Genomic DNA, 144,179 nt, shown 5'->3' with positions numbered 1-144,179 from the left:
TACTTTCTGCCGACTGTGTGCTGCTTTGTGTACTAGGCTTTAAGGAGACTATGATGAAGTGCATAAAAATGACTCCTGTCCTTTTATTCATCTTACCATTGATGAAACTGCTTCTCTTCTACTTTTCTTGTTATTTACACCCTGACCAGAAGACTTACAAGTTTCCTTTTATAAGCCATGTTGACTTTTTTTAATTAAAAAAAATATTTTTAATTAATTAATTAATTAATTAATTTTTAGAGAAAGAGAGAGAAACATTGATTTGTTGTTCCACTTATTCATTGGTTGATTCTTGTATGTGCTCTAACCAGGGATCGAACCCACAATCTTGGCATATCGGGACAATGCTCCAACCAACTGAGCTACCTGGCCAGGTTGCCGTGTTGATATTTCTTAAGTCTCTGAGTTCAGCCCTAGCCGGTTTAGCTCAGTGGATGGAGCGTCGGCCTGTGGACTGAAGGGTCCCAGGTTTGATTCCGGTGAAGGGCATGTACCTTGGTTGCGAGCACATCCCCAGTGGGGGGTGTGCAGGAGGCAGCTGATAGATGTTCCTCTCTCATAGATGTTTCTAGCTCTTTATCCCTCTCCCTTCCTCTCTGTAAAAAAAATCAATGAAATATATTTTTTTAAAAAGTCTCTGAGTTCAAAAAAAGCCTTTTTAATATTGGGCCTGAATATTTCTATCTATAAAGAAAGAGATTTTTCCTTATTTTACTCTCTCTGGAGTGAAACTTGACACAAGAAGATTCCAAAGCCTCAAAATAGCATAGCAAGAAATTGAACACATGCCTAGTGACCCAAAGTCCCCTTACAGTCTCCTGAAGTAGGGGTGAGAGGGAAAGGGCACTGGGCAAGCAAGCGCGACCCTCTGCCCCACTTCCAACAGAGGTCACACCATTACTATTCCTTGCCTTAGCACCACAGTCAGAAGTCCTGTCCAAAGTTTAGCCTAGGCACATGGCATCAAGGAGAGGTGCCTGGCCTACTGGATAGCTTGACGTGACCTTGAATGCCATGTTACAAATTCAATTGTCCAGCCTCACCTTTAACACACAAAAGAGAAAATTCCTTACTTAAACATCCCCTTTCCCAAGTCTTCTTGGTGAAATGTGAGCATGTTTTGAGCTGATATGTTAATGTGACAATGATCCCAATTTGGTTGAGTGACACCACATACAATTAAAAGAAAATAGAAATTGGCTGCCTTCATTAGAAAGGCTATTGCACTTTCCATAAAGTGACTCATCCTTTTGCCTAACTGAATACCTCCCCCTCTGCAAAGTCCAGACTGTCACCTACTTGTCACCTTTGTATGCTTATCAATCTACCAGCTCTGGAAACTTTTTAGCAAGGTGACCATTTCCAGCTTCTTTAAGAAAAAAGTTTTTTAAAAATTGATTTCAGAGAGGAAGAGAGAGGAAGAGATAGAAATATCAATGGTGAGAGAGAATCATTGATCGCCTGCTTCCTGCACACCCTACACTGGGAATTGAGCCCACAGCCCAGGCATGTGCCCTGACTGGGAATTGAGCTGTGACCTCCTGGTTCATCGATTGATGCTCAACCGTTGAGCCATGCTGACTGGGCTATTTCCAGCTTCTTAATGCTCCTCATTGTGACTGAAATATATTTGCTTCTTTTCTCTACCCTCCTTCCTGCAAAATTTTTACTCCTCAGGAATTTAAATACCTGTTTTCCTTCCCTAGGAGCTGTTTTCCAGACAATGGGATTCTTGGGAGGCAATGATACAGCACAGGAAAAGTGTTTGTTTTTTCTGTTCCTGGTGTTGGGTAAGGCGATTGGTGCTTCAGGACTTTCTGAAGCTCTTTGAAAACAGGGCTAGTCAGATTCCAGAGATTTACCTTCTGGAGTGTGAGCATGTCTGGGCAGCGGCTGCATAATTTGGATGGAGTCATTGCCGATGAGGCAGAGTTGGCTCAGCCAGGGAGCACTCGTTGCTCTTTTCAACTCCAGGGCACCGGGGATGAAGTCACCTTTCTTCTTTTGAAACCGACAGATTCATCCTGTGAGTCCCTGTCACTTCTGTGAGGACTCGTTTTTTCTGCTGCCGGCCACCAGGACCTTCTCTCAGGTAAGCAAGCTCTGATTTCGTGGGTTTTCACCCAAGAAAGCTTTATTTTTAGGGCATCTCTGGGTAAAGGTGGAGTCGGGTCCAGGGACTCTGGATTGGGTGAGGAGGCCAGTGGGCTCCCAGGCATCTGGTATCACCTGGGGGGCCGGCAGGCCCTGGGCTGGATGAGGAGCACCCCACGCGGCTGGGCGGCTGGGCGCGAAAGTGGCGGGTGCTCACCGTGGGCAGGGAACTCTAATCCGAGCTTGGTTTCGGTGCCTGTGCTGCGAGTTGTGTAACAGGCACGTTGGTGAAGCGCCTACAGGTGGTTTCCTTTGGGTTGGGACTCTCATCCCCTTTGCCTTCCTAAGCACTGGCTTTGTGTTTCGGTAGAACTCTTGTAGGATCTCATGACAAAAGCTGATGCGCAGGAAGGCAGCGGCTCTCCCAAGAGCCTTTATTTGCTCATTCATTGACGTGAATGCTTCATCTTCCTCAGAGTGGAGGAGACAAAGGGGCCCCGCTTCCTGCCCTGACATGCAGGCACCTGTGTAAACAATGGCTGTCCTGCTGTGAGGGGCAGAAGTGTGCAAACACGTCTTTGCGCCTGTCTTAGCTTCTAAGAAAACGAGCATAAGTTTTGGTGTGTGTGTGTGTGTGTGTGTGTGTGTTTATGTGCACGCAGACCTGTGGCCTGAGGAACCACTAAAATCTCCCCGCAACACTTTCAATGGCTTACATGAGTTACTGTCCCTGATTGAATCAGACATCTCTTATTAGCTTTGGAGGCTCAATAAAGACATCTTGGTTATGGTGGAGGCGCCTACAGGGTGATAAATGGCTTTTGGAGAGAGTTGAACCACTGTGAAGTGAAAACATTGAGAATTGCAAAAGCCTTTTATTGCCTGACATACAACTCTACTACACATAGTATTTGGTATGTTCCTTTTTAAATATAAGTATACACACACACACACACACACACACACATTGATTTTAGAGAGGAAGGGAGAGGGAGAGTTAGAAACATCAATTATGAGAGAGAATCATCAATCAGTTGCTTCCCGCATGCCCCCCACTGGGGACTGAGCCTGCAACCTGGGCATGTGGCCTGACCAGGAATCAAACCATGACCTCCTGGTTATAGGTTGATGCTCGCCCATTGAGCCACACTGGCCGGGTGGTATGTTCATTTTTAACCTCTGAAGGGAGCAAGAATCTCATTAGATAGATATGGATGTTTTGTTATAAATGCAATTGCATACTGACTGCCAGCGCCTGCCGACACGTTCACCTCTCTCTTGGTGCATCCAGAGTTTATCCTTACTTGAAATCTGCTCCCCCTTTTGTGTCCCTAGCTCAGTGAAAAGCATCTGGTTGTCCATAACAGATTTCTGGACTTCACCCTTGACCTCTCCTTTGTCCTCACATTCCCACATCCAGTTTGACAACACATCCAACAGATTCTGCCTCCATATTATCTCTCAAATTCATGCATTCTTTCAGTTCCATGGCTATTTTCTTAGTTTAACAAGCCGTTATCATCTTCCAGGATTATGGAAACCTCGCACACAGGCTTCCTCTCTTTAGCCTTACCATCCTGGTGCAGCCAGATGATTCTACAGTGAGTGATCAGCACCTGCACAAACCAATCATTCAGTAGTCTGGAGATTCTGTCTTCTTAATATCCCTCAAAAATTTTCACATCGCTCCACTCCACTCCACCACCTTGGTCCAACCTACTAATGCTCTTTGCCTTAGTTATTGCAATAACCTTTTAGCTGACCTCCCTGCTACCAGGTTCACTTCCTTCCTGACATATTTTAAACTTCTTATCTTCCCAAGCTTTTAAAGGGCATTTTTTTTAAACAAGAGAAGAACTTGAAACACTTGTTCCCCTCTTGGGATTTAGAAACATCAGCATTTTTATGACTCTTGTAGATTCTTCAAGGAGGGAGGCAGAGAGAATGGGGGTAGGTGAGGGTGGGTGCATAAAACTCAGGCCTTGGAGCCATGCGGGTCTGCATTTGAATCCCAACTCCTCCACTTCTACGTAGCCTTGACCAGACTGCTGAACCTTCTTGAGACATGTTTACCTGACCTGTGAAGTGTAAATAATAATGCCTACTTCACTGGGCAAACATAAGGGTTAAATTAGAACATTTAGGGAAGGCTCTGAAACATAGCAATTAAGAATTTTTACTTCCTTTCCTTCTTTCCTTCCCTTTTAAGGCTTATAATCTCTAACCATCATATATCTTGTAAGCATTCGTGTGTACGTACATGTATAATTACCTGTTTTCAGCACGGTAGGAAGGAGAAGTGGCAACGAAACACAGGAGAACTCTCTTAAGGAATTTGCCATTTACTTAGGGAAGTAAAGCAAATATAAATAGTATAAAAACATCTATAAAACAAGCATTCTGCAATTGTCATGTGTACAGCACCAGTCGAGTAGATAAGCGGGGAGGGCTTGAATACACAGATCTGTGAATACCTGCAGGCAGAGGGGAAGTAGATCTATATCAAGGAAATTTTAGATTTAGGGTTTTTGAGGACTTAAAATTCATTGACCTCTCTGATGTTGAAATAAAACTTCCCAGAAAGCTTTATACTTAAAAGTCATTTAAGGACATATGGATTAGTGTTTAAGTGACTTTACTCATTCATTCATTCATTCATTCATTCACCAAGTATTTATTGAGTGCCTACTCTGTACCAGGTCCTATGTTATACCATTTCTTTGCTACTCTTCCATGGGACAAGGATGATAGCTCTCCTCCTCTTGAAATAGGGCTAGCTTTAGGGACTTGTTTGACCAATGGAATAAGAAGAAAGTGACATTTGGGGACGCCCATGGCTAGGTTCTAAGAAGCTTTGCTGCTTCCTCTTGGGTTTCTTGGCTCACTCATTCTGGGCTGGGAGCCAACCACCATATAAATTCATGTGCTGGCAACCTGGCTCTCTGGGGGTGGGAGGCGGGGAGAGAAGAGAAAAACCCTGATTTGCAGGGTTTGTTCATTTTCATGGTAAAAATACTCCCTTTCACTATGGCCGATTTTCAGCTACCAAAGCGACAGCACTGAATGCAGGGTTGGAAAGAAATACACAGAATCAGCGCTAACATGTTGGTACAAGCCGGCCCCAGTGCACGACCACTAATTACCTTGAGACCACCATGCTGTGAGGAACCCCACGCTAGCTGGGTGGGGAGGCTCCATGCAGAGAAGCCCAGGCTGCCCCTGGCTTTCCAGCCATTCAGATTTAGGCTCCAGGGAGGAAGCCTTCCAATGACTCCAGATGCAGCCACTGACCTCAACGGTGTGAGCCCCTGAGTGAAACCTGCTCGGCTCAGCCCAGGCAGCCCACAGACTGGGAGATAACAGTGTGCAATGTGTGCTATCGTTTGGAGGTAGTTCATTTCACAACAATAGATAACTGGAAGGAAGTGGTAGTCTTGCTTACTCTGAGGCAAGCCTCGATCAAGCCCCCAGGGGGTGCGGAGGAGTAGAGGAATCTGTCCAGAGTCCTTTGTCCTTGAATATTCTCAGGCCTTAGACCACTAAGGAAGGAAATATTTTCGTTTTAAAAACCTGAGGCTTGATTACTTTACTAACTAGCTTTACCCTTATAACTAAATCAGTGGAGGGGGAAAAAATACACACACACACACACACACACACACACACACACACACACACACTTTTCTCTCATCATCTGCCTCCATCACTTATCCTAACTATTCACAAGGGAAGATCTCCCTTACCTGCGCTTCCATCGCTGCTCTGTCCTCCACATGGAATTTGTTGGGGAAAGCAGGCAGAGCAGAACAAATATGAAGTCAAATGTCCAGAGCTTTGAGGTCTGGTGGAAAGCTAGTGAGACCCCTGTAAAAGAGCAGCAAATAGGAGGATTTAAAACAAGCTTTAGGGAAGACGCATGGAATAATGGTTAGAGCCTGAATTTAGAAATCAGATGACCTGGGTTGCAATCTGGATTCTGACATTTTCTAGTTGGCTGACCTTGGAAAGTACCTCTCTTCTCAATTTCTTCAACTTCAAAACCTAAATAATAATGCCATCTCACAAAGTTCTCGTGAAGATGAAATGAGATGATATTTGTGAGTGCTTAGCATAGTGTCTATCACACCGTGCTGAATGAATAGCAGTCACCAGTAGTAGTAGTGATAGTGTTGGTGTCACACTGATGGTACTGTTGCCACAAATTCCAAAGCCACAGGCTCCCTGGCAAGCCTAGAGCTCCAATCAGTCACACTATAGGTGCCCAAGATGTGTTCAATTAATATTCAAATCAAACCAAATATCTATATGTGAATACTTATTCTACTGCCATTTTTTCTCTTGTTGTCTTCCAAACATATATTCAAGTGCTTAAAAAGCATAATTATGCATTATTTTCCCTATATCTTTTTGTAGCTTAATTAATTAATTTTAATTATCTTTATTGTTGAAAGTATTACAGATGTCTCCCTTTTTCCCCATTGACCCCCTCCACCCTGCACCTGCCCCCTGAGGCCTTCACTGCACTATTGTCTGTGTTCATGGGTTATGCATAAATGCATATAAATATAAATTCTTTGGTTAATCTCTCCCCGTACCACCATTCCTCCCCCCCCGCACCCCCCACCTCGCCTTCCCTTTGAGATTTATCAGTCTGTTCCATGCTTCTGTGCCTCTGGATCTATTTTGTTTATCATTTTATTTTGTTCATTAGATTCCACATATGAGTGAGATCATATGATACTTGTCTTTCTCTGACTGGCTTATTTTGCTTAGCATAATACTCTCCAGGTCCCTCCATGCTGTAAATCCCCTATATCTTAAACAATATGAACTAAGACCATATTTTCCAATTTCTTATAAGTCTTCTTCTTACCTTCTACTGTGTAGCAGGTAGTTGAGTAATTTAGTGCTCAAAACATATTAACTATTATTATTATTATTTAACATTCTATTTAAGGAGAAATTAAAGTTGGGTGACTTTACCCAGGGAGGTCCAGAAATGTCAGGTTCCCCTGTTTACACATGCCATCCCTTTGGTCGGGTAGTCAAGGGGAAGGGTAACAGAATTCTTGAGAGAAAAATGTGTTAAGTTCTCCTACTTTATTTATATTTTGCGAATAAGAGTTACTGAAACTTCAATCTATGAACTGACATTCGGTACACTTGTCTCATTAAATTTGTGGTTGGTCTAGCCATATGGGTATTTTAAACAAAGAATAATGCAAACTTTCTGACGATTAAAGAAAAACTGATTCGTCTACTCATTTGTGTCTATGTGTATAATTGAACGCAATTTTTATCATATTAACTTCATTAAACTATCCCCACAATTAAGATACTAAATGATATGAATACTACAAGGCTCTCTTTACTATCCCTTTGTATCCACTCCCTTCCTTAATCTTTTGAAGTCATTAATCTGTTGTCCATCTATATAATTTTATTTCATGAATGTTTACAAATGGAGTCATACAGTATTTACATGCATGAGATCTACTTTTTTCACAGCCTAATTTTTTGAGATCCATCCAAGTATGTATCAATAGTTGGTTCTTTTTTATTGCTGAGTAGTATTCCACAGGTATGGATGTACCATAGTTTGTTTAGTTATTCACCCATTTACCCTGGAGAAGGTGGGCTATCACAAATAAAGCTGCTTGAGCATCTATCTGTATGCAAATTTCTTCAGGAACATAAATTGTCATTTCTCTGGGATAAATGCCCAAGAGTTTTAAAAGGAAGTGCCAAACTGTTTTCCAGAGTGGCCATTACCTTTTGCAATACATGAGTGACAGAGTTTCTCTGCATCCTTGTCACAGTTTGATGTCATCACTATTTTTTTTTTATTTTTACTTAGCCATTCTGATAGCTGGGTGGTGGTATCTTGTGATTTTTAATTTGCATGTCCCTAATGGTTTCTGGTATTGGTCATCTTTTCATATATTTATTCACCCTCTATATATCTTCTTTAGTGAAATGTTTGTTAATGTATTTTGCCCATTTTCTAATTAGATAGTCTGTTTTTTATGGTTGAGTTTTGTTAGTTCTTTATATATTGTAGATACACATCCTTTTTCAGATGTGTCGTTTACAAATATTTTCTCCCACTCTGTAAATTTTTACTTCATCCTCTAATAGGATCTTTCACAGAGCAAAAGTTTTAAATTTTGATAAAGTCCAATTTATCAGTTTTCCCTTTTATGGATTGTTCTTTTATTTTTTCTAAGAACTCTATGGTTTTACATTTAAATCTGTAATCCATTTTGAGATCATTTTTATATGAGGTGTCAGGTTTAGGTTGAAGTTCATTTTCTTGCCTTTGTATGTCCAGTTGCTCTAGCACTATTTGATAAAAAGGCTAACTCTTCTTCATTAAATTGGTTTTGAAGCTCTGTCAAAAATAAATTGAGTATATTTATATGGCTCTACCTCTGGGTTTTCCGTTCTATTCCATTAACCCATGTGCCTATCCTTCTGACAATACCACACCATCTAGATTACTCTGTATTCTATATAGAAGCCACATAATAAACCATCTGGCAGGCAGAGTGATTCCTCCCATGTTGGTGTTTTTCCTCAAAATTGCTTTGGCTACCCTCAGGCCTTTCACTGTCCATATAAATGTTATAAAATGCTTGTCTTTGCTTACAAAAACCTTGCTGGGATTTTGATAGGAATCCTGTTAAATATTAGTTTAATTTGAAGAGATGACATCTTTGCTATGTAGTGTCTTCTAATCCTCAAATATGAGAAATTCCTGCCATTATTCAGGTTTTCTTTCATCAGCATTTTGTGATGTTCAACATAAAGGTCCTGCACATATTTTGTTCAGCATAAAGGTCCTGCACATAAAGGTCCTGCACATATCAGCTCACATAGTTACTATGTGTATGTGTATTTGTGTGCTGAGAACATTTGAGAGAGCTTACTGAAGATCTTACTCTTTTAGCAAATTTCAGGTATATAATACATTATTATTAACTGTAGTCACAGGCTACAGAATTTAGGTCTCTAGAATTTATTTATCTTGTAGCTGAAAGTTTGTACCCTTTGACCAATATCTCCCCAAAATAGAATTAATGATTTGTTTATTGATATTAAATCCTGTAATTGTGCTGAATTCACCTATTAGTTCTAGTTTTCTTGTAGATTCATTGGGATTTTCTATATAGACCATCCTGTCATTTGAAAATAGAGATAATTTTAATTTTCACTTTCTACTCTGTTTGTCTTTAATTTCCTTATCTTGCCTTATTGTGCTGGCTAGAATTTTCAAAACTAAGTTGAGGTAGAGTGGTGAGAACACACACCCTTGCCTTGTTCCTAGTCTTAGAGGAAAAGCATTCAGTCTTTTATCATTAAACTAGAAGCCTGATGCATGAAATTCGTGCAAGAGTAGGCCTTCCTTCCCCAGGCTGCTGGCACCAGCTTCCTTCCGGCACTCAGGACCCGGGCTTCCCTTGCAGCCCCAGCTTCATCTTGAAGGTTGTCCAGTCTAATCAACATATTAAGCTTTTATTTTTATAGATAAGGTGTTAACTGTAGATTTTTTATAGAGGTTCTCAATCAAGTTGAGTAAGTTTCTATACTTAGTTTGTTGAAAATTTTTGTCATGAATGAGTATGAATTTTGTTCAATGTTTTTTTCCTACAAGAATTGATATGATCATATTATTTTTCATCTCTAGAATTGAATAATTTTAAAATATTGAACAAGCTTTGCATATCTAGAATAAATTCCTCTTGGTCATGGTATATTATTGATGTTTTATAAAGAACCACTGGATTCAATTTATTGATTTTTTTATTGGGAATGTTTGTATCTCATTTCATGAGAGTTATTGATTTGTAGTTTTCCCTTTTTGTATTGTCTTTGATTTTTTATATCAAGGAAATACTGGCCTCATAAAATAAGATACAAAGTGATTCCTTCTCATCTATATTTTGGAAGAGGTTGTGTAAAATTGGTGTTAATTCTTCTTTAAATACTTGGTAAAATTCTCCAGTGAAATCATTTCGATCAAGAGATTTCCTTTTCAGGAACTTTTAAATTATAAATTCAAATTCTTTAATAATTGTAGACTATTCAAATTATCAATTTTAGTTTGGTTGAGTTTTCATTCTTTATGGTTTCAAGGCATTAAGCTATTTTTTTTTTTTTGAGATTGTTGAATTTAAGATGATGAAGTTGTCCATAGATTTTGCTATTATCCTTTTAATGGCTACAGGATCTGTAGCAATACCTGCAGTTTCATTTCTGATGTTGGTAATTTATGTCTTCTTTCATTTTATCCTTATCAGTCTAACTAGAGTTTTATTGATCTTACTTATTTCTTTTTCTGTAACAAACAGCTGTTTGTTTCACTGATTTTCTCTATTGTGTTCCTGTTTTCAGTTTTCATTTATTTCTACTGTTGTTTTTTATTCCCTTTCTATCTAGTGAGGTATTTTTTAAAATTTATTTTTGCTATTGTCTAAATTTACATTTTTCATTTGTTCCTTTTTCATAACTTCTTTTTTTTTTACTGAGATATTATATTTTTACGTTAGTTTCAAGAGAATCCATAGTTGTTTGCTAAAGCCCATTTATAATGGCTGCTTTAAAATCCCTGTCAAGTAATTCCAGCCTCTGGTTTATCTCAGTATGGCATTGGTTGTCTTCTCTCATTCAAGTTGTATTTTTCCTGGTTCTTGGTATGCTGAGTGATTTCCAAATGTACTTTGGGCAATTTTGATTTTATGATAGGAGATTCTTGATCCTATTTAAATATTTTATTTTTGTAGGTAGTCACCCTATTTAGACTTAGAGTATAGGTCCTTGTCTACTTTTGTAAGCTCTAGTTCCAATGACAATTTGTTGTCAGAGCTCTTACAATAGTAACATGGGTTACCTTGTTCTTCTGATTCTACTTGGGCTCCTGCATTATTACTGCAAGTGCCTCTGGGCTGCTTGGTGGGTGTGGGGCAGGTGATGGATCCCACTCAGGCTCTCTGATGCTGTCTCAGGTGTGGGACAGAGACCCCACTGATGCTGATGAAGATGTGGACCACTGCTGTTCTTGGCATATGGTGGAGATCCTGCTGTAGGGTGGGGAATGAGTTAGCTCTACTCAATTGCAGCTGTAAGAGATCAGTCTCTTGGTCCTGTCACTGCCTACCTGGAGGTCAGGGGATGTATCTTCCCACTAGGTCTCTGCTGGGTGCATCCTTTCCCTGTCCTTTGATCACAGAGAGAAGGCTTTTCCTGCCTTTTTTTTTTTTTTAAATTTTTATGCCTGTTGTTTTGGATTGTAGGCCTCCCTGGTGCCCAGCATGGGATATATGGTAGATAAGAAGAAAACCTGGGAAAATCTCCAATGGTTTCTCAAGTTCTGAGGTCCCTAGCCAGTCTGCCTTCTGTTTTCCATCTTCTAGGTTCCTTTTATGATAGTCTGTTGAGTTATTTCCAGGGTATTTAGTTAAATTTAGAGGAGACAAGTGAAGAGAAAAGAGTCTATAATATCTTGTTCCTTATCAAACTTTTAAAATTAAAAAATGAGACTAGCCAGAAAAAAATTGGGGGGAGGGAGAAAAGAAATGTAGGAAAGGAAGCTTAGCCATACTAGATATTTGAGCTGTTCCAATATACAATAATTAAAATATTGTTGCAATATTAGAGACATCAGTGGAGGAGCATAAAGAATCCAGAAACAGAACCAACAAGCATGGCAATGTAGCATTTAAACCTAGTGGTATTGCCACTTGGAAAGGAAAATTAAGCTGGATCCCTATCTCTAATAAATTCTACATTGATAAAAAATATTAATATCTCTATATATAAAATGCTAAGTGACCGACCATACATCAGTCCGATAGTCCAACTGACAGACTGACGACCGGCTGGTACATATGACGCACACTGGCAATTTAAAAATAAATGTTGACTTGCGCATGCACACATGCATGATACATATAAAGCTCTCACTGGCACTAATCGCATGCGATGCCATATGTCTGAAGACCAACTATTGCACAATGTATCTCTGAAGCCGAAAGAAAGTGATGTCATCAACAGAATATTGTTTATTAATCAATTTATATATTATTTTCATATATATTTTACTAATTTTCTTTCATCTCTCACACTTCTATTATAGAGAAAGGGTGAATAGCAATATTAGAATATTTTGTATTTTAATTTTATAATACTATATTATATATACTATTTTGACATGTGATTTTTTGCAGTAATGTAATTACCACACAAATCTTTCTTCTAATTAATTTCCTTTCAATGTGCATGAATCTGTGCACCAGGCCACTAGTTAGACAATAAAAATAATTTTAAATGGATAAATTATTTAATAGTCTTAAAATAGAAAAGACCTTCTTAAACATGACACTAAACTCAGAAACTATACAGAAAAAGATTGATACATACAATTACTTGAAATATTGATGAAAACAGTATAAACGAAATCAAAATACAAATGACATATGGAAAAAATAATTTACATAGTGTATATAACAGAGCAAAATACATTTTCTTAAACTTTAAGTAGTACATTCAACAAGAAAAATAAATTGAGTAGAAATGGGCCAAGCACATGAATAGCCTGTTCAGAAGAAAAGGAATACAAATGGCCAATAAACATAACAAAAGAAAATGAACTTCCAAATATAGAAGCACAAATTAAAAGTGAGAAAACTTTCTTCTTTTTATTTAAAAAATTACAATAATAAATATGCATTGTAAAAAAGTAAAAGAAACACATAAAGGATATGATATTAAATATTTCCTTCAAAGCCTTATCATACTCCCAAGCTTGAAATTGCTCCTCTTTCCCTAGCTGTATTAAAAGTTTGCTATTCCTTCCAGCCCTTTCTCTCTGTGATTAGAAGTGTGTGTGTGTATAGTATGTAATTTTTCTGCTAGAAACCCAAGCCTATAATAAGGGCATATTCTGTATATCAGTTGTATATCACTTTTGCAATTTCTATTGTGGTTGCACACTAGGATTGCTTGGGGAGTTTTTAAGAAATGCAGATGGCCAGGGCCCTGCCCTAGAGACTCTGATTTCAGTGTCTGGGAGTGGGCCTGGGCACCGGCATGTCTTGAAAGTGCCCAGGTGGCTCTAATGTGCAGTCACGCTGAGAACCACTGCTGTAGATGATGTGAGGCTTCAAAGAGTCCCCAGAAGGCCACTGTGATGAGGTCTTTTCAGAATAATTACTTAGGAATGCAACCCAAAGTGATCCATCACTTCTCCGCCCCGGCTCACTGTTGGCATGGGACTGAATGTAAACAGAGTCTGGAGGGGAAAGGTGGAAAAGACCTTTTCTCACAAGTGTGTGAAAGCTTCCATCTCTGTGGTAGGCCTTTCTGTTGAGAGGCAAGGCTCCCTCAAAACATAAGGGATTCTTGACCATAAGAGATACAGGGATCTCATGGAAAACCAGAAACAGCAAAACAGCTGTTTCTCCGGAGCCCACATTGTGGTTGGTCCTGAAAGGTTCCAACCGAGCTCTGGGAACTAGGGCTATTTCGAGAGCTTCCCACAAGAGGCTTTCAAAAGTCTTTCATCTGGAGGCTAGCTTTGTTCAAATAAAGTGGCTTTTGGAAGCCTGATCTGGAAAACAGACTGAAGAGGAACCTGAAGAAGGCTGAGGATTGACTGGAACCCAGTATTATTACTGCCCGTTCTGCTTCTTGTGTGTCTTCTTTCCATACTTCTCCCCATCAGCGGACGGATTCTGCCTCTGTACTCCTGACAGTGGACCTGGCTGGCCCAGCTGGTCCACAGGGTCTGTCCCTGGTTGGGTGGGAGTTTCCACACCGGGTGACTACGTCAGTGTATGGAATGGTTCAGAGAGTCATGTTCCCACTCTTGGTCAGTTGGGCCAGAGAGGTCTCAGGGAGGAGTGGGTGCATAAAGCTGCCTTAGGACTGCTGAAGGAAGGCGTGGGTAAGGCAGTTTTCCTTAGAATGAGTGGATAGTACATCCACCACGATTAACCTGTCCAGTGGACCACCAAGTCAACCCTCTGTGAATGTTGAATTGGCTTGGCCTGTAGGGAGGAGGAGATGGCAGGAGGTTGGCCGGCCGGCCGGCCTGCCCCGATCGGGGCTCAATCAGGGCTGGGCCAGCTGAGGGAAGGGGCCGCAGGCGATTGGCTGGCAGGCCCTGCCCCCGATTAGAGTTGGGGGGCCGATTGGGGGTGGGGTCGGCCATGGGGAGGGGCTGTGGGCAGGCTGGCCCCACCCCTAAATGGGGTGGGGGGGCCAATCTGGGGTAGGGCTGGGTGGGGGGAGGGAGGGGACGTTTGGCCGGTGGCCCGCTCTTGATCGGTTGGGAGAGTCTGATCAGGGGCAGGCCGGCACAGGGGAGGGGCCTCGAAGTTGGCCGGCTGACCCCACCCCCTGATTGGGCTGGTTCGCTGGCCACAGTGGGCATCATAGCGACTGGTCATCACGGTTGTTATGGCCATTACAGTTGCTGGCTTTTTAGATATAGATATAGATATAGATATAGATATAGATATAGATATAGATATAGATATAGATATAGATATAGATATAGATCTATATACTATATAATAAAGAGGCAATATGCAAATTAACCCTCACACCCTCACAAGATGGCTGCCTACAACCAGGCCAGCAGGGGTGTTAGTGAGGAATGACCAAACGACTAAACAAGCAGGCTGCGTGGGGTGACCAGGCTGTCAGGGGGGGTTAGTGAGGGACAACCAAATGACTGAACAAGCAGGCTGCGTGGGGAAACCAGGTCGGCAGGGGGGTTAGTGAGGGACGACCAAATGACTGAACAAGCAGGCTGCGTGACGCGACCAGGCTGGCAGGGGATGGGGGTTGTGAGAGGCAACCAGGCCGGCAGGGGGGGCAGTAAGAGGTGACCAGGCTGGCAGGGGGGGTTAGTTAGGGGCAACCAGGCCTGCAGGGGGGGGGGGGGTTCAGTTGGGAGCGACCAGGGGCAGTTGGGGGTGAATTAGGCTGGCAGGGGGAGCAGTTAGGGGCGACCAGGCCAGCAGAGGGGGGCAGTTGGGGGCGACCAGGCTGGCAACAGGGGGCAGTTAGGGGCAATCAGGCAGGCAGGCAGGTGAGTGATTAGGAGCTAGCAGTCCAGGATTGTGAGAGGGATGTCCAACTGCCGATTTAGGCCCGATCCCCAGGATCGGGCCTAAACAGGCAGTCAGACAATCCCCTAGGGGTCCCGGATTGGAGAGGGTGCAGGCTGGGTTGAGGGGACCCCCCCATGCACGAATTTTGTGCACCAGACCTCTAGTATATCTATATCTAAATCTATATCTATATCTATATCTATATTTATATCTATATATCTATATCTATATCTATATCTATATATAAAATTAAATATATATATAAAATTAAAACTGGGTTCTCACCTGACTTGGGATCATTTCTTAATTTATGACCTTGGACAAATCACTTCATCTCCCTGCAGCTCAGTTTTTCTAGTGGGTGAAATAGGGCTCGTAATATCCTTTATCCCATCCTTTTTTTAAAAATATATTTTATTAATTTTTTACAGAGAGGAAGGGAGAGGGATAGAGAGCTAGAAACATCAATCAGCTGCCTCTTGCACACCTCCCACTGGGGATGTGCCCGCAAGCAAGGTACATGCCCTTGACCGGAATCGAACCTGGGACCCTTGAGTCCGGAGGCTGACGCTCTATCCACTGAGCCAAACCAGTTAGGGCCTTTATCCCATCCTTAACAGAGTTTTGTGAGTATTAAATGAAACTGGAGAATCATCAAAACAGTGCACAATGCATAGCACTGTTATCATTTAGCAAATTTGCTTATAGATATCACCTGCTATGCAGCACTGAATTACAACTTGGAGTTGCTCAACTTGGGAGGTGACATAGCATGTGGGAGGCAGTATAAATGTGGTGGGTGACAGCAAGGACTTTGGGAACAGATCTAGATTTAAATCCCAGGTCCACCATTTCTTAGCAGTGATCCGTGAGCAAGGCATATAATGTTGAGCCTATCTATAATAGGGGATCATAATATACCCTTTTGTGGGGTTGTTGTAAGGATTAAATGCAAAGATCTGTAATATACCTAGTATAGATTCTGGCCAGTGATACAACTCAATAAATGGCAATAGCCATTGTTTTTATGATCCTCATTATTAACTCTTAAAGTAGATATACTTCTAGAAGTGAGAGTCCCATCTGCAAATGTCACTCCATGTGACAGTATGAACTGTGACCAGGCATTAGGAAGCAGCCATTTGTCCCCAAAGGAAAGCTGCTGGCTAGAGCACACTGCCCCAGAAAAGGGCCTGTGAAAAGTGGGTAAGAGTACAAACACCAAAAATGTGCAACATGCCAGTGCTAGAAAGGAAGGAGGGAAACTAGGCAGACAGAGTAACAGAGGCGAAGAGGCAGAGGAAAGTTCTGTAAGGACTTGCTGGGGCAGAGCCGAGAACAAAGCTGCCTGCGTGTGGAATGTTGGGAAACCACAGGAGAGGATTAAGTGGTTCTATCTGAGACAAGGAGCTGGGCTGCAGCCTATGAGGCAAAGAGACAAAGAGCCAGAATGAGATAAACGGCCACAGCTCTGATTATGAACCAAGAATAGGATATTGACGTGGGTCCCACAGCAAAGGGCTGTTGTTCACACTCAGATCTTACAGCCACACCTGAGCAGGGGGAATATCAGTCACCATCTAACCCAGCTTCCCACTAGAAAGATAATATGAGCAACAGGAATCATTTTAAAATAGCCACATTTAAAAAAAGTAATACAGGTGAAAGTAATTTTAATAATATATTTTATTTAATCCACTATATCCAAAATAATATTTTGATATGTAATCAATATAAAAATGAGTAATGAGAATGTTAGATTTTTTTCCTCACACCAATGCTTTAAAATCCGGTGTGTATTTTCACTCACAGCACATGGCATTTTGTAGTAGCCACATCTCAAGTGCTCATTAGCCACTTAGCACAGATCAAATTCCAAGAGAAAATGAATTCCATTCTCCTGACCTCCTAGGGCCTAAGCTGCTGACACCTTTTGAAAGTCCAAATTCATAGAGCCAAAAAAGATCTCTGGAGATGTTCAGAGTGCAAGGGCCATCTATGCATTCCTGACAGGTTTTTCCTTAGGATCTTTCCTTGAATTTAGGGGCCGGGCCAGCCAGACCCCACCTGTGCACAAATTCATGCACTGGACCTCTACTATATATATATATATATATATATATATATATATATATATATATATATATTTTTTTTTTTTTTTTTCTTTGCTCTTCCATTCTTCCATGTATACTTGTGCTGCTTGGATGGCAGAATATGGCCACACATATTTTATTATGATTGCTGATTTAACCCTGAGTTATGTGAAGAGTTTGCAGGTACAAACTCATTTCAGTTTCTCAGCTGTAGGTATGTCAGTCTCATTCATTCAGTAAGCATTGCCTGACCCCAGGTCTCGCCAGGCATTGTGTGGGAAGGGAAGGGTGGATAAGATAAGACTTTGTCCTGAGGACAAAGACACCTTCCAATGGATATGATAATCACTTTGTAAAGAGAATATTCCTCTCCAGTGGAAAAGGGGTGTCTTAATGGAATACAAAAACTTCTGAGAAGCACAAAGGAAGAAGGAAATAACTGGGTCTGGGAAAGTTTCATGGTGGAGGCGACTTTTGAGCTTGGTCTCAATGGACTAACTTGGAAATGAAAAGCCTGCGTCACTGAGAATTCTGCAAAGAACCTCATAATTTTATAACTTCATTAGGTTTCCTAAAAATAGACTTGTTGCCATGGCTTCTTAGGGAGTAGTAGCATAAATTATTTACTGGAATACTTAAAATATTAACATCAATAAATCCTATGGTAGCTTCACAAAATACTCTGACCAGTTAGATAAGCCAATCCTATATAATAAAAGCCTAATATGCTAAGTGTCCAGTCATCTGGTTGTCCATTCTACCAATCAAACCGTAATATGTTAATGATATGCTAAGGCTGCTCCACCGCTCGCTATGATGTGCACTGACCACCAGGGGGCAGACACCAGTAGGTTAGCTTGCTGCTGGGGTCCGGCCAATCGGGACTGAGTGAGATGGGCCAGACACATCCTGGAGCCTCCCTCGGCCCTCCCCAGCCCCGATCGTGCACCAGTGGGGTCCCTTGGCCTAGCCTGTGCCCTCTCACAATCCGGGACCCCAAGGGGTTGTCGGAGAGCTAGTTTAGGCCGGATCCCGCAGGCCAGGCTGAGGGATTCCACTGGTGCACCAAGCCTCTAGTTTGAAGTAATAGTTTTCAAGTTACTCAAAGGTTCCAATTCTACAAAGTGCTAAGAATTCTTTAAAACAAATCAGAGGCCAGAATAATCATGTCAACTTTCTAAACATCAGCTATTTCAGACAGAGTAAGACTCTTTGCCTCCAGCATCTCCTGTCCTTTTATTGACGTAAAGAGGTCTTTTCTTTCACAGTTGATTCTTAGGGTGTTCTACTCTTCTCTACCAACCAAGCTTAAGTGTTTCCTATTGTAAGTGTCACTGAATTGTACCACTTGAGTATTAAGAGCCCAGATGTGTATTGTGAAATGTTTGGACTATTTGGAGCTGGAAGGGAAAGAACCTTCCAAGTTTAGAAATTGAAACTCCTAAGAGCCAAACCCTTGAGGCAGCCCAAGAAGAGACTGCTCTCTATCCTGCTGTGGTCCACCGGTGATTGGGTTTTTCTGCTAGCTGAAACCAGGCTTGACCAAGCACAATGTATTGACTGTGTCTCTTTCAAAATCTGTAAGTTGAACTCCTAACTCCTAACGTGGTGGTAGTAGGAGGTGTGTCCTTTGGCAGGTAATTAGGTCATGAATGGGATCAGAGCCCCTTTTAAAGGGGACCTCAAAGAGCTCTCTGGCTCTCCTTTTTTTGATGTGAGGATGCAAGGAGAAGCCAGTAGTCTGCAACAAAAGAGAGTTCTGGCTAGAACCTGACCATGCTGGCACCCTAATCTTGGACTTTCCAGTCTCAAGCATTGTGAGAAATAAGTTTCTGTTGTTTACAAGCCACCAGCCTATGTGTGTGTTAAGCATACCAAGTGGATTAGGCTACCTAGAGCCTAGATAATGTAGATCTTAGCTAGAAATGCCCTTCTCTCTTGTGTTTCAATTTAGGTGTTTGGTTTGTTTTCTGGGTGTGACAAGATATATTTACACCCTCTACTCATAACCAAGATGGAACGTTCCTTCTGATTCTTGACTGATTGAAGAAGAAGGCCAGATCTGGAGGCTTGCAGGGTGTCAGAACCGGGGTAAGATCCTGATATTCCTGGTGGAGTATCCCACCTTCAAGCAGCCTTTGAAGAACAGAACAAGGGGCAGGAGGTCCTAGAACAGCTCGGCAAAACTGAGGATTGCCTATGAGTATCCATATGTTGTTGAGAATTTAAAAGTGAATTGCTTGGCGGAAGTGTTCACAAGTATAATAGGCTGCCTGGGGGTATTTAAGAATAGGCTGAGTGGGCATTTGGGGAGTCATGTGTAATTTAAGGGTTGTACTGAAGACCCTAAGATCCCTTCCAACTTCCAGATTCAGTTATTTGCATATCTTTGGTTTAACTTGTGCATGCCTCATGCTTGCACTTACCACATTGTTCTGTAACTATATGTCCAGATATGTGTCTCCCCCACAAGGTTAAAAACTCCTTAGAGAAAGGGAGATATTTATCCTTTTATATCCCAAGCATTTAGCACAGTGACAAATATATAGGAGATGCTAAGTAAATATTTATCAAGTGAATGAATGAATTCATTTTGTATATCTCTGTCTCTCTATTTATGTTAATGTATACCTTGATTTACAGTATAAATTATCAGCAAATGGACTTGCTTGCCATAAGGGTGTTCATATTCCCTAGAACCTGTGGTTGCTTGAATACTTGAATGATGGCAGATGCTTTTTGGTTCCCCGAACGTGGCACTTCTGGTTAATTGATTCCTTCTCTACAGATGGAGCTCTATCATGACAGTTAAGGCAGAGTCAAAGTAGGGCCAGGACTTTTCTGCATTTGTATTCCTAAATGAAGCCCCCTCGGTGAGAAATGAACCTGGAGCTGTTGGTTAGAGGTTGAGGGGGGCTCAACTGCATTAGGTGGGCAGGTGTCTCCTGTGTAGTTTCATCCCAAACTTGGGGAGGGAGGCAGGTGAATGAGGGGGTTCTGCTGGCATGCGGGGCAGAGGAGCAGGTATGCCAACTGAAGTAGGAGTTTAAGTGGGAGAATCTCAGCAAGTTAGACTGGCTGAGGTGAGAATGAGGTCAAGAATCAGGGGCAGATAGGGTGTGGTTTTTAGGTGGAGAAATTTCCAAAGAAGCAGAGGCAGAGGGTGAGGTAGCAAAGAGAATACTTTCCAAATGGATATGCTAAACTGAGATATGCTTGTGTCAAATATCATCATTCACTTATATTTTCATTTATTTAACAAACATATATTGAATGATTACCTTGTGATAACCACTGTATAAATGCTAGGAGTACATAAGTAAGGATGTCTGCTCTCCACTACATAGAGTGTGGACTAAACTCTAGAGACATATTAACAGTCAGTTGCAGGATATAGTGTGATACATGCTGTGATGGGGAAAGCACAGGGAAGTGTGAGGGGAACACGTGACCATAGCTAAGATGAGATGTGAATGGTAAGTTGTAGTTAACACTGTGAGGCAGGAAGAACGATCTTGCCAGAGCCCCAGGAATTGCTAAATATACAAAAGACCAAACAGGGAAGCTTATTCAGGGATTACAAATACTTCGCTACCATTGGACCTTGGATGCCATGTTAAGTGGTCCAAACTGGCTCATGGGAATGATGAATCATAGAAGTATTTTAATCAAGAAGTGACGTGATCATCTAGCCAGTGTTGCTCAGTGGTTGAGCACTGACCCATGCACAAAGAGGCACCACATCGATTCTCAGTCAGGGCACTTGGCCAGGTTCCAGGCTCGATTCCCAATACGGGGCACAAAGGAGTCAGCCAATCAATGTTGATGTTTCTCTCTCATTAATGTTTCTGTCTCTCCCTCTTCTTCCTCACTCTCTAAAATCAATAAAAACATATTTAAAAACAACAACAACAACAACACACACACACACACACACAAAACCACTTTTGCTTGAAAAAAATAAGTTATGTGATCAGCTTTGTGCTTTAAAATATTACTGCAGCAAAGTGTGGAGAATGGTTGGAAGAAAGGGAGACCAAAGACCCAATGAAGTCTTTTCAGGATCTTGGTGAGAGATGATAGTGGCTGAACTAAGGCCAAGGCAATGAAAACAGAGAGAAGCAGATGCATTCTTGAAACATTTGAAAGTTAGAATGTACTAAGCATGGTGATTGATTGGATGTGAGATGTAATCAATCAATCAAGGATGGCCAGTTTCTGACTCAGGTAGCTGGGGCGATGGCTCATTTCACAGACGGCTCTGAAAAGGGAGGAAAATGTGTTGGTCTAACTCTAAGGTGAGTTCTGGTTGTCGGGAGAGCTATAGAGTGAAGCCTCAATGATCCAACCGGTTCACACCACTCTCTCAGCGTAGACAAGTCTCTATTGGGAATTTAATGGTATTTAACATCTGACTAAGGGCTGGTTATTATCATTTATTCATCCATTCAGTCAACCAATATTTATTAAATATCAATTATGTATTAATAACATTCCAATATTCCATAGATCTCAGTGTCCAACTATCCAGGTGGCTTAGTTCTTCTCTCTCCCTCTCCTTCCCCCTCCCCCTTTTTGCTAATTATTTTAGTTTCAGCTTTGTTGAGGTATATTTGACAAATAATATTTTAAGATATTTAAAGTGTACATTGTGATGATTTGGTATAAGTATACATTGTGAGGTGATTCCTCCCATCAAATCCTTCACCTCTCTTACCTGTTTTTGTAAACATATTTAAGTCCTACTCTTTCAACCAATTTCAGTTACACAACACAGAGTTATCAACTATAGTCACCATGTTATACATTAGCTCCTCAGAACTTATTTATTTTATAACCAAAAGTTCGTACACTTTTACCACCTTCTCCCAATTCCCCCCACCTTCCTGTCCCTGGCAAACATTTTTCTGCTCCGTTTCTATGAGTTTTGTGGCGTTTTTTCTTTTTAGAGTCCACATATAAGTGATACCATTCAGCATTTGTCTTCCTCTTAGCTTATTTCACTTAGTGTAATGCCCTTCAGGTCCATTTATGTTGTCCCAAATAGCAGGATTGCCTTCTTTCTTGTGGCTGAACAATATTCCAGTGTGTGTCTGTGTGTGTGTGTGTGTGTGTGTGTGTGTGTGTGTGTGTGTGTGTGTGTGTAAATATAACATCTTAGCCACTCATCTATTAACAAGCCACTTAGGTTGTTTCCATCTCTTGGCTACTGTGAATAATGTGGCAATGAACACGGAGTACAGACATCTCTTCGAAAAAGTGCTTCTTAAAACCAGAGGTACAACTATAAGTTTTCAGCAGACTTTTCCACTCATGCCACCCCACCTTATCCTACATGCTGTTGTTTGGGCTGCCATGTGCTGCTTTAGAGAAAAGCATTTACTCGCTTCCTATTTCCAGGGTTACATTAAATTTTTTCTCTCTCTTTAGTTTCTTCTTCATGAACTTAGTCATTGACAGGGGTTTTGTTTGTTTGTTTGTTTTGTTTTGTTGAGAGAAAGAGAGAAAAAGAGAGAGAGAGAGAGAGAGATGTGAGAGAGACACACCCATCAGTTGCCTCCCACACAGGCCCCGACCAGGGGCCCTTTGGTGCATGGGCTGATGCTCTAACCACTGAGCAACTGGCCAAAGCAGTCATTGACAGAGTTTTGCCTTGGATAAAGGTTAAACACATTCTAGAAAAGTGTGGACAATTTGTTGTACATGGCCAGAGGCCTGGAAAATATTTTCTAGGGTCCAGAGTTTCGTGACCTACTCTGGGGTTTCCTGGGCCTGAAGTGATGGTGTTAGAGTTACAGTAAAAGATGTGATTGATCAAAATATTCCTCGAAATACCTGTCTTTGATGCAATTTCATTTCATGTTTTATGCTTGGCTCTCTCAAGCGAAGGTATGAAATTCAGGCAATAGAGAAATCTGCAGGGTTTGCAGGTTAAAGTTAAAGCACTCAACATGAACCGGATTAATAAAGTAAAATGCATGGATGTGGGAGCCTAACCTCACACATCCAGAGATATCATCTTGCAAATCTGTTTCCTGGGGCCAGTGGGTACCTAGGCCACTGGGCCAAGAAAGGTGGGAAATCTACTTTGAAAACCACTCTCCAGCCCTGGCCGGTGGTGGTCAGTGGTTAGAACGCCAGCCCACACACTGAAAGGTCTCAGATTCAATTCCCCATCAAGGGCACATATCTAGGTTGCAGGATTGATCCCCAGCTGGCTGGGGTACATGCAGGAGGCAACCATTGGATTTCTTTCACATCGATGTTTCACTCTTGCTCTCACTCTCTCTAAATATCAATGAAAAAAATATCCTCAGTGAGGATTAAAAAACAAACAAATTGCTCTCCAATTAAAAAATAAAGCTCTATTTATGTCAAACAGAGCTTTTAGACTCACTTCTCAGGCATCCTGCAAGGATTATTGAAATGGTTTTGAGAGACCAATCCATTGTCAATAAATGTTGCCTTTGAAGAATGTATTATTATTAATGTTATTTTATAATTGATGAAGATACAAGGTGTTAAGTAGTTCATTTGATTAGATGACAATACTAGTGTGATCATGGCCAGGGACTGGATTTCTATTCCAGACATGTTTTCCCTTTTGCACAGAGAACACGTTCTCTTCCAGTGGCAGACACCTTGGCCTCAATCAGCCACCTCTCACTGCTGAGGCTGACGTCGCCCTTTGCTAATGCATAAATAATGCATGTTTCTCGGACCACAGATGTGGGCGGAAAGGCTGCCTTTGTATGTAAAAGCGTATTATAATAGGCTGCAAGTCTTGAAAGACTAAACAGGTCTTTGGCAACATCTAGTCCCAATTTCTTCACTTAAAGTTGAGGAAATTAAGTCCAGAGAATAAGTGGTTTGCCCAAACTCACCCAGTTAGTACCAGGGTCAGGGCTAAAATCAGGATTTATTGAAAAATCCAATGTTTTCACCACGGTATTGTGCCATATCCATTCTGGTCTCAGATTCCCTTCAAATACTTGGAGTGTTCGCATTAAACACAAGTCCCTAGTGAGCCAGTACCCAGTAAAGTGCAGTGCAATCTTTGGTACCTCCTGGTGTTAGACTAGAGACTTTGGGTGGAGTGTGGACTCCCAAGAGTGCCACACTTCTCTAAGCAGATGGCCGAAAAGCAAGTCAGTCTGCCACGTCTGCAGTCGGGCAGCTGTGCGGGAGCCTGCAGGGCAAATGTGAACAGCATTCTGGAGACCAAGTCAAGCCAGGTGCTCTGATTACAACAAATGATAATGGCTGCCCATCGTAATTAGGCGACAGGATTTCTGCCGGTGGGTGTTCCACTTGCTGCATTCGCTGATTAGGTCAATCAGTCATGTTCAATTACTCAGCCGCATCCACTGGAGGACCTGCTACCCGCAGAGCGGTGTGAAGGTGTGAAGAGCTCTGGAATGTGGGCAGCAGTCTGGCCATGAGCTGTAATTTCCCAGATACAGTTTGTGAGGGGACGTTCCCCAGGCTGGGCTTCTTGGGGGCAGCCAGCAAGATGTCCTTTTCAGGAGAGCCGAGGGCCCTTGTGTCCTGTGACTTTTTTATCATAATTTTCAAGAGGAAATACAAGATTAGTCTCCATGGCCCTTTTTGGCCCTGGAATTTTCCTTTAAAATAATATAATATATTTTTTCAGACTATAAAAAGAATGCATGTTTATTCTGGAAAGTGCAGAAATTTACAAAAAATAAAAAGCACTCATATTTTCAATGAGCAATGATAGCTATTTCCAACTTTTTAATTCAAAAATTTTTCCAGTCTGTTTCCCAGGCATATATAGTATATCTGTATTTATTTTTATGAAATTGAGACCCTACTGAATCCAATGCTGAAATTCTAAGCATCTACAACATATGCAGAACTAAACAGTAAGTTCCTTGCTCAAAGCCTGGCATGTATTAGTTGCTCAATTAACAATAAACATTTGTTCACTGATGGAGAGAGAAACCATGGTTCCTGGACTTGAGCAGTCTCATTGGAAGAGCTCACACTCAGGCCATGCCCAGATCTTGACAACAACCTTTGCATGTTAAAGAAACATAATAAACTGGGGACGTACTTTTTTCCTTCAAGACAGCTTCCCTTTCTCAAGAGAGCATCAGCAGTAATTCACCTCCATTCTTGTGCTCATTATTTATTTTAGGAGGCATCATTTGATGTGAGAGCTGCACATACATGTAAGAGACTTGCCGGAAGCATGGACCTCAGTGAAACATGGCCTTTGGAGGAAGGAGCCTGGTTGTCTCATGCTGGAATTCATCATTTTGCCAACACCAGAGGAGGTACGGCAGCTTTTGATGTCCCTAATACACGTGGTACTCTTCAACTCCTGAACTCATTGTATCGACCCAGCTGTGCTCAGTAGGTGCCCAGTGCCATCTGTCATTTCAAAAGCAGTTGGTAGAGAGGAGGGGCCTGGACTTTGGAGTCAGCAGACCTGGGTTCAGATCCTAAATATTCTATTTACAAGCGATGTGGCCTAAAGAAAAACCTATCGTGTCCTCAGCTCTAACATGAGAGTAAGAGTGCCTGCGTTGTAAGGCTGTGATAGGACCATGAGTAATGTAAGCTGTCATTTACTGAGCCCTAGCCAGGTGGGAAGTTAGTCACATATATTTGAGCTCCTAATCTGTGTCAGGTATTGTGTTCCTGCTTGTCTCTTTTCCCCTCACCTCCTCTCCTCTCTTCTCCCCAGCCCTGCAAGGATTAGGGTTGAGGACAATGCAACCAGTATAAACAGAGTAGGTCAGCTCACCTTCCCTTCTTTTTATTTGTCCTCGAATCTGATTAATGAAACTCGCCATTAAATGATGGGGCTGCTGTTACTCTACTGGAGTGCAGCATAAATGTAAGAACTATACTCTGACACAGAGCTGTGGTCCTCTGTCATGTCTAAGAGTTCCACCTTCTTCCGTCCCCCATATAATTAGAGATCTACTTTGGTGGTAGGAGCCAGTCTATGGATGGAGAGATCAAAGCCCACTGAGGTTAACACAGTCACATGATGTTTTTAGTAAGGATATGCCTTCCATTTATTTGTTTATCCATTTGCTCGATAAATATTGAGTTTCTATGTGCCAAGCTCTGGGAATACAAGAGAGAGGGGGTGAGGTAGACATAGAGATCACCAGACTACTCTCTCTGCTGTGCCCCAGTCTCTAAAATGGGGTGACATACAGCAAGGAGCATCTACTGAGCTTCTGCACTGCAACTGCTACTGCATCTTTCTACCAAGACTACTCCACCCAATGGGAGAGTCCCCATTGAGACAATCAGTCTGTGGTGATGGAGGTCCAAGGCAGAGTAGGCAGTATTGCTGCATGTGGGTGAAACACAGTAACAAGGAATCAGTGTGGCTGAAATTTGAAAATTCTTGTGGGCAGTTGGTGTTAGGTGGTTCTCAGAGGCAGGGGCTGGGGTCCAGGGTGAGGGCTCAGGTCCTAAAGGACTAGGTAGAGGGCCCAAATGGGAGCCTAACGAAAAGCTGAAGCGAGATGAGGAAACTCACACTCAGGAACAAAGTGGAAACCCCACGGTGCCAGACCGAAGTCAGAGCTGGACGAACTACAAAAAACAATTGTTATCATTTATTAGGTAGATACATTATACCAGACATTATGCTAAGCTTTTTTTTTGTATAGATACAGACTTTCTCAACTTATTCTCACAACAACCTTATCCTCATTTTATTAATGAAAAAACTGAGCTAGAGGAGGCTGAGAAACGTGTGTAAGGTAATTCGGATGGAAAATGGCAGAGTGGGGGTTCAAACCTAGATCTGCCTAGGTTTGAACCCCAAGTTACTGTAGGCTTTTGCCCCTCAATTCACTCTCCAACACTCCCTACTCTGTCTTCTCAGTTTCAGGCTCTGGTGGTCCCTGTTACAGATTTTTATTTTATTGCCACAGTAGAAAAGAGAACTAGCTCTGAGCAGGGTTGGAAAATAAACATGTTGTGGCAATTATCATCCAAGAACCTCCTATGGCCGCCTCAGCTAATGCATTGCCAAGGCCTTGACCTACCTGCTCCAGAGCAGCTTTCCTCCACACCCCACACCCTGTCCCACCTCTCCCACTCCTGGGCAGCACCAGCTGCTCTATCTCTGAGGCCCGATGTGGGCTAATGGGGTTGACATTTCTAGTGAAGTCCTAGGGAAAGTCCTGGAAGTATCCAGGCCTTGGGGTTTTTTCTTGGCTTCATGGAGTCCTCCAAGGACGGTGTTGTCTGCCTGGGAGGCCCAGTCATCCTGGTGAGTCACAGGCCTTGAGCTGGACCAAATCCTTGCAACATCTGCTTTTGTATTATCCTCAGAGCATCCCAGGCTGCCAGGAAGGTGGGACAGCCTCCAGGAAACTACCTGGGGAGAATCCAGTAGGTCTGGGGGTGATCCGAAGTTTCTGGAGGAAAGTCCCCCTGCCACTCCTGCCTCCTTCATGCCTAAAAATACCCTCCAGGACTTGGGCCAGGGGTTTGGCAAACTTATTTTAAAGGTCTGGAAGACATTTTTCCAAATGAAATCATATGCAGTGCCTGACATACAAAACAGAAGGGGGGCTGTGTTGGGCCAGACTGATTCTGACTGTCGCATCACAAGCTGATGTGTCTTTTGCTCTGATTTGCCAGCTGCCACACCGTTAAGTGTGGGGATTGGTGCAGTTGGGGAGGCCGCCGCAGCCCTTCTCGATGAATCTGTAAAACACTTTTCCTATTATATATATGCTCACTCAGCTGTTTGGGATTCCTGCTGTCATCCACTCTTCCCAGGGGACTCAACCTGCTTAGGCTCCTGCTTAGAAGACAGGCAGGAAGTCTGGGAAACATAACCTGGCAGGGGGGCCAGGTGCATCTAGAAAGCTGTGGTGCTGTTCCCATTATGCCCATAAAATCAGGAAGCAGCAGATTTCCCTTTGGTGCCTCTCAAGGTCAGACATTTTACTAGTAAAATATTTTTTAATTGATTTCAGAGAGGAAGGGATAGGGAGAGTAAAAGAGAAACATCAATGATGAGAATCATTGATTGACTGCCTCCTGCACGCCCCCTACTGGGGATCAAACCTGCAACCCAGGCATGTGCCCTGACTGGGAATTGAACCGTGACCTTCTGGTTCATAAGTCAATGCTCAACCACTGAGCCATGCCGGCCGGGCGGTCAGACAGAGTTTTAACATATCGGGAAGGAAGGAAGGAACTTTTTCTGAGAGCAGTCTGTGTGCCAAGCACTCCATGGATGTTGTTTCATTTTATTCAAATTCTCATTGAAATCTTGTCAAGTAGTTATTATCTCCATTTTGCAGATAAGGAAACTGAGTCTAGTAATGTGGCAAGATAACTAAGCCAAACTCACCCAGCAAAGGCCAGCAGAGCTCACATTCAAACTCAGGTCTTCATACCCCAGAGCTGTGCTCTGTCCATTTCAATTCTCTGTCAATTTCAAACAGCATCACTCTTGGGCATCTCCACCTTTCTGTGGTGCTTGATCCTTTTTGTCTATTTCTTTTGCATACAGTATGGTAAAAGGAAAAAAATGATGGAATCTGTTCTCTATGATCTCTGATTGGCATTTTTTGAAACAAGATTCATAAAGGTCTGTTCATTTTACAGAGCAGGTTTGGAGACTTATCAAAGACTAGAGGCCTGGTGCACGAATTTGTGCACCAGTGGGGTCCCTTGGCCTGGCCTGCAGGATCGAGCCAAATCTGGCTCTCTGACATCCCCCAAGGGGTCTCGGATTGTGAGTGGGTGCAGGCCAGGCCAAAGGACCCCACCGGTGCACTATCAGGGCCAGGGAGGAATGCAGGAGGTTGGCCAGCCAAGGAGGGACTGCGGGAGAGCTCCAGGGAGTGTCTGGCCCATCTCACTCAGTCCTGATTGGCTAGACCGCAGCAGCAAGCTAACCTACCAGTCAGAGAATCTGCCCCCTGGTGGTCAGTGCACGCCATAGCAAGCAGTTGAGTGGCCTTAGCATATCATTAGCATATTACGCTTTGATTGACTGAACGGATGACTGGACTACTGCACACTTAGCATATTAGGCTTTTATTATATAGGGCTAGAGGCCCAGCGCTCAAAATCATGCATGGGTAGGGTCCCTAGGCCTAGCCTGTGATCAGGGCCATCTTCCGCCCGCTCGCCAGTCCTCAGTCCCACCCCGCCACCACCACCCACCCCAGTTCCTTTCGCCAGTCCCCAGTCCTGCCCTGCTGCCACCACCCACTCCAGTCCCCAGTCCCGCCCTGCTGCCACCACCCTCACCAGTCCCCAGTCCCGCCCTGCTGCCACCACCCACCCCGGTTCCCCTAGCCAGTCCCCAGTCCCGCCCTGCTGCCACCACCCACTCCAGTCCCCAGTCCCGCCCTGCTGCCACCACCCTCACCAGTCCCCAGTCCCGCCCTGCTGCCACCACCCACCCCGGTTCCCCTAGCCAGTCCCCAGTCCTACCCTGCTGCCACCCACCCCAGTTCCCCATTCACAATCTGGCGATCATAGCCTGCGGGCCAGGGGGAGAAGGGACCAAGAGGTGGTCAATGCACATCATAGCGACTGGTTGAGTGGTTGTTCTCGTCATTATGCCATTATGGTTGCTGGGCTTTTATTATATAGGATTAGAGGCAGATTCAGGCTGGAACCCAGGCCTCTGCTTCTCTCTCCAGCTCCTATGCCATGCTGACTGCTAAGACCTTAGCTTCTTGGAAAAATCATTTTAATATGAAAGAAGAGAGGCCCCTGTGCAGCCAAGAAGACTCTATTTGCAGTCCCTGAAAGAAGCGGTTTCCTCTCAGGCCTCTGTCCAGAGTGACCGGGTGGAAAAACGTGAGAGAGGGGTGGTCTCTGCAGCTCAGCAGAAACTCACATTCATACTGTAGATGTCTTTGTTTTACTGGTTTAGTCATACATTTCCATTGCAACAAATACTTTTGCACTTAATCTTAACGCAGGGTATTTTGTTTGATTTCACTCAATAGATCTAAGTGTGAGTTGGAAGTGTATGATTTTCCTCTGCAGGGACCTGTTTCTGTGTGTATTTTTGGAATGGTTCTTTATTCTGATTCATATCCACATACACCTTCCAGTAGCTTCTTAGCTCAGCCAGAGTTTATTCCCTTTGATGTGATGCTGAGTTAGGAGTCTTGTAAATCTTCATCTCTATTCCATAGCTGGTAACAGGAACCCTGGGGGCCTGGATGGATTCAATTTGTTTATATATTTCATAGAACACCATGCTTTTGTTAATAGCATCTACTGCATTGGTCTTTGAAATTTTCAGAAGACATAATTAGCATTTTTACCAAAATGAATCCTTGGTTTCCTGCCAGACTTAATATGATATCATGTCTTGGCCTGTACTGATAATGATTTTTTTCCAGGTGAGATAAAGTTAACTGTTCTTCCTGTAGAACCCATTTCTTTCTCCTGGAAGTTATAAAGCACTTAAAGCAGTTATCTGAGGTTTTGTTTTTCTTTAAGGGAAATCAAGCAACTGTATTTTTTTTTCTCCCTTTCATCAAGTATTATAAAAATGTGGGGTTGTGCTAAAAGAAAAGACTATTAAACCCTAAGAGAAGGAGAAATGATCTTTTGGCCGTTTAGCCCTAGAGATAATGCTGTGACCAATTAAGTACAAATTTCTTTTTGATGAAACCTTATGGGAGGGGGGCATACATTTGTCCTTGGTGTCCTCTGTTGGCTTGTCCTAAGAGGATGCAGATAAGGCACTGGATAACAGAAGGGAGTCCTGCTGTGCTCAGGCAACCATGGCCCCACTCCGCCCTCCTACATCAGCCCCGCCCACGCTCACCAAGGAGAGGAGGGGAGGAGGGGTGGGCATTGCTTCTCCACTTGCTCTGCTGTTAACTGACAGGACCTACTGGAGGCAGGAGGCTACCTGCAGAGAAGATGAGCAAAGGGCAATGCCAGAGAGGAGAGGAAAGCAGAAAGAGGACTCAGCCCACACCTTTCAGTCTTCATGCTTGAAATTGGTGACCTTCCAGGCAATTGGGAAGGTTGAATACAAATCCTAGTGTCCTCTAGCTACCATTCTAACTTGTTGTTATGACATTTTTAAAGGGTAGTGATAGCATACCTTGGCTGATTAAAAACCCTTCTCCCCATGTGGCATCTATCCCTTCACCCATCTCTTGGAGCATGCCTGTGGGAGACTCAGCTCCTTCTCTTTTTTACTGGCCAAGGAGCTGTGTGGCTCCAGAGGACTCCAGAGTCAAAGCAGCCCAGGAAGGCCAGCTGGAGATAGCACAGGGGCCCTCTCGGCGGTCCGTCCTCCAAGCAGAGCCTGAAGTTAAGGTTCCTGCCACTTCTGCAGCAGTGGCTGGCCCAGTTCTGCATCTAAGCAGGATACTGGTGATGGGCCTTGTGCTAAGAACTCCTCTTCCACCCCAAAAAGCATTTGGAGTGTGCCCTTGGCTCTAGAAATCAAGCTAAGAATTCCTTTGACCCTAGAATTATATCCAAGTATCACTATGTGACCATACTTCATTTGCCGAGGAATGAAGGTTCTTAATGAGTTTTCCAGATAACTGGAGCATAACCCTTTAAATGCCTAAGTTTAGTTCCAGGTTTTACCGTTTTCTAATAGTTGATAAGACTTTTTTCTTATGGCTTTTTGTATTCTTTCTTGCCCTACTAAACAGAAAATAGTCACACCCAGCTTATGATTGAAGTTGGACCAATTTTTCATTTTAGAAATGTGTTGTCTTTAATTTGGATTTATAATACAATGTCCAACTTGTTTAAAAATTCATATACTCATTTAAATATGCCTAAAGAAAACTCTACAGGACACATAAGACTCTGTGGATGGTGTTTCAGTTCAGGAATGAAGACTGGGATAGTATGAGAAAGAGGACTTTCATTTTTCAGTTTATAACTATCTGGACTCAATGTTTTCTCCTTTACCTTGAATATATATTACTTGCTTATATAACGAAAATTGATTTAGAATTCTATGTTGTTATGTATTATAACATTATATATATATATAACGTTATATGAATGTTAAAACTAGGGGTTGGGTTCCTATGTTAAATTCCAAAACCCATTCAATTTATGATATAGCAGGCAATAGTAAGAGTGGACATTAGACATTAGCCCCTTGTGTTATCTGAATCCCAGGAATATTTTCTTCTTGCTGCTCTCTCCATATGTCCCATTGTCTCATAAATACTAGAGATAGGAGGAGGGACTCACTCTGTCTGTCTGCAGGGGCCATGGCAGCAGGAGGCTCACTTTCCTCCTAAGATAGTAAAAAAAGGACTCGAGCTTGCTATGTGGGAGAGAAAGGAACATTTACGCAGCCTCCACTGTGTGCCAGGCACTGTGCTTGGTCTCTCTCATTCTTTACCTGTGTTGCTTGTCTGGACAGTCCAGTGAGATGAGTGTTGTTGTCAGGAAACTGAGGCTCTGAGAGGCTTAATGAGATCCTGTGATTGTTCCCTAATAATTGACAACCCATAAACTAATGCACTGTCTTTTATAATTCAGTGGCCCTCCAGCAGAACCATTTTTTTTTTTTTTTTGGTTAGTCATTACCTGAGGATATTTTTCCATTGATTTTTTTAGAGAGAGTGGAAGGGAAGAGGAGAGACAAAGAGAGAGAAGCATCGATGTGAGAGAGACAAATTGATTGGTTGCCTACCGCAGGCACCCTAACCACCACCTGGGGATCAAGCCTGCAACCGAGGTACGTGCCCTTGACTGGAATTGAACCTGCTGTGGGCCGATACTCTATTCTATGAGCCAAATCAGCTAGAGCAGAACCGTGTCTTTATAAGAGGCTATCAGAGTCAAGTAAGGCTAGGCACTTGGGATATTCCCTGCTGTTCTATAAGGTCCTCTGACATGGAATCCCTTGTTAGGAGTTGAGCAAGTTGAGGGCAGGACCCTTTTTTGATCACCTTTGTTAGCTGCAGTGCTTGCAGTACCTGGAATTGTGGTAAATTCTCCATAAATGTTTGTTTGATTAACAGGAAATAATATTGTTTGCTCTGGCTTCCTAAGATAGGAAATTGGAATCATATATTTTAGAAACATTTTCAAGAGCAAATATTGAAACAAGAAAAATATTTTCTCATTAGCTTTGGTTGATTAGGAAATTCAAATACCTAAAGTGCTATAAGAAAAGTTCTTAGCTTACGAGGCATCAATTTATAGAAGGACAAAGGGGAGTCCATTATGAGTTAGAACAGTTGGGCAGGCTCCAGCACCTAACTGCTGCTGGAGCATTAGCAATGCTCTTCCTATGGGAAGTACCTGGTGCCGGCTCCATATAACTAACTTTCAAGCCAACTCTTGGAACACAGGCTACAAGTAGGGATGATATAGTATTACCCTTAATTTGGAGCATATTCTGTGGTTTGTGACTCCTTCCAGTAACTCGAAGTTGTTAAGGAGCCCATTCTCTTAGCTGTAAAAGGAGTTTGTCATCCAATAATAACTAATATTTACCTGATCTTCACAATGTGACAGTCTTTCTTCTTGGAACTCTACGTGGATTAGCTTATTGCACCCTAATCACATCCTTATGAGTTGGGAATGATTATTATCTCTATTTTCACAGAAAACAGAGGCTGGCATAAATTAAATTAAAATTTTAGCTAATAGTGGAGCTGGTATTAGAACCAAGGCCTGGCTGACAGTCTCTCTCAGAACACAAAGACTAGTTTGCCTTTCAACATGATGGGGAAGCCCTAGCTGGTTTGGCTCAGTGGATGGAGCATCAGCCCTCAGACTGAAGGATCCTGGGTTGGATTCTGGTCAAGGGCACGTGCCTCGGTTGCAGGCTCAATCCCTGGCCCTGGCTGGGGTGTGTGAAGGAGGCAACCAATCAATGTGTTTCTTTCTCTCTGTCTCTCCCCTTCCCTTCCACTGCAAAAAAAGAGTCAATGGAAAACTATATTCTGGTGAGGATTAACAACAACAACAACATGAGGGGGAAATGGAGTAGTCTGATCCTGCAGAAAGTCCATCTGAGCCCATTCACTCATGGGATCAGTGTATTAGCACCAAGAACTGACCATTGGAATTGGCAATGGCAAGGCCAGCCTTGACCTTGACAAGAACTCCTTTGGAAGAGTGGTAAGCTAGAAGCTTGTCTAAGAGTAAAAGGTAGAAATAGATATGAGTGTAGACAATTCTTTTAATGAATTTTGTTGTAAAAGACAGCTGAGAATTGAGAATGGTAGATGGAGAAAGGGGTGGAGTCAAGAAAGGATTTTTTTAAAAGACAGAAACATAGTAGCATGTCTGTATAGATCTAGAACAGAGGAAAACTGTAATTTAGGTTGGGAGGGGGAAAAGTCACCTGAGAGGGCACAGGATTTGATCTGCAGTGGAGGAGCTGGCCTTAGATGGAATAGAGATGGTTCATCCACAGTAATAGGAGTGCAGGAAAGTATGTAAACCAAGCAAATGTAGAGTGATTGCTAGGCTGCACTAAGGTCCACTTGAGGTCAGTGGTAACGAATTGAACATAAGACCAGAAAGCACGATGTAGGTTTCTCCAATTATGTTTATCTGGGTGCTGGCAGAGCAAGAATTAGCCTTTATCAGGGTTATGGTTTTTCCAAGGAAGTAATATGGAGAGAGAGGGACATAGATCTGAGTATGTATTATCAAGAGAAATGATAATAATGAACCTGGGCAATTTGATTTAACTACATAATTTATAATTCTCCTAAACATTGGCTGATACAATCTATAATAATAAAAGCATAATATGCTAATCAGACTGAACAACTGAACGACCTTCCAGATGTCCTTCCGGATGACCTTTCGGACGAAGCCAAGGCTGCGAGGACCGAGGCATGGGCCATGGCTGCGAGGGCCGAGCCCCTTGAACAAATTTCATGAATCGGGCCTCTAGTTTGATATTAATGAACCTGGAAACTAAGATGCATAAGAGGAAGAAATGTCATGAGAAAAGTAAGGAACAGAGAAAAGGTCGTGGGAAAAGTAAATTATTGGAGCTGTTAGGGTCAAGGAGACATTGAACTAAGATAATAGAGAGAATAAGCTGGGAAGGTAGGAAGTGGTGGCTGGAGAGTGGAATGCTTGACATTGAGATTTTTGGATGGTGCCACTATGAGAGCAGAGAGCTGAGACAGTTGGAGGTCAAGGAAGAGAGGATGTTGAAGAGTTGAGAGACCAGAGTGTGAGAAGAATCCATTAGGTAGACTTGGCTATAAGAATTTTCATGGGAATTGTATTGGGGAATTGATAGTGAGTCAGATGCCAATATCTTCAAGGAATGAAGTAGAATAACCCATGGGTTTGTAGGTGGCTGCAGTAAGTAGGGTAATGTGGTCTGTTATTTTCAAGGAGGAGCCAGGTTTTGATCTGAGTAAGAAATTGAAAGAAACATTCATAGAAGAGGCTGAGGATATTGGGAATGTTGCTGGTGATGACCCATGAATTCTTGGGGGCAAATGGGAGGATTCTAGGAGGTGAGAAAGGCAAGAGTGATGTGCGTAAACATTCACCCAAGCACATTCGCTTCTTGGATTTGGGAGCTCAGATTGTCAGGAGTGGAGGGGAAAGAAGATAGAGAGATAGCGAGGCAGCTCAAGTATGGTTGCTTCACCATGAGCAATGCTGGCTAGAGAGGCTTCTCTCTGCCCTCCAAGGTCATTTGTAAACCGAAAGCTTACCGTGGAAAAGCCAGAGGGGGCTGAGTGTTTGCACAATTACAGCGCATGGGCAGAGGTTCTGTGCCCTCAGGTGGCGGCAGCTGGTGATCTGATCACGTTGAGATTATAGAAGGCCCCAACAGGTTGCCCAGGCTGTTGACTCCAACTGTCAGTCTCCAATGACAAGGACAGAGAAGGAAAACCATTTTCCATGTTTGCTTCTACCTTCCTCTTAACTCCTTCTGCATCCCCTGCATCCGTGTGGGCGCTCTCTCTGGAGCACATCCCAAAAGCCCAGGGGCCCTCCCAGGTAGGGTAGTCCATTAGCCCTGGGGGAAAATGCATAATACAACCTCCCCAGTTATTCAGGCCATTGACCCACAATTGGACATGCATTACTTTAGTACAACTCCGACGCTCAAACCATAACTTCTGCTTCTGCATTATGTATTTGAAACCGCTCAGCTCTTTATATAGTAGAAGGAACACTGCTCTGCTCTTCTCGGACACTCAGACAGACAGACCATCACAGTGCTGTGCAGTCATCCCAAAGTTACTTAACTTCCCAGGCTCAGTTTCCCTGCCTGTGAATGGAGACATTACCTCCCCTGCTTTGCACCAAGTGGAAGAAATGTTTGGACCCAAGTAAGAATTCAGGTCCTTGAACAAGGCGGGGGGGGGGGGCCTAGGGGGGAGCATTTGAAGCTCCTCCTCCCTTGCAGCGAGACCTATTCAAGCTCTAAAAATCCTGCATCTCCCCACCGAGAAGCACAGACCAAACGATTTCCCAAGCATCGGAGTAGGGCAGACACAATACAAAAGAGCAGGAATCATTTCAGAACTGGGTATGCTCTAATTTTTAACACATGGTCAAGGGGGTGGGAGAGGACCCCTCCAACCCAGAGATGGGAGGAAGCGCGCGCGCCGCTGCCCAGCGTGACGGCCGCGGTAGCTTAGCAACGGGCGGCGGGGATGCGCGCGGAGCGGCGGGCCGGGTGGGCTCAGAGAGCTTCCGCAGTCGCCGCCCACACCGCACGCCCTCCAGCCTCCCGGACTCGACGGGAAACTTTGGGGCTTCTCGGCAGTGGGGCGTCGGCGCGAGGCCCGGCGGACGCAGCGATGAGCCCCGCGGGCTGAGGGCTGAGGATGAGGTCGCGGCGCGCGCTGGGCCCGGGAACAGCGGGTCACACCCGAGGAAAGTTGGCGCGCACCTGGAGACGCTCGGTCCCGACCGAATTGCTCCCGGACTATCTTTGGCAATTTCTTCTCCCCCGTGTATCGGGCGTCCCGAACCCTGCGTGGCCCCAGGTTCACGAATTCTGATTCCTGGGAGAGAAACCGCGCTTTTCTTAGAGACCTGCGCGGTTACTGATGCTTAATCAATTGGCGCTGAACGGTTGCAATTCCATTTTTGTTTTGTTTTGTTTTTTCTTCTCCCTCCAGACAATGATTTTGTGGAAGCCTCTCCCGCGCCTTACAACCCGGAGGAGTTGGGTAAGTCCCCCTTTACCTTTCTCCTCTAATTCTGCTCGAAAACCACGCGTTTGGGGGGCACCCAGACGAAATCCTTGGGGATGGGGGTGGAGGGAAAGGGCCAGGGGACACTTCTTGTCTGCGTGTTCCTTCAGGGCGAGCACTGGCTTTTTCTGGGTGTGTGCTTTGGGGTGGTGGGGACAGTGTCCTATGTGCGGTGGGGGACAGAGGGCGGGGGCCAGGCCAGGGGTGCTGCTCCGGGGACCACGCACAGCAAACTTCCTGACCTGGGGCCTCTGTAAGCATCCAGACTCATCCTGGCTGGAAGGGCGCGACGGTGGCAGGTTCTGCTTAGCCACGTACCTTGCACGAGAAGGACATCCTGTGGATAGTCCTTAACCTGAATTTAATGAAGTCCAGGACCGAAACCGGCGATCCAGTAATTAAATTCCAGGACCTGGGCGCTGCATCCCTTCCTGGTTTCTATTCCTCATTTGGCCTGTAGGTGTCTGGAGATAGGGCATTTCATCCTTCTATGCGGAGATTTGTGGTGGGTGAATCAGACACTTGTCAGACAGACTTCCTTATGTGAAGAGAAGGGTATTATGCACTGTCAGGATCCCCCTAAGTATTTCTGCCACTCAGTCTCACTTGGTGGCTTAGTGGTCGTGTTTTTTTTCTTTCTTTCTGCTGCTGCTGCTGATCTTATTCTTTTCTTCTTTTTTCTCACTCTGGTTTAGTTTAGCTGCTAACAATCTGGGCTCTCAGGCCTGTCCTTGCTGTTCTCTTATCACTGGCTTAAAAATCTTGCCTTCTTACCGTGAATGACTGTTTAACAATGTTTATCCAGAGTGCCCTTCTCAGCCTTGGGTACTGAGTTTCCCTCTCAGCTTGGGGTCAAGTCCCACACCGCCTGAAGTAAAATTCCATCTCAGCCAAGCCTTTCGTTGGTTTCTAGGTCTGGATCAAGGATGGCATTCTGAGGCAGAGACTGGTACCTTGTTGTATTCAGATGTGTTTCTGACAAGTTGTGAGGCAATCACATCTCTGTACATGGAATCATAAATTAAGCGCGTGAGCAAAACTAGCTTTTAAAGACAAACGATGGTGAATCCTTTTATGAAATGAAAATGATATCTAAACTATAGCTTTGCATGAAGTGATTTTTTTTTTTTTTTTGAGAAAGCGAACTCTTAGTGATTTGCTCCATGTGTGGATAATTGTATGTTAATGTCGCCAGCATTGGCACTCCACAGTGTGACAGAAGCTGTTTGGTCCTTTTAAAGTATACTAGTAGATAAGTATAAGCAGTGGCAGGAAGGGCATTCCTGCTCTGAGAAACCACCTAACTGCTAAATCGTTTGCATTCACAGAATGATTTATGTACCAGAAGGGCCCAGGTGTTTGACCCTCTTCCATCCCATCTCTCTCTCTGAGACTGACAGGACTGCCCAGCTGAGCCACTGATAAATAGGGGAGCCCTTCCAATTAGCGGGAGAGACTGAGAAAACAACCTTTTTTCTCTACAGCTTCCCTGTGGAGCAAGTCCAGTTTCTCACGAGGAAATGAGAGTGTTAGAGCAGTGGTCAGCAAACTCATTAGTCAACAGAGCCAAATATCAACAGTACAACGATTGAAATTTCTTCTGAGAGCCAAATTTTTTAAACTTAAACTTCTTCTAACGCCACTTCTTCAAAATAGACTCGCCCAGGCCGTGGTATTTTGTGGAAGAGCCACACTCAAGGGGCCAAAGAGCCTCATGTGGCTCGCGAGTCGCAGTTTGCCGACCACGGTGTTAGAGGAATCATGGGGCTCTCGGCATCCAGGGTGACAGGGAATACACTGAGTGGCCAGATTATTATGATTTCTGAATGCATAATAATCTGGCCACTCAGTATATATACTATATAATAAAAGGCTAAGATGCAAATTGTCCCCTCAACCAGGAGTTCGACCAGCAGGCAGGCTGACCAACCACCCATGTCCCCTCCCCCTGGCTGGGCCCCACCCATGCATGAATTCATGCACTGGGCCTCTAATATTCTATCTAATAAAAGAGTAATATGCAAATTGACCATACCTATGCTACACCCACAAGCCATGCCCACCAGCCAATCAGGAGCGAGTATGCAAATTAACCCAACCAAGATGGCTGCGGCCACAGAGTGAACAGGAGGCTTGGGTTTCCCTGGCAATGGAGGAAGCCAAGCTTCCTGCACACCCAGGCCTCCACTCAAGGCTACAAAGTTTCAATTATAGAAGATAAATAAATCTCAGATACCAGGGCCTTCACATGGGTCACTGGGGGCTGTGGCTGGCCTGCAAACCACCACGGGCCCCTCGCCCAGGCTGCCCCACACCCCAAGGGAACCCCCACCCTGATCCAGGACACCCTTCAGGGCAAACCAGCTGACCCCCACCCATGCAGCAGGCCTCTATCCTATCTAATAAAAGAGTAATATGCAAATTGACCATCACTCCAACACACAAGATGGCTGCCCCCATGTGGTCAAAGATGGTTGCTCCCATGTGAACACAAGATGGCCACCACAAGATGGCCAGCAGGGGAGGGCAGTTGGGAGGGATCAGGCCAGCAGGGGAGGGCAGTTGTGGGTGATCAGGTTAGCAGGGGAGGGTAATTGGGAGGGACCAGGCCTGCAAGGGAGGGCAGTTGAGGGCAATCAAGCCTGCAGGGGAGGGCAGTTAGGGGTGACCAGGCCGGCAGAGGAGGGAACTTGGGGGCGACTGGGCCTGTAGGGAAGGGCAGGTGGGGGGGACCCAGGCCTGCAGGGAAGGGCAGCTGGGGGGGACCCAGGCCTGCAGGGGGGGGGCAGTTAGGGGTGACCAGGCCTTCAGGGGAGGGCAGTTAGGGGCAATCAGGCTGGCAGGGGAGCAGTTAGGCATCAATCAGGCTGGCAGGGGAGTGGTTAGGGGGTGATCAGGCTGGCAGGCAGAAGCGGTTAGGGGCAATCAGGAAGGCAGGCAGGCGAGCAGTTGGGAGCCAGCAGTCCTGGATTGTGAGAGGGATGTCCCAGATTGGAGAGGGTGCAGGCTGGGCTGAGGGACACCCCCCCCCATGCACGAATTTCGTGCACTGCACCTCTAATACACACACACACACACACACACACACACACACACACACTGAGTGGCCAGATTATTATGTGTTCAGTGATCATAATAATCTGGCCACTCAGTGTATAAAACACGAATCTGAGAGTCTGAGACCAGGGTTCTCGCCCTCACTCTGCTCCATCTTCCTTAGTGGATATGTTAACCAGCCTGTAGAAAAGCCGGTGTTGAGCCAGGTGACCTCTAAGGTGTTGTCCAGTTCTAGCCTCCTGATAGGCTGCGAGGGGCCTGAAGCCAGAGGGTGCCCGTAGCTATTGGGTATCAAAGCTCACATTCAAGTGCCATTTATTACTCACATTCAAGTGCCATGCTGTTTGGGAGCATGGTGTCCTCCGAAGGGTTATCCTCTCTCTGACAAAGCGGCTCACTGGATAGCACTGCATTGTTTCCATGCTATTTGGGTCAAAGAGGGAGCAGGGTTTCTCCCTTGGAAAGAATCAGGATAGGTTTGGGTGCTTGTCTTAGACACAACAGGAACAATGCCTCTTATAGCCGTCAATGAGCTTGTCAAGCAGTCATCCTTTCTGGAGCACAGAGGAGCACAGATTCACCCCCACTAGAATATAAGGGTGGAGGGAGAGGTAAGTCATGAAAACTTAGTTCTATCACTGCACTTACTGTGACCTTGGGCAGGTGTCCAAAGTGCTCTTGGCCTCAGTATCTCAGCAACCCACTGGGAGACCTTGCATGGATGCTATAATGGTGCACGTCAAGCACCACGTGCTGTATATGCAGGTATTCAGGAAGTATTTGTTGTTGTTGTCTTATTACTATTATTGGTTTGAAAGATATTTATTTCCCATGTGTGAAAGATGGAATAGTTCTTATAAATTGTCCCACCTCGTAACCAAAACCATCTTTATTTCTACAGTTTTCTCTGCAGTGTAGCTAGTTTCCAAAAACAGATGCTCAGGCATAGTGGTCAGGTCAATTTAATTGTTTAGTTTTTTGTCCCTGAAGCAGCACATGGAATGAGGCCTTTGGTAACAGCCCCACCACTTGCTTGTGGCATGATCTGTAGTCTGTTTCACCTCCAAATTTTCATATAAATCTCCCAATGTACCACAACTGGCTCCTTGAGGAATTAACTCTCAGATCACATAATGAAATTAAGTTACCAAAAAAGGGTTTTTTTGAAAAGGCATATATCTCTGGATGAATGCTATGTTGAAGGCTGCCCATGATGGAGAGTTCAGAAATATGTACTCCCTCCTGCAGCAGTTTCACTGGGTAAGGAGGCAAAGCCCACACCTCTTCAAAGCCTTTCTGTCGTTCCATCCACAGGTAGAAGTGATGGCCATCTCAGGAGGTCAGAGAGATGCCTAGGGAGTTGGGGTGAACCCAGTTGTGACCATGTCTGCCCCTGTCTAATAGCCTTGATTGACTCCCCACTACTTAGAGGATTGGTTTGGTGTAGGAGGACCCCCACCTTCTGCATTACCCCCACTTGCTATAACCTTCTGGTCATATTGAACTATGGGGAGGTCTCCAAAATCAGATCTGTTCCCTTTGTCTGTGGGCCTTTCCTCCTGTCCGCTCCCCTCCCATGGCTGGTTCCTCCTCCTCCTTTGATACTAAGCCCATGTGTCATGTCCTGCTAGTGTTTCTCAAGCCTGCACAATCGAATGGGCAGAGCTATTAAAAGTCCTGACTCTGACCAACTGTACCAGAATCCTTGAAGTGTAGTCCCAAACACCAGTGTTTTATCAGCATGTGTGATTTTTTAAAGTCATCCCTCCAGTGATTCCCATATGTAGCCAGAGTGTCCGCTCCTGCCCTTGATTGTGGCCCCCTCATTCTTCTTGGTAGATCTAGCAGCCAACACAGTGCCCGGCCCAGGTAAATCTTCAATAAATGCTTGTTGCACAAGTGAGTGAGGGAGTCAGCCTGGGATGCTGTGTCTTTTCATAGTGATGATACAGCTTTAAGATTGGCCTCTCTGCTCGTAGTGATGGTGCCTTGGGGACTGAATCCTTTGACCTGTGACACCTCTCTCTCTCTCTCTCTCTCTCTCTCTCTCTCTCTCTCTCTCTCTCTCTCTCTCTCCTTTGTTCGTTTCTTAGGCTTATCCAATTTATCTTCTATTATTCTTAAAAATGGAAGTGTTAAAACCATGTTTAGTGCTTAAGAGCATGTGGGTTTGGTTTTTGCCCCACCTCTGATTTGCCTTACGACCATTGGCAGGGCACTTAATCCCTGTCTCTGCTTCCTAACCTGTAAAACCTTGTGCTGACTATGTTCTAATACTCTTGTAGACCCACTCACCACCCTTCAGCGCTCTGCTTTGTGCCCTGGAAACCTTACCTTCTGGAATGGGTCACCTTCTGGTGTGCAGTTGGATTTGGCCAGTGAGAGGCACTGGTGGGATATGGGAGGGTGGAGAGAAAGATGTCTCGCTACTTATTCCCTTCCCTTCAGGAGGCTGTGTTATTATTCTAGGCCTCATTTCCTCTAGAGTCACCCTCTCTTATGGCATCAACTCTTGCTGGATTCTGGAACCTTCCTTTCTGACTGAGGGGTGGGAACAGCCCTGGGTGCTTCTTCATCACTTGTTTTTCCCTTAACCCTGCCCTCCCCACACACACTTTTGTCAGCAGTCCCTTCATCACTTTCTTCGGTCACTCCTCTTGGGCACCAATCCATTTTCTGATAGGGCCCTGACTGGTACAGTGGGGATGATAGCAACACCAGCTTCCGAGCGTGGTTGTGAAGAGCAAATCATTTTAGGAGGAAGGCGCAAATGAAATAACCATCATTAAACATTTACTATGTTTTCACGTCCCTAGGCAAGTGCTCTGACACCTTTGGGCATGGTCAAAACCTTCTGAAAGATTTAATTTTTAACATATAAATTTTAAAAATGTTGCTATTCATCTACTCTTCCCCACCCAGTATTGGAAGGTTCCGCCAAGACTCAAGAGTTATGAAAAATCTGTTCCAAGTCAAATATATCCTGAATCCAAAGTTTCTTCACTTCCATTCCTGGGGATGAATAAGGAGAAAGGTCCTAGACTAACATTCACCTACTTGGTGCCGGGCACTTTACATGTGTAAACAGTCTGCTCGGCCTCCCAGCCTGGAGTTTAAATCATGTCCCCTACATTAGTACCCCCAAATATAATGATTTCTGAGCATGTGCCTGCCCATATTGCAAAGAAAGCAAATCTTTCTTTAAGGCTCTTTCCCAATTTTATGTCCAAGAATTCTCAGGGGGTGCTCCTTTGGATCCACGGAGTTAGTTCTGGCTGCTCTAGCCTTTCACCAGGGAAGCTGGAATTCACATACATCTTGCTGAGGCTCGTGGTCACGTGACAACTGCTCCAAGTCCCCTCTTAAGAAACCAGTGACCACATGTCTCCGGACATCACTGCTGCGGCCCCAGTTTACACTGGAACCTGGAGGCTTGGCATTCATCTGCCAGGAATCTGACTGGTTTCCCCTTGTCCTAACCTATGTTGGCCTCAGGCATGAGGACACTGCTCTCCTCTGTACTCTTTCAGCCTCAGAATGGACCCAGATCCTTCTAATTACTACACAAGCCTAGCCACACTGAGAGTCTGGGATCAGGTTGGCACCATGGGCAGCTCTGAGCCAGCCTGCAAACAGCCAGGGCCAGGCACCCCACCCCTGGACCCACCCCAGGTCTCACCACCCTTAGAAGCTATTTCTCCTGCCTTCCTCCCGCCACAATCCCAGGACATAGCTTCCGAGAGGAAGGGAGTTTTCACCCCAGTTTAGCTTTTTCTCAGGGTGATTGACAGTGGAAAATTCAATTCCCTTCACAGGAAACCTCACCCTACTGCAGGGGTGTGGTCTGACCTCCAGGCTGCAACAAAACATTCACAGAACTGTTCACCATTGTCCCGGTTCCCTAAATCCCGGCAACTCAGTCTGTTCTATTATTGATCTTGTTGGGCATACTGCTCATTTCATCCTCAGAAGAACCCAGTGAAGCCACAGAAATGATTTTCACTTTATGGAGGAGGAAACGGAGGGTCAGGAGGTTAAATTATCTGTACAAATTATCTAACACAGCTGGTTAGAGGCAAAGTTTAGATTCAAAATATAATCTCTGGCTCCAGAGCCAATCGTAGCTTCCTGGGGAGGAGAATAGACAAGTGCCCTCCTCCCAGGGAGACCTGGTTGTGGGTTAAATAAATAACATGCGAAAGTAACCAGCATAGAGCCTGGCAATACAGTATATGGCTGTTCAGTACATATACTTGTTGAATAAGTGAATGGTAGGTACTCAAAAGATATAAATATTTTATTAGACCATTACATAGTGATCAATATGCGCTAAAGGAATTTTCTGTAATGGGATTTGAAGCAACAACCAGAAAGATTTCTCTGCACTTCATTCACTTCCTGCTCTGTATGCCAGTGTAGAGTACCTGGGACAGGAAACCTCATATGGCGAGGAAGTGATTTCTAAAGGAAACTACAATGTTGCAGCAGCATCATTTAAGGCAGGTTAGTAGAAGCCTGGAGAGAAATCTGGATGCATAACTGAAGGCAAGTGGACTCAGGCTCAGGTGTAAAATTCATCACAGCTCCCTAGGTGTGTGTTTACAAAGTGATACTACACATTGCCCAGGAGGTGGAGTTTTTTTTCAGGGAGAGAATGGATTAGGAAAGGGAAAATGACAATACATTCTGAGGTTTAAATGCTTATCTACCTTGGCTAAGGAAAAAAAAACAAACAAGGGAGATAGGGAATAGTGGGATAAAACACACACACACACACACACACACACACACACACACGTGCGTGGCATGCATGAATGCGAAAATGGAAACGTAATTTTCTTGCCAAAGTGATGTTTTTACTAGAAGTCTAGAAAAAGACTTGTGTCGAATTATTTCTGGATCTTAAACACAATCACAACTACCTAGAAAGGATGGTATTTCTTCCCGTGTTAAGGACACTGGAGTCTAAAGGGTGTTAATGCCCAGCCTGGTCTGCTCAGGAGTACTGTGATTCTGGTTTCTGGGTCACATTCTTACTGGAAGATCATTCTGGAACGTGTCCTGTTTGTTTTTGTTTCTCTCAAACTGGTTTTGCCCAGGTTCGGCCCATCAAAATGATTCGATACCATTTGTTTCTCTCCCTGTTACCCTTTGCTCTTTTCTCCCCTCTTCTCTCTGGCCTCATCTCTCTCTCCCTGCACCCTTTCTGTCTCTGGTCCCCTAGGTCAGCGTGCTTCCCCTTCCTCCTCTAGCTCCCTCCTTCCTTTTCCCATCTTCAGCTGGAATATGGCCAGAAAGGGCAGTGCTGGCCTTCCTGGGCCTCTCTGCCAGAAAATGGAACAGGTCAAATTGTAAAAATGATTTAGAAAGAATGCTTTTTGGCAAAATGGGGAAACAGATGTCCAGGGGTGGGTTTGCTGTCTCTCGCCGTCTGCTGCCTGCTGAAACGCCCTCCTTTGAGGATTGCTAGATGTGACACTCCTCGCCGGGCACCCCTGGGGTTATTTTCATGTCAAATACGCGTGTGCATTTATCGCTGCTTAATCCTCCTCTCCCGGTGACCTTTGTACCCCCACATACAGAGTTGGCAAGATTTATTTTCAACCTCTTCTCAGAGTGGACAGGCGCTGTAGTTGCTTTCAGGTCACTGTTTAATAGTCAGCACTTTATGGAAACTTCAGATTCTTTATTTTTTTTTCTGGAGGATATTCTTTCCATTGATTTTTAGAGAGAGTGGAGGGAAGGAGGGAGGGAGGGAGGGAGGGAGAGAGAGAGAGAGAGAGAGAGAGAGAGAGAGAGAGAGAGAGAGAGAGAAACATTGATATGAAAGAAACACATCGATTAGTTGCCTCCTGCATGTGTCCCAACTAGGGTAAGGGATCGAACCTGCAACCCAAGTACGAGGGCTGACGCTCTAATCATTGAGCACACCGGCCAGGTTCTTAAGAAAATAGAGAAAGGACCTGTGGGTGTGGAACCTTATCGGAAATGGACTCTAGGGAAAGCTCGGGGTTGAAGAGGACTGAATGATAGTCTACTGCTGGGACTTGTAACCTGCCAAAGCTCCTTTCTTTCTGTCCCCAAAGGTTTGCTGTTTCTGACTGTTGACCAAAAAGAAAAGTCCATTATTGTGGCCCTTCATGGCTGACCAGCCAGACAATTTAGATTATTCCATCCTTTTTAAAAAACATATTTTCCTTTTGGCTCTAAAAGCCATTTCCCCCCAAACTCAAAAGAGGGATTCCAGATTCTCCTATTTGCTGTAGACTGCGTCCTTGCTGGACACCTGCCGCCTCCAGCCCCAGTGGAGGGTTGCAATGATTAGGGCGAGTGCTCTAAGGGCAGTATGCAAGGAGGGCAGGGGGCCCCAGAGAAGAGGAACCTGACTCAGTCATGGAGATCCAGGGGAGGCCAGGCAGGCTTCCTGGCAGAGAGCAATCTTCCCATTGTGACCTGAAGAACAGAGGTCCAGGGCATGAACAGCATCATCTGCCTTAACAGCTGGCCGCAGCCACAGCAGCTCCTCCTCCAGGGTCCGTGTTACTGAGGGCCGAATAATGGAGTGCCAGTGAATGACACTGAATCTTCTGCCTCAGACAAGTCTGGGGTTAACATGGAAATGCTACACAGTGGGACTGTAACCTCATTAACTCCTTCCTGAAATGCTGTGCATATCCTCACGGCTCAAGGAGTCTGTCCCACCAGTAAAAGGTCCTTACATTTGGCTAAGTGGGGTTCCATGGGAGAAAGCACGAGAATTCACTCCTTCCCCATTAGGATCATCATTGTTGTTTGTACTACTCTCAGCTCCTGGGAGCTGCCATTCCACACTGTTTACCAAATGAGAGACTGAGGGACCCTCTAAAGCAGTATAGGGACATAGCCTAGCCTAGGAAGGTGTTGTCAGAATTAGCAAACAAAAATACAGCATACCAGTTAAAGCTGAATTTCAGGTGAAAAGCAAATGATTGTTTGTAGTATATATGTGTCCCCTGCAACCTTTGGGATATACTAAACTAAAAACTTCGGTTGCTTATCTGAAATTCAAGTCCGACTGGGGGTTTACCTGGCAGCCCTGGGTGTGGGAGCAGCATGTGGGCTGCTTTGCCCTTGCAAAAGGCAGGTCAGCAGAAGCCTGGAGAGAAATCTGGACGCATAACTGAAGGCAAGTGGACTCAGGCTCAGGTGTAAATTTACTTTTTACAAGCAAGCCAAACTACTTGCCTGCATGGCGTTTGGCTTGCTTTGTTAGGAGGCGAGCTCAAGCTCGGCTCTGTTCCTGTCGTCGGTACTCAGTCCCCATTGGACTCCATTCGGGTGCTTATGTCAATGAGATGCGATTGCTCATAGGTGTCTTATTTTATAACCCCATTAGAAAATGGATGCAAAAATTAACTCTTCTTACAGCAGAAATCCTGGACAAATTCAGGGATTTGATGTGCGCTCCATTTCATATAATACGTACCACGGGCCAGTCCTTCTGGACTGGCTGCATGACTTCCAGAGTCTGCGTATGGAGGTTTTCATTCCCTCTATTCTCTCTTGTAACCTGAAGCTGAAGTTTAATCTCCATTTTGAAGAGTCTGAGCATCTTGTCGTTCTCATCCCCTGAACACCCAGGGTCCTCCTTCCTTAATGCATGGTCACTCAGCCTGTGCCAGGTCGTCACCAGAGGGGGTGTTGTGTGTATGTGGAGGAGCCTCCTGAGAAAACCTGGTCTAGATCTGCAGTGACCATTCTTACAACACTTTCTGTGTTGGCATTTGAACCCTGACTTCATATTCTTGAACCCAGTTCTCCATATTTGTGTTCTAGACCTTTAAAACAACTGTTTTTACTGTGATCCAACATAAGGGTACATTTTACATTTAGACTCACATGTACAATTTTTAATATGAATACAACTAAAGTTGAAGTTTTGTGGAATTGCAATTATACCCTTATTAATGGGCTGCATCTGATGTTTTCTAATATGTTTTATTTTATTTATTGAAAATGCTGTTCAATGATTTCCACTAATGGGTGGCCAACTACTCTTTGAAAACAATGATCTGGTGTGTTATACAGTGAATATAGAATAAGTTCATCCATTCCTCTTTCCTTTCTGAAGATGGCTATCAGATTGTATCTTAAACATCTCTTCTCCATGCTGGTTATCTTCCTAATATGGTCTGGTTTCTCCATCCATTCCCATCCTGCTCAACATCGGCTGACTGCCTGACAGTTGAGGAGTGTTTCCCTTTAATCTGGCACTGAAAACTGAGCACATGATCTCACTATATAACTTGACCAATACTTGGCATAGTGACATCAAGCCTGCAACCATGTTACTATCACTCCATGAATTGATACCTATTAGTGATGGTTACTTAATTATTTTAAACTAGAGGCCCGGTGCGGGGTGTCCCTCAGCTTGGCCTGCACCCTCTTGCAATCTGGGACCACTGGCTCCTAACCGCTGGCCTGCCTGCCTGCCTGATTGCCCCTAATTGCTTGCCTGCCTACCTGATCACCCCTAACCACTCTGCTTGCCTGCCTGATCACCCCTAACTGCTCACTTGCCTGACTGATCACCCCTAACCGCTCTGCCTCAGCCCCCACCACCATGGCTTTGTCTGGAAGGACGTCCGGAATGACATCTGGAAGGTCATACGGCTGTCCGGTCTAATTAGCATATCATGCTTTTTATTATTATAGATTTGCCTAAAATATACAATCTAGACCATTTCCCTCCTGTTTTGTCTATAACAATATCTGGAGATATTTTTCTTAGTTGGGGCGGAGGTGGCAGTGAAATCAAGATGCCCATCATTCATATCCTGGATTTACCTATTAAATATTCCAAAACGCAGGACATGTAAACAAAAAGAAACTGTGTGTCTAGCACAGTCTAGCAGAACAATAATTAAAAGTCCTCTAATGTGACCATATTTTGAAAGAAAATGGATAACAAATTGATAATAATAGCTAATAATTATAGTGTATGTGCTGCGTGCTAAGCACTGTGCTGAGAGCTTTACATGCTGTTGACTCATGAATTTCTCACAACCTCTAAGGTGGATACTATTGTTAACTACTACTTATTAAAAGAAGGAAAACCAAGCTTTAGTAAGGTCAAGTGGGTTAACTAGTCAGATAACGAAAGAGTGGCAGAAGGGGAGTTGATCCCAGGCCCATCTGACTTCTTAGCCTGTGTTTTAAGATACTTAACTGTGCCACACAGTCTGGAAACCACCTCTGGTGGTTTAGAAAAAGAGGTTGTTTGTTACATGCCTAGCATAGTGATTTTGTGGAGGCTTAATAGATCTTGGTCCCTTCCATAAGAAGGGAAAAACTTAGTAGACGTTCAGGTCCCTAGCAGCCCCCAGGAGTCTGTGAGTCCATCCATCACTAGCTACACTAGGGTCAGGCCTCAGAGTGCTTTCCACTGGTTCATCCAGGATGGACTCGGGGCAGCAGCTCTCCTGTCCAGGCGAGCTGGGAGGAGGAGCTGCTTGCTTGTCAGGGCAAGTAATGCAGTGGTTAAAGCAGGCTTGAATCCTGCCTCTGTCACTCATAAGCCACCTGACTTCAGGAAATTCACATAACCTCACCTAGACTTTTCCCTCATGTGTAAAACTTGGATGATAATGCCTACCTTTCAGGTACCGATAAAATGAGATAGTGTTTGAAATCACCTGGCACAGAGGAGACACTACTCTGTGCATGCTAGATCAGAACTGAGAACTGGGCTTTGACTATTCTTCTCCTACAATGACTCTTGCCAATTGCCTTACTTAGGTTGGGATTCTGTGTTCATAGAAAGGTAGGTCCCCCAAATGTTCTACACCAGTGGTTCTCAAAGTGTGACCCATGGACCAGCTGCATTAGAATCATCTGGGAACTTGTTAGAAATGCAATTCTTGGACCCCACCCTGACCTACTGAATCAGAAGCTGTGTGTCAACAAGCTCTTCCGGTGACTGATGCAGCTAAAGTTTTAAGAACCACTGCCCTACTGCACTGGGGATCCTGGTCTCCCCTGTTTTAAATGCGGCTCATTCGAAGCCTCTAGAGAGATTGTGTCTTTTGTATAAATATTGTGATCAAATACATAGACTGTGGAGTTTACTTTCAGGTTGTTTCTATTTAATCCTTTTATATTTTACCCCCAGTTGGTCATTTTCTGATGTTTCCTTTCTCACTTCCACTTAGTTTGAAACTCATCTGTATATACCTTATGTCATGAAGGTTGAATAGAAAGGGTCCATTCCCAGACACTGGATAAGGGAGACTGGTACCATGGCTAAGGAATTCTTCCTGGGCCCATCCCTGGATCCTCGGTACCGGATACCTGCAGGTCCTCTCTCCCTTTGCCTCCTTTGTTTCTAACACTCATTGAGCTCTTCCCTGCTTCGAGATCTTTGCACATGCTGTTTGCTCTCCCTTCTTCATCACCTTCCAGAAGCCTTCCCTTCCCACCCCCTCTAAGAAGCCACCATTCTCCTTTGTTAGTCTCAGTGATTGCTCCTTTTCTTCATTACACATGGACAAATTTGTATCATAGATTTATTTATATACATTTAGTAAGACAGAGCCCATACCATGATATTTGGGCAACTAGTGGAGTGTCTTGTCATTCAATGTAACTGATAATATTTTTTGAATCAATGAATGAATGAACCATTGTAGTGCTCACATAGTTTTGCCTTCTTTCAATCTGTATTGTGCTTTCCTTTTACTTAATCCTTCTGTTTAGGACTTATTTTTTTCTGATTATTTCTAATTATTTCACTTTCTACCTTGGTCTTTTCTGAAGACTGTTCTGCATTGTATGATATTGGCTCTATCACAGATACACTATAAGTACTTCCTGATTTCCAGATGAATAACATCATTTAAATTTTAACACCTCACCCCACTCTGAGTTTATGCTGTAAAACAAGTTTTTCTCCTGAACTGAACCATCCAGAGGAGCTGAAGCCACTAGGAATGGCGAGAGCTTCCCCATTTCTGTCTTTGGCATTTAAAGTACAAAACATGGTGGTGTTTAGTGTATATTCTAGAAAGAGGAGGACGAGAACTGTTGTATAAGTTGTGGAGGGGCCATTCTTCTTACTGTTCCTTCTAGCTATGGGCAGAAAGGACATATTTTCCAAATAAAACACCCAAGCATCCTTTTCAGAATGGCAACCACAAAGGATCTTAAGTATGAACATTCTGACCTAAGTTATGTCCAAGTATTGTGACAATCTTTATTTTCAATAGTGATCTTGTATTACTGTTATTTTAGGAACTCAGTACGATCCCAGTTTTAGAAAAAAAAAATTGTCTACATCATCTTTGGAAATAAGAGAGTAAAACATGATTAGTTTTTTGGCTGGTATTTTGTAGTTTTTAAATTTATCTTTATTGTTGAAAGTATTATAGATGTCAGCTTTTTTCCCCATTGACCCCCTCCACCCTGCACCCATGATTAGTTTTTTGTTCGTGAAAAGAGGGAAAGGGAGAAACTATTATAGCGTGATATACTACAGGATAAATGAAACCGAGGCTGCTTCTTATTAGTATGCAATTGGATTCACCCAGCAACTCAGTAGAATGATCAATATGGTAAGAAGCTTGGGAGCCTGTAAACGAGGCAACATCAGTTAGTCAGCTAACTCCGTAGTTCTCAACCAGGGGCAGTTTGTCCCATAAGAGACATTTGGCATCTGTGGAGGTGTTATTAGTTACCACAACTTGGTTTGGTGTGGGGTGTTGCTACTGGCATGTAGTGGGTAGAGGCCAGGCATGTTGTTAAACATCCTATAATGCACAGATCAATCCTTCACAACAAAATATTATCAGCCCAAAATGTCAATAGTGCCAGGGCTGAGAAACCCTGAGATAATCAACCAATAAGTATGACCTTTAATACTCCCAAGGTTTTTGTAGTAATAGTGGCAAATACTAATTAAGATGCTTATCATTTATTAAATACCTGCTGTATGCCAGGCTCTTTATATTCACAGCTACTCCGTATTTCAGTCAGGATCTGACCTCGGGTTCGTTTGGGACCAATGCCTCTACCTTCCTCTTTAGCTATTTGGTGTAGGTGCATTTTCCTGGGCAAGTTCATACCTACTCTCTGTTTCTTGTGTTTTGTATAGAACAAAAGGTGTGTTTAGTGCATATCAGTGATAAGTTCACAGGAGACAGTCATGAGGCAAGAAGAGACCGGTGTGTCACATGGGCATGAAGCTAATAACATCCAGACAAACAGGCCAATCCATAGCTTACTAACTGAGCCAAACGCCTGTGTAGGTTGGTAGTATAGACCCTGGCCCTTAGGAGGTATTTAATACATATTTGTTGGGAAGTTTTTTCATAATCAAAGAGTCTTTGGGTAAATTTCAAACAGAGCAGGGTTTCCAGATTATCTGTTATAATACATCTAAATCCTCCTTGGAGCAGTTCCCTCATATCTAAGGCATCTGCAATTTCCAGAACTACAGAGGTGTCTCACCTGTGTATCTTCCACTTGCCTTTCACATCCTCCTCCTCTTCATTTGTCACTCTTCCATTCTTCATTACTCTGGCCTGGCAAAAGCTCATCCCCTGCCCTTCCTCTTGTCAGAGCAATATTCTCCCTGAACCCTCTACTTTAGGCACTTCCAGTAGTCCCTGAATTTTGTTCCCGTCAATAGTTTGCAAGATGAGGCAAGGCGTGTGTCAGAATCTCCAGAGGAGGCAAGTGCCCATGTGACATGCCCATGCCTTTGCTAGTAATATCTTTCTCTCAGTACATGGATTTTTTGGAAACTTCTCCCTGACCCCCTTCACCCCCCCACCCCGCCCCCAAATCCTGCAAAATCGGTCACTCCTTTGTGCTCCCATAATGCTTTGTTTTAACCTGTAATATGGCAGCCATTCTACAGAGGAGCAAGCTGAGGATCCTGTTAGGTTACTCTCCATAGTTGGAAATAGGTGGAGCCAGGACTAGAACATAGGACTTACTCTAAAGGCCAAGTTCATTCTCCTTTCCCTGGATGCCTATTACCTTACCCTTCTTCCGGCCTCTGTCTGGTACATCCTGGTGCCTGCCCGGTTTGGAGACAGTTCTTTGAGCTATCCCTACGAACGCTGAAATTGTTCCATCATCACCTCCCTAACTTTCCTAGGGGTGAGTAAAAGACAACCCGTGTCACTTTAGAAAGGAAAGATGCTGACCTTTAGAGTGTTTGTGCAGATCCAAAGAAAACACAGATACTGACTGGTTCACCTGGCTGATAGTGAAACGGCATTCAGTTTTTATTATTAACACACCTTCTTCCTATTTGGCCCATATTTTGGAATCTCCAACCAAATATTATTGTAAAGTGTTATTCATGATCTTTTGCTAGTCAGACCCTAAGTCTTTTTCTCAGGCCTTAGTTCCTGAACAATAGATTCAGATGTAATTAATGTAGAAGATTATTCACTTTCCATATTTGATGTAGTGATTATTAATAGTTGAAGTTAAGGTATATGGAGGGGGAAATTGGCCTCCAGCAGGTCTTTCTGCCGATGCTGCCATGCATTTGACTTGTGTTATCACTTGGTATCAATATGAAGAGTCTAGGCTGGTCCACCTAATTGAATCAGAAGATTCCTGAGCCCACAAGCTGTGCCTGTCACTTCATCAGAAGTCGAGACATCTGTAACTTTTGAGAAAGGGACCAAATTCCTAAGTTTCCTGTCTTCCATGCCTTTAAACCTGCCCAGTTCTCTACTTCTCCAACCTCTTCCTCTTCTTCCTCCTTCTTTCCCTAATTTTTTGTTGTGGGCATTCCAGGTAAACCAATCTTCACAGCTTCATTTTTCCCCCTCTATACCTCTTTTCGGCTTCTCACCCAAGCTCTTCTTATTTCCTCTTGCTCAGGGGACAGTAAGTCTTTTAACATCTTTCTCAGACAAGTTTCCTCTCTGTCTCAGCTCTGCTTCTTCCATCATGGGTCCAATGACCCATTCTTCTAAGAACGGTCCATTCTCCCTGTGACGCAGGTCCAAAAGCTGGGTTAGCTTGATTGCTTTGCTCTTTTTCCCAGGATAGCCATCTAGTCCACGGAAAGAGTAAAATCTTGCTCCAAAGGTTTGGTATCTTTCTTCATTGTATTTGGTATCTTCAAAAACTTGGTATCTACATGGTATCTCTTCCTTCCCATCTCCTTTGCCCCAACCTCTCAGGTCATTGCTTCCTGCAACTATTTCCCAGATCCTTGCTGCCTTACAGGGCTATTGGAGGCTTGGTTGAACTAATAATAGCAAGTATATGGTGAGCACTTACATGCATTGTGCTAAATATTCTACGTTTGTTACTTTATTCAGTCCTACAACCACCCTGTGAGGCTTAAGTGCTATTTTCATCACTGTGTAAACTGAGGTTTAGAGAAGTTAGGCAACTGCCCCAAGATTACACAGATGGTTAGTGGTTGCACTATGACTCAATCCATGCCTGTTTTGTTCCCAGGGTGCTTGTAACTTATAAATTCTGTTGCCTCCTAGGATACAGTATGGTATCTAATAGAGGTCAATTAATAAATGTGAGTTTCCTTCCTTCCTTCCCTCCTTTTTCTGTCTGTTCTTTCCCAGTCTATGCTAAAATGCTAGCTGCCTCTGAGCTCCACCACACTTCAATGCTTCCCTTTCTCCTGTAGTCAGAACTTCTCTCCACCTTTTCCAGGCACCTCCAGCTCTTGTGTTGTTGCCTTCCTGTTTTGTTTGCATATCTTGTCTTCTTAAATAAATCTTTGAAGGGCTTAGCTGCTTTTGTGTGCTATCAAGTACCAGGATAGCTGACTTTAAATAGAGTAGGCATTTGGTAAATAATGGTTAAATTACTGCATTTGGACTTTATCTGGAGAGGTTCCTGAGCTAGCCATCCTGGGAATCAGAAGACTAGATTGGAATCATCAGAAGAACACACAATCCAAGAGGAATGACTGAAGGGGAACAACTGCTGGCAGTCTGATTAGGAGATTGCCACAATCCGGCAGGAATGCTCGAAGGGATCCTGGTCTAGTGAAAGGGCAAGGAAGGAGAGGAGAGGCACACCAGAGGTGTGCGTGCACTGACTCTCCTATTAACATCTTCCTGCACAACTGTTGTATCACCTGGCCTCTCGCCCTGGGAGCAGCAGAGCTGGCCTTTGAAAGCCAGGGAGAAATGTTATGGTGGGGCGGTTCCTTGTTTCCAGATCAAGGCTCCCAAGGCCTGCCCTATATAATTGAGTACAATGGTGTGGGAGAATAATGTTACTTAGTAAGGCCTGGTTTAGTAGGAGGTGGGGGAGAATCGGCCACATTTCCCAGAGTCACTGTCTTCGCCTCCACTGGGGCAGATAACGGCTTGGGGTTTGTGGCCACAGGATGTACAGTTTTCCCAGTACATTTAATAGCTAAGGCTGTAAGATCTGTTAGCAGCATGTCGTCCAATCTCAGCGTGTGACAGAAGCACTGGGGCCTGGGAATGCAAAGAGAAAAGTGTGTGGCCACTTTTCACCTGGAAATTCCACTTAAGAAAAAATCCTAAACGGAACCTAGCCTGGACTTAGAGGACCGATAAGAAACCGGTATCTGCCAGAGTAGCCTGATGGGAAGGAAGAGCAAGTCGAAGGAAGAGGAACTGGCCAGTCTGACAATTAATTAAACCGCAGCGGGGGACAAAACAGGGCGGCTATCGCCTTCCTAACTCTGGGAGACACGTCAGCCGGCGCTTCAGGCAATGGCAGCAGGCAGGCTCCTGGACCCGAGGACTGTCGAGCCCGACTGTAGGCGGGCTCTAGGGCCCAGCGGCCGGGCGCCGGGGCGGGGTGGAGTGTAGGGTTACAGTGACGAGCCCGGACGACCCTCCCCGACCCGCGCGGCGGGAGCGCGCGGGACGCTCTAGGACCCAGCAGCGGTTGTCGGGTTTGGGGCTGGAGGTGAAGTCCTGGCATTTCCCTTCTTCCTGTGTGAATGGGGCTGATTGTCGGGCGCCGCTTCCCCGCGCAGCCCCACGCCATGCCCTGCGCGCTGCCTGGCGGCCGCCTTTTCCAACCGCGGCACTGAACTAGCCATGATCGCCTCATGTGGAGGGCAAAGTTGCGCCGGGGAACTTGTGAGTCTGCGGTGAAAGGTAACCAGTCCCCGCTCGGGATGCGCCTCCGCGTCTTCCAGATCTCCCACGAGAGGGACCCAGTGTTCCCCGCCCCCTGCTGCTCGAGGCTGGGTGCCCTCTTCGGGGGCTCGGGGATGAGATAGCCTCGGCTCGGAGAGACTCGGGCAGCCGATTCGGTGCCAGGGGCCCGAGTGATCGCCACTGGAATCCTGCTCTCTTACCCAGATTTTTTTAAAGAGCAGAACTCCGTCTCCGCGCCACCCTGTAGGCCCTCAGTGCCAGCGGGTTGGGTCACAGAGCCCTGTTGCTCCGCGCTCCCTCGAAGACTGGGAAGTTGTGTCCGCCCGCGGGGCCCAGGACCTCGGGGTGCGGGCGCGCCGGACGCGGGGACTGGTCTTTCCGGAGGGGCCCTGCCATATGGCTGCACTCTCTGAGACGCGCCCGCGCCCGGGTCTCCGGACTGCCGAGGGAAGAGGCGGAAAGGGGGTGGCGGGTGGCCGCTTCCCTCCTTGCGAGACAAAGGCGCGCACACCCGCCGGCCCGACGGGCTGCGCGCTCCCGGCCTGACCCTTCCTGCCTGGGGGGAGTCGGCCCTGGCGGATTGGGGAGAGGAAGGGGTTGCGCCCCGGACGCCTAGGCTTGGGTCACGTTAGCTTCTCCTTCTTTGTTCTCCCCAGTTTATTTGACAGAAGCCGGGGAGTTACATCTAGCTCTCCCTTGCTGTTTATGCCGCCTTTAAAAGAATCTGGTTTCTAGGGGGAGGCGGGGGATCAAACTTTCCAAGATGAACTGTTTTTTTCTTGGATTGTGACATTTGTGGCGGGAGGGAGATTGGCGCGTCGCCCGATGGATGACAGCCGAGTGGAGCTGAGGCCCTGCGCTTGGGCAGGGGCCTAAGGTGCCCAGTAGTCAGCCCTGCTGGACTGACAGCCCCTGCACGCACCCACCTCGAGGGCCTCGGCCGTCTGTACTGAGCTGGCAGCGAAGATGCCCGGTTTACCCCTTGAGCCCCAGCCTGAGATTCCCGACTCTCCGCCTGCCCGAAGCTCACTTGCCTCGCCACGCCTTGCTCTCTAGTATCTTGACTGGTGGAAGGGAAGACTTGCCCTTTCCATTTTTGTTCTAAGGTTTTTTGCTTTTGTGGCTTCGGTGTTGGTTTACTGTCTCCAATTGGCAAATGCTTTGGAAAATGCCCAGCTTGCATGTGGATCACCTGGGTGGACTGGGGCTTCGGCAGCTGGGGCCCTCCGCATGCAGCCTCCGGAGACTTTGTGGTTTGGACTAACATTTTGGGCCCCTGGGCCCTGAGCTCCCTTGCAATCGTGACACAGTGCGGACGACAGGGTTGCCCATGACCTTCTTTCTAGGCATATCAGGAGAGTCCAGTTTTTGTACTGCTGCTAAAGTCCTGGGGGGTGGTGGTTGGGGTGGGGGGTGGTGGTGGTAGAGAGCCATTTATGATACCCAGAGATGCCTCTGACTACTCCAAACAATGTTATTTGCCATAAGCAAGTAAAATCAGAATAGAGGGATATTAATAGCTACGATTCCAAAAAAAAAGTCCTTGCTTTTCGGGAAGTGAAAAGTCAGGGCTTGACAGAATGACCTCACTCAGCTGCTCCTGTGTAATATAATTTAAAAAAAAATTTTTTTTTTTTTAAGCTGAAAAAAAGAAAGAAAAGAATAGTCAGGGCTTGAAATGTTGAACAGTCATGGCTTTCTGCTTCCAAACTGCTGCTTGGGTCCCTGCCAAACTGACAGATTTCCTCTGGCTGCCCAGCACTCCTGGACACCCCTACCCTGACTGCCCACCACTCCTGAACACCCCTACCCTGACTGCCCAGCACTCCTGAACACCCCTATTTCTGACTGCCCACCACTCCTGGCACCCACCACTTCTGGATTCTGGAAGCTCCCTGTGGTGGTCAGACCCAGGTTAACTATTAGGGGTCTGTCTAGATGACAAACTCTTGAAGAATCTAGACCAGTGATTCCCAACGTAGGGCACACGCCCCACAAGGGGGCAATTCGAAAATGAGTTATTAACAGTGAACTTTTTGCATTTCTTATGGTTCTAGGTGCCTCATATACTGTATATAAATATATATTGTGACATATTTATGCATTTCAGTTCTCTATATGTTTTGAAACTTCATTTGCTGTTTTTCATATCAGTTCATATTATTATTTTTAAAATAATTTCTTAGTGATTTCTTTCTTAGTACTTCAACTGTCCTTTCATTCTTTTATTTTTCTCTTTCATGGATGCCATGTTCTTTGAAGCTTGTTAAGTTAATGGCCTTTTAGGCTTTCTCCACGTGAATAGGAGTTCACTTTTGAATAATAAGAATTATATGTCACATGAGGGGGCATCAGGATTTTAGAGATGCTTAGGTGGGAAATGGCCCAAAAAGGTTGGGAACCACTGCTCTAGACCAATGTGAAATTTATTTCCCATCACATTGCTCTGAGCAGTATAGTGCCTTTAGTATGACTGCTTTTTATGGGACTTACGGGAACAATACTTAAATACACTTTGAACTATTTACAGAGGCGTAAAGGATTGGAAGCCACTTATTTGACCAGAATGAAAAGGAGTAGGGCATAGAGTAGAGGCTTTAAAGATGCTCTACTCTCCCTGGTGAGGTGTTGGTGGGGGAGTGTTTAGTTTTTGGAAAGATACATTTTCAAGATAAGGAAACCCTTGTAACCTCTGCAAGTGGCTAGGAGGGGAAGAGGGTGCTGGACTTAGAAGGTCCATTCCCCCCTCCCCTTCTTTTTAAAGTGCACAGACGTCTTGGTCTTTTAGGTTCTGCGCAGAGGGAGGGTGAAGAATACTAATGTATGGAAGGGCACATGGAGATCTAAGCATTTAAAAATATATCTTTTCATGGAAGTTAATGGAGGACATTCAGTTTAAATGATATTTTAAAGGGCTGTCCTTAAGAAAAGCACATGAATGCAGGAATGTGAGTGGTTTTATGGGCAGGCACACTGCTGATTAGACTGGAGAATGCCTGCCTTGGCCAGTTCGTCTGGAGGCATCTGCCTTTTTTTGGTCCATCCCTGTGCAGGAGTGTGGACCCAAGCCTGGGAGAGATGGCTGAGCTAATTGAAATTAGATGGCAGTCTGGCTGGTGAGAATTCTGTTGAAAAGTACAGCCCCTCAGTACCAGTGCTGTTTTTACTTAGTATTTTGTGGAAGTGCTCTGAAAATGATAAAGTACTACAGTATTCCCCCATTACCTCCCAGTGGATGCCTGAAACTGCAGATAGTACTGAACCCTATGTATACTATGTTTTTTCCTATATATACATCTCTATGATAAAGATTAATTTATAAATTAGGCACAGTAAGAGATTAGCAATAACTAATAATAAAACAGAACAGTTATAACAATATACTATAACTAGAGGCTCGGTGCATGAAATTCATGCACGGTTAGGGTCCCTAGGCCTGACTGGCGATCAGGACCAATCGGGGCCTTCCCGCTGCCAGCTGGGGCCTCCCTTCATTCTGTGCTGCCCCCTGGTGGTCAGCGCACGTCATAGTGAGTGATCAAACTGCCAGTCTCCTGGTCAAACTCCTGAGGAGACACTTTGCATATTAGCCTTTTATATATCTATAGATAAAAGTTATGTAAATCGCTTTGGGGCCATTATTAAGTAAAATAAGGGTTACCTGAGCACAAGCACTGAGATACCAGGACAGTCCATCTGATAACTGAGCCAGTTAAGTGACAAATGGGCAGGTAGGGTACACACTGGATGAAGGGGCTGGTCACGTCCTAGGCCAGATGGAGTGGGATGGTGTGAGATTTTATCACACTGCTCATAACCGTGTGAAATGTTAAACTTATGAATTGCTGATTTCTGAAATTTTCCATTTAATATTTTTAGACTGAGGTTGACCTGAGGTTACTGGAACCTTGGAAAGCAGAACCATGGGCTACCGTATATAATGTAAGCCTTTTAAAGAAAAAATAATGACTATGAAACAAAGGAATTGCTAGTAAAGATTGTAAAAACCTGAAAGATTTTCCAGGCCCATAAATTAAAAGGAAGAAACTTTGTAAGACCTATTAGTATTTCTGATATGCACAATTCTTTGGAGAATTGTAATACCCCTCCCCCCACCCCGCCCAAATGTGGCTGCTGGCATTTTAAGTGCATGTGGAAGCTCAGGTGAGGAAATTCTCTAGTGTTTTGAATATTTTTCACCTATTTTTTTTCCATTAATTTTTGTAGGCTTTTAAGTCCCAGAATCAGTTGGCAATGGAATACTTGAAAGGCAAGGAGTAGTTTGGAGGTCAAGTACGAGGACATCTTTGATTACAGGGTTTGTTGGAAGTAGTCTGGGGTTGTTGAAGTTTTTGTTTGTTTGCAATTAAAAAAGTTATTCTGTTGGTTTGACTTCATTTTGTCTTGGAGGAAAGACACCATTTAAAGGTTGGCCACTGTGGGTAGGTCAGTACACTACTTTTGCTGGCGGGAAGCTATGCCTGGGCTTGTTTGTGTGTTGGCACCATGCTGAGTTCTCTAACTTGGGAGGCCCTTGGCCTCCCTTCTTGTGAAACCTTAGGGTATGTTCATTCCTAGCACTTAGGACAGGACTCCTGGACTCCCCGAGGGGCTCACACATCAGGCATTGGTTTTCCTTTTATGAGGGGGGTGTGCTGCAAGAATTTTAACACACGCAATACCTGACTTTATGGTCAGGGGCACTGATCGCTTTTCCCTTAGATTGTCAAAAAACAAATGACAACAGCTAACACAACAATAGCTGTCCAGTGTGAATGAATCAACTATACCTTTTTTTTGTTGTTGTTAGCTCAGCAAAGAATATATTTTTTGGTGCGCTGCAGAATTTTAGTATTTCGTTTATGTGTGCCATGATATGAGAAAGGTTGACAATCGAAGCTCTAAGGTGTTAGGAAATATATCCCTGTTTAGACCCTAGGGAATTGGATTTACTTTTTAAAAAAATGAAGTCACGTAATCCTACTGTGTATGTTTAAATCTGTGTGTGGGACCTCATTAGCCATTAGCGGAACCAGGAAATTGACATTGGTACAATCCCCAGAGCATATTCAGATTTCCCCAGTTTAACATGCACACGTTTGTGTGTGTATAGGTCTATGCAGTTTTTTTACATGTGTAGATTTCCTGTAGCCACCACCGCAGTCAAGGTACAGAACTATTCCATCACCTCAAGGATCTCCCTGGTGCCAGCCCTTTATAGTAACATCCATCTCCCTTCCCCCACACCCCTTCTCTATAATTTTGAGAATGTTATATAAATAAAATCATGTGCTATGTGACCTTTAAGACATTGGCTTTTTCTCTAAGCCCCAATGCCCTTGAGATCCAACCAAGCTGTTGCATTTTCAATAGGCCATTCCCTTTTATTGCTAAGCAGTATTTCATGGTATGGATGTGCCACAATTTAACCATTCACCTTATTGAAGGACATTCAGGTTGTTTCTAGTTTGGGGGTTCTTAATATTAAATAAATGCCCAGGAGTGTGATTGCTTGATTCTGTATGGTACGTGTATGTTTAGTTTTTTGAGAAACTGACGAATTCTTTTCCAGAGTTACCTGTATTATTTTACATTCCCATGAGCAATGTATGAGAGGGCCAGTTCCTTTGCATCCTCACCTGCATTTGCTTATTATTCTAGCTGCTCCCATAAGGGTTCTAGTCTGTCGTGGTGTTAATTTGCAGCCCCTAATGGCTGATGATGTTAAACATCTTTTCATGAACTTATTTGCCATCTGTAAGTCCTCTTTGGTGGAATGTCTGCTCTGTCTTGTGGCCATGTTCTAACTGGGTTGTTGTTTTTTTTCACTATTGAGCTTTGAGAGTTCTTCATATGTTTTAGGTACTAATCCTTTGTCAGATATGTTGCTTCCACATTTTTTTTTCCAGCATGCAGTTTGTCTTTTTGTCCTTTTAACAGGATATTTTGCAGGAAAAAAATTGTTTAATTTTGATAAAGTTCACTTTGCTGATTTTTTTGGGGGGCGGGGGGTTGTGTGTTTGTTGTCACATCTAAGAACATTTTGCCTAGGTCTATACCCCAAAGATTTTTCTCTACGTTTTCTTCTAGAAGTTTCACAATTTTATGTTTTATAATCAAATTGTGGTTCACATTTACCCTCCTAAGAATTTGTATGTCTTCTGTCATTTATTATGTATTTAGTGCTCTGGAAGCTCACAGATGACTGAGTCATATATGGTTCCTACTCTCATGAGCTCACTGATTAGTGGGGCTCTGTGTGGACTTTCCCATGTGTTGAGGACCATATCGAGACCGTGTGATGAGCACTGAGCAGAGAGGGCTCGCTTTGGTCCAGGTGGTCAGGCGGGCTTCCCTGGGTGTGCTGCCTGAGCACAGCGGGAGTAAAATTGGTTCTTGCCTTTGATCCAGTTTTTGGATATCTTTATTGCCACGGATTCTTCAGTGTGAGGGTCATCCTGGTTCCTGAGTACATGCTGAAGGACGTGGGTGTTGGTGACTTTTTTTTTAATAGCATGTGGCATACTTAAAAAATGCATAAAGAGTATGAATAAGGTTGAATAGATATAAAGTTTGGGTATATATTAAAATGTAAAAGGGGGTGGTATTTTGGATTGTTTAGGAAGAAATAGACCTGGTTTGCTTCCTGGTCCTGCCTCTTCCTTGCTCTGTAAACTCAGGGAATTTGACTTGCTGAAGCCTCGTGGATAAAATGGAGACAATAATAGTTCTTACCTCATGAAGTTGCATGAGGGTGAAATGAAATAATGCATATGTAGCACTTAGCACAGTGCTGGGCACATTGAAAGCATTCAATACATGCCTGCTACAATAATAATAATAATAATAATAATAATAATAATAATAATAATTGCTATGATGAAAACAGCAGAGAGACAAACGGTTTGATAATGTTATGTGTATTCTCATATATCTCCTTTCCCTGAGAAACTGGAATCCCAGTTCCTACTCATAGAAGCTTACCTTTTCACGGTTGGAAACTTTGTGCCATATACCAAATATTTATTGAATGAGGTTAGGAGCTAGAATACTCTATTCACAATCTAGTACTGCCCATAAAATATGCCTTTTCCCCACCCATAAACCCAGATTTTTCTGAATAAAGAACGATTTCCTCTCTGCCCTGACCACAGGAGGTGGCGGGAGGTGTGTCTGCTGTTGTGAGCTGGTTCAGAATTTATTGCCCCAGGTATAGAAAGCCAGGACTCCTGTCACCAGGACACATCCCAGACTTCACAGCTGGCAGCTCCCTTTCCTTTCCCTTGTTGACCAGGTTGTTTCTTTCCCAGAGGAAATGCATGAGGCCTTAGATGTACATTTCTCCAGCAGAGGCTCTCAGACGTGGATGGGCATCAGAATTATTGAGAGGACTTATTTGAACACAGCCAGCAGAGCCCCAACCCCAGAGTTTTTGTTTCAGATCTTAGATGGGGCCTGAGAATTTGCATTTCTAACAAGTACTCAGCTGCTGCAGCTGCTGTAGCTCTGGGGAACGCACATTAAGAACCACTATTTTAGAGCCCAGTCCTCTTTTAGATTGGACCCATACTAAAGTGCTTAACTCTTTGAAATTGAGTCTACTCATGTTAACGATTGAGATGGAAATAAATTGATTGGTTTCTCAGGTTGATGCACATAACTATTCTCTCTTCTAACCACTTTTTTGTTCCTTCCGCCTTCCCAACTCCATTTTTTCCTCAATTGTCTTATGACCTCTCCTTACTTAGGAGACATGCCAAGTTAGGGTCTGTGGCTACCATATACAAACCATATTGCTTTATCTAGTCACCTAACCTCTGTGAAATAAATGTGTTTACTAAATTCTTATATCCTGAGATTATTGTGAGGCTTACATGAGATACTGCATGTGGAAGGGCTATGTAAGAGGTAAAACATGGTGCAAAATTAGTTTTTTATTATTTTGTGCGATCTCGATGTGCCTTTGGAACAGTGTCCAAAGGGACTTGGGGATGGACTTGCCTCTCCTGAGGTGAGTTTTATTGCTGCTGGGGAGACTTGGTAAAGATGATGCAGGAATCTGCAGAGGTGTCCCGGAGAAGGTTCCTGGCTGGACCGTTGGGCTGGGGGCTCAGAGTGCTTCTAAACATATTTTGGAGGCACATTGATGTGTAGTGTAGTAATGAACGAAGAAAGAAGCGTTTGGTGCTGGAAAATAGCCTAAGTAGATGCTGGACGGTCCAGAGATTTAGCTTCCTTGTAGTTGAGAAATAAAATTCTATCCTTTTTTTTTTTTTCTTAAGTTCTAGGCCTACTCTGTCCACGGTAACCACTAGCCAGATGTGGTATTTAAATTACTTAAAAGTAGGAATTCAGGTCCTCTGTCATACCAGCCACAATTCAAGTACTGAATAGCCATTTCCATCATCACAGCAAGTTCCACTGGCTACTGCTCTTCTAGAGAGATATGAGCCCTGCTTATCTGGTGGCAGCATCTTGGGTTTCATATGATGGGACAGGGACACCTTTTTTGTGTGTTTTTTTATTGATTTTTAGGAAGAGAAAGAGAGAGAGAGAAAGAGAAAGAAGCATCGATGCAAGAATGAAACATCGTTCGGCTGCTTCTTGCATTCAAGCCCACACACAACCCGGGCATGTGCCCTTACCGAGAATCAAATGGGTGACCACTCGGTGCACAGGGTGACACTCAGCCAACAGAGCCACACCGGCCGGGGCAGGACATGGACACATTTATGAGTGAAATACATCCCTTATCTCTCCCTTGGAAGTCTGGTGTGTACCTGATTGGAAGGAATAACAAAGGGTGGCTGCTCCAGCAGCTTGAACCTCATTTTGCCACTTTTGATTTTGGAGGCTCATGTCATTTGGAAGGTGAGTCAGCAAGGCATTTGCGTTATGCTGGGAGTGGAGTTTACAGGTTAAGGCTGTTGTCAAGGTATCTACTGTTTCTAGTGATGGTTGAGGCTTTGGTTTAGTTCTTGGGACTCTCCCTGGGATCTGGTCCTTGAGAGAAGCAAATAGAAATGCTAGGGTGGATTTAGCAGTAAGAGGTCCTTCTCAGGAGAGGTTCTGCGGCCAGCCTGGACTCCTCCACTTGGGTCTGTTCTGCTACTGAACCAGCCTTTGTCAGGGAGAGGCAGGGGGCTGCCCTGTCCACCTTGCCAGTTTGGGCTTGCTCAGATACCATTCCACACCACCTCATCCTAACAGCTGCCTCCTCTGAAAGTGTGCTGTAAACTGTAAAGTTCCTTTCCTTACTCGCCCCACACCCAGTCACTAGGTCCTTTGCAGAAAGTATGCAACATACTTCTTGCATACTTCCCCTTCCTTTGTGTGCCTCTACAGCCCAACCTACCTCCTGGACTATTATGATAGCCACATAACAGGTCTCCCCAATTCTGTTCTCACACCTCTTCTGGTCTACTCTGTCCTCCCTTTTCCCCTCCTTGCCTCCACCTTTCCCCCACCCTTTTCAGAACAGGCAGAGCAGGACAAGGATGATAGATATCCTGTCCTCCAGGCTCGCTTTGCTTCCTCAGTGTGAGGTGGGGCTTTGCACACGCCCAGTGGCCCCATGCCAGGGTGGAAGGAAGGCATCTCACATTCAGCTATTCTCAGCTGTAAGGGCTTCTCTGGATGGTGTGACCCCCGAAAGCAGGTGAGAGGCAGGCCCTTCCTATATTGTGAAGGGCACAGAGAACCAAGTTTCTTCGGAATGAACCCTCTATCTGGGGGCCTTAGGAAAGGAAGAGAATAGGAAATTCTCTGTAAGGCCCTGTGTCCTGAGGGACTAGTCATGTCGGAAAAGGTTGAAAGATACAAGGGCAGATAAGATTGCTTGCATGGGGTTGGGGAGAAAGATGAGGAAAAACAGAAAAAGAGAGTAGGAAACACAAGCTTAAAGTAAGACACCTGGGAAAGTAAGGTAAACAGCATCACAATCCTTGAAGATTGTGGGAGTGTCAGATAATAAGCAGGAAGTTCATTAAAAGACACAATCCTGTCGGACTTACTTCCCATGGTGGTGACTGCCCTGGTAGAGCAAAAATGAATGGTGGTGGCATGAGAGTGAATCAGCTTCCTTTAGCTACCTTTTGGATTTGATCCTTTAAAATACTCATAAAAAAAAAATTTAAGAATAGAAGTCTAAAAAGTCTACTCTGACATGTGGATAATCTTAGAGAAAAAAAATATCTGAAATTTGAACTTTCTCCAACATAAATTCCAGGAATTTGGAGGGGGGTTGGGGGGGGAAGCCTGAAGTAAATACAAATATTTACATTTTAATAGCATTTATTAAGTAACTAAGATCACTTTGTTAGTTTGGTAACATAAAATGGGTTATGTGTAATTAAGCTTGTTTATAAAGTGAACAGAATGTAATATTAAATTTAATAGTTTATTTAGGCAGCCATCACAAACATTCTAATTGAATTTATGTGAAATATTTTCACTTTCTGTTAAAGAAGGTACATGTTTGAGTATTAGGGAGCATGACATTTCTTATTTTTGGACAGAATATAAACCATGGTACAGAAACAGTCACTGGTCAGTAAGTATCTGTCGAATCAGTAAGTCTGGATTGTACAAGTCAATACTGAGATGGAGAATTTGGCAAGAATGCAAAAAAAAGAATACAGTTTCTCTAGCGGACCTTTTCCCCTCCATCTGACATTTGAAAGTCTGTCATACACCTGGCACTGGACTAAATGTGGGGTGTATGTCCTTTGTGCCCATGGAACTTATATTTTAGAAGGGATGTAATGAAGTACGATTTTAGAAAACAGAAGGCAGATGAGCTGGTGTATTCCACTCTGAGAAGGCCAAGAAAGGGTTTATAACTGCTTTTCAAGTATTCTGTCTTCACTGTGAATTGATGAAGAGGAAATGGGTTTAAATTACAGATATGAGAATCAAACCGTTGACCACAGATATGATTTCTAGAAGTATGGAAGGGTCCCTGCCAGGATGCTTGGGAGGATATGGAGATCAAAGATGCAGCCAATGAATTACTAGGAGTGTGGGAGTGTCTCATTCTAGAAATCCCTTTAAATTGGTTTCACATGCCTTAATGTGGTCCTGTCTGATTGTGGGACATGGGCCAAATGGGCTAGTTGTAATGTGTTCTTCTGTGGAGCTTAATGAAGACCCCAGAGCCGAAAACCTAGATTTACTTCCCACCTGTGCCACTCACTGGCTTTATTTTTTTTAATTTTTATTTATTGATGAGAGAGAGAGAGACATGGATTTATTGTTCCACGTATTTCTACATTCATTGGTTGCTTCTTGTATGCACCCTGACCTGGGATCGAACCTGCAACCGTAGTGTGTCGGGATAATGCTCTAACCAACTGAGCTACCTGGCCAGGGCTTCACTGGTTTTATATTCTTGGGCAAATTACTTAACTTGTCTGTCAAGTAGTCTCCTCATATGTTAAATAGAGATAATAGTAATGCCTACCTCAAAAGGTCATTATAAGGATTACATGTATGATGTGAGTTAAAACATGCAAATTGCTAAGAACAATATCTGACACTTTGAAAGAGTTATATGTGTTCACTATCATTGTTGTCCCAGTTCCGGTTGCTGTGTAACAAATGGCCTCAAATCCGCATAACTTCAAACAACCATTTTGTTATGTTACAGAATCTGTAGGTCTGGGTGTCATGCATGGAACGGAGAAGCGACTTGTTTCTCTCCCTGAACCAGGGACTTCGGTGGGAAGGAGGCTGGGGTGGACTGGATGGTTTGGGATTGGGTCCTCTGGAGGCTTCTTTGTCCACATGTCTGGAATGGCTAGAAGGCTAGGTCTGCGGAAAGTGGACTTTCCGTGTGTCTTTGCCTCCTCAGAGCATCAGGCTAGTCATTTTGTTTAGCCGCTATAGATCTCCATTAAAAAGCAAACAAACTTAAAGCTCTTCCATACAGCAGTGAAACTGATGCTCATGTCAGTGATTTTTGTGCTGATTTGGACCTGAGATTCAGAATCTCCAGAAATGTTACATTATGTTCTGGTCACATTGATTCATACTTTTCCCCCAGAGAATTATTCAGTTACCTGTTGCACTGGATACTAGAGAAATGTTGTCATGGGTCTTATAGTCAACTGTTGATGCTCTATATCTTGAAGTGAGGCCAGCTGTTTTTATTCTTTTATCTTTCATCATATTGGCCAGGCCATTATAAGACTCACTGGGGCCCCAGCTGGTGTGGCTCAGTGGTTGAGCATCAACCCATGAGCCAACAGGTCACTGGTTCGGTTCCCGGTCAGAGCACATGCCCGGGTTGAGGGCTCGATCCCCGGTAGGGGGACATGCAGGAGGCAGCTGATTGATGTTTCTATCTCTCTATCTTGCTCTCTCTAAAAATCAATAAAAACAATTTAAAGAAAAAAAAAAGACTCACTGGGGGATGAAAATAGTCTTTAAATTGCCACATATGATCCTGAAGGACTGGGCTTTTTCCCACGTTGGTACTAACGGGTAAGTTTCTCCTCCATTGTCAGTGAAAGGGATAGATTCACCACAGTCTGTGTAGAGAAGAGATTCAGAGTTCACACCTTGACCTTCATCCTGTTACATCACAGGTGGAATGAAAGTTATGGAAAGTTATGGAACACAGGTGGAATGAAAGTTATGGAACAAAGGTGCCAAGGAAAGGAGAGGTTTTTCTTATTTGTAGTGCTGGGTACAGTTGGTACAGTTAGACTCCCAGTAACTACCCTGTTGTCCCTTTTGAAGGTGGAGCCTCCTGGCAGCTGAGGGTTTTCAGGTTAGAGTCCTGGTACCTTCTCCAGACCCACCTAACCCTAAAGCTGAACGCCAAGGTGGCCAGACAAGTTAGGAGTTTTGAAGAGCCTTGGGATAACACTATGTACTATTTTATTTTGTTATTCCAGTAGGACCACAACGCTAAGCTTATATTTAGAGAAATTGTGTATTTAAGACTTTTCTCCTTTCAAATTCTTGGAAAATTGAAAATGTAATTTTAGTCTAGTTTGTCAGTCAGCTGAACAGTCTGACCTAAAAAAAACTCTAAAAGCCTTCATCTCTGATCTGCTTGAGCATCTGGCTATTTTTTAAAAGCTCACTGATTTGATCCTCTTTGGGAAGAGACTTTTATAGCAGCGATTCCCGTTCCATTTCCCCATAGAATTTACTGAGCACTTATTATGTGCAGGAACACTGTTATAGCCCATTCTGTTGTCTCATTTAATCTCCATAACAGCCGGACATAGTAGGTCCTATTATTACCCCCATTTACTGAGAAGGTAATGGGCACCAAGAGGTTAACTCATTTGCTTAAGTTCACAAAGCTCATAAATGGTCCACCCTGGATTCCTGCACTGTTTCAGAAACAGATTTACCAAAACAAAAGGCACACATAGCCTCTTTTTCCATTTAGCAGATATTTTCTCCTCTGTCTTTTTTATTCTTTCAGTCCTTCTAATCCTCCAGTCTTTTGGCTTGACAGCATCATTCTCTTTCCTCTCAAGTCATCATGTCTCAACATCCTTGCCTTTGTCCAAGGATTGCCTGACTTCCTGCTGGGCAAGTTATTAGCTTCTTTTCTCCCCACCTCCTCAAAGTAATCTCGTGGAGACGTTTTGCTAGTGAAATACCATTGCAGGTTTATATTCCTTTTTATAAAAATTCCTCAAGGGCAAGGAGATGCATTCATGTGCAGGTGTTTTCTGGAGGGGCTGCTCTCTCTTCAATACATTTTCTTTAATCAGTGGGTCCATTCCCCTGACAAGCCGTGTTCAAGCTGTGCTTTACAACAGAGGGCCTCTGGGCACCTTCTTCAGGTTTCACCATCTTCCTTTGCCTGGGCAGGGAGGTGACTCAGTTCTAACTGGTTTGCAGCCATTATCATTTTAAGTTTTGTATGTTTTGGTTTCTTCCCCCTAGAAGAGGCTACATCACATAGAGCAGCGTTTCTCAAAGTGCCGTCTGTAGAACCCTGAAGGTTTCTGAGACCTAAAAACTATCTTCATAACAATACTAAGACCTCCCTGCCTTTTTCAATCTTACTGACATTTGCACTGAAGGTGGCAGGCAATGCTGGGTTGCCCAGGCGGAGTGGGACGAAACAGCACCTTTCTGTAAATGCAAGCATTTCATTGAAACTCCTAATTTTAATGTAAGAAATTAGTCAGGGAAAGACGATTTAGGATTAAGTGAAGGATTCTTGAGGGCCTTTGGAAGGCATAGTAAAAAGACCTTCTTGTTGGAGGGGTGGTGCTGTGCCTAGTGCTGTGGCCCTGGGCATCACCTGACCAACGTGAGCCTAGTCCCCACCTCCACGAAATGGGAACAGGGTGGTGATCACGAACGATAGCTTTATATCATCCCTGCACTTAATAGGCCCTCAATAAATGGTAGCTCCTGCTCATATTGGTTGTACTCTTATTGCTAAATGGAAGTTTAGTTTCTTGGAAATATTGGTTGCTTTAAATTATGTAGTTCGTTTGATGTTGACTTATGAGTTGGCTGAGTGTGATGAGAAGACATGTACTTGTCTCTTGAGAGTCCCAGTCCCTGTGAAACTGCTCCCTGATAGACATGGCGCTGTCACTTAGCTGTGACAACAGGTGCTAATGGGACCCAGGAAGCTGGAGGAGTCAGGGGCAGCCAGAGTGTCTGACCTCTCCTCTCCTTCCTTAGGGTGGGTGAGAGGCAGATGTCATTTTATGTCTTGGGTTTATCTGAGGGCTTTCCATCCTGTTTGTTTTTCTTTGTTCAAAAAATATTAAGTACTTGCTGTTTACATACAGTGATAGAAACATGTTTAAGCAATGGAGCTTACACACTAATAATAATCACGTGTGCCATGGCCACCCCAAAGAGTTCCCTTTTGGTCCTGAGATAGGTATAAACAAGTATGTTTAAAGATTACTTAAATCTCAGTTATTTAATAAATATAGGGCTTATTTGTTAAAACTTATCTGCATGAATGAGTCCTAGAGATCTCTTGTACAGCATAGTGCCTGTAGCTAACAATACTTTATTATTGTATACTTAACATTTGCTAAGAAGGTAGATGTTATGTTAAGTGTTCTTACACAAACACACACAAATAATAAACAGGGTGGGAGGAGATGTTGGGAGGTGATGGTTATGTCTGTGGTCTTGATAGTGGTGATGGGCTCACGGGCTAATACTTTCATCCCCAGACTCATCGAGTTGGACACATTAAATCTGTACAGCTTTTTCATGTTAGTCATACCTCAATAAAGTGGCTTTAAAAAAACTTATCTGAGGAAAAGAATCTCCAGAGTCTAGTAGATACTTCTAGTTTTAGATAATTTAAGAACCAAATATATCAACATGAAATATGAATTTTGGTATTGTGTGCAGTTTGAGTCAAGATATTTAAATAACCTTTGGATTTTATGTTAAGCTCTAAATTTAAAAAATTATTACCTCTTTGTAGATAAAGTCCTTTTATTATGGACTAGAGGCCTGATGCATGAAGTTAGTGCAACGGGCTCCGCCCTCACAGCCCTGGCTTCGTCTGAAAGGTCTTCTGGAAGGTCGTCTGGATGATCATTTCGCTGTTCAGTTGTCCAGTCTAATTAGCATATTACACTTTTATTATTATAGATACTTTCACGGTGTACTCCCTTTGATTCTGTGTGATTTGGTGGGCCTGGGATGGCTCCTCTTTTTATGGTGAGGGAGCGCATGCCCTCCGAGGTCTCCAGGCTCTGCCCCTCCTCACAGACCTGGGAAGGACGCAGGAGCCAAGGGCAGCAGAGGGCCCAGCACTGAGGCCCGGCCCTGGGCAGGGTGGCCCAGGTGGAGTGAGCCGAAGCAGCACCTTTCTGTAAATGGAAGCTTGTGATCAGGCTGCAAAATCCCTGTGCAGTTACTGTAGCATCATGTACAAAGCCCCTACAGGAATTGGATCACAGTGCACTTGCCATTAATCTGTTTTAGCACGAGATGGCTTTTTTTTCCTTCCCAGTAGCTTTTACCAGCCTTGGTCTCCTGAGAAGTCTGAAAAAGACAAACTCACCTTTGATTTAAGCTCTGTAGCATTAAGAATATGTTCATAACTGGTTATTTACAAATGTATCTTAATTCCATTAATAAATATTTATTGAGTGTCCATATTGTGCTCGAAACTGCTAGGTACTGTGAACCTTTGTAGATGATTCATTGAATCAATAAATATGTATTGAACACTTATGATGATCTTATTTCTGCTAGAAACTGGAAATACAAAGATGAATAAGACAGGGTCCTTGCTGTTAATCAACTGAATGGTCAAGGAAAAAAACCTGAAGACATAGGCAATGTATTATTTTGTGGCATAAATATGCCTGGAATGAGATGGCAGCACAGATGAGTGGCATGTTAGGGGAAAAAGGGGAGATGACTTCCTGGAGGAAGTGGCACTAGAGTAGAGCCTCCGAGGATGTGTTTCAGCATTTAGGGTGTGCCTAGCAAGCGTTTCCTCGATTCATAGGGGAGGAAGGCCCCCCAGATGGAGAAAACCTAGGAAGAGCTGCCAGTGTTTCTCTAGAGTTTGCGCAAAGGCAATAGCCATGAGTTGCTATGGTTCAAGGCAGATTGTGTTGTCATGTGGTGCTTAACGTAAAAACAATGCTGTGTTCTTAGAATGGGAGTCAGAGGTTATGATCGGAGGCACACCACACCACTCAGCACTTACCCACCAACCGCCTCGTGTTTTGCAGCAGTCATTTAGCATAGGCTGGTGGTGCCGCCCTGGGAATACTTGAAGATGGGCACCACACATGTGTGTGCTACTTTCTGCAAGCAGTATATATGGTGTATGCCCTCTTAACTACTTGCTGATGGAGAACATGGCACTGTCCTCTGGGATGGTCTCACTACTTTGTTTATAAACAAGGTCAAAGATCCCTCCAAATCCACTCTCTGAGAGCAGCTGACATGTAAGTGCAGAGTGGGGTGCTTCCGATCATCATCGCTGTGGCAGTTGAGGGACGGAAGGACAGCGTAGGAGAAGGTGTGGAGGCAAACTGAAGGGGTCAGTGGACTGGAGAGAGCCTTACAGTAGCTGTGGAGGGGACTGTGAAGCTAGAGGATGGCTTTGTTAGCCGGAATTTGGAGAACGAGGGTGACACATTCACGGGATGCTGGGGGGACCAGTGAGACTGATGGCATCTAAAGGAGAGGTCTGGTTGTAGGCAGCCTTGGAAACCCAAGATCGGAACTTGAGGCTATAGCCAGGGTGGTTATGTGCAAGCAAGTCGCATGTAAGGCCGGGTGATTTCCCAGCTGTGAGTGTTGGGTGATGATGGGGTGTCAGTTTGAGTGTCCTACAGTGTTTACACCTAAAGGAAACTTCTGAGCCTGTTATGTTGGCCTAGTTACAGATTCAGGGTCTGATCTGAGGCACATAACTAGTCATGGTGGAGGTGAGGTGGTTGAGCAGGTCACCAGGACTCATGTCGTGCCCCTGACTCCCCAGAAAACTACTTCATTTTGCCTTAATTCATTTTTTCCTCCAACACTGAGGCCCTTTGTTATTGCTACTGTTGAGTAAGGAAAAAAAGTCTTGTTCAGGGTCACATCACGTAAAGGCCTCTGGACACTTACAAAGAAAGCAACAGCATAAGACCATAATGGGAAGGAAGGATTTGGTGCTTTAGGAGCAAGCCAAAAGCAGTCACGCTCAGACGGAGAAGCAAAGATTCTTCTTGCTGACAAATGACATGCAGATTTTGTAAAGAAAGGGAACCATTCGTGGTGACATGGGTCATAGTCAATATAGGGCCAAAATGTTGAACCCTCCAACTGGAATTTCCAGATTCCCCCCTTTGTCAAGTGTGGTACAGACAAATCTCGAGCTTTCCTGTGGGGCTGGGCCCTGGGAGCTGCACGGCCCCTCCCCTGAGGGAGAGCCCGCAGAGCGCGGACTCCTGTACGCTCACCTTAGTTTGCTGTCCGTTGCGTTAGTCACTCTCCCCATGCAGACAAGCTGTGTGAGTGGCCATCCTTAGACAAGGTGCTGTTTTGAAAGAAACAGGTGACTGCAGGTTCCTAAGCACAGAGGACCTTACATGGAAATAGTCTTTATGAAGCCCCAGAGGCAACACATGAATGGATTACACACTGTTGAGCCAGCAGAGTCCTTGAGTGGCGCAGATTCCTTTAAAAGCTGGACCATTGCCCAGCCAGAGTGGCTCAGTTGGTTGAACATTGCCCTGTGCACCAAAAGGTTGTTGGTTTGATTCCCAGTCAGGGCACATACCTGGGCTGCAGGTTCAATCCCCGCTCAGGGCATGTATGGAAGGCAACCAACTGATTGACGTTTCTCTCTCACATCAATGTTCCTCTCTCTCTCTCTCTCTCTCTCTCTCTCTCTCTCTCTCTCTCTCTCTGTCCCCACCCCCTCTCTCCTCTCTCCTTCCCTTCCTTTCTCTAAGGATTTAAAAACAACAACACAACAACAAAAAGAACGGGACTATTACTTAGTCCCTGGGCCCGAGCCATGCTTACAGGGTGGGATTTCGGTGGTTTCCCCAGCCTCTTGCTCCCAGGTGTGGAGAATCAGGGTACATTGTGGTGACTGGGGATGGCTTATAGCACAGTTCTTAACTAGGCTCCCTATTGAAAGTATATATTCTCTCTCTCTCTCTCTTTCTCTTTCTCTCTTGCTCCTTTATATACATATGCACATACACATATATCCTTAGTTAGGCCTCAATTTTACTAGCAATTTGCTCTTCGTTACCACTTAGAATTCTTAGTCCATCCCTGACCCTGATCTACTGTATATAATATAAAACACACACACACACACACACACACACACACACACACACACACTCTTTTCTTGAAGTGTGTGGGTCCTCACTACCTCTCTGACTCTGATTTGGTGGGGAGTGGGACTCAGGTGCAGAAATGTGTTTTTGTGTCTTGCTTTTTTGCCTGTGTGTGCTGTTCTCCACTAGCAGAGGGCTTCTCACTTAGGCTGCACATTGGAGTCATTTGAGGAGCTTTATAAAATATGAGTGTGTGGGCCCTGTCCCCAGAGATCTGATTGAACAGGTCTGGGTGAAGCCTGGGTACTAGGCTTTTAAAAATTCCAGGTCATTCTAACATATGGCCACAGTTGTACCTTGCCCGTCTGCAATTTTCCACCAACATTTTCCACCGGCCTGAAGTGGAAGCCAGGTCAGGATCTGCCTTTGGATCTGGGCCATCATGATTCCTAATTTTAGCCCTAGGCTTTTAGATTTATAGATGGAGAGGATGAGGCCCAGAGAATGAGTTTCTTTCCCAGGGTAGCCCTTGCAGGTTGGCCAAAAGGAGAACGCTGACAGGTAGCCGCCACACGCATTGGAACTGTAATTTTACTTGGTTTCTCATTCATACTTGGTTTATATTCATTTTTAGGGTGAAATTCACAAACGACATTATTTTTAGCTTTATAGGATAAATATTCTACTTGTAAAACTGTTTTCCCTCCAGTCCAAACATGCCTGTGATGCATGTGAGCACACATACAAATATGTCATGAGGTAAGGAAACTCAGAAAGACGATGAGTAAGTTCCCATCTGTGGCCTCAGAATAATGTTATTTACTACTGGCTTTGGCCTTGTGGGAAAGGGGTAGATAGCAAACCTAGCAATACATTTCAAATTACTAGTTTGAAGTGACTGCTGAGAAACATTTTTCTGATGATAGAACTATCTTTTGGGCAAGGACTTCAATTTTAAAAAATAGCATGACTCTTTCCCCCAGAGTAAACTAAGTTCCTTTGCCAAAAAGAGCCATAAACTGGGTGCCCACACAGGGAAACCAGTGCCTAGAGAGGACGGCGGGCCCCTCCTGCCGAGTGTTCCCACGACGTTGTCTGTGCGGTATCCGTGTCGTGGTAGGTATCTCGTGTCCAGCGACTGTGGGATTGTCACAGTGTCACGTTTAATTAGAGCAGGAAGCACATCCCGCTTTGTGTGCGAAGCAGATACACTGGAGCAAAAGGCCAGTGCTTGGCAGAGGGCCAGAACCCACAAGCTGGTGCCCCGCTGCCATAGGGGGCTCCAGAAACATTAGAGTAAGACGAGTGCTCTGTCCTGGGCTGGGACACACTCCTGCTACCACATGGCGAGAAGACCACCCCTCTCTATCCTTTATATTCCCAGAGTCAGCAGCTGGAGTTCCTTTCCTGGCCTCTCCATCGCCCTGTCCTGTGCCCCTCCGTGCCTGTTCAGAGCTTAGTGACTTGTCTATAGTCACAGGGGACTTGGTTTCTGTTGGCAGTGCTGCCGTTGTGTGCAAGTGTCCGAGCCTCCGCTCAGCGTGTCTTGAAGATTGTTATTTTGACTTTGTGGGTCATTTGGTGGGTGGCTGGATGAGTGATAATTCTAAATAGTAACTTTGGAATTTTATGAATCAAAAAGACAGAGCTCCCACTGCACATTGAAATGTGGGAGTGTGGCTCGCGGGCTCTGGTGAGTCACATGGGGCGGGAGGAGGGAGAGGAGGACTTGGTGCTAATGGACACTTGGCTTTTTTCTCCCCCGCAGGTCCCCCTCCTGCTTGTTACAGTCCCAGTAGTCCCGCCCAGATTCTAGAAGACCCCAACTACTTTTTCCCAGACTTCCCGCTCTACTCCGGGAGGCATGAAGCGCCTGCTTTGACAGTGGAGGCTGGCAGTACCATCAGGGAGAAAGTTGGTGAGTTCTTTTACTGGCACTTGTGTTGGAAACACAAAAAGATCTTATGTGTCTTATTTTTAGCGCTTTTGCATAATTTTTTTCCCTCTATGCTCATTTTAAAAAATCAGCATGTGGGATTATTGGTTGTCTCTTTATTGGCAGGTGCCTTATTTTTAATGTTTGTGTGCTATGGATGTTAATAGACTATCTTACTATAACTTGTGATTCAGCAGAGAGAGTTCCTAGGTAGGTAGGAAGTTCAGAATTATACCATTCCCTAAGTTTTCTCTAATTTCTAAATACATTTTTGGTACTCCTTCCTAGAATCTTTCCTTCTTTATTTCTTTCCTTCTTTCTACTTCATTTTAATCTTTTTGCAAATAACAAAGAAGTTCAGAAGAAATTCAAAACTATAGTAGGGAGGAAACTGTCTTTGTAAAACTTTCTGCCTATTTTTGAGGTAACACTGTGAGGGAATTTTTATTTTTAAGTATTTTTTTTATTGATTTCAGAGAGGAAGGGAGAGGGAGAGATAGAAACATCAATGAGAAAAGAGAATCATTGATTGGCTGCCTTCTGCACGCCCTCCACTGGGAACTGAGCCCGCAACCCAGGCACGTTCCCTTGACCAGAATCCAACCAGGGACCCTTCAGTCTGCAGGCTGGCCAGCTAGGGCACATAAGGGAATTTTTAAAACCACTTTAGGAAAGGATCTCAGGGCCCGAATGTGCTTATGAAAAGAGAATGTAATCCCTTTCATGCCTGATGAGACCCCATTCCTTTTATTATTCATCCAAAAAAAATCATTTTCCTCTGGAAATACATTTTTATTTTAATAGAATTTTATTCATTTTATTAAAAAATTATTTTTATTTGATTCTGCTTGTTCCAGTAAGCCTTTCAGATCAGTTATCCTGAGGATAAGGGCATCCTTTTTTACTCTCCTGCCCCCACATCTGTCAGGAAGCCTGAATATAGCAGGTTTCAGTCAGTCTTTGTTTAGTGAGTGTGGCCCAGTTCAACCCACACTGATCACTCTTTCCATGGGTCGTTCATCACTTACTACGATTATTTGGCAGTTCATCTTGCGTGGACCTTCCATGATCTGTTTTTACTGTTTAAAATGTTTTGGTGTTGAACTTTGGGTTTATATTTCAGTTGCAGTTACCTGAAGGTAAGGACTGAGTTTGAATGTACTCCACGTGCAATCCTCTGAGGCAGATAGGAAGTCTGCCCATTTTACAGGGGAGAGAGGTTCAGAGAAGCCAAGTAATTTGCCTGAGGTCCCAGGTGAGGTTCTGGGGAGACGGGGAGAGTGATAAGGTCAGCGTTGAGCTTCAGGAACCATCTGTAGAGCTCTATAACATACTCAGCCATTATTTCCCGAAGGCCTGTGGATCAGAGCAGTATTGTAGGCGCTGGCGATGCAGCGTATGAATTCAGCAAATAAACTCCCCACCTTCTGGTGCTTGGGTCTAGTAGAGGAAGACAGGTAATACATAGAGTGTGGATTGGAAAGAGAAGAGGCCAGAAGCTAGAGATATTCGGAGGCTATTCAGGACATCTAAGCCACTGGTCAGGAGAGCCAGGCCTGAGGCGTGGCTGAGGGCACGGGAGCTAGGGTCACAGTCTTTGCTATTGCAGGGACACTAAAGATGTCATCTACTGTCACCTTTTCTCATATTGTAATATCAAAGAGAATAAGTGGTATACAATCCTTGCCAATAGAAGACAGTAAACCTAATGGAGAGTGTCTATGTGTGTACTCATGTAAATGTGGGAGTATACGTATATTTATATATTTATAAGCACATTATACCACTTTTATTTTTTTTCTCATTTCACTGTGGACTGAGAAAACCTAGCTTGGCAGTTGATTAAATGGAGGGAGCAAAGGAGACAGAAGGTCAGAAGAAATCTAAAATTTCTATCAGGATGACGCATATGAGGATGCCATTAATAGGTTTAACAAAAAGGCAACCTTGGGAAAGAAAGACAGCTTTTGGGGAAATGACGTGTTCTATGTATATATAGAAACACAGAGCCATCGTTGCATGGCATTGTAGAACTGAAGGCTGCTTAGCGATGATCTACTTCATCTTCCTTAGTTTACAGGTGAGGCTGTTGAGGTAGGAGAGAGGAAGTGATTTGCTCAAGGTCATGCCAGTAGTAAGTGGTACAAATTTTACTCTCACAATGCTACATGATATCTTTAATATATTACTTACTAGTACTGTTGTGAATTGAGCTATAAGCTTTTAAAGTGTGTATACATTTTTTGACACCCTGTGTGTGTATGTGTGTATTTAATCTTTACCCAAGGATATGCTTTCATTGATTTGTAGAGAGAGAGGAATGGAGAGGCAGAGAGAAAGAGAGTGAAATATCGATCGGTTGCCTTCTGTACACACCCTGTCCGGGTGCACACACAGCCTAGGTATGTGCCCTGATTAAGAATCAAGCCCACAACTTTTTGGTGAATGGGACGATGCTCCAATTAATTGAGCCACCTAGCCTAAATTTTATATTTCATGGAGCTTGTGTAGGTATCTTTTTACTGGTTAAATGTTTGATCCTCCTCACTGGGTTGTGTGCTAGGGAGACCCAAATAAGAAGGCATGATTTTTACCTTTCAGGAGTTTAGAGTCTGTGTAGGTAAATAATTGCCATCTCCGGTGATCACTGATCTACTGAGATCTGTGCCAGTGGAGTAGACATTGGAGGAGGGCGCGAGCCGGCTGGGCTGCAGCAGGAAAGGACTCCTCAGAAAGTAGCTCTGGAGCTATCGGCATGCAGCATGGCTAGGAATCCCCAGGAGGACATGGTGACATGCATCTTTCTAGGCAGAGGGACAAATGTGAGCAAAGGCTCAGAGGCCAGAGAGAGCCAGCATGTCTGGGATCTATATGTTCTTAGGTGCGTTAGAGCTTAAACTCCAAGGGGTTGCCAGTGAGGGTGGGGTGGTGGTGGCCTGAAATGTTATTGGAAGGTAAGGCAGCACCTGCTACACCAAGCATGTCAAACTCAAAGGCTACACGGGCCAAATAAACAAGGTTGAAGTTTATGTGGGCCGCAAAAAAACAAAAGCTTCAGTTTTCATAGAAACGTAGGTTTATTTCGATCGAGACATGCTGACTACAAAGGGCTGAAATAAATGAGTAATCATTAACATAAAATAAGAGAACATTTTAATAAAAATTAATATTTTTTCTTGAACATGAACTTACCAGACACTGAATAACTGCACAAATTAATAAGCATAACGCAAATAAACCTATTTTTCTTGTTCTCCGAAAGCGAAATATTTCCTGTTGCGCACAGCAAACAAGTCAGTCCAGGACTAATGTGGCAATCGGCTGCTAAAATATTCGCTGCTAGAATTAGTGAACAGAAATGGTGCGCCTAACATGTAAGGCACATAACAGAAATGAATGCAACACGGTTATAGTAATCAGTCATTAGCGAACATTGTAGTTCGTTATTAATAATCCTATATAATAAATCCTGTATAATAAAAGTGTAATATGCTAAATGTCCGACCGTTCATTTGATGCTTCGTTCAACCATCCCATCAGTCGCTATGATGTGCACTAACCACCAGGAGGCAGATGCTCCGACCAGTAGATTAGCTTGCTGCTTGGGTCCAGCCGATTGGGACTGGGCAAGACGAGCTGGACATGCCCTGTAGCCCTCCCATGGTCCCTCCCGGGTCGACCAACCTCCCGCAGTCCCTCCACAGTTGGCAGCCCCTATTGGCCCAATCAGGTCTGGGCGAGACGGCCCCGATCACCGGCTAGGCCGAGGGACCTCACTGAGCACTGGGCCTCTAGTTATGTATAAGAGGATATTGTAAAAATTAAGTTATGAAATTTTTATTAAAATGTTTCTCATATTCCGTTATATTGTCTATGTCGCAAAAATATTCGTTGTGGGCCTCGAATTTGACATGCTTGCGCTACACCATGTTATAGAATGTCAGTTTCATCCTATAACTAGTTATTGAGGAATTTTGTGGAGAGCATTGATGTGATTAGGTTTTCCTAGTTGAACAATCTTCCAGGGTAGCGTGGGAGACAGGTTGCTGCCTGAGGGGTGGGTTTGGAAATGGGAATGAGTCCAGTGTCAGAGAAATAGATGAGCAGGCTGTTGGAATGAATGGTCTGGGGATGAGACGCCAAGGGCTTATAAGTGTGGAATGAACATACATCTTGTGCAATGAATCAGATCCTGGCTCAGTCTCTTCCTACCTCTGTGACCTCTGTGATTTACCTTTTCTAAACCTGTCTCCTTCTCTGTAAGACTGGGGGAATTAATATCTGCCTCATATGGAACAAATGAGTATATGGAGAGAATTTAGTGCAATGGCATATCATATGCACTTTAAAGTGGTTCTTGTGGTTGTATTGTGGTTATTAATAATCAACTTGGAGATTGGCATGGGAATAGAGAGAGTTGGGAGGGATGTTTTGGGGGTAGAATTGACAAGCAGTCACTGAAAAGGTGTTGGGGGTAAAGGAGAGGAAGGAATTTTGGAAAACTCTCAGGTTTCTAGTTTGGCAAAAATTAGACAAAGCAGGGATGCAGGGGGTTGGGTGGGTGGGTAGGCCTCTCGGGGTGAGGAGGACATGTAGAGTTTGAAGGACTCATGGACCATCGGCTGGCGGTTGTAGGTATGTGGGTCATGGGTCAGTCGTTGAAGATGAGCAGTGGATGTGATGACTCCGGGATTCTGCTGAGTGAGGGTGGAAGAGCACTGAGGGCCGAGCTGTGGGAAACACCAGAATTGAGGGACAGGTGGAGAAAAGGTAGGCCGGGAAGGAGTGGACAGAGGCCGGAGCCAGGACCTGGGTGCCGAGTTAGGAGAGCATTTCAGGAAGTGGGCGATCACCATGCCAGATGCTTCAGAAGGGTTAGTTGTGTCGTATGAGAGCTGGAAAATTCTCACCGGGCTTGGTTAGTAGTCAGAGCAGGAGGGAGGGCAGTGCCTGGAGCATTTGGGAAGTGGAGACAGCGAGTGTCCATTGCTTACTGAGGACAATTAAGAGAAAAGGGAAGGAGAGAGGCAGGGTGTTAGAGGTACATGCAGGGAAGGCCACGGGAAGGAGGTTTCTTTTTGTTTGGTTTTGGTTTCCGTTTTTTGCTTGTATTTTTTAAGGTGGAAAATACGTGTTTATATGAAGAAGAGAGGGGGCCATGGGGAGATTAAAGGAAAGGGCAGGGGTGAAGGATGGAGCAAGGCCTAGGAGGAAGCAGGAGGCCAGAGAAGGGAGAGTATTAGAGACACTTAGAATTGGAGAAGTACTTCCATGAGAAACTGCAGGGTACATGGAGGTGGTGGTGGATTTGAAACCTTGTTACATGCTACTCCCATTAGAATGTTAATTATTTACCACATACTAACAGACCTATATTGCTGTGGAACAGCCTGATACCTTTTTCTCCTATGTTTACCTTATAGTTGAGGATCCTCTTTGTAACTTCCACTCCCCGAACTTCCTGAGGATCTCAGAGGTGGAAATGAGAGGTTCCGAGGATGCGGCAGCTGGAACAGTATTGCAGCGGCTGATCCAGGAACAACTGCGCTATGGCACCCCGACCGAGAACATGAACTTGCTGGCCATTCAGCACCAGGCCACAGGGAGTGCAGGACCAGCCCACCCGACAAACAGCTTTTCTTCCTCGGAAAACCTCACTCAAGAAGACCCACAAATGGTCTACCAGTCGGCACGCCAGGAACCGCAGGGTCAAGAACACCAGGTGGACAATACGGTGATGGAGAAACAGGTCCGGTCCACGCAGCCTCAGCAGAACAACGAGGAGCTGCCCACCTACGAGGAGGCCAAAGCGCAGTCCCAGTTCTTCAGGGGGCAGCAGCAGCAGCAGCAGCCGCAGCAGGGGGCCGTGGGTCACGGTTACTACATGGCGGGGGGCACCAGCCAGAAGGCCCGGACTGAGGGGAGGCCCACAGTGAACCGTGCCAACAGCGGACAGGCGCATAAGGACGAGGCACTGAAGGAACTTAAGCAGGGCCACGTCCGCTCGCTCAGTGAGAGAATCATGCAGCTGTCACTGGAGAGGAATGGTGTTAAGCAGCACCTTCCTGGCTCAGGGAGTGGCAAGGGGTTCAAGGCGGGAGGGGGACCCTCGCCAGCCCAGCCTGCAGGAAAAGTGCTGGACCCCCGGGGTCCTCCACCCGAGTACCCCTTCAAGCCCAAGCAAATGATGTCCCCGGTCAGCAAGACCCAGGAGCATGGACTTTTCTACAGCGACCAGCACCCTGGCATGGTCCACGAGATGGTCAAGCCTTACCCTGCTCCTCAGCCCGCGAGAACGGAAGTGGCCGTCCTGAGGTACCAGCCACCCCCGGAGTATGGGGTAACGAGGTGATTATCAAGCCTAGCCCTTTCACTCGGCCTTTCAAAACCCAGCAATCACGTTTTTAGTATTTGTCATTTTCAAGGCATGTTAGGTTTTTGTCATCAGGGTTTTGTTTTTTTTCCTCTTGTGCATATTATTGAATAAGCCAATTTTGGGCCAAAATATGTTGAGTGGAACAGATCCGAGGGCAGTTGGGGATTTATGAGTTTAGAGGAGGAGCCTGAGTTGTTGGCCGTCCTTGGGCGCTCTGCCTGGTGGCCAGGCAAAGCAGGAATTTTCCTGGCTGGCTCTGTGGAGAGCGTCCAAACTCCTGGAACATATTATTACTACGGGTTTCATAGGGTGTTTCTTCATTGTAGGTTTTAAAGAAAAATGTAGTCTAAATGCTTGGAACGGTGGAGTTAAAGGGGCCGTAAAAATCATATAGTCCCATCCCCATATTCAACAGATGACAAGCTAAAGCCTGGAGAGATTAATAAATTTCCACAGTGCACACTCCGAAGCAGCTGGAGCTTGGCTCAAGTGTCCTAATCACCCAAGTCCTTTCCCTCCATTACCCTTAGTCGCTCTTCTGACTGGTTGATGGAGTCAGCAACACTTACCAAGAGTGTATCCTGTGCAGCCCTGGTTCGGAGATAAGGATATGGTCCTTACTCTCGAGGACCTACAGCACTGTCTCCAGGGAGACCGGCATCTGAGCACATCATTCCAGTGTAGGGTGCTGTTTTAGGACAGGAGTGTGAGAGAGCACTAGGATGACTCACAACCGGAGGGAGTGGGAAGAGCGCCACAGGGACATCTGAGTTGGGTCTTCATGGATAAATCAGAGTTGGGGGTTAGAGGTGAAGGAGCAGGATGTACTATGCAGGGGGATTATCGTTTCTTCAGACAGTTTAGGACAGTGGTCGGCAAACCGCCGCTCGTGAGCCACATGCGGCTCTTTGGCCCCTTGAGTGTGGCTCTTCCACAAAATACCACGGCCTGGGCCAGTCTATTTTGAAGAAGTGGCGTTAGAAGAAGTTTAAGTTTAAAAAATTTGGCTCTCAAAAGAAATTTCAATCGTTGTACTGTTGATATTTGGCTCTGTTGACTAATGAGTTTGCCGACCACTGGTTTAGGAGGTTTTGTCTGAATTGAGCTGCCGTCCTGCAGAGCACTGGTGGGATAGGGTGTGGTAAGAGGTGGAAGATGTGTTTGGACATGGAAGTTGAGGCCAATGGATGAAGGTCTTTAAGTGTCATACTCAGAAGTTTAGAATGTATCCATAAACAATTGTGGTTTTGGCCCTAGCCGGTTTTGCTCAGTGGATAGAGCGTCAGCCTGTGGACTAAAGGGTCCCAGGTTTGATAATGGCCAAGGGCACATGCCCGGGTTGCTGGCTCGATCTCCCCCCTCCCCAGTAGGGGGCGTGCAGGAGGCAGCCAATCAATGATTCTCTCTCATCATTGATGTTTCTATCTATCTCTCTCCCTTCCTCTCTGAAATCAATGAAAAAAATATATCTAAAAAAAAAATTGTGGTTTTGTTTGTGTTGTTTTAAAAATATATTTTTATTTATTTCAGAGAGGAAGGGAGAGGGGGAGAGAGAGATAGAAACATCAATGATGAGAGAGAATCATTGATCAGCTGCCTCCTGCATGCCCCCTACTGGGGATCGAGCCCACAACCCCCGGCATATGCCTTGACTGGGAATCGAACTGTGACCTCCTAGTTCATAGGTCGATGCTCAACCACTGAGCCACATCAGCTGGGCCATAAACAATAGTTTTTAAGTAGAGACTATCCCCCTGCGTAGTGTTTAATAAAAAGGCTGACTCCAATGGCAGTAAGGGCAAATTGAAGGAAAGGGAGAATGGAGGCCGTGAGGACCTCCAGGGACAGTTTCAATAGCCCAGATAGGAAATGGTGAGGGTGGCGTAGGTTTGAGACCATGGTCTAGGCCGGGCAGTGGTCAGCAAACTCATTAGTCAACAGAGCCAAATATCAACAGTACAACGATTGAAATTTCTTTTGAGAGCCAAATTTTTTAAACTTCTTCTAACACCATTTCTTCAAAATAGACTCGCGCAGGCCATGGTATTTTGTGGAAGAGCCACACTCAAGGGGCCAAAGAGCAGCATGTGGCTCGCGAGCCACAGTTTGCTGACCACGGGTCTAGGGGAGCATGATATGCTAAGGGAGGAGGGGAAATAGAATTGACAGGATTTAGTGATTGCCTAGGTATGGAAGTTGAGGAATAGGACAGTTGAAAATAAGGCGATTGACAGCTGCTCAGGAGGGAAATGGGGATTTGCCAGCATTTAGATGTTGCTGACTTTGCCTGCAGAGAGAGAGCATGGGGCATGAGGAGAGAAGACAAGCGGCCATGGCCTATTTATTGGACAGTCTTCATTCTCACAAAGGACTTATTTATCTGTTTCTAAATCAAATGTGCTGAGGCTTCTCCTTGCGACCACAGTGGTGGTGTGCAGGGTATACCTCTGTCTACATCTTCTGAAAGGGAGTAACTGGACTTGGCAGAGAGAGAGCTGTCCTGCCGTCCACTCACCGCCCAGCTGCTGACACCTTGCCCCCGGAGGTTGGGAAAGCCAGCTGTGCAACAGTGTACCAACATATAGACTCCTGACAGGCGCAGAACTCCTTCCTAGCGTGGGCACAGTCTGACCCCACTGGGGAATCCAGGATGGGGCTCCGGGGCTCCTGTTCTTACCCTTTCTCAGTTCCTTAGCCAAAGAAGAAATTTAAACTCAAAAATGATAAAGTTAGAAGAGGAAAATAAAGCAGTCTTCACATCTCTGGTGTTTGTACCACATTGGTTTACCATAGCTGCTTAAAATAATCCATGGTGTTTTAGCCCATTAGAATGGTATCAGAGTTTGGTTTGGGACAGTTCACATTTTTCCCCTGAATGTTTAACTCAACCTCTAGAGCTCGACAGAAGGTGAAAATATCCCCAAGTGAAGTCTCCTTCCTTCCCTTTGGAGTTACTGTTTGTTAATAAGGCAATTGGCAATGCATAAAGTGGACTGTTTTGCTTTTTCTTTACTTGGCAGTAGGTGTGATATAAGGTGGGAGGCATAGTAAGAGGAGGAGGAAAGCACTTCTTGGAGATCTACCCATTATTTGTGGAAAGTGTCATTTGTCTCAAATTTGTGACGTCAGAAAGAAGAAGAAATGCATGAGGGATTTGAGCCAGTTGCCAGACTTGGCAGCCAGATTGACATGACATCAAAATGTCCCGGGAGACGTAACAGACAGGCCATTGAGCCTGGGCCCCAGCACCACAAGGCCCCTTTGTGAGCCTGGCCATGGCCAGCCAGCGTGGCTCCGGCGGCACAGCCTTGGCTGAAGGGGTAAACAAAGTTGCCTCCACACCATTTCTGCTTCAGTTGCATTCGCTGTGGCCTGAGCTCCAGGGGCTGGATCTGAAACTCAACACTGAGTGATGTACAAGTCATCTTTGACCCAAAAGATGAGCAGGACACTCCAGTTTCACGGACACATTCCCTTCTGCTTAGAGTGTTTTCTGTTTATCATTAATGGTGATGGTTTAGAAAGCTGCGGGCTACTGGGTCACTACACCATAGATTCCTGGTAGAGGAGAGGCCTCTGAGTGAGATCGCTGGGTCCATTTCCTTGCCTGGAGCTGCAGAAATGGGCTCAGTATGTTGCACATACTTATTCTCTCACCTGCTCTGATCTGCTAAAGATGGAGATGTGTGGTGGATCGTTGTAAAGCGCGTTAGGCTCCCGTGGTGGGAAGCGCCATGGAGGGGCCACTAGCGAAGGCCTAGTGCACACCTCAACTGTTGTTGTGGGTGAGCTCGTGGGGCTGGTGACGTGGAGACTGAGGTGAGCTCACCTTGCTGAGGTCGCTGGTGGGGCCCCCGGAACCATGAGCCGACATGGATAGGGCTCCGGTTTGTTCCTGTACCCTCTTCCCTTTCCTGCATCCTGAAAGCGGAAATGGGTAGGACTAAAGACAGGGTGAGAATGGGACAGGCTGTTTATGGAGAATTGTGTCTTTAAAAAAAAAAAAAGGCAAGCATTAGGATATTGATTCTGACTCGCTTTGTGAAAATAGAGCACTTCCAAGGTGATGAGTTGGCTCATGCTGGCTGTGCTGCTAACGGAAGTGAATGCATGAATGAACATCGGTTGACGGTCTGATTTTTACCAGAGCAGTTTGGAATAGTTAGTCAAATGCATGTTTATTTTCCCAAAAAATCTGTCCATATTTCCAAAGTGGCAACTAAAGATACTAAAAAATCACTTAAAATATCTACTTTTGTAAAATGCCCACTGTTAACCTTTTCCCTATACAAATTAATTTTTTCACATGTTATAATCATAGACCAGTGGTCGGCAAACTCATTAGTCAACAGAGCCAAATATCAACAGTACAACGATTGAAATTTTTTTTGAGAGCCAAATTTTTTAAACTTAAACTTCTTCTAATGCCACTTCTTCAAAATAGACTCACCCAGGCCATGGTATTTTGTGGAAGAGCCACACTCAAGGGGCCAAAGAGCCGCATGTGGCTCGCGAGCCGCAGTTTGCCGACCACTGTCATAGACTATACTGAGTTTAGTATCTTAGCTTTTGTTGGATAGTATCTTACCATGTTTTTCCACAGTATTTGTTTCCATACCATGCTTTTATTACTGCATTTCATAAAGCATATAATTTACAACACTTTATGAATAACGTTGTGAGCATCATCATGCATATCAAATTTTCCATGTTTTGGTTTCATTCCTTAGGAATCATTATTTAGAAATGAAATTATTGGGTAAATTGTAGTGAACATTTAATAAAAGACTTCTGATACTGGATAACTTTGCAAAAATATTATAGTGCCTGATCACTGTACTTTGACCAACATGAGGTCAGTACAATTAGAAAAGCTTTGCTAATTAGTGCTAACTCCTTATTTTAACTTGCAGTTATCAGCTAGGTTAAATTTGGGGAGGTCTACTGTAGTAGTTAGATTGTTCTGATCTGGAACGTTGGTTCTCTGACACTTGCTCTGATTTTCAGTTTCCAGAACTCCGTTGCCACCCTTAGCAGGTAACAGTGGAGCACAGGTGGTGCTGGCAGGAGGCTTTACCTCCGAGCGCCTGCGGTGTGCCAGGCGCCTGGTGTGGGTTATCCTTAATCTTCCCAACACTCCTAAGGGGTGCATACTATTAATATCCCTGTTTTCACAGGTGGTAAACCTTAGGCTTAGAGAGAGAGATTAAAGTAATTTAGTCACAGGCACCAGCTGGGAAGTGCAGGAGCCAGGGTGCCCCCTGGGTCTGCGCCTCCCGTGAGTTCACACCGTATGGATGTGTGTCTACTCTATGCTGTCGTGGATGCAAAGATTTACGTTTTCACTTGTTGTCACCTACCTGGGTGAATTTCTAATCAGGTTTACAGGTCGCACCTGATGTCCAGCCTGCACTTTGCCTACCTCTGTTTTTTGCTTTGTCATGAGGACCAGAATACTGATTAAGTATTCCGGACTTGCCCGGCCAGCGTGGCTCGTTGGGCATCGATCTATGAACCAGGAGGTCACGGCTCGATTCCCAGTCAGGGCACATGCCCCGGTTGCAGGCTTGATCCCCAGTGTGGGGCGTGCAGGAGGCAGCCAATCAATGATTCTCTCTCATTGGTGTTTCGATCTCTCCTTCCCTCTCTCTGAAATCAACAAAAACATTTAATTAAAAAGAAGAGAAAAAGTCACTCCTTTTGGTAAAACGAGCATTTACTCCTCTCTGAGCCTCCCCATTGCTGTTTTCTCCCTTTCTCTGGGCTAAATCTAGCAGGTTTGACGTACTAGCTGCCTGGAAGCAGAGAGAAGAGTGGAGGCTGTTTATTATTAATATTTTATTCATCTAGGAATATATGGATTTGCTTTCTAGCATGTAGATGGATACTTTATAAAATAAAAGCATGGAGAGAGGAAAGGAGAGATAGAAACATCAATGAGAGAGAATCATTGATTGGCTGCCTCCTGCACGCCCCCACTGGGGATCAAGCCCGAAACCGGGGCATGTGCCCTGACTGGGAATCGAGCCGTGACCTCCTGGTTTATAGGTCAACGCCCAATGAGCCACGCTGCCCGGGCAAGTCCAGAATACTTAACCAGTATTCTGGTTCTCCTGAAAAAGAAAAAAAAAAAAACAGAGCAAAGGGGGACAGAGCCTCAGAGGACATGTGGCAAATTAGAAAGAATGCCTCTCTCTCCACAAGAAACCCATGTCAACTCAACAGTGCTGCCAGAATGTAGATTAAATGGTGAACAAGTGTAAAGACATGTGCTAAAGGGCAGGGCGGACTCTTGGCGGGCCTGAAGTTTGGAACGAGCTGTAGAAAGCATGTTTGGTGATCCCATCTTCCTTGAGTTGGAAATGGCTGGAGGAGGAAAGAGAATGTTTGCAGTAAGTATACATTACCAAAGTGGGGGGTTATGATTTGCAGTTTATATAGTTGTGAAAATAAGTTGCTGTGTGGGGCCAAAAGGTAAGCCAGGCCCACGGCTATAGGATGAAAAAGTATTTGCATTGTCCGTAACAAAATGAGGCCGTGGAGCCTTGTTTAAATTCCACCAGCTAAACATGTGTTTTGAATACCAGCATTAGAACTCGGGAGTTTCTCCAATTTTTAAGCTGAATTATAGCTGGGTGAGCCAAGTCAAATGCCCTGTTTATCCTGAAAAACAGCTCTGCAGTATGGGAATTTCAAAAGGCGAGGGTCAAGTTCAGGTTACTTTCTCAGGAAACCTAACGCAATTCCAGCTGTACTGAATTAAATGAGTGACTTCTCCAAACAAGAGGATTATCAATATACATCCTGTATGGCAATAGTTATGACCATAGTTTACCCAAAAGTTGAGTCTTGATATGAACATTTGTCAGTATTACGGTGTCTGCACAACCAAAGGGAACAATTGGGAAGCTGTGGGTTTGGGAAAATAAGGTTCCAGGGGGTTGGAGTTCTGGCTCTTCCACTTTGTGACAAATTGCATACGTTCTCTGAGCCTCAGTTTCCTTATCTGCAACTTGTTACAGCTGATTTTCTCTAAAACTAATAGATTTTCTTCCTTATATAAATAAAACTTGTTCGTTATAGAAAATTTAGGACAGATAATTTCTACTCTCCCCCCCGTCAAAAAAAACAAAGCAAAAGAAGGAAAAAAGAAATTGCCTACAGTCTCATTACCCAAAGATAATCACTATTAAATAATCTGTTCATTTATGTTACTTTGAAGGTCAGAAAAGTATAAGAAAATACTGTAAGTTGGAAAGCTCTATGTAATATGTATCTTTAGTGAGTGAGCAATCTTAAAACTTGAACCTATTCATAGCCAAGAAGCCTTTTATTATTTCATCTCATTTTTTAAAATATATTTTATTGATTTTTTTACAGAGAGGAAGGGAGAGGGATAGAGAGCTAGAAACATCGATGAGAGAGAAGCATCGATCAGCCACCTCCTGCACACCCCCTACTGGGGACGTGCCCACAACCAAGGTACATGCCCTTGACTAATATCAAACCTGGGACCCTTCAGTCCCCAGGCTGACACTCTATCCAGTGAGCCAAACCGGCCAGGGCTATTTCATCTCATTTTTTAATTCTTTTATTTCACTTCGTTTACTTTCCTCTGATTACTAAAATAACAATGCTGTTTTTGCTTATCTTTATTTTTCAATTTTCTATAATGTACATGTATTACTTAGATAATGAAGTGCTTTTTCAAATAGCCATACATGTTCACTATAGAAATTATATAAAGAATAGAAAAATATGAGAAACCAAAAGAAATCCATAATCCTGTTACTCTGAACTCTTGTCTTAGTTCCTTCTAGTCATTTTTCTATGCGTTTCATTTTACACAGATGAAATCCTATCATATCTTGGGAATTTAAAAAGAAACCTTTGCCAAGGAGTTCAGTAAAAGCTTGTTGAACTGAATTGTTAATGTTGATAAACTGAAAAAAGTTGTTTTGATTTTATTTCTCTATTAATAAGTTTCCTTTGGAAAATGTATTTAGCTGCTTGCATTTCTTTGTTCAAATTACCTGATCATATCCTTCATCTGTTTATCCATCTATTTATCCTGTCATGTTTTGAAAAAACTTTGTCAACCACACAAGCCATATTTATTAGCACAATGGCCTAATCTATAATAATAAAAGTGTAATATGCTAATTAGACTGGACAGCCAAACAACCTTCTGGACGTCATTCTGGACATCCTTTTGGACAAAGCCACGGTGGCGGGAGCCGAGACAGAGGCAGTTAGGGGCAATCAGGCAGGCAGGCGAGCGATTAGGGGTGATCAGGCAGGCGAGTGGTTAGGGGCGATAGGGCAGGCAGGCGAGCAGTTAGGGGCGATGAGGCAGGCAGGCAGGCGAGCAGTTAGGAGCCAGTGGTCCTGAATTGCAAGAGGGATATCTGATTGCCAGTTTAGGCCCGATTCTGCAGGGATCAGGCCTAAACTGGCAGTCGGACATCCCCTGAGGGGTCCTGGATTGCGAGAGGGTGCAGGCCGGGCTGAGGGGACACCCCCACCCCCGTGCACGAATTTTGTGCACCAGGCCTCTAGTTGTAGGTAAACATTTAGATTAACATACTGATCACCACTGATGCTTGGGGACCTGGAGACAGCAGAGTGGGGACTGCTGGTCTATTTGCATGAATTGCTCTGATGCTCACTGGATTCTGCAATTGTCTCTCCAAAATGAGGCCTTTGGTATATGGGCAGTGTGGTCCAAAGCAGTACTGCCTAATAGAAACATATGTGAGCCATTGTCTAATTAAAAATTTTCTAGCAGCCACATTTTTAAAAAGTTAAAAGAAACAGGTGAAATTAATTTTAAAACATGTTTTAGTTACCCATTTAAAAACATTTTTAAAACCCATTATATCTAAAATATTATCACTTCGATAGGTAATCAACATAAAAAACTATTAATGAGCCCTAGCCGGTTTGGCTCAGTGGATAGAGCATCAGCCTGTGGACTAAAGGGTCCTAGGTTCGATTCCGGTCAAGGGCACATGCCTGGGTCGCAGGCTTGATCCCCAGTGGGGGGTGTGCAGGAGGCAGCTGATCAATGATTCTCTCTCATCATTGATGTTTCTATCTCTCTCCCTTTCCCTTCCTCTCTGAAATCAATAAAAATAATATTTTAAAAATTATTTTTAAAAAACTATTAATGAGATATTTACATTTTTGTACTAAGTATTTACATATTGGTGTGCATTTGACACTTCCTGCACATCTCGATTGAGACTAGCCACACTTCAGGTGGTTGGTGGCCACATGTGGCTTGTGGCTACTGTTTGGATAGCATAGGTCTAGAAGAAGTGAGCATCTGTGTCCAAGGTAGAGTGTATGGACATCACCTTGAAGCTACGCTCTTGTTCTGCATTGCATTGCATGAAAACTATAGGAGGGGAGCTTCTAAGGTCTCAGGTATGCTTTGTTTCCTCGTTGAGGCTTTAGGATTTGGGATTGTGGTTCTCCATCACATAGAAAATTTAAAAGGACAGATAATTTCTACTTCCCCCCACCTCAAAAAAAAGCAAAAGAAGGAAAATAGAGTACCAAGGGCAGTGTGTCTTGCCTTTTTCCTAATACCCATTGACAATGTGCAATAAAACAACAGAAGCTAATGGTTGTTAAATACTTTCCTAAAGATAGACACTGTATAGCCCTAGTCGGTTTGTCTCAGTGGATAGAGCATCGGCCTGCGAATTGAAGGGTCCTGGGTTTGATTTCGGTCAAGGAAGTGTACCTCAGTTGCAGGCTCGATCTCCTGTCCTGGTCGGGGTGTGTTGGGGAGGCAACCAATTGATGTGTCTCTCTCACATCGATATTTCTCTCTGTGTGTCTCTTGCCCCTCCTTTCCACTCTCTATAAAAAAAAAGACACTGTATGCAATGTTGTATGTGCATTATCTCATTTACTGCTTACAGCACCTCTGTACTCTGTAGTTACATGGCTAGAAAGAAGCAGAACCAGAAAAAAAAGAGACCCTATATTAAAAGGAACAGTGCTGTCCTATGCCAACATGGGAGAAATTTTCCTATTCTTTCCCAACACTCTTTCCCCCTCATTTACTCTAAGCCCAAAGCTGGCTGAATAGTGGGACCAAGGAATAGGGGTTTGCTCTCCTGCCTGCACTTCGTCCGTTATAACGTGGAGTTGATTGAATGTGTAACCCGGTTATCTGTGAGACCAGTGTTCTCTGTTTAACAGAAGACTCCCCACTTTGGAAAAGCCTATTCTTTCCTGTCCCTTAAGCTTGGCAAAGCTGCATGGGTCAGAGGGAAGGCCTGGTGCTCTGAAAGCCAGGACTGTCGGCTCGCCTGGGTCCCTCAGCTCCAAGGAGACTGACACGTGTATCCCTTGCATTGGACGCAGCGTGAAGTGGGTGCTTAGGACGTGGGAATGGGCGATTGCCTTTGAGTTGAGGCAGTGTAATGTTTGGTTATTTTGTCTTTTGCCAAGGTAACCTCTTTCCATGAGACATGATTGGCAGGATTTAGCCAGCCTTCAGGAATGCACTCATTAAGTAACAGATCTGTGGTTTTTGTGGGTTCACCCCAGACAGGAGTACCTGGAACCTGGTGAAAGCTGGGCATTGTGAATGGCTCTCGGGGGCATTTCCCTCTTGGGATGGAGTTGGACCTCATACGCACAGACCTCCTCCCGCATGCGGGCTGACACATATTACACATTTCCATCAAGATGCACACACGTTTCACTTCTAAAGAGATAACCAGATCATTGTGTAATAGGGGAGGGGAGGGAGGGCTTACATCTCCCAGGGGCAGCATTCCTTTCTGAAATCTGAGGGTGGCTGGAAGGTGAAACTCACTTAAGGACTAAAGAATCACATCGGCTCCATGGTTCACGTTGCCTTGGGGAACCTGGATCCTAGCTATTTTCACAGGAAATGGAGGGGCTCCTGGATTGAAGGCATGAGGAATCTGGTCGGGAAATACCTCCCGAGCTCAGGTGGAGCCGCTGATGTTAGTTCCCTGCCCAGGCAAGGCCTGTGGTCAGTATTCTGTTAGGATCTGCCAGGTTTATTCTGTGTCCATCTTTATGAATATCTGGGTGTCTGTGTAGGGAGGGCTCAGGAGACCCTTGTCAAATTGTCTTCCAGAGTTTGACATTTAGCTGCCAGGAGTCAGCACTCAGAGGATTCCTGGATACAAGAAATGCTTGTAAAATGTGAGATTTGGAGGCTGGCAGGGTCCAAAAACATTCCAGCAAGTATACTTGAAAATATAAGGCCAGACCACCTCCTGGGAAAATTGGGGGTAGTCCTGGGAGCTTTGGCTATGGATGGCCACAAGTAACAGGAGGTGACACAGGCTGACTGTTACGGATTAGAAGTAGCTGGATCTCCAGAGGACCCAGCCCTTTGAGACAGAATGTTGATGATTTGGGGGTTGCTGATAATTCTTAGAGCCCCGGTTCCCAGATTGAGACCTGAAGGTTGAGGGGGTCAGCAAGGAATCTCGTTTCCCCAAGTCCCTGCGGAAGAGAGGCAGCTGTGGTTGGGGAACAAGACATTGAGACTGTCTTTGCTGTGTTTATACCGGTAAAGGTTGTTGTTAGGAGGCCTTGGCTTAGGCTGAAAGCAAAGACGATGGTTTTTATGAAACAGTTTAACAGGAGTGAGGAGGGGGGATTGTTAGGGAGTGGAGACAGGAAGTGGAAATTCATGATTTAAATGTAGAGCTAGACCCGGAATTTGAAAGGTCAAGGGGACACCTTTATGTGTTCTTTTCAACATGGCTAAAATTAGACTTGATTTCCAGACCTCCTCACCCCAGCAAATCAAAACACAAAAAAAGTAGTTCCTTCCCCAGGACTTCCCCCATTTCATTAAATGGTACCCCATTTGTGTGGAGCCCAAAATCTAGGAGTAATTTTTTTTCTCACTTACTTTCCCCATCCATGATATATATAAAATCCATCCATTATTTCTCTTCTGCTACTACCCTGTGAGCCTTCGTCAGTTCCCACCTAGACCTCACCTAGGCCCCCTCAGCGGTCGCCTTTTGTCTATCCTGCCACTGATGTACCATCTGTACAAAGTCAGAGTACATGCGGCTTTTCCACTGGCCTCTGTTTATACGCTAGGGTTGGAAACCGCGGCTTGCGAGCCACATGAGGCTCTTTGGCCCCTTGAGTGTGGCTCTTCCACAAAATACCACGGCCTGGGCCAGTCTATTTTGAAGAAGTGGCGTTAGAAGAAGTTTAAGTTTAAAAAATTTGGCTCTCAAAAGAAATTTCAATCGTTGTACTGTTGATATTTGGCTCTGTTGACTAATGAGTTTGCCGACCACTGCCCTAGGGAACGGCTGGCCTTGGCTTGAGAAGGCCCTTGTCCATCCCTCGGGTCTTAGCTTTTACTGCTTTTGCTGGTCGTGCTTGCATCAGATTGCAATCTTCTACTCGATCTTGCCCACTCTCAGCCCTACCTGAGCCCTGAGCACTAGCAATTCCCTACTTGGAACACCCCTTCCCCACTTCTCCCTCCCACAACCACTAGTCTGATATTCAGACTTCAACTCAAGCATCAGCTTCTCGCAGACTCCTCCCCTGACCTCTCAGTGTGAACTAGCCACTCAGTCATCCACTGTCCCACTCTGCTTGGTTTTGGAGAGGACTCATTCCTCTTGAGTAGCCGGCTTTGTTTATTGTTTGGTGGCTCACCTGTCCCTCTCCCTGAGACTGTGAGCTTCGTGAGGAGGGCCTCATCTGTCCCGTTCACTGTACCCCCAGTGACCAGAGCAGTGCTGATTCAGAGGGAGGCAGTAAATCTGTGGCATGAAGGACTGAACCTGCTGTACTCAGCCGAGCACTGGGAAGTTCATTGATGACCTCTGGTCGTGGAAGCATCGATGTGCATATACTGTTGGGCCTTCCTTCCTCCTGCACCACTTCCCCGGGTCTGATTGCTGGTCTTCTGTTCCCTTGCAGCCGCCCATGCCAGCTTCCTTTCCCGTCAACAGTGCAGCAGCACAGCCCCATGTCCTCCCAGAACTCCTCGGTCAGCGGGCCTCTGCACTCCACCTCCTTGCCGCTGCCACTCCCGGTGACCCTGGCCGCCCCGCAGCCCCCGCCTGCTGCCTCCCCCAGCCAGCAGCTCGGTCCCGATGCCTTTGCAATTGTGGAGCGAGCCCAGCAGATGGTGGAGATACTAACAGAGGAGAACCGCGTGCTTCACCAGGAACTTCAGGGTTACTATGACAACGCTGACAAGCTCCACAAGGTATGTGACTTCCCCAGGGAAGGGGAGGGAGAAGGTTCTTTAAAAGGGACATAATTCTTTATACCAGGGGTCCTCAAACTTTTTAAACGGGGCCAGACTATAGTTTAAAAAAAAAAAAACTACGAACAAATTCCTATGCGCACTGCGGGCCCAGGACGAGTCGGCTGCTAAGCAGGACAGGCAGCGGCACCCGGCGGGCCAGATAAATGTCCCCGGCGGGCCGCATGTGGCCCGTGGGCCGTAGTTTGAGGACGCCTGCTTTGTACATACACACACACACACACACACACACACACACACACACACTGAGTGGCCAGATTATTATGATCTCTGAACGCATAATAATCTGGCCACTCAGTATAGACTAACCACAGAGTTGGGATTTTAAAATTTTCCATGTATAAGAACTGCATTGTGGGTAGTTAGAAAGAAGCAGAGGACTTACTAGCCAGAGGCTGGGGGCCACTATCTCCTGGTCCCTTGACATATCAAGATTTGCAAGCTTTTCCTTATACATAAGTACACTGAGTGGCCAGATTATTATGCATTCAGAGATCATAATGTGTGTGTGTGTGTGTGTGTGTGTGTGTGTGTGTGTGTGTGTGTGTGTATATATGGAGAGAGAGAGAGAGAGAGAGAGAGAGAGAGAGAGAGAGAAACATCAATGATGAGAGAGAATTATTAATAGGCTGCCTCCTGCCCTCACTGGGGATTGAACCCAAAACCTGGCCTGTGCCCTGATCAGGAATCAAACCATGACCTCCTGGTTCATAGGTCAACGCTCAACCACTGAGGCACACTGGCTGGGCAGGACAGAATTCTTTACCTGCTTGTGGGGGGTTGATTTGTTGACTCCTTGCCAGTAGTTAACTAGATCCCTTTTTATGCCAGGTACTGTGTAAGGCTCGAAGGAGACAAAACATAAATATGACGTGGTGCCTGCCTAAGCTCATACCTGCAATGGCACTTCAGGGGCTCCAGTGGGTACAGCGGAGGTGGCCCTGGACCGGAGACTCAGAGGCTAAGGAGTATTTCCCCAGGTGGACAGTGTGGAAGAGGGAACGCCCAGCGTAGCACAGGAAATGAGTGGAGAGTAACAGGTTTCCGTTAAATCTGGGATTCTCAGGAGCCCTCTGATCACCATGGTAGTTTCCTTAGCTGTCTCTGCAAAAGCAGCTAGCCCATTCTCAGTGCTGTCGCAACGCTGAGGGTCAAGGTCGAGTTACTGTGTCCTCTCTCTGTGCTTGTGACTTGTCAGGTGGGAAGATGCTGTATAATTCCAGCCTATGTCGTATCGTGGGCATATTAGAGGGTATGGCAGCCTTCAGCCTTAGGGCTTGAAGCTGAGAGCCTGAGTCGATAGGAAAACATCCAGCAAGGTCAGCACTCGAAATGCTGCAGATAGAACAGCAGACGTGAGGGGCGAGGGGTGGGGGGCGGGGGGTGAGGGGGGCAAAAGTAATGGGTGTTTTAAGGCAGCAGAGCCACAGGGCACTGGAGTTTCCTCTCTGCAAGCAAGGAGGCGTGTGTGGCGGAAGGCATCTTATAAGAGTCTAAGTCCCTGGCTCTGCCCTGGACTATCAGGGGCCTTTGTAAAGAGAAAGGGAGGAATATAAACCTTCCCGACCACAGGATCACAGTCATTGGGTTCTGTGTGACAGGTAGTGCTCCTGGCTGGCCATTTGGTGGTCACTGTTTAGCACTGATCCCTCAGGGGAAGCCTGCCCGCGTTGCTGGTCAGGGTGTCAGCGCAGTCAGCTCCTCTGAGCTTTTGAGGCTGGTGTAGACAGCTGGGAGCAGTGGGTTTGGTGATAAATACGTGCACGGACTGAATCTGCCCCAGCGCGTCTGTGCAGAGCTTCCACTGAAATGGTCTGGAGTCAAGACCAGGCTTGGCGCAGAGAGCTCTGGCTGCCTTTATTGGAGGGAAAATGAGAGCCAGAAACACACGGGCTGCCGAGAGTGCCGCCTCGCTCCAGGCACACCCACAGGAGGCGGGAAACAGCCTGCTGTCTCCGGCCTTGGCTGTGGTCGCTGCTCAGGCCCCAGCTTGCCTCTGACACCTCCCAGGGCATGGTCTAACAACTGGAAAGCACCAGCTCAGCACTTCTGCGAAATAAGCGGTTCTTTCTTCTCCCTAACAGAGCTCTGTGGCGCACGCGGCCAGACGCTACGCAGACCCACCTGAGGGCAGAGTTTGGTTCTGACTCCTTTCACATGGGTGTTTTTACAGTTTCATGGAGGGGGCAGAGATTGGGAGGTTTTGATATTCTCCAGTGACTTGTTTATTAATATATACTTCATTGACTTGTAACATGCATTTCTTTCTTGATTTTGATGCACATTTCTATTTTTTTAATTTATTTTTTATAGAGAGAGGAAGGGGTGGGTGGGGGGAGAGAAAGAAAGAAACAGAGAAACATCAGTTTTGTTGTTGCATTCATTTGGTTGATCCTTATATGTGCCCTGACCGAGGATCGTATCCACAACCTTAGTGTATCTGGACAACGCTACAATTGAGCTACCTGGCTAGGGCTCACATTTCTATTTTGAAAAACAAAATTCATCTCCCAGTGACTCAATTCCCTGCACAGAGGATGATTCTTAAACTTTGTGACCAAAAGGATTTTGATGACTTCTGGAAAAGGAGAAAAGTAAAATCTGTTTGCCTTCTGGAACCCAAAACTCCTCCAGTTGCTTGACGACCATAAATAGTTCTATAGATATTACCTTTCATTGATCTACCACACATCAAACTGGAAAGGCTCATATGTCAATTTAAAAGCTCAGATTTTTGACAAATACTTGCCGTGCCCATCACTAGTTGTGTAGCCGTTCTCAACAACTTAGGACCACGAGCCAGAGGAGCCGGGTGAGCTCTGTGACAGCATTCCACGACTGCGTGCCCAGCTCGTCCTGCCCCAGGCCTCCCTCAGCTCCGCCTCACTGTTCAGTTGTCTCTCAGCCGCTGCTTAGGCCTCAGGTCTGGGAAGGGGACTGTCAGGTGGACGAGGTGACGACTTTGCTTCTCAGTGATGGGGACTGTCACTTTGGGGTGGAGTCACTGTGCTGATTGTAGGATGTGCTGCCCTGTGCCAGCAATAACATCCGGGCTGGATCCTCGCGCACTGGGGGTGCTCAGAGAGATTCAGTGTGAGGGCAGAACCGAAAACAGAAGAATGTTTGATTGCAGGCTTAGCCTGTGCATGCTGTGCCGAGAACATGGCAGGAAAGAACGACCAAGCTCAGAGACGCCAGCGCACAGCCCAGACGGGGAGACCGCTTCCAGAGGCACGAGGTGGCGATTTTCCCTGTTAGTGTTGGAATGAGGGTTGAGGACCCTCAGGAAGGGAGGTTGTTTTTCAGTACTTCCTTTTACTCACTCATTTGCTTCGCTTTCCTCCCAGTTTCCCTGAAACATAATTAGTGGACAGCACTTCCAGCAGGACCAGACTATGTTTTGTCGAGTGGGTTGGCCTCAGAAGCCATCAGGGCGATGGACATTTGGAGGGAGAGGGCTGGACAGCATGCGAGGCATCAATGGCTACCCCAGGCCTGCTGCTGTGAAGCCCTCCTCCTGTCAGCTCAGCAGTGGTGGCTCTGACCGGGCAGTCTGGGACTCAGCATTCCACACCTTGTGTGCCCAAGGTTGTCCTCGTCCCAGGCCTCCCCTTGGCTCGGCCTCGCTGCTCAATTTTCTGACCGGGCAATCCGGGACTTGGACAGTAGACGTGCCCTGGGTCCTGTGGGTCCCTGAGCTGTGCATAGGAGGGTGCTCAGGGGAAAAGCCAGTACCCAGAGCTTGGCATGGCTGGGATTTCCTCAGGGCCCTTGTCTGCCTATTGGCTTCATGGCGCCAGGGCTTTCCAGTCTGCTTGTGGTTCTGTTTCTGGGAGAACGAGTGCTTCTCTGTGAGTTCAAGGGCCCTGAACGACCTGGCCTAAGAGCTTGCCGACATCTGGGCTGGAAGGGAGGATGGAGTTGTGAAGGCAAACCCAGAATTCTCTTCATAAGATCACACTCAGGCTCTGAACTGGCCCAGTTGGTGTTTATATCAAAGCCAGTCTGTCCAGCCTTGTCTTCGTCTTTAACAAATATCAGGGAGGACTTAAGATGCTCTGAACATGAGGGATTTGAAGAAGAGGGTGTGGTTCTTGTTCTGAAGGAGTGTGCAATTAGAACTCATAGAGCTTTGGACTTGAAATTCTGGGAATAGTTCTAGTCCAATTTCCCACCCCTTAGGAATCCTTGTGTCTTGTCCTGAAAGGAGGTCATTTATTTACTTATTTATTTATTTTACTTGAATGCTTCCAGGGATGAGAAGCTCACTACTGGGCATAGTGCACTCCTGGAAAATGTAGTTATGAAATTCTTATGTTGAATCAAAACCTGCATCTTTTTAACTTCTTACATATAGTCATCGTTCTGTCCTCTATGACTACAATAAAGGAGACTAATCTGTCTCCATTGTGACAGCTGTCAATTCTGACAGGAAGTATCTTATTCTGAACTAAGACTCTTGCCCTTTCTCTCTTGGTAGCTACAAGCACATAACCAAATCCCAATCCTTGATTGTTTCGTATTTGAGATTATAAACTAGGCTGTCAGAGGGATCCTGCAATTGCCTTTCATAGTGTGCAGAGAGAAGTTCTTTTTATGAAAGGAAAGAATTCAAGATCAGGTGTCATTTCTCTGTGCCCAAGACTGTTTTTGAGGAGGTATAAATTTAAAGATTAAATTTATTTTTTTCACTGGCAGGGCACAGTGCTAGGCCTATAGACTGTTTCTGCCCTGAAGGACTTGACAATCAAATCAGTCACAAAAGGCATGTGCACATTTGAGTTCAGTCAGGTGAGTACAGCAGGTGAACGTACAGTGGGAGTGCAGCCGAGGAAGGCTTCCTAGTTGTCCTGGGCTTGAACATTGGCACTCTGTTACAGTGGATGGTGGACACATCAGGTTGTATGGTCCTCTCAGCTTGCATAGTGACCAGGTGATGCCCTTTGGTTGTGACAGTCACTGTCCCTGCCCATCTGTCCAAAAACAAAAGCCACCTTTTATAGATGACCTTAGCATAGCAGTGGTGGTATTTTGGAGCCATCTCTTTTGAAAACAAAATAAATTAAAAGGAAAGAACATGATTTGTGATAGAGCTACGAACAGGATTCAGGACGTGCTGTTCCGTCTGCTGCCGCATTACTGACAGTCATAATCTCTTTAGAAGAAACAGGCCTTATGGAAATGAGAGGACCGTGGAAGTATCAACTCTGGTATTAGGAGGCCTTGGAGAAAATAACAGTACCGACAGGAGCCCTAGTGTTCTCGACTCCACCCTGGTCAGCTGCCACTAAAACCCTGCAGCTCCCCAGCCTTTCCCTGTCCTCTCCTGGGATGTATCTTGGCTCTATTGTAGCTTCCGGGGGCACTAATCACATTCTCTCTCCTTTAAGTTTTGGCTTCCCGGCTCATAGCATCACTGGCTTTAGTCTCTCCCACTGGTTCTTCTGCCGCCCCTACTCCTGCAGTGTTAATGCTCCCCGTGGGTGGCCCTCTCATCTGCTGTTGCTCTCCCTAAGTGGTCTGCACTGTATGATTTCATGTGATCTGCACATGACACAGTTCCTTTCCTTACTTTCCCACCTGTATTTCCTCCTGCTAAGGGGAAATCCTCACCAAGATGTTCTGCTGGCTCCCCAGACACGGTAACTCCAACACTGGACTGGTTTTCTTTCTTTGCTAAACCTGTTGCTCTTACAATCAACCATTGATCTTGGTCAGTCTTATTGCTCTGTCTTCTAAGCAATGAATGTCTGTGCTGTCTTTGATATCTTTCTCCCTTCCAGTTCAGACCGTCACTAAGACCTGTCGATTCTACTCCTCAGGGTCTTTGGAATCTGTCCTTGTAGTTACCCTAGTTCACGCTTTGTCATTGGTCATTGAGCTGTTTACATTAGCTTCTTCCTTGGACTTCTTTTCTCCTGCCTTGTCTCCCCACCCCCACTCTCCAACCCCATCCTTAGTTTATCTCTGTAAAACCTCAGGTAAGACCATGCTGCCCTTATGCTTATATGGGGGTGTGTCCTCCCATAATTCTCTGGCCCATACAGTCCTTCCACTTGGCTCTGGCTCCCAGCACTTGCCCCTCACGCTCATCAGAGACATGCACTTTCATGGCGTGGCCTTGGCTCAGGTCCCATCTTCTGCCTAGGATGCCAACGCCCTTTGGCCTTTTCCGCTTGGCAAATCCCTTTTCATCCCTCAAGACTCATTTTCAATGGTATCTTCTCTGAAATCTTATCTAAAGAAACTCCTCTCAGCCCTGCAAAATGACCTTGTCTCCCGGCTCCGTCATGGCATTACACCACCTTTGACTTTGCTTTACTGAAGTGCATGTTTCTGGGTGCAGCCAACTCTAGACATTGAGTTCCTAAGACCAGGTATCCTTGGCACCCAGACACATAGTGAGTGTACAGTAGACACCTGTTAGGACATGTTTTGTTTATAGGAACCTCAGCAGGGACTTTTGATCAGGGCAGGTGGGGTGCCTGCCTCCTGGTGACATAGCTCTCCAGTAGAGACCAAAAACATGGTGCAAGTCTCTTGGTGCCCATTGAGGGGTGCTAGTGCTCTCAACCCTGCGTGCCTTGCCTCTGATTCCGACTTTTAGCAGTTCTTCAAGATTCTGTGTTTGCAGGCACTCTTTATCCTTTCTCCTGCATTTATTTAGGTCACACAACACTAAAAAGAGGTTTATTGATAGCTACTTCAGAAACTCACTATAAGTTAGACTCCTGTTAGCACAGTTATAGCTACCTATTATAGATTTAAATATGCCGCAGATTAAATGCTCTCCCAGTTACAGTTCTTGATTTAGTGAAATACAAAAAGAGAACAACAACAAAAAAATGGTTTAATCCCATATTTTTCATTTCCTTCATACAAAGAGATTGTCTGTGGTACATTTGTTTATAATTAGATTCAAGTCCATTAGTCCTTTATATAGATAGTTTCATAGAAAAAGGAGTAAAAATGCTAAGTAAAGCAGCATCTCCTCAAGTGGGTTTTATGTTCCTTTGGGAATGGGAACATAAAAGGAAGTTTTCTGGATGAGCACTGTATTTGGAGTCTGAAAATTTGGGTTCCAGTTGTGGTCCTTTAGTTGTTCTGTACTTAATATTTTCTCTTATGTTAACTGGGAATAATAATCTATATATATAAAACCCTAAGCGACCGGACAACCGGCCGGTAGCTATGATGCGCACTGACCACCAGGGAACAGACGCTCAACGCAGGAGCTGCCCCCTGGTGGTCAGTGCACTCCACAGCGGGAGCTCTGACCAATCGGGGCCAGACGCCGGGCTCATGGCTGGCAAGCACAGCTGCGGTGGCACAAGCCTCTCCCACCTCCTCTGCAGCAGATAAGTGGGAGTGGCGTGGTGCCAGCCCTAGCTCAGGCTCCTCTCTGGCTGCCTGCCGCTTCACACACTACTACATCCCTCGAGGGGTCCCAGATTGCTAGAGGGTGCAGGCCAGGCTGAGAAACCCCACCAGTGCAAGAATCCATGCACCGGGCCTCTAGTAATAGTTGTAAATTGCTAATAGTTGTAAAATATAAGAGGCTTAAGTTATGTTTAAATTCACCCTTTCTGGAATTGGTACAGAGAGATTTTTCTAAGGTGACATCAGATGGTCCAACCAGACTTGTGAGTCTGCTATTTGCAGGACCCTAATGTAGCCCTCAGAAGGCAGACAGGGGTGGGGGTGAAATCGATTACACCATTTGGTAGACATGAAACTTGAGATGCAGAAAAGGCCACATTGAAGATATAGCTTTCACACTTGGAATGTCAAAGAGTCAGTGTAGACCGGGCCAATGTGGCTCAGTAGTTGAGTGTCGACCTATGAACCAGGAGGTCATGGTTCGATTCCTAGTCAGGTATATGCCCAGGTTGTGGGCTCGATCCCCAGTAGGGGGTGTGCATGAGGCAGCTGATCAATAATTCTCTCTCATCATTGATGTTTCTATCTCTATCTCCCTTCCTCTCTCTGAAATCAATATAAACATTTTTTTTAAAAGTTGGTATAACTTAGGCACCGATGGGAATGTCAGAGTCCCACTTTCATGTCACTTCTTTCTTGTAGTTTGAAAAAGAGCTTCAGAGGATTTCAGAAGCCTATGAGAGTCTGGTCAAGTCCACCACCAAGCGAGAGTCACTGGACAAGGCGATGAGAAACAAACTGGAGGGCGAGATTCGAAGACTTCATGACTTCAACAGGGACCTCCGAGGCACGTCAGCTTCCGTTTGTGTTTTCTCTCTATCCCAAAGCGCTGTGTGACCAACAGCCTGACTTCAGGTCTCAACTGTGTGAGATAACCTTGGAAATTCCAGCCACCTGGGAAAGGGCTCTCAGAGAGCAGAATTGTTCCTTTCTGTCTTGTAGGGTGTAGGTTTCAGCACTGAGCCTGAGAAGTGACAGCCTATATGTTAAGTGAGGGAGTAGGTGTGCAGCTGCTGCTTGCTTGAAAAGTCCTGACTGTGACTTGTGACTATGTGAGTGGCAACTTTGAAAAGACCAGTGTTAGATGCACAGCTCTTCCCACACATGCTGAGTCATTCGGTAGCATGCTGTAAAAGCCAATGCTGAACACTTGCTTGGTATAGCATAGAAGACAGACTAGACATGTGTCCCGCTGGTGGAAAAATAAAGGCCAATAGGCCGATAGATGTGTATTTATAATAATAAAAGTGTAATATGCTAATTAGACTGGATGACCTTTGGAAGAAGCCAGGGCTACCAGCGAAGCCCAGGTCCCGGGTGCCTGCAGGGAGCCATAAGGAAGCTGGTGCGGGGCAGCTGGGGGAAGGAAGGCCTGCTCTTGCCCGAATTTCGTGCATCGGGCCTCTAGTATATGTATATACTTCCCGAAAGCTAGGAGTCACCTGCTACAGGGTCTTGGCAACCTCCAACATACAGAATGACTCAATGCATAAAATTTAACTTCACTTTCAGTCAGCCAAGCCATTTTTCAGTTGCCTCCTATGTAGTCTCTAGATCCTACTTTTTCTATTATTACAAACCTTTTTATCTTGCATATCGTGTACATTCAATGAAGACCTGTTAATCTGAATTATTTAATTGAACAAATGAAAATTTGCCAAGTGGTTTGAGCAAATGTAGAACTAAGTAGAATCTTCATCCATTAGGTCATTTTGACCTTTTTTTTTGGTATTTATTTAATTGTTGTTCCAAGATACAGGTAGCATTCATGGGCTAAAACAGAGGGCTCATGGTCAGGTTTAGACTAGGGCTGGGTTTGGGGCCAAGGAGTCAACCCTTTACAAGGACTTCAAATCAGAGGTTTGCTCATAGGCAGCAAAGTGGTTTTTCTTGGAATCTGTTCTTAGCTGCCTCCTGCTGGTGCACATCTTGGCATTCCATTGCATAAAGGCACAGCGTGGCATCTGAAGACTTCTTTTGACATTTTGGAATGTGTTGTTTCTCCCCAAAAGTTCAGTTTGGGGCTCCTGCCTGAGCATCTTTTCATACCCAGCTCTTGGCTCCCATGTCATTTCTCAGTTGATGATGACCTAGATGCATTTCTTCATAATCCTTTTCTCTCTGTGCGCAGATCGACTGGAGACTGCCAACAGGCAACTGTCCAGTAGGGAGTATGATGGCCATGAAGACAGAGCCGTGGAGGGCCTGTATGCTTCCCAGAGTGAGTCTCCATGTTTATCCATCCCAAAGTTGGTATTTTTAAAACCCAGGGGGCTGAACAAAGAATCATGTTAATTTTAAGTAGGTTTTGTGCTGTGTGCTTTTTGGGTTTTAATTTAGCACATAAGCTGTTGGGCCTCCTAGGTCTGCCAGAGATAACGCCAAAATTATTAGGTATTATTTCAGTAATGTTTATTCTGACTTTCTGACCTGGGCCACTTGAAGGATCACATCATATATCTGCATATGTGACTCTCGTTGCCAAAAATCACTGAGCCTATGTCTGCCCAGAATGAAAAAACAGTGACTTCCTGTGCCTCCAGATTATTGGGAGAATATTGTGTTAATTTCACCAAAGGCAAATGAGAGGATCAAATGGGTTTTGAGAAACCATCGCTCAGGGTTAGAATTTCTGCAAATTCATTGTACAGGTCACAAATGTAAAAATACAACTTCCTTTTTTTAAGACTGTTTAGAAAACTGAATTCATTTCTCTGGCATAAATCTCAACAACATGGTGAGTTAAGTGTTTACGAACTAAAGACAGTTCAAGCAACAATGTCACTTATCTGACATTGACCATCTATGCGGGGTGGTGGTGGTGGTGGAATTCTGATGCCGGTCCTTCAATACAGCCCTGCATTTTCAAGGCGGGGAAATCATTGGTTAAATTTTCAAAGTGCAGTACTATTTGGTTGGGGTAAGCTCCTTTGTTTCCCCCACATTTACTCCTGATCGCACTTCAGGGATTAGTCTCAGCTTCAGTTTTAAGTTTTGTTTTGGCAAATGGACACTAATGCTTTTCTCGTCGTCTTGCAGCAGTTGACCTGCCCTGTGCTCCAGGTTCCCATAGAGAGCTCCATCAGCATCTTGAATTATTTACTTTCCTACAGAATGTATCTTTTCCTGAGGGTACAGCAGAATTACCACCTCCTCTGAGCTTTCCTTTGAAAAACAAGTCACCTGTGGTACCTGCGTGTAGCACCTGGCTGTCGGATGATCAGCTGCCTGAGTCGAGTCGGGGTCCTTGTGGTAGTTCTGTCAGCAGTGTTGCTCTGCTGATCTCTGCCTTCTTGTCGGGGGATAGTATCCTCTTCACTTAGATCAGGCCAACCTGGGAAATCCAGTTAGTTCCATGTGATGGGCATTGGTTCTAGCCCCTTAGCCCAGGCTGTGCTCCTGCAATGATAGGGTTTGTTTGGTGTTGTGTGAGTTCAGAAGATAAAACATTAACGATGCAGGTGAAGAGGCTCTTCCGTCTTTATGGCAATGATTTGTTCTGGGTGAGCATGCTCCATTGTGCTCCAAAGGCAGAAACAGAGTCCAGAGGCATTTTTCAACTGCTTACAGGTATCTCATTGTTGATGTGTGATATAATTGAATCTAGGCAGGGCATTTGAAGCAAGTTTGCTAACAGTGATATCCAACCAAATTTTTAATACCTGTCTCTACAGGACACTTTGTGCCATAGTCACGCTTTATAATTGTTTGCATTAGCTTTTCCTCTCCTATTGTGGTGAAGAGATGGACTCGGTACGTTATTTCAAATTTACAGATAGGTATTTTTCTTAGTGAGTTGTAAGAACTCTTTATATATTAAGGAAATTAGCATGTCTCCTGCCATCTGTGTTGCCGCTACTTCCCCAAGTTGTTTTTTTACCTTTGATGATAATGTCCTCTAGTTTACAGATTTTTTTAGTAACTATATTTATGCCTTCTAGATTTTGTTGTGCTCAGAAATGCTTCTTCCCACTCCAAGATTATAAAAAAATATGCACCTATATTTTTTTCAAATGTGTTTATGAATGTATTGTTTGCAAGACTTATATTTTAGAAGTTTGTTAGGAAGGAACAGTAGAAGAGACATTCATTAGGAACTAGCCTGAAGGCAAGGAGACTAATAACAGGTATTTTAGTATATGGGCAAGAGAGGTAGAGGTCTTAACTAAGACAGAAGTAGTAATGGAGAGTAGGGGAAGATAAGCAAGTGACAGTTAAGGACTTGGTGACCCATTGAATAAGACAGTAAAAGAGAGACAGGAGTGTGACAAGGACAGCCAGGAGGAAGGAACAGGTTGGGATTAGATAATGAGTCAAAGTTTGAACATGTGGAGCCACCTCACACTGCGGCCCATAGCTAAGTGAGCAGGTATAATAGCATTCGGTGCAGACACGCCCCGGAGGCTAGCGATGGGCGGTGCTTTCTGTCTGACTTTGATTTTAGCATGTGGGTACAGAATGGCAGGCATGAATTACTACCTGCCTCAGAGTTACTCATGTGTTTCATTATCTATATATCCTTTTGAAACTCTACTATTAGAGCACTTTCCAAATGCCTTGTAACCATAATTATTCACATTGCGCACTCCAGAGGAGCCACCCTTCTCAAATGAGTCTTTTGAAATGCTAGCCTTTGGCTGAGAGAAAGACAGGCCCACCAAGCAGAGTAGTGATTTCTCTGGGTGATGCCTAGCAAGGAGCTGAGGCTCGGTTGGGAAGCCTCTGACAAACACCTTGGCCAGTGGAAAAGTTAGAAGGGAAGTCAGAGGAGAGAATAACATGTTTGGCTCTTTTGCTAGGTGTTCATGGGGAAGCTAGGCATTCAGTCCAAGAACACCCAAGGCACTCTCGCAAAATGAGCTGTCGGTAGGAGCTCTGTAACGCCCTCTTAGTTAATGGAAGGGGAAGTTCCTTCCTGGCCTGACTTCTAAATTTCCCTGCTGTCCAGGGCAGTTTTCCTTCAAAGACTGAACTCTGCTCTTTAGTTGGAGCCTGATGAAGGCCTTGGTGGAGTGCCTGGGCAGTCGCCACTGAGCTGTGCAGGTTGGGGGAACATTAAACAGGGCGATTATTGTGCTCTTCTCAGTTAGGAGATGGCTCCATGTTAAAAAAATCTCACTGGATTAAGTGCTTAGGACTTTGAGGACTGTGACAAATTGTTTTCTCTATCACATCGTGGTGTTGCATTCAGAGTTTTGTGTGTTTGTTTTCTGCTTTTGCTTGCTTGTTTTTTTTCAAATATTTTTGCAGCCAAATTGCTCCTGAAAAACAAGACATCCTGTTTGGTCTGGCTGTGTGACACTAGGGTGTCTTTGTCCTTTAACTTCTTTAACTTACTGAGATTTCTGCTTCTTCTATTCATTTATTTGTCACACACACGCACATGCACACACAGATAAACATGCACATGCGCGCGGGTGCATGTGCGAGCGCACGCATGCACACACACACACACCAGAGTCCTGGGAATGTCTGTCATCATTCACTTTTAGCACTCTCTTCTCAGTAAGTGAAACTTTTTAATCGTTTCTTTGTGAAAAATTGATGACTGCAGAATTTCCATCATCATTAGACCAGAAAGCCAAAAATAAAATACTAGATGTGGAGAAACTAGGTGGGTAGAGGGAATCTTATTAATTTCTCGGGTTGAGTAGGAGCTGATTAGCTCTGGCGTGCTTGTGTTATTCCAGGATAAAACCAAGTTGTGTTCCAGGACACCCAAGAACTTACCTCCACCCCTTTGTGGTTCTTTAGGCCATATGTGTTCAACATATTTGGTTAAAATTAAGTCTTTGTGAGTTGGATTATGGCTGTTAAAAGGTATCTCTCAAAGAAAGAGAGATTTTTTTTGAGCATTCATTTATTTATTTAAATTGATGAGTAATGTGTGTAAATGAGTCAGAACTCATATATACTTTGGATTTTCCTCATAATTCCTGTGGGTTTAAAAGTTAACAACAAAAGAATGTGTGGGGCCACTTTGTTTAAAAACAATAGTAATTCTCCCTGGCTGGTGTGGCTCAGTTGGTTGGGTGTCATCCCATGCACCAAAAGGTTGCCAGTTCGTTTGATCCCTGTCAGGGCCCAGTGGGAGATTAGCTGTCTCATGTTGCACTCTCACATCGATGTTTCTCTCTCTCTTTCTCTCCCTCTTCCTTTCTCTCTAAATATCAATAAAAATATTTTAAGAAAATAATAATAATTTACCATTTTCAGTGAATCTTGTAATCATCATCTTACCCTTGGATCCTATTTTAGGTAATTTGGTTTTCTGTCTCTTATAGAACGTAAAAGAGACTAAAATAATTTTCTATAAGAGAATCCCTCTGGCTATTTTTGTATTTCTATTAGGGCCCGTGTGAAGCAGAAATTACAGTGACATAAACATGAATTCCGTTGACCTACATGGAGCACAAGGAGGTTACTCTGAATCCCCATTGGGTTTCATTGTACCTTGTGTGGGTTTCTCTCAGGCGTCGTCAGGGAGGACGGGTTAGGTGTTGTCACATATGGGCCCACTGGTTTACCTCCTGTGGGCTGCCAGCACTTGCAGCTCCTCCTGAGTCACTGCAAAGCTCCTACTACAGCACATCCTCTCTGCATTCTGTAGGGGAACCCTTTAGTTGCATGGAACTCCTCCAGTGGTTGAGTGTCGACCTATGAACCAGGAGGTCATGGTTCGGTTCCAGGTCAGGGCATATGCCCAGGTTCCAGGTTCGATCCAGCTGTGCAGGAGGCAGCTGATCAGTGATTCTCTCTCATTGTTGATGTTTCTATCTCTTTCTCCCTTTCCCTTTCTCTCTGAAATCAGTAAAAATATATTTTAAAAAATCATTCTTTTTAGCTCAATATTTCCTCGTCATGTTGGGAGATATACCCAAGTTATTCTGTTATTTCAAGGCATTTGGCAAAATTATTTTTTTTAAACTGCTATCAGAATAGAAGCAACTTAAGAATGCTTGAATTCTTCTTTGCCTGCCTTCTTCCCTCCTTCCTTTTTTTTCCAAGTAGGAGGATATCCAGGGAACCTTTCACTATTAGGTACTCTTCATGAAAATTGGTGTAATATAGTTGATCTCTGACTCCCTTGACTTCTCTTTTACTCTGATGGAGATATGTTGGAGGTAACCGTTGGCTGTGGTACAGAAAGGTTTTTGGAGCAGTGGCCAGATGCTCACACTGGCCAATCCATGGATCATGCCAGACACCCAGACCCACCTGGGCAATGGGGAAGGAATTGTCCGTGGAGCCTGCCAAGGTGCTGTCATTTAAATCAAGAACATTTTCTTGCCTTAAGTTAACAGATCCTCTTTAAAGATGACGCCTACATTTAGTGGGACTGTGCAGTTCAAAGAAGTGAACGGTTTTGTAGGCATGGCCTCAAGCAAATAATTTTGGATCAGTTGCTGCATCTTCTAAGGCCTGGACTCTCACTGATATGCTCCTGACCTGAAGGTAGATGCCTGATCTCCCTGCACTTCCATTTCCTCTAAACAGAGGGATAAATCTGCTCATTCAGCCAGTAGAGCTCTGAGGAAGAACCAGAGATAGCAAGTGTGAAGAAGACTTTATAAAACACCTTTATTCTGCAACACTTCTTCCTGCTCCTTACATCCTTCCTCCATCTATTTTAGCACTCACCTTGTCTGGAAGGACCTGCCAGTTTTCAGGGTTGGGGAATGGTCCATGTTCCCAGAGAATGCTGGCGTGGCTCAGCAAGCCTTCGCAGATTTGGGAAGCAGAGCATGTGAATGCTTAAGCCACTTGTTCTATCTTGACAGGCAGCACTGAGAAACTTCAAACCCACATGACAGCCAGAAGTGCCCCAGAGCTTCAGGGCATCTGTTTATGCTCCATCAAATCTCCCCAAGTGTGAAAGTCAGTGTGACTCAGTGAGGCTGGTTGTCTGTGCTTAAAGGCCCGGAGCTGGTTAAAGAACTGTCTCCCGGTCACATGTTGGTATCAGGGCTCCAGCAAGTGCACATGACTTATGATTGATTTATTGGCTTGGCTTTCCTGCTTGGAGATGGAATAGTCAAGTGTCTTAAACTTTATTACAGTCCCCGGTCCTTGCACTGCATGGCTAGTGGCATGGATGGAGTAAGCCCGACTGGAAAGCATACTAGAGTTCATTCCCATTTCATGTGGCATCCAGGAGCCCTCACGTTCCCTGCCAGTTCAGAGCGAGGAAATCCACGTCCAGGTCTCAGCTTAGATGAAATGGCAGTTGCTCGGGGAAGTCCTGAGATAGGGCCGGATCTTCCTTTTATATAATCCCGCAACACCCTGTACTTTTTCCTTTTTAAACACTCAGCACAGCTGTGAATAAGTACCTGTTGGCTGTGCCTGTTCTGTCTTCCCTGACTAAACTGCATGCACCAGGGGGCAGGGGCCCTGTCTGACACCCTCACCTTTGTGGTCCCATGTCATATGTTTCCAGAACCTGGCACTTAGGGGCATTTCATAAATATTTTTTGGGTATTGAAGGACATGATAGTCATTATTATTTATTCCAATAATGGGCTACTTCCTGTGAGCTAGCTGTGTTCTGGGTCACAGGGCAGCAAACGTTTTCTGTGAAGCACCAGGTGGTAAGTGATCTCAGGCCACAACCACTCAGCTCTGCCCTGTAGCCGAAAGCCCCACAGATGGTCTGTAAACAAGTGGGAGCGACCAAGTTCCAGTGAAACGTTATTTATGGAATCAGGCTGTGGGTGGACCTGGCCTGCAGGCCATGGCGGGCTGACCCCTGTTCCCATCATGAAAGGAAGAGAAAGAAGGAACCTGAGCATAAGGAGGATGAAAAAGAAAGAACTGCAGAAGTTCTCTAGATCTTATTTTGTAAATTGCCTAATTTATAAATTAGGATGCAATTGGTATTCTTTCCTGGGAGAGTTTCATCGTCATTTTATATATACACTGAGTGGCCAGATTATTATGATCTCTGAACACATAATAATCTGGCCACTCAGTCTATATCCTATACAATAAAAGGCTAATATGTAAATTGTCCCCTCGACCAGGAGTTCGACCAGTAGGCAGGCCGGCCAATTGCCCATGTTCCCTCCCCCTGGCCAGGCTGGCTGGACCCTACCCATGCACGAACTCATATATACACACACACAGAGTGGCCAGATTATTATGCATTCAGATATCATAATAATCTGGCCACTCAGTGTGTATATTTCAGAGAGGAAGGGAGAGAGAGAAAAATCAATGATAAGAGAGAATCACTGATCAGCTGCCCCCTGCACGCCCCCTACCAGAGATCAAACCCGCAACCGGGAATTAAACCGTGACCTCCTGGTTTATAGGCTGATGCTCAACCATTGAGCTGGGCTCATGGTCATCTTTTCCTGAAGCCCTAATCAGGTGAGCATACCATTTTCATTTTAAAATGTAGTCACAAACCTTAGTTACCCAGTTGGGATCCAAAATTGGCTAATGATGAAAGATAGGGCTGGACAGGACTAGCCCTGGGGTTCGTAGTTAACTGCTGGATAGTGAGGTCTTTAGGGGTGCCTCTCAGCAGTGCCATGTGTCTTACCATAAGCATCCTACTGTGAGAAGAGGTCTGCAGATCTTAAATGCCAGGGTTGGGGAGGACCTTAAAGGTCACAAGTCTGGCCTGTACAGTGCATGCGTCCTCTGAACTTGAGCTCATTAAGAGGCCCTTTGATCGCCACTGGGAATGACAGTTTCTCTAGAGGCTGATGGTTAAAAGTTTATCCTTGGGTGGAGTTGCAGGGTGGCTCCCATTTGCTCCCCTTTAGGTCCCAGTTCAGGCTGGCCTGCTGTGGTCATTTTACAACAGTAACAGCTGCCAGCACTCATTGAGCACTTTCTGTGAGCCTAGCGCTCAGCTAGCCTCTGCAGGTGCATTGTCTCTATCTGGTGAGGGCGCTGAGGCACAGGAAGGTTGAGTAACTTGTCCTGGGTCTTCAAGCTGGTGAGTAGAGCACACGGGTTTTGAACTCAGGCCATTCTGAGGCTGGAGCCCAGAGTCATACTGAGCTGCTTCAGGGAGCCACCCCTGTGCCAGGGAGGTGCAGAGACGTTTCGGGGGAGCCACCCCTGTGTGCCGGGGAGGTGGAGAGACATGCTAATGTGAGAGGTGGCAGCTGTGGACTCCCAGTGGTGGTAGAATTCATTGAGCATGGCCTTCATGTTTCACTGGTGAAGAAACTGCAACCAAGAATGATTGAATGGTTTGCCCTTAGTCACCTCTGTTGGCTTTGGGGGTGATGAAAAATTTTACACTTTACCCCTAGAAGTATCAGGGCAGTAAGTGAATGTTAAATAATTTTTGTACTAAAAGTCTTCTTTGGATTCAAATTATTTAGCCCAGTACCGTGACTTCGTAGTAATGTACCTACCCATTTCTCCTCAGGTGAGTTCTAACTACTGGAATTCACAATTTGTCCTTCTGATTTCTACATCTGTCTTTGAACCAGAGCCAATTATAGTAAAAGGCCTTGTTTGATAATCTAGTGTATCTCTTCAGATATAAAAACAAAATTGTTGAGACCAGAATAGAGTTTAGAGTCTTTAAAAAAACTTTTCTCACAATGTCTATGAAATTAAAGCTTTTGTTCTCTGAATGATAAAAATAAGCAGAATGCAATGAGTGACTCTGTGGTGTCGGTTCTGTCAGTTTGTTTTTAAAACTATTTTGGGCTCATGAATTGTAGTGAGGGCAGGCAACTATATCTTAATGGAATGCAAAACTTTGAGGGACAAAGTGTTTGTTTTAAGTCCAGGAAATTTGGTCTTAGACCATTAAACATAAGCATCTGTTACTAATTTTCTTTTTTGCTTACAAAAGACTGGTAGAAAAAAGAGGGGGAAAAAACAGAGCAAGTTATAAAAGTGATCATGGGAGGGATTGCAAAAGTTAAAGAAAGGGAGAAAATATAATTGCAGGCAACACATTGCTTTCTCCCTGATCAACCCAAAATGAACTGCTTTTTTATCCACATATAACAATTTCCCCAGCATGAACTTCTATCTTTGGGCCAAGTTTGAGGGTTAAGCCATTCAAAGGGCCCATTTAAAAAACACAGTTCTGTAGGTGCGTATTATAATAATGCCCCAACACCTTATTTAAAACTAACCTAGGAATATAATTAATAATACATACCTATAAATATCTAGGTGTTTATTTAGATATATTTACATACAACAAAATAAATACTTATACACAACTAGGGGCCTGGTGCACGAAGATTCGTGCACGGGGGATGGGTCACTCAGCCAACCTGCACCCTCTCCAATCTGGGAGTTTCTGTCTGTCTTTGCAATCATATGAGCGAATTGTCTGAGACCCCAACCCAGTTTGGTTTGTTGCTCACAGAATAATAGAGGCTTTTTTTTTTCTCTTTGCTTCATTGGGTGGAGATTTCCTGGAAGTTTTAGGATATCTTCCCTTTAATTTTTCCTAGACACTCTGATTTTACTTATGTCGCTCACCTTTGCTTTCCCTCCATCCCCCACGGCAATAGTAACTTGCTCCAGGCTCACTTTGCTCTAGTGTCTAGGAGATCTGTCTGCCAGCAGAACTATGATTCCCAGCATTCCTGGTGCTCCCCGCACTCTGGGTTTTCCCTTCCTGCTCTGTCTCCGTCCCACGGCCTCCCGCTGTGCCAAGTCCTCCAAACCACCAGCTCTCCCTCTCTGCTCTCCATCCAGCGCCTGTGTATGCAAATTAACCCAGCATCTTTGTCAGGTTAATTTGCATACTCACTCCTGATTGGCTGGTGAGTGTAGCGGTGGTATGGTCAATTTACATGTTCCTCTTTTATTATATAGGATAAAATAAATGTGCACATTCTAAGGGTGCAGTGTGGTGAAATGTAACCACCACCACAGTCGAGGCGTAGCATCTGCCGTGCCTGTGGAATTCTTCCTTTCCTCTCCACGTGAGCTGCACTCCCACCATCTGTCTGCACAAGTTCACTCTTCACTGCCTTCAGATCACTGCTCTTTGTTCTATGTCCAAGTTTTACGGTTGTTTCCTGCATGAGGAGCCAAATCGTCTGGTAGGGTCTTACTTTGTCATACCTGGAAAGAGAGGTGTCTGTTGTATATCTTTTTACATTAGGAAAAGAGAAGGCAATAAAAGGACCTGTTCTGTGGTGGTTATGGGAAGTTTAAGTCTTCAGGTTTGTTTTCTAATTGATTCCCGAATAGGTGTCTAGTCAGAACCATCTGCCCTGCGCATCCTGTTTTTATGTGGCATTATTAACTCATTGCTCAATTGGTTATTAAGCTGTCAGCAGTGATATGGAAGCCGCAGGACATCGTTATTTTAGGTAAAAAAGAAAATAAAGTGGAAGGTTGAGCAGTACATGTGGAAGCTGAGCTGGATGAATGGGTGTGTATTCAGTCAAGCAAGTTTGCAAGCTACATAGGTAAAAAAAAAAAAAATGAAATTTTATAAAAACTCAGTTACACCTCAATGTGTAAGTACTGTTTTTAGAAATAAAATGCAATAGGATATAGGTCAGAGAAAATTACTATATTCAAAACAACTTCTACTGATATTCAAATAAATATTTTACCAAATCTTACCTGCAATATATTTCTTTTGTTGCTACACACTCACTTTGGGGCCTAGATACTAAAGAGCAATAGGTAAATTTTATAATGTAACAAAAATACTATGTGAAAACCAAAATGTTTTCCTCTGTTAGGTCAATAGAAGAGTTGGTGGTTGGGCTTATTACTTTCAAATGATAAGTGTCTGAAAACTATCATTTAAAAAAAAATTTAGTTTAAAGACTGAGTTGGAATTTGGTCCTGTATCAACAGCATCCTCTTATTCGATAAGCTGTTGCTTACACTTGTTGCATCTCTTCATAAATGAGGCACTTCCGCTATCTTAGATTCTTCAAATCCTACAGAGCTAGAAGAGTGTAGACACGCGCTGAAGTGCGCCGGTGAGGGAGGACGGGACACGCAGACTCGCCTCTGTGCCTGGGATACAGGTTAAAGAAGCACTGCTCCCACCCGAAGTACTAGTACATGTACGGGTCCTCCCGTCCAGGGGAGACCTGTCATTGAAGGGATCAGAAAAGCTTCATGAGTGTGTGGCCTTTGGGGCAGGCCTTGAAAACGGATTCGTCTTTTAGAGTAATTTTGCCACCACAGCACTATGTAAAAGGGGAAATGTCTATTTTCCTCTTACATTGGGGCAACAAAGTTTGAATAAGCCTTCACACATCAGGCTCACTTTCTCATATGGATTCATCTCCAGGCGATTTCTCCCCTGCATTTTTACAGGAGTTACTTCCACAACCTTTGTTCCTTTTTGTCATGTCTGATCCAGTGGCTCGGAAACTCGGAACACTCGTTTAAAAGAAAGCTTATTTGGAAGCTCCAAATGTAAAATGCATAAAAGCTGAAGGTCCATTTTGGTTCAGACAGGGGTGCGTTTTTTAGCTCCACCTCATTCCTGCCTGGCCCCGACATCGCTTCTCCTCCTCCCTTCCTTCTCTCTCTCCCAGGGCTCTGCAGGACAGTTTGGTTTGCACTCCTATTTTTAATATTCCTTATTACAAAACTCATTTAAAAACAGTTCTCTCTCCCAGCCATCTAAGACAAGCCCTCACTGGAGTGTTCCTGTGTTGGTTAATAGACTTAGTCAGCCGCCCGCTCACAGCCTGTGTCTCCAGTTGCCTGGCAGAACCTCGGCAACCTGCAGTGGCCTACAGGGACCGTGTAGAGCTAAAGACCCTTTCCAGAAACAACAAGGTTCCTTACCTGAGAAACTTCATCCGCAAAATTTTAAAAGACATCAAAAAGCCAAGCCAGGGGCTCGTGGGTTAGCTTTGTATTATATTGCTTTTTCACTGCTGAGTTAATGAGTGTGTCGCCTTTCACGTGGTTTTGCATCACATAAGCCTCATGTGAACAGATAACTCTTAAATGATGTGAACAGTTCAGTTTAGTTTGAAGGGTCTCTTTCTGGGTTCATCAGTTTGACTCTCAAACTGGGGTGAGGGAGTGTGGGCGAGCAGATGTGAAGAATGAGCTCTTGAGTGTGGACTATCTTTGAGGCGGGATGAACCTAAATAGTTTTGCAAATAGTGAAGTAAATGAAATTCTTTCCCATTGACTTCCCACTCCCACAACCTCAGAGAAAAGAAACCCCTTTTGGTGTCCACAAGATCGTCCAAATGGATCTGGCTCTTCAAGTAGATTGTAGCCACCCCGTGGAGTGGACTCCTTGCCAGCATCTGTTCCGTATTACAAGATACGGTTCCAGGGAGCTCCGGGCCGAAGGATCCTTGAGGAAGGAGCAGGAGGAGAGATTTTAGGGAGAGATACTATGGCAAATAAGTGTTCTGACATCTTTTCATAAGAGAGAATCCACGCATCAGCATTGTGGAGAGTTTCTAGTTACCAGAATTAATGCCATTAGTGTTGGTCAGCATTGTCTAAGGCTTTACCAAATACCAAGTCCTCTTGGTGGGGAAGGGAGTAGAGGTGTAAAGAAAAAAGGGGAGTGTCCTAGTGATGTTTTTATTTCAAAAAGGAAAACCCGCTTGAGCTAGCTTAAGCCCAGAAGCAAGGACTGTTTTTGAAGTGCATGGGTGTGTGAGGGAGGCCCCAGGCAGGACGGGCAGGTAGGCCTCACAAGGCTAGGGGCCAGGTCTGGCATGCCTGAGAGTCACGGTGTACTTTGTACTTAAGAGTCTGTTTGTGTGTGTCTCTGTTTGTAACCCTCTCTCCACGGGCTCTCATCCAGTTTTCTCCATCTTGATTCTTCATTTTCTACAGCACGGCGTTCTCTGTTCTCCAACGCACATGCTGGATGTGGCTGCTAGCCTAAGCGCCAGGTGGCCTGTCTGCATCACCACCTCTCCCAGGCTCCTACTGGCATGTCCCCAGATGAGAGACTCTGATTGGCCCAGTTTGGGTCACATGGCCCTTCAGGTTTGACCCTGTCATATGGGAGTGGTGGGCAGGGACAGATGAGAAGGGCTTTGCACTGCAGGCATGGCTACTTCCTAGAACTTTGTAATGCAGGGCTGCAAGTCAATAGCTCTTCAAATAGAGTGTCTTCTGAGCAGACATGTGAATATTGTCTGCTCCGTATGTATCTCCAGATTAGGAAGCACTTGCCTCTGGCAGGCCCTCTCCTGGTGAACCTCCAATGCTGATGGGGGACAAACAGATCCCTAAATACAGACAGACAGCCCGGGCACTGTTGGCCTCCTGCAACCTCAGCCTCCCTACCCAGCCTCTCCTTCATCTATGGCCTCTTCTCTGGTTACGTTCTTTAAGCTCTCTTCATTCAGAGAGGCCCAGGGATTATACTCCTAACATCAGTCTCATCTGTCATTGGCATTTTAGAGGTTTGTTGGATCGTACCTGCCTCCTCTTCCCTTAATTCTATGCACACCACTCCCTCTTCCCACATCCAAGGCAACCAGTACCTCCTTGAGAAATGACTGCAGAACCAGGTGCCCAAATGGGCTCGTTGTGCATTGCTGTGTGAGCATATGGGATTCAGAGCTTGAACAGGATTAGCTTAGTCTGTGTTTATATGTACAGACTGACTCTCTCTCTCTCTCTCTCTCTCTCTCTCTCTCTCTCTCTCTCGCGCGCGCGCGCGCACCCACATATACACACACACACAATCCATGACAGATGTGAACCTGTAAAGAACCGGCCAGTTGAAAGGTCCAACCTTGGTTCCAGTTGAAAGAAGAGAGGAAGACCTGTCCTTTGCCCTCCGAGCATTCCAGGGCATGAGTCACCCTTTGGTCAGGCTGGCAGCAGCTGGACTCCTCTGTCCCTCCAGCTATATTGAGTTTGGGGAAAACTCATCAAAAACCTTTACATGAGGAAAGGCCTAGAAATTGATTCCTACTTGAGAAGGGCCAGGTTAAAGCTTTGCCTTCCTCATGAGCGCCAACTGTAAATTGGAAACACTGAATTAAAAACTAGCAATGCCGCCCTGGCCGGTGTGTTTCAGTGGTTTGGGCATCGTCCTGTGCACCGAAAGGTTGCCGGTTTGATCCCCAGTTGCGGGTGTGCAGGAGGTAGTCGATCAATGTTTCTTTCTCCTTCCCTCTCCCTTCCTCACCCTCTTGCTCTCTAAAAATCAATAAAAAATTATTTTTTAAAAAAACCCACAAAACTAGTAGCACAACACATGGTGCCTTGACACCCCAGTGTTGGTCCCCACACATGCCCAGCCCAGCCCCCGGTATTTCTTGACAGGTTACTAGGGCCCACCATCCCGTGGTTCAGCCAGCAGTTAAGCTTAGTGCTCAAATAGTAATTCAGAAACAGTTTCAACAGGCTGTCCACAGTGGGCCTTACCCAGAACTGGCAAAGGGGAGGGTCAGATACAAAGGGAGCCTCTTTGATTACTGGGCCCAGTTCTAGTTCCGTCCGCTCTGCTTCTTCCTCATGCAAATAGACTAACCTATGGGTGGAGACGCAACTGCCATTGGCCTTGTGCAAGTGTCATAGCCCATTGCACTTCCGTTTCCTCAGCTGTCACATGGAGTTGTGAGGATTAAGTGAAGTTCAGTTGTCAAGTTCGGGGCACGGTGCCTGGGATCTAGTAAGCCCCCAGTAATATATGTTAGCTGTTATGTGGCAAGCCCAGTGGTAGGTATTTTGCTGAGAGTCCTTTTAATGCTCACAACAGTCCTGCAACATCAATCTTATTAGCTCCATCGGAAGATATGGAGGCACAGAGGTGAAGCCATGTGTCCAAGGTGAGCCAGTAGTGAAGGTGCCAGAACCACACCAGGTCGGCCTGGCTACAAAGCCTGTGCCATCGCTGTGGTTTCCAGAGTAAACAGTGTCTGAGCAGGCATCTCTGTGTCAGGGAGACCGGAGCCATCAGGCTAAACAACTCCTTGCTCCACACAGTCCAGGGTAATTCAGATCCACTGAGTAAATAGACCATTCTGGGCAAGAGTTCCCTTGTGTCAACTTGCCTGTTCTAGGAATTCTCAATATACACACTGGAGCCCAACCAAAACTTCAGTGTGAGGCTGGTCTTTCTTGAGATCCCTCCCAAGGGGCTTAGCTAATGATAAAGGTGGTTTCACTCAAGGGACTCTCCCTTGACATCTCCCAGGAGATGCCTTTTCAGTGGCTCTGACATACCTCAGCCCCAAGTCTCCAGGGAGTGAAAGAGGCACAGGTAGTCCACCTTATGGGCTCCCTGCTTTGACACCCCCTCCCCCTCTGCCCCTGGCCTGAGTTAGGTGTCCTGTATGTTCTCATAGCATCCCGTGCCGATGCCCTTGCCTCGCTTCCCACCCAAATGAGCACAGAACGCTGTCCTGCTTACCTGTAGTCCCAGAAATTATCACACTTTTCAGAACAACCACAGTAACCACAGCATTATGATAGTTGACATCTACTGGGCACTTCCTATGTGCATTTTGAAGTAGGTACTATTGTGATCCTCACTTTAAAAGCAAGGAAACTGGAGCTCAAAGAAGTGTTTTTGCTTCCAAAGTTACAAAACCAAGAGTTGCTGGATCTGAACCCAGGCAGCTGGATTCTGGATCCATGCTTTTAACCAGGACTCTGTGATGTTTCCACGTAGTAGATGCTTAATTAATTGATATTTGCAAGTGGATACACATGTGGGTGTAATTGCTGTATGTTGAGAATTATGACATGACCCATGACATACTTAAATCTGTGCAATAATGAGCTGTGTTATAGTTGAGCCCTTCTGTACTTCCGTCCTGCCATTCTCTATCTCTGTGCGCTTGCTCAGGGGAGGCGGTTAGAGCCATGCTTGTGACATGGCCTAGGTGAGAATGCACGTTCTGGCTCTCCATTGATGAGCATCACTTCTGTGGGCACGTTAGTTATCCTTTCTCGGCGTCATTTTCCTCAACTGGAAATGGGAATAATAACGGTGCCTACCTCTTACAGTAAACTTAAAGGAATAATAACCTAAAGGGAATAGTATATCACCATTTTGGAACACAGTCATTCAACATACATGAGCAGGTTTAGTTATTGTTATCACTGTTGACACAAATGGTTGTTTTTAAAACTTTATTAAAACTTTATTACTTCCTGTCAGTGGACCGGCTCTGAGCCAGGGCGGGGGATACTACGTGGCATGCTTCAGTCTGAAGTCTAAAGTCACCAAACTCGGACAGTGTTTTCACCCATGAATTCCAGAGGCTACAAAGCATTCCAGATCTAACGGAGTCTTCATCCAGTACCCACATCTTTGTCCTGTAGTGGACACTGAGGTTCCAGCAGCCTGGGCGGAGAAGGCAACCGGATGTCCATGGTCTATACCAGCCATCTGCTGTGTGATGGCCGCACAGGTGGAGGGGACTGCTCTGTAACAAAGGCCTAATAACAAACATCTAGCAAGAGTTGCCATTTATTGTACAGTTGGCAATGAACTTCACACATGGTAGAAAGTCATTTATTCATTCAACAACATTTGCTGAGCCAGGCAGTGTTCTAGACTCAGGGGATCAATCAACAATGACCCAAACAGATAAAGTGTTAGATATTTAGGTTCTTTCATACTTTGTATGCACTATCGCCATCCACAGAGTCGCCACAGCACTGCGACATAGTGTTATCATTCCCATTTGATGATGAGGGAGCTGAGGCTCTGAGAGGTCAGATACTGCATCTCGGAGCTGCCAAGTGATGAGCCTGGGATGTGAATCCAGTTCTTCCTGATGCCAAAGTCCACTCTTGAGCACAATGCGATACTGCCGATCAAGGAAAGAGCGAGTGCTAGAGCGTGTGCGCACACGTGTGTGTGTGTGCCGCGTGTGTTGAGGGGGGTGGTATCTGTTAATTCAGAAATGTAAACAGCTGTGGTTGTGACACAGCAATGATCGTGATCATCGATTTGCAAACTGCAAGAAGCCCTGGTTGTGGCTTCTAGTCTTGGGCTCAGTCTACCATTTTACTGCTTCTGGTCAAAATCAATGTGTCCTTGGCTGCCTTCAGCAGAGAGAACTCTTGGGCTGATGTTGATAAGCAGGCAGAAGCTCTGAGATCCAGTGATTCATTCCCAGGCCTGCCTGCTGAGTAACTTCTGGGTGCCAGTGGGCACCATGCCCATTGAAATGATGTCCACGCCCAGGGAGCTGGGGCTCCAATGTCAGGGGCTGTGCACAGAAAGAGTGAAGTGCCCTGGTCCCCGGGCTGCTCAGGGTGTGGATGGTGGGGCCCAGAGCCTGTTCCCCGCGGACTGGGAAGGACGTTTCAGAGGCAGCATTTCAAATGCCACTGAAGGCGGGAAAAGGGGTGGCTGGACATCGCAGTGGAGCATAAAGAGCCCAAGAGGAGTGTTTTGTTCTGGGCGGGGTCCCTGGGGCCTCATTTTGTTTCCAGCGGATGCTACTGTTCATGGCCACTACTTACTAGTAGCTTCCAGGGCTGCTCGCTCCTTCTGTCAGTCCCGAGGCTGTCCCATTGCACGTGGATCCTGTGGATGTACCTCACGATGCAAGGGCGGTGCAGGCAAGCAGGAAGCTCATTGCCATGGGACATCAGAGGCCTGGGATTCTGGCCCTGGCCCCGCCCCAGTGGGTGGGGACATTCGGGCCAAGGGCCTTCGCTCCTGGGCTTTCTTTTTCTGACCCTTAAAGCAAAAGGGGTGCAACTGGATGGTGATGTTTCCTGTGATCTCTTCCCGCTCTAAGACTGTGTGTTTGTTACTGGGTATTTGCAGCCTTAAAGTGTCCTTTTCTTCCTCATGTCCTGCTGTCACATTTGCTGCTCGTTAAGCACAGCGTTTTTCCTATTGCTTCAGTGCCCATACGGCTAGTCCTCACTGTTGACATCTATTGTTAAATTAGTGTGTGACTATTGCAGGAAATCATGAATGAATGAAGCCCCTGCCACATGCTGGTATCGTGTGCAGGCTGTGGTTCCCTGTGCTTCAGTGTGGGTTGAAGGAGGACTGAGATAACCAGCGTGGGCACATAAAAGCAATTTCTAACTATTGCTGCTGCTGCTTACTTATATGCTGCTTTCTAAAAATATGGAGTAGTGTGCATAGGGACTTGTAACCACCTTTTTTTAATAATGGGGATTTTTTCCCTCATGTTTCTAATATTCACTAATTTTAATGGTGGCATCCTGTCCTATGATAGGGCTCAGAGTAGGTTATTCAACCAACCCCTTAGTTTTACACATTCAGTCCACTCAAGCTTTTCCATATTATAAAAAACATATCTAACCATTCTAACTTATTTTAAAAAATGAACTGTGTTGCTTTGCCACAAGAAAAATGTTTTCACTAAATGATTCTGATCCTGTGACACCATCAGCCCTGCCCGCTTAGTGAGATGGGAGGTGGGACACCTACAGGAGGGCGGGTGGACGTGCTGGGCACGATCTCCATCCGCTACTCCGTCAGGGAGAGGAAAGCCCTTTCCCTAAATCCAGAGCAATGCCCTCTTCTCTCCTGAACAGAAGAAGGGGAACATGTGGGGCCAGGTCCTGTGGGAAGAGGATCCAGCCAGAGAAGGGAGGCCCGGCTCGGAGCGCCCGTCTGCTGTCTGGCCTCAGACCAAGAGCTTAGACTTCTGGACCTCGGCTTATTGTTCTGTGAATGAGAATATTAGTGCTGTGGTTAATGTTGCCTGGCCTTTAGCCCTGGTTTGGAAGATGGACACTGGGGAGGTTGTAAGCATAACATGAAATCGTAGGTAAAAAGTTAATTTGCAGCCTTAGAGGAAATGTACAGAAGTGAGTTACAGGGAACGTGGGGTCACTGGTTCATCTCTGGAACTGAGTGTGTCTATAGAGTTAACAGTGCTTTTTGAGAAAACCTTTACCTCACATACCACAGCTATTAAGAGGGAGCAAAAGCAGTAATTCGACCCTCTACTCTTTCCATGCTTCTTGTTTTTAATCTTTGCCAGATGTAGGCTGGCAGTGAGCCCAGAGGGGAACACTTTTTCTGATAGATGTAGTTTTGTTTTTGTCTCCCTTCTAGACAAAGAATTCTTGAAGGAAAAGGAGAAGTTAGAAATGGAGTTAGCAGCAGTGAGGACTGCAAGCGAGGATCACCGGAGACACATTGAAATCCTGGACCAGGCCCTGAGCAATGCCCAGGCCAGGGTCATCAAGCTGGAAGAGGAGGTGAGACGGGGTGGGAGGATTGGCCGGGGGCGGAGGATGCCGGGGTGGGCGGGGGGGGGGGGGGGGGGGAGGGCAGAGCCCTGAGGGCCTCCATTTCCATTTTCTAACCCAGCACCCTCAAGTAGAGCCAACTCCAAGGAGTTGAGTTGTGGTGGAGGAAAAGGGGGGAATGTAGGAGATTCCCAAATAAAAATTAATAAAAACGGAGTTGATCCAACCCAGAGCCAGGCAAAGTATGAAAGGCATACGTGAATACCATCAGCAGAGAGCTCACCCTCAGCCTGCAACCCCCCTGCCGCCCGCTGGTTGGCATGTGTTCAGGGCTAGAAATAAGTGGGAGGACTGGAAACCACTGGTTCCTGTACAGAAAACAGACTAACATTTTTTTAAAAAAATACTCTGTCTTTGGACTCCTGATTGCATTAAAAAAGGCAAAAGTCCTCTGTGGGGTGGAGCAGGGGTGGCCTTCAGCAAGCCTGTCTCCAGTTTTCAGAAGTTGGCTCTGCCTGCAATGACCCCTCCCCTCCACACCCCCCAAATCCAGGAAAGTGTGATCCCACGACTATGGAGGTAGAACGGCCCCTTCTGAGATCCGAGCGAAGGGATTCAGGCTGTAGACAGTGTCAGAAAAGAAGGCCGGGTAGGCAGGAGCCATGTGGACAGTAGAAGCCCCCAGTCTGGAGGACGCATGGCCCAGATGGTCTACGCAGAGTACTTTGCTTGCTGCCCGACGTGCAGAAAACAGTGCCATGATTAGTTCAACTGTTGCTGCTGTTGTTGAAAATAAAAAGCTATTCCTCAGAAACATCTCCTGATGCCGGGTAACTCAGGGTCTCAGCAAACTTCAAGGTTAAAGCAGCTGAAGGGGAAGATGGTTAAGTCTACCAGGGTCTTGTCCATTAGAAGCCTTTTAAACCCTATAAGTCCTGTGTAGAAACTACAGTGTGAATGCTAGCATGAGCCATCCCAGGGCAGCAGCCCCACTGTATCTTCCTTGTCACCACGGAGGAACTCATCGGGTAGGAAAACATGTGCCCAGAAAGTGGCCTCGGCCCTGAAGGACAGGGGGTCTGCTTTGAGGCCAGGACCCTTATTATCCTTATAACTGAAATCACTTATTGAGGCTCCTTCTCCGTGTGAGGAACAAAGGAAAGTTATAAATTTTTAATCTTTTTTTTTTTTTAATTTTCTGTGAAAGTGAAAGCTGTGAAGTCCTTGGAGACAGGTTCTTTCTGGTCTCCATTGTGGATCTTTTCTTGTCGTTGTATCCATATAAGGTCTTTGATTGTGTGTAGCCTCTCCAAAATGTCCGTGTCTGGCTTCCAGACGCACTCCTTGTTCTTATTAAGGTTTCTTCTAAAGGGCCTTATTTAGTCCAGATGGCCCCTGTGTGTGCTTCCCATCCTCCCCAGGATGGTTAGGAGCTGGGACTCTCCGGCCAGACTATGAGGCGTGAGCTTCGTGACCCCAGGGCGGATGTGTCAGCTCTGCGACCTTGAGCAGTCACTTGACCTCGTTCGTCCTCAGTTTCCTCATCTCTTAAATGGAGATAATAAAGGAGTGTGCCTTTTACTGTTATTGGGAGGGTTTAATGAGATACTACATATAAAGCACAAAGCTTGGCATGGTGGTGCTTTAAAAATGTTGGCTGATATAATCATTGTTACTGTCAACCATTTTCATCATAATATACTCCTTGCTAGGCTTAAGGTTGATACAAAGGTAAACGAGAGCAATCCATGCCTTCGAGAATCTTGCAGTTGATTAGGGATAATATTAATTCATTCACTTAACAAGTATTTATTGAGAACCTGCTGGATGCCAGGTGCTTTTCCAGGCATTGGGGACACACAGTGTGCACTCTGCCCAACAGGGATCAAAGCTCTTCTAGTACCTACACACTTAGGAAATTGCATACAGTCTAGGATGTGGTAAGTGGTATATGAATGGTACTCAGAAAATATTTTATCAGATGAGTCATCTATAACAGGAACCTGCAGTTAGTAGGTCCTCAAGTGCCTATTAAATCGAATCAAGCAATCAAAGGCCCAATGAATTAAAAGAGCCATATGAAAATTGATCCCAAGAGCAGGTGTAAAAAAGGTTATAAAGTTGCTGTTTTGCCAAGCCAGTGTAGCTCAGTGTTGAGCATCAACCTATGGGAACCAGAAGGTCACACGGTTCAATTCCCAGTAAGGGCACATGCCCAGGTTGCGGGCTCTATCCCCAGCAGGGGGTGTGTAGGAGGCAGCCAATCAATAATCCTCTCATCGTTGATGTTTCTATCTCTCTCTCCTCTCTGAAATCAATAAAAATATATTTTAAAAAATAATAATAAATAAAGTTGCTGTTTTTGCCACTCCCCTTGAAAGATCGGAAGCACCTCCATTTTATTCCAGTGGCTCTGGCTAGGATACAGCTTTAGCTCAAGGCAGTGCAGCCTGCTAAGTCAGAACACCCCTCACAGTAACTCTTAAATCCCAGCATGTTCCCCCTTGCCAGTGCAGTCAGGGGTTAAACCCAGGATCTGAGTCACCTGCAAGGCATTTGCACGCCCAGATGTAGAATGACAGGAAATGGCGTCTGGTCTCCCCACTCAGGACCAGATAAGTAAGTGCCTCGGCCTGATTTTTGACACCAGCCACTTCCCAGAAAGTTAGAAACGTGCCTAGGATTCATGCTCACGGCCCAAACTTGTCGCTGGAAGAAAACAAAGTCTGTGGGTAAGAATTTGAAATTGTTCATCGGAATTATCAGTCCATACTGGATGTGACGTTTCCAAAGGTCATTTTTACCTTAATTTCCATCTCCTCAGTGGTTGTGTTGGGTGTTCATGCCCTTCTGGCCTCTTCAGGGCTGTCAGCTACTCGTCTGTAGAGGCTCAAACCTTTAGGAGAATGTTACTCCACAATTACCTAGAATGAGCAATTTTAATCTTTAATCAGACATACACATGGGCACACGTGCATATAAACACACACACACAATTCTCTATTATAATAGTAATTTATAATTATTATGGAAAATTTGAAATATACAGAAGAGAATAAAGAAGATGAGAAATGTCTATTCAGCCATACAGATAAACATGGTTAGTGCTTTTCTTTTTATTTTTTATTGAATTTTAATCCTCACCTGAGGATATTTTTTCCATTGAGAAGGAGAGAGAGGGAGAATGTCGATGTGAGAGAGACACATCAATTCGTTGCTTCCTGCACTCCCCTCAACTGGGGTCAGGGATCAAACCTGCAATTGAGTTACTTGCCCTTGACCAGAAATTGGTCGGCGGGCCGGTGCTCTAACCAATGAGCCAAACTGACCAGGGCTGGTTAGTGCTTTTAAGTAGTTCCTTTCTGTCTTTTTTCCTTCCTAGATAGATAGACAGAGTTGTGATAATGTTGTATATAATTTTTTATTCTGGATTTTTCAGTTAACATTGTAGAGTAAGCATTTCCTCATAACATTAAAAACTCTTAACCCCATTTCCAATGCCAGCAAATGCTATAATTACTAAGCAGTAACCAAGGATTGAGCTCAGAGCTGTACCAATAACTGAAGGCCGGTGCCCCAGTAGGGTCTTCGATTCCAAGCATCCCAGCCGCGTGAGGTACAACTGGCGGCTGTGTCTAACCCTTTTCTGTGCCAGCTCACCGGAGTGGTAGGAGTGGGAGGGCACATGCACTGGTGGTTTAGGTCCGGTCTCCCTCCACCCCGGTGCTGAGAACCGCTGGTCCGATCCTGGGCTCCTTTCTCCCTCTGCTCAGTTACGAGAGAAGCAAGCCTACGTGGAGAAGGTGGAGAAGCTGCAGCAGGCGCTGACCCAGCTGCAGTCTGCATGTGAGAAGCGGGAGCAGATGGAGCGGAGACTTCGGACCTGGCTGGAGCGAGAGCTGGACGCCCTGAGGACCCAGCAGGTGCGGGGCTGGGGGAGGGGCCAACAGATGGCAGGATGCACACGAGGCTCTGATCTCGGCACTGGGGATGCCGGGGTCAAGGAGAACTCCCTGTCCTAGCGAGCCAACACAGCGGCCAGTGGAGGACAGGCAGTCCACTCACTGGAGTGATGTCCTCACAGAAGGCGGCTGGGCATCGGGGAATGTGGCTTTAGACGGCTTCACAGAGGAGGACATTTGAGTTAGACTTTGAAAGATGAGTTTTTAGGGGGTTCTGGGGAGAACATCAGAAGTAGAGGAAGGGTATGTGTCAAGGAGAGAGGCAGTTTGGGACAGCGGGGTGCAGCTGGTGGGGGGAACGCCCAGTGCGGTGCTGGAGAGGTGAGGCCAGCAGTGGAAGGCATGTGGTCCCGGTGAGGGACTGGGCTTTGTCCTGTAACAACAGGGCCAACAATGGGAGTTTTTCAGCTGGAGAGGAACGTGGTGCACAGGGCTGGGCAAAGAGTGCTCTGGTGGTGTCGGGAGGGTCTTGGGGGGCAGATGGCGATGAGGAGGCCGGCCCGAGGGCTGTTGGTGTCATCGGGGGGAGTGGCAGTGGGAATCCAGGGGGAGCAGGCAGAAGTGAGATTAGTAGGACTGACCATCAGTGCATGTCCAGAGGTAAAGGAGAGGAAGGAGTTCAGGGCGATCAATCCCCGGAGTGTCATATTGGCCGTAAGCTCCTGATCCTCTGCCTCATCTTATCCTGGCAGCAGCAGCTAGCGTAACTCAGCTATGAATAAGCTCAAGTAAAAGGCCCAGCCTGGCTCCATGCGCCTCGGCCAGGGGACAAGCCTGCAGGACGGCCCTGTGGCTGGACTGGGAGCCTTTCAGGCCGCAGACTCCCGGCTCCAGCGAGCGCCTCCGTCAGCCAATGCAGTGGGCAAAGCCCTCTCTGCAGCGATGAAGGGTGTGCCCTCAGTTGGGAACCAGGGAATGCAAAACGGCTCCGTGGAATTACCTACTGGACGGGGCACAGTGGTTGTGGGTGAAAGACTTGGAAACGCTTGAAAGTGCACACTCGGGCCGGCCCCGCCCTTTCTCATGCCGGCGCCCACGTTTCCCGGGCGTGTGTACTTGGCGGGCGGAGGAGGTGTCGGTGAGATCGCCCAGAACATTAAGGAACCCACCCGGCCGCCCACCATCTTGGCTTAGTTGGTGGCTCGTAAGGAAGGGTGAGTCTGTCTTTGGACTGCTGCCCCATCCACCCTGGGCCGCCTTCCCTGGCCTATGGGGCCACCCTCCAGCTGTTCCCCATGTCAGTTACTGAGGTCTGAGCCTCCCCACTGGAGATCCGGCTTCTCGGATGCTGGCACCGCGCTGGCACCTGTGAGTCTCACGAACCCTTGGCTGGCAAAACAGGCACATCTCAGAACTCAGCACTGCAAAGAATGTTTGCTTCCAGTTACTGTGTCCCCAGCCCCTAAGGTTAGGTGACTTATCCTGGGACCTTCTATTTTGGATGCTGTGAAGCTAGACTCAACCCCATTATCCTTGCTGTGTACCAAGGAGAAAAGTGAGGTTAGAATGATTTGAAAAATATCCCTTGCCACAGAGGACTGTTCACAGTGTGCACACTCAGAGCCATGCACCCTCATGCCCGTTGCTTCCTCAGATGGGCAGAAATGGGTACCTGTCGTGCCTAAAGGCTGCTGGCAGATCTGGGCATACCTGGGCGGGACAGAGGTTTCAGAATTGAGGCTCTCCAGAGAAATTACTTGGCTTGCATTTTGGGTCTAGTTTTGTGGGCGGACAGCAGACCCCTCTGCTGGTTATGGCTGACATGAAATCAAAAAGAGGGGAGATGATCTTTAGAGCTAAACAAAACTTTATCTCGGCATCTTTTTAAAAATAATATCAGTGTTGTTTTTTTTAAATGAGCGTGTTAATCCATCTCCTATGATATGAAAGACACTTAGGAATGTCCTTGTTGTTTTGCCTACTCATTAAAAAGATGAGTAATATTTTTTATGTTTTCCTTTAATACCTCTTTATTCTATCATTTTGTCAGTGAGCATACATTATTCTATAACCAAAAAAGATAAAAATTTTATTACAAATAAATTCACCCCAAAACCTTGATTTTCTAGCTAGTTCCATGTGGTATCCTATATAATAAAAGGCTAATATGCAAATTGACCAGGAGTTCAACAGGAAGTTCAACCAGGGGTGGGGCCGGCCAGCCAACTGCCCATGGCCCCTCCCCCGGCCAGCCCAGCCCAGTCATCCCCCATCCGGGTGGGCCGGACCCCAACCATGCACAAATTCATGCACTGGGCCTCTAGTATACTATAAAATTTGGTCAGGCTCCTACCTGGAGCCTATGGACAGTGTGGTGAGTGCAGGCCTACTGGCCCTCAGCAGGGATTCCTGGAGTCCACTCTAGTCTATTCCAGAGCCTGGGGTCCCCCGAGGAACTTGACCTTTCTGGGAAAGGTACCCAGGGGCCTCGCTGATCAGCTTCCTCCTCATTCACTCTGCAGTGGCTCATGCATATGCTTGCCTGGGACGTGGCCAGCCCACCGGCACCCCGCTCCTCACTCCTATGCTGCAGAGGCATTTATCTGACCCTTGTAGGAAGGTCACACTGAGGTCACATGGTAACAGAGCTCCTGGTCATATCCCCCCTCAACAAAATCACTCTCCATAGGGCGTTATTCTGAAGGGACCGTTGAGAGAGTAGCTCAGAGAACTTATTAAATCAAGACCCACACAGGGACTCTGCTCTTAGACTGATGCCAGGACACAGCCAAACTTCTCCACCCACATCCTTAACAACACACAGCCCCCACGTGAGTTGCAGTTAATCTTGCGAGGTGCCCTGGAACCTTCCCGACAGTGGGTAGACTGGAGGGGACAGAGCGGCATGGAGTCGTGAATTGATTCAAAGGATGACTCCAGGCTTAGACTGACCAAGGTGGATGACTCCTGCCTGCTCCTCCTATTAGGAAAGAGCCCTTGGGTAAGTGAGCTTTCTGAGCCTCAACTTCCTTGTCTCTAAAATGGAGCAAATACATTATGCTGATCTTACACGTATAACCTCAGATAAGAAAATCCGCACAGTGCCCGGCACTGGGCAACTCATTAAGAAAGAATAGCTATCATTGCTGTTTTATCATCATGACCTTCAGAGTATGTGCAAGGCCTGGGGCATCCTGGCACCCTCTCCCGGATTCCTCCCTTACTCCAGCTTTTCCAGTCCCACTGGGAAAGGTGACAGAAATGTGTTTACTGTGGTATCCCAGCACATGGTGTACGTGCTCAGTAAATATTTGTTGGTCAACTGAATGGGCAGCAGAAGCTGGCCTGCCTGACCATCGGCCCGTTTTCCTGGCTGGCATGCTTGCCTGTTAGACTGTGCTATGCTTGAGTGTTGAAACTCATGCTTTTATTTTAATAACTCTTCATGATCTGAATCAGGTGCTCTATGCAGACTTGCCATGATCTCATGTGAGGTCAAAATGAATCAGCCAGCTGAGATGGGAACCTGAGGATTCAGAGAGAAATTGACCAGTTTAGTGAGGCTGTGCGATCCTTTTCTTGGACCGTTTCTGAGAGCAAGGGAGCTCTTGTTTTGCTGGACCTGATGTCCTCCTGCCTGAGGCCAGGTGCTGGCTATGGGAGTCCGTGACTCCCTGTACAGGTGGATGAGGACAGGTGCATGCCTTCGCTCTGTTCCTGACTAAATGTTAGCCACTGGCCAAGATCCTAGAATAATTGGTATTTGTAGCTTTAAAAAATTGAATACAAACATATGGTTTACAAAAGCCCGTGGGCCCATTGCTCTTTTTTCTCTGGCAGGATGAGACTCCATCAGGGCAGCTCGAGCTTGTGTGTGGTTCCGAGTGCCTCTGACCTTGCAACCAGCTCTGCATTTACAATCTGTGACCCCTGGGAAACCGGAGGGGGCATAGAATAGCTGGGATGAAGTCATTCTCCCTGAAGTCAGAACCTCCTCAAACCCCATCGTCCTCCAAGTCGTGCTGTTGAGAGGAAATAGGATGCCTGAGTTAAAAGGGGAAAAATCTGAAATGTGAATATTTTCCTCTGTGAGCAGTCCAGATAAGACATCCGCTTTATTCCTTGTCTTACAGGCCCGGGTGAAAAGAACGGGCTGAGCTTGCATTACAGACTTTCTGGAAGCTCTTTACTTTGGCTAGCCCTTTAAAGTTTATTAAATGCTTTCATATGCATTATCTTTTTTGACTCTCAGGCCTCTAAGTGGGGCAGGTATTCATTTGTTTCCCAGACGAGAGCTTTGCAGCCGGGAGAGCACGCGTGTCAGGGCTTCTCACTCCCAGTCCCTGGCCTTTCCATTTTATCTCCCGGCCTCGGGGAAGACAAACACCTGGAATCACTTCTGAGCACTCAGGAGAAGGTGCCCCAGACCAGGAAGCCAAGACTTAGTTACTGCTCTTGCTTTTGGTATAAATGAACTGCAGGGTGTTGGACAAGCCACTTCTTGTCATGCAGAACCGTATGGACCGACAGACGTGGGTTTGAATACTGACCCTGCTGTAGCTCAGAGACATGGAACAGTTCATTTAACCTCTCTGAAGCTTAGTTTTCTCCTCTGTAAAATTGGGATAATATTGTCTATTCATACGATAAAGTTCCATGACAATTCATCGAGACAGGAATTTGGTAGGTGAGGTAGCTTGGTGTTAGGATCTGCTAAGGTTGGTCATCCCTCCTGGAGAGGGAGCGAGAGTGGGATGGTAACGTGTGTGAACGTGTGTGGATCTGGGTAAACTCTGTGTGCTCCATGCGGGCAACTCTGGAGACACGGTTAGTGTGGTCTGCTTTATAGCCCCCGTTTCGCATCAAGATGTTCTCCCTCTGCTTCTCTAGAAACATGGAAACGGCCCGCCAGCCAGCACGCTGGAATACAATGCCCCAGCCCTTATGGAACTTGTGAGGGAGAAGGAGGAGCGGATCCTGGCCCTGGAGGCCGACATGACCAAGTGGGAGCAGAAGTATCTGGAGGAGAGCACCATCCGGCACTTTGCCATGAACGCCGCAGCCACCGCCGCAGCCGAGAGGTGAGGCCAGCCTGGGGTCCCACGGGGTTTCACTCTGCTAGGTAAAATGCATCCACACAGAGGGATACTATTCGGTCTTCAAGTGTGATGTGGGGAGAGTTTATTTCAACAGCGGGTGTGTGACAGGGGCCGGACAAGAAGAGTTCATCCTCCTGACACCCTGAAAGAAGGAATGCTGTCATCCTCAGTTTGCAGGTGAAGAAATGAGGCTAGGGAAGTGCAGCGGTTTATTCCGAGTCACACTGCTCATAAGTGGTGGGGCCACGTGGGAAGGGAGACCTGTCTGCCTTCAAGCCTGATTCCACTGGGCTTGCAATTGTTTTCTGCTGCTGTCTGTTAAGACCTCGTTGCCTTCTTTCCTTTCTGTAGTGCACAACCTTATTCTTCTTTCAAAATTGGCTCAACATGTTCAGTAATTCCCAGAATAATTCTGTGAAACTCGCCTGTTGTCTGGGTGATCAGATAGCACCTTGGTTGCCGGCGCTCATCTGCACGCGTGATCGCTGGACCGCTGGGGCGGCCGCACATTCTCCCAGTCCTCTCTCACTGCCGCTCCCTCACCCCCCCTCCCACCACTTTGCTCTTTGCCAATAAGTTACATTTAATTCGGAGTTGTTTAGAATTCATTACAATTTAGGATTAGTCTAGTTGGAGGCTGTCCTCAAATTTCAAAGGTGCATCCATAAAATTGGGCTAGTCAGCCCCACGTTTCTTTGGGATGTGTTAATTCTTCTTTACTGAAGAAGAGGAGGCCCATTGGGGTACCTCATAAGCCATCCATGGGCTCTCGTGTTCATCCTCAAGTAGAGGACACCTGCCAACAGTATGCTCACCTGATGCCTCCAGGACTGGGCAGAGAGCAGTGCCACCCATGGGGCATAGATGCCTCCGCTCGGTGCCACGGCACATGCGCATCTGGGGAGACCTGCAGATTTACGGGGGGAATGGCCATTTGGGGATCAGTTTCTAGTGCCCAAGTGTTGTTCATGCAGGTCTGTGCTCTGAGGGGAAACAGCCCACAGAACCCCATCCGAGCAAGCCCCCGGGGCTGGGGATGGACATTTGAGACGTGTGCTGTGTCGAAGCTGCGGTTGTGATGTGAGAGGTGGAGGGGGTTGCAGCCCCCAGTTCAGTCTTTGTAGTGTCTGGGTGAGAACATTGATGCTCTTGGAAGTATTTTTTGATGGTTACACATTGGAATGTTTTTATTTTCCGCAATTTGCTTTGTAAGGTAATTAGTACCAGTGAATCCCCTCTCTATCCTGCGGAAGAGAACAAACCATCATAGCGTTACAAAGGGGCTTGGCTTCTTTGCCAGCTTTGGTCTGGGGCGTGGCTCTCGGTGATGCCCTCTGGTTTTTAAAGGCGAGAGCATGGCAAAGGGAGGCAGGACCCCACATGCAAGGCTCCCCCAGCTCTCGCTGCCTGCAGATGTGTGATTCTGCAGAAGCCTCTCTGACCATCACTCACTTCATTCATAAATGATCTAATTTCTGACGTGGAAATTATAATTCTCCGCTGGTTGCAAGCAGGGAGCCAGACCCTGCTTCATGCCGTCAGCCACTCACACCACACTAGCCCAGCCTTGTTCGTCGCCCGCGTGCCAGGGTCCACATCTCTTGCCCTCAGAGAATAGGATGGACGGAACGAGGCCCTTTCCACCACTCCTGCCTTCCCCCTTCTTTGCTTCCACAGGTGTTTATTGAGCATCTAATAATTCTGTGGAAAACTCCCCTCCCCCTTACTGACTACGCCTACCCACAGTCTCAAGAAAAATGAGGTTTTTAGCTCCAATCTTCATGTTCTTTTAAAAGAGAACCTCTGTACTTTCAGCATTGCTTTTCTGTGGAAAGAAAGATTTGGGGGAAGGTTGAAATTCTGAGCTCCTGTCCAGATAGATGCTAACTGGCTGCGTATGCCTGGGTGAAAATGAGCATTTCTAGTCGTTAGTTTTGTGTCTTTTCAGCAATGCTTTTTAAACAAAGGAAGTGATTTTGGTGTACCAACTGGTTTTGCCATCTTGGTGCAAAATGAGGATGGTGGCACCTGCTGCACAAGTTGCTATGAGACTGAACGAGATACCAGGGTAACGTGCTTTACGCAGGCCCTGGCAGGAAAGAAATGCTCATTCGTTGATAGTTGCTTGTTGAAAAAGATAAAAGAAGGGGCTCTTTTTTGCTGTTTTTGAGTGTCCTAGAGAACAGCCATAAGATGTTAAATATGACTGCAGCCTTGGAATATGAAACATTTGGCTGGATCTTTTCTTACCAATTCAGTATTCACTGATCAGAGACATCACTGCACCTTTTGGTCTAACATATATTTTGATCACTTAAAATTAAAAATTATTTTTTAATTTTTTTATTTTATTGATTTGAGAGAAACTAAAATTTTTGTTGTTCCACTTATTTGTGCATTCATTGATTCTTTTTCTTAAGTATATTTTTTATTGATTTCAGATAAAAGGGGAGAAGGAGAGAGAAACATCAATGATGAGAGAGAATTATTGATCAGCTGCTTCCTGAACACCCACTACTGGGGATGGAGCCCACACCTGGGTATGTGCCCTGACCAGGAATCGAACCGTGAAACCTCCTGGTTCATAGGTCAACGGCTCAACCACTGAGCCACGCTGGCCGGGCTCATTGGTTGATTCTTGTATGTGCCCTGACTGGGCATCAAACTCGCAACCTTAGTGTATTGGGACGGTGCTCTGACCAACTGAGCCACCCGGCCAGGGCATAGTTATCTTATTCTCACCAGCCGTCGTTAACTAGGAGTGATCAAGTTGCCGAAACCAGTGGCAGGAAGAGTTCTCTTCGACCAGTTGTTTTCCATCAGACACCAGCTTGCAGCTCCACATTTTAATCTCCCCATGTCTGTCCCTCCCATCCTGCCCCCCTGCACTGCACTTTCAAGGACAGGGTGTTTCTTCATCTCTCGGCTGTGCTGCCGGCATGGCTGTCAGCCGAGTGGACCTGAATCCCAGGCAGGGGCCCATGAAACGAGAAGTGAGCGAGGAAGCAAGCAGGATGGAGCTTTCAGCGTGAGCCTCTCTGCCCAAGAGGACCAGTATCCGCTTTAAGTATTTACTGAGTCTCCATTTCACTGTAAAATACTGAAAAAGCTGCTGTGTGGGTAAGGAGCAGCCATAAAACTTCAACCCCGATTGAGAACGTCAGAAAGGATAAGTAAGTGTGAAAGAGAGACCCTCACAACTAGAGGAATAGAATCCACGTGTCAGCAGGTGCAGCGTCCGTAGTCATAGCTGCCACATAGCGTGCGTGATGCACGGTGGCGCTGGCAGAGGGCAGGGAGTTGTTACTGTGGGATTTTATTTTGTTTTCCTTAGATACTGTCTTCATTCTACCAAGTTGAGGGAGCGAATGGGCCAGGATCCAGGAGGGAACGTGGGGGAAGGAGTGTGTGGAGAGAGATGTTTAGCGCGGTGACCTTGCACGCCTCTCTGTGAGCGTTCGCATCACTCTGTGTGTGTTTCCTGTGTTGCCAGGGACACGACGATCATCAACCACTCGCGGAACGGCAGCTACGGTGAGGCCTCGCTGGAGGCCCACATCTGGCAGGAGGAGGAGGAGGTGGTGCAGGCCGCCAGGAGGTGTCAGGACATGGAGTACACGTAAGGACAGCCGCATGCGCGGCCGTGACACCACGCTTCACCCTGGCCACACACCTCACGACCCCTGTGACCGCATTTGGGCTCACACTCCAGCCCCAGACCCTGCTCTGAACAGCTGACAGGCGGGCGAGTTACTCTCCAAGTTTGAAAAGAATGCGAGTGTTTTCTGATTAATTTTTGGCCTTTGGGGGGGAATTAATTTCTCCCAGGAAACCTGTTCATCCTGTCTTTCTGAGGAAATAGGGAAATTGACTTCCATGGAAGGCTGACCCTGAGTGAGGCTTCCTGCTGCTCTCCCACCCACAGCCAGGGACCAGGCCCTCTGAGGTGGCCTCTGAGCCTGCTGGGAGGCCACGCCTTTCTCACCTGTGTCCTCAGGTTCCCAGCAAGTCCCATAGGCTCCCGAGGGGCCAGAGGAGGTGCACCCCTCTGATCTACTACCAGAGACCCAGCCTATACACTTTGCACATTGTAACTGTTTGAAGACTTTACTATGCTTCATTTTCTATCCTGAATTCTAATTCAAGTCCCTGGGCAGCCTGAAAAACGTTTCGTGTTTTCCTAGCCAAATGGAGTGTGATGATGAATGTTTTGTTCTGTTTGTTATACAGCATTAAAAATCTCCATGCCAAGATCATCGAGAGGGATGCCATGATTAAGGTCCTTCAGCAGCGATCCCGCAAAGATGCTGGGAAGGCGGACTCCTCGAGCCTGCGGCCTGCCCGCTCCGTCCCTTCCATTGCTGCGGCCACCGGAACACACTCCCGCCAGACCTCTCTTACCAGCAGCCAGTTAGCAGAGGAGAAGAAGGAAGAGAGGACCTGGAAGGGGAGCATAGGTGAGCCCCACGCCTCCGTCGGGCTGGGGTCTAGGGTCTGGAAGGCAAGAGCTACACCAGCTTTGAGGGGCAACCTCATCTGGTGGGAAAAGTCCTGACACTTTTGTGGTGTCTGGCTTTGCCCCTCACGGGACACAGAAATGCCACTGAATATTTCCAAGTCTCAGTTTACTCATCTGTGAAATGGGGAGGATAACCAATCATACTTTGGCTGTGAAAATTGAATGAGCGATGTGGAAGCAGCTGCTATACCATCAGATTGGCTATGGGCCATGGGTTGACTCATGTAATTATAAACACGGTTGAAAGTGGAAGTGCCCGACCCTCACAACATAAAATGGAAAAGCCCATAGACGTCACTGAACTTGGCTCTGCCCCCGACCAGTTGTAAGACTGCTCTGCCTCCGCTTCCGCGCCTGGAAAGGCAGGGCAGTGCCTGTCCTGTTGCCCCTGGGCCGTGGTGAGAGCGAAATGAGATAACGGGGCGGAGGCGCTTCGGAGGAAGTGTGTGAGCATGAGAGGCTGGTGGTTGTGGTGCTGGTTGCATGGTGGCTGCACAGGCAGAGTTTTGAGAATTCTGCAGAGGTGGCGCTAGCTAGAATGGGTTTCCTGGGGCGAGGGCCAGCCTGTCGACGGCTCGCTGAGTCTGGAGAGGAAGCAGGCAGCATTCCCAGACACACGTCCTCCCCTTCCTCCCCCGCCCCCCCACCCCGCATTCTGGCAGCTGCAGGGTCTGGCCTCCTTTGATGCATTTCCCTGGGTCAGAGTGTGTTTTCTTTATCTGTGGAGCCGAGAGCCAGTTTTTGTCAGCACAGAACCCCAGAGGAGCCTGGCTGCTTCGTGCCAGAGGGGATACGAGCTTCCAGTATGAACCTGCCAGAGTCAGGGAATCAAGGCTCCCAGCCAGAATCTCCATGTGAAGTGCCTCCACAGGTGGCCTCAGCAGCCCTGCCCTCTGAGGACATGCACTTCAAAGAGGACACGGTGGACAGCAGCAAATCATCAAAGGCGCCCCCCCCACACACACACACACACACAGCCAGGACACTTAGCTCCCCATGCAGTTAGGGAGCCCCAGAGTCTGTTTGCAACATGCAGCCAGGAGTTTCCCTGGTCTCTGTGTCTGTGTCCCTGGCATCTGCATATCTATACCAGGCCTGGGAGCGGGCCCGATCTGCAGGAAGAATTTCTGTGTTCTCTGCACTTGTGTTCCTCTCATTATTGCCATTGTCATTGGTGTCCACGCGTCACAAAACCAGAGAGGCTCTCTGAGAGGTGGGGCAGAGGCAGCAGACATGGCCACTGCACAGTCCCCACGCTGCTTCCACCATCTCTTGCCCAATAGGCCCTGGAAGGAGGTGGGGGTGACAGTGTACGCCTTCCTGATGGCGAGGGCAAGGGTGAGACAACTGGCCAGTTACCTAGTTCCACGAGAGCATCCTTGTCAGCCTGCAGCTGGTTAGGAGGGAAGAACACAGGTTGGTGTAGAGCTGGGCACAGCTGGGCTTGAATCCCATTTCTGCGCCTTCTTAGCTGTGAGATGCTCACTTCTCTGAGCTGCCGTTTCCATGTCTGTAAAGCAGAGGCTAACACGGGGCCTGTCTCCTAGCGCTGCTGTGAAATGCGAAGGGAGGCGACATGTGTGAAGCCCCCGGCCACTCCGAGCGTGGCCTGTGGACCAGCCTCACCGGCCTTACTGGGAGCTTGTTAGAGAAGCAGCCTCAGGCCCCACCCGCTGAATGGAATCCTCTTTTCACAACACATCCAAGCCACCAAGAGGCACGTTCCATTGGAGAACACAGCTGTGCACACCGAGCTGCTGTGTGTGTGCTGTGAATGGGCACCTCCGACAGCCCTGGGGAGGACACTTCATGAATTGCTGGCTGGTTCGGTTGCGTGAACAAGCCATTGACTGTGCTGACCACATCTTCTGTAGGCTAGTGTTCGGGAGTGCTGGCACGTTTCTGAATGTGTGCCGTATTTCATTATTTAAAATAAAAACATAGCTGTCCTGCCCAGCGCTGCAGGGAGACGTTGAGGCGGAGGGAAAGCACTGCCCACCGTGCCTGCCTTTTCCCTCCAGCGCGTCCTCGCTCCTGCCCCCAGCCTGCCTACCCCGGGGCCCCGAGCGAGAAGCGGCCATGTGGCTCTTCCCAGGGGCCCGGCTGGTTTCCTGCTTCTCGGGGCCGTGGCTCTCAGTTGCTGGGTCTCCTTGGTGTCGGTCTGACCTGGAAACGAGATTGTATTTGACCCTGGCGCTGCAGGAGACCATCCAGTACCAAGATGGGGGTGGAATTGTGGGCCGTTCAGAGGCACAGCAGGCCAGTGGGGCCCTGCCCAGGGCCAGGGAAACGCCGTTCTTCTAAAGCACACAACCACGACTCAAGGCCAGCCCTCCCCAGTCGTGCATGAGGCTGAGCAAGCGACTCCAGACAGCCTTGCAGGAATCCCCACCCCTCGATACTGGCTACTGGGTACCTCCTGCCATTTAGAGTAATTTTATCCTACTGTTTATCATATTAGGTTATAAACAGTTTACAACTCCTTAAAAACAACCCTAGATTTTCAGGGAGGGGACTAGGTCTTTTCCATTTTTACATTTCCTCAGTGCTTCTCAACCGGTCAGGCACATAGTCAGTGCTTATAAGTGCGTTTGGTGAGTGAATCAGTGAATGAATACAGCAGTCCTGAGCCTTCTTGACTCAGGCTTTTGTTTGTATGAAAGAACGGCATTGAAAAGCTGTCCTTCCGTCCTCAGGGCTGCTGCTGGGGAAGGAGCACCACGAGCACGCGTCCACCCCCACACTGCCTGCCCCGCCCACCACAGCGCCGGCCTCAACAGTGTCCGCCTCGTCGGCCAGCAGCGCCCACGCCAAGACGGGCAGCAAAGACAGCAGCACCCAGACGGACAAGAGCACCGAACTCTTCTGGCCCAACATGGCCTCCTTGCCCACCCGCGGCCGGCTGAGTATGACCCCTTCCAACAGCCCGGTCCTGAAACACCCCGTGGCCAAAGGGACCTCAGAGAAACTGGGTGAGATGTTCTGATGTTTGGCACTGCAGGGAAACACCCTGGAGCTCTCTGGCCTGAGAGAGGGAGGCTTTGTAGAGCTGGGGAGGGGGCAGCTCTCACTTTGTGGGTGTTTTTTATGACTATGGTTACCCTAATACACCTAGGCTGTGCGCTCGTATGGAATGAAGTGTGACACTCCTAATTTATTACTGTGCTTTGTAACCAGCCCTTTCCTACAAGGGGCAGAAATAGACGTGCTCCAAGGGGTGTGGGGCCGGGGGGGCAGTACCAGGCACCAGGTGCCTCTGAGGCTGGGGTACCTAGACGGGGCCTGACTTGTTAAGGATTTGGGGTCAGGGGTGCCTCCTTCCTAAAGGACAAGGCAGGTGTAACTGCAGAGGAGGGGAACTCAGGCACCGCATTCAGGCCGGTACTAATGGGTCACCCCAAAACATTTAGGAGAAGACGACTTGGGAGGAGTGAGCTTGCAATGAGTCCAGAAGCATCCGGGAAAGAGTAGACTTGGCTTTGTCGTGGGCACTAATCTTAGTCATGGGGATAGGTCTCTTCAGGAATGCTTTTGAGAAAGTGTGGGGTTATTTGGGGGATAAATGAACTGTTCACCCTACAGAATACAGTAGACAAGTATGTACAGCATTGCCGTTGTTCTGAGATTTAATCCCTGGAATGCACTTTTCCGAGGAAGACAGGGATGTGTGAGAAGTATCTGCCCCACGTGGGCCGGGCTTCGTGGCCTTGCCTGCATGCACTGGGGGCGAGGGTGGTGTCTGAAAGGGTTCCACGGAGACACCTGGTGCGGCCCGCCCCCGAGGAGCGGGCTGCTGATGCTTCCCTTGTGTTTGGCAGAGAACTCTCCTGGCCATGGGAAGTCGCCTGACCACAAAGGCCGCGCCAGCAGCCTGCTGCACAAGCCCGAGTTCCCGGATACGGAGATGATGGAGGTCCTCATCTAGCGCTGTGCCCCTGAGGAGCGTCGTGCTGGGACAGTGACAAGTGGGGGAGGAGCGCGGCAAGGGGAGCGGCACGAGCAAGAAGAGCGATCAAGAAGGTGGTAGATGGAAACCAGGAATGATTTGAACTGATAAAGATTTCAGATTCGTAAGAACACTTTTTATAAATGTTTTCTAAAAAACCAGGAGACCTACACGAGTGAAGATGGAGTGGACGCTATGGATTTTTATTGCATATGGTGGCAGAGAGACGATGCATGTAGGTTTGGAAATGAAGAAGAAATAGGAAATGGAATTTTCCAATGTACAGAAAATGTTTCTCCTGGGGAGGGTCTGTGTACACCCATTTTCTGGTTATAAACAGATAAACCTGAACCGGAATCTTCCTTGAAATACCCCCATTCTCCTTGCCCGTTAGCATCTGTTTGTTTAAGAACCTCCTAGAAATCTCTGGGAGCCCCTCTGGGTGTGATGTAATGCCACCTGTGCCACCCGGGGGTGTCTGTGAGTGTGTGTGGCTGTGACGATGAGATGAAAAGTTGAGGGGTGACCTTCTGGTTCTCGTCTAATGACCTGCTTGGTTTGGATTTTGCAGGCGATTGTGGGGCTTCCTAGCTTGTGTTGACGCGAGGCAGTGTTTTCTGAACAGATTGGGAGCATTTTGATCTTGGTGCTCATCCTCCCCGACCTCCCTGACTTCATCTCTGTCTTTGCTTAGTTTTCTTTCATTTTACTCTTTTTTTCCTTCTTCATTTTCAAGTGAAACGTGGCAGAGTAGGTCTGGGATTCATGAGAGCAGTGTCTGAACTATCACCATTCCTGCTGTGTTTCACAGTGGCCAGCGGGACAGAGCCCCAGGCTGGCCTCCTGGCTGCTGCCTCCCCTGCAACCGCTAATGCCATTCTGACTGTGCACTAGGTGAGCTTTGGTGAGGCGGGAGGCCCACGGCCAGTGTGACAGCTTGTGTGAGGAGCGTGGCCCTGGCTTTTTCCTCCCTCACGTCACCTCTTGGCACGGAGCTTGGCGTTTCCTCCCCATGGCTCTGTGGGGTAAGGCTTTCAGGACAGCAGGCCCGGAAACGAATGGCACTTGACTCGTGGCCTCTGGGACCGCCCCTGCGCCTGTACCCTGTACCCTGTACCCTTTCTCGGACCTG

General features: G+C 45.7%; 1 protein-coding gene across 2 annotated transcripts; it reads left to right on the top strand.

Annotated features, from left to right (window-relative positions):
* The first annotated feature begins 37,331 nt into the window (after positions 1-37,331).
* AMOTL1 (angiomotin like 1) lies at positions 37,332-143,423 on the top strand. Of its 2 annotated transcripts, none has more exons than XM_080688169.1 (13): positions 37,332-37,455; positions 77,181-77,330; positions 82,772-83,696; positions 96,682-96,973; positions 105,116-105,260; positions 106,605-106,694; positions 125,445-125,590; positions 129,355-129,504; positions 134,374-134,564; positions 138,076-138,201; positions 138,813-139,039; positions 141,798-142,073; positions 142,920-143,423. In XM_080688169.1, exons 3-13 carry the CDS (start codon positions 82,831-82,833, stop codon positions 143,024-143,026), a joined length of 2,616 nt encoding a protein of 871 aa, XP_080544295.1. In that variant the 5' UTR covers positions 37,332-37,455; positions 77,181-77,330; positions 82,772-82,830; the 3' UTR covers positions 143,027-143,423. The 2 variants fall into 2 exon arrangements, with proteins under 2 accessions (XP_080544295.1, XP_080544294.1); XM_080688168.1 differs by lacking the exon at positions 37,332-37,455 and adding an exon at positions 56,349-56,651.
* Positions 143,424-144,179: the final 756 nt, after the last annotated feature.

The sequence above is a fragment of the Plecotus auritus genome (assembly GCF_963455305.1).
Source record: "Plecotus auritus genome assembly, chromosome: 9".
In the NCBI taxonomy this organism is placed as follows: domain Eukaryota; kingdom Metazoa; phylum Chordata; class Mammalia; order Chiroptera; family Vespertilionidae; genus Plecotus; species Plecotus auritus.
This window is presented reverse-complemented; position numbering and strand designations above follow the sequence as displayed.

What these genes read in the sequence shown, in the direction of transcription:
- AMOTL1 (XM_080688168.1), top strand. Translation starts at nt 56,603, where the DNA reads ATGTGGAGGGCAAAGTTGCGCCGGGGAACTTGTGAGTCTGCGGTGAAA. An exon ending in TACCATCAGGGAGAAAGTTG is followed by an intron (nt 77,331 to 82,771) that starts GTGAGTTCTTTT and finishes TTTACCTTATAG; the next exon opens with TTGAGGATCCTCTTTGTAAC. An exon ending in AGGGACCTCAGAGAAACTGG is followed by an intron (nt 142,074 to 142,919) that starts GTGAGATGTTCT and finishes TGTGTTTGGCAG; the next exon opens with AGAACTCTCCTGGCCATGGG.